Below are 144,179 nucleotides of genomic sequence, written 5' to 3' on the forward strand. Positions count from 1 at the left end.
TCCTCCCAGTCGCTCTCTCTCTTCCCCCCCAGTCGCTCTCTCTCTTCCCCCCCAGTCGCTCTCTCTCTTCCCCCCTAGTCGCTCTCTCTCTTCCCCCCCAGTCGCTCTCTCTTCCCCCCCGTCGCTCTCTCTCTTCCCCCCCAGTCGCTCTCTCTTCCCCCCCGTCGCTCTCTCTCTTCCCCCCAGTCGCTCTCTCTCTTCCCCCCCAATCGCTCTCTCTCTTCCCCCCCAGTCGCTCTCTCTCTTCCCCCCGTCGCTCTCTCTCTTCCCCCCCAGTCGCTCTCTCTCTTCCCCCCCAGTCGCTCTCTCTCTTCCCCCCCAGTCGCTCTCTCTCTTCCCCCCCGTCGCTCTCTCTCTTCCCCCCCAGTCGCTCTCTCTCTTCCCCCCCAGTCGCTCTCTCTTCCAACAACAACATGCCCTCGAAAAAGCCTCGGCACCGCCGGGCACTCCAGCTAGTACTTTATATTGCTGTATATTTGTTATTTGAATAAAGCGGTTTTGAAGTGTCAATTTTCTGTATCGATATTTCTATTACCTCAAAGTACGATAAAGAATGGCGAAGAAAATTCAATGTGAATCTTTAGCTGTGGAAATTGTTTTACCAATTTCACATTTGCTGTCACTGCCACGATGAGAGAGCGAATTGCAGGTTTTCAAAGAGCTGGCACAGGCATGATGGGCCGAATGGCCTCCTTCTATGCTAGATGATTCTAGAATTCCATTTACAAACACGGTAATAGCTGTAGTTAGCAGGCCCCTCACTAAAAACCCAATGGCTCAGTGGTAAATGCACCAAATGTGATACTAGGGCGACAGACAAGGGGGATCGAATGTGATTCCTGGCCTGTGGTAAGTTTGATGATTTGTGTCAGGATGGCAGTGGGAATGGTACAATTGGCCTTGAATTCGTGGCCTGGGAAAGCAGAAAAATCAACCAGGGCTCCCAGTCCTGATTACTGTGCAGAAAACTCCTGGAAAGGTGCTGGGTGAGCACTGGACATTGGACTCAGTCAATAGCCCATTACATTCACTGTATTCGGCTTACACGTGAGAAACGGCCACAGTCTGTGGAACGCTACCCAATAAAAATCACTGACTTTATGAGAAGATGAGCAAGAGAAGAAATTCGGGGCGGGCGAATTAGAGGGGAAAAAATACTGGGTCCTCTGAGCATTTTGGAAGATTTCAATTTGATTGCTCATCACCTGTGTGAGTGAATAGAGGATTCAGAGTCTCATACTGACACGCAACTGCAATCTAAGGTGTTCAACAGAGAAACAGATACTAATCTGTAAAGTGTTCAGTGAAATTTGTTGAAATGTAATTTACATTTATTTAAATTTCAGCTACATTGTTGGATACAAAAATGCTCCAATTCTAACTGTGCCAACTGAGGAAATATCAAAACTGTGCCATTGGCATAGGTACATTGTAGTCAACCATGAACATGTTCGATGTGTCACATAAGGACCAGCACAAATGAAAACAATAAAATTTAGATTTTAAGTTGATATAAACTATTTATTTATGCGCCATAACAAACTGCTTTAAAAACTTACGTCAATTTATTCGTATTTAGGTAGAAGCTTAGGCTGACTGTGTCATGTTTTGGGAGTTCTGAGCATTACACCACAGAAGGATTTTGATGATTTATATTAAAAATGCGGCCTAGAAATTCAGTTGGCTGCGCCAGGCGCTAACGCCAAAAAAGGGCTATATTTCCGTCGATAAAGCCTTAGCGCAATGCAGACCGATCTGCGCCGACGCCCAAATTCATTTGAGATTTTGCGCCGGCGCAAAGTGTAAGCCCGCAGCTTATGACGTCATATCCTCGTGCAACGCTGTTTTAGCGCCCTGATGCGCTATCAATTACTCATAAAAGACTGAGAGTTAGAAGAGTAACTAAAGGCTTTTATTAACAACAGAATGGAGGTCTGCCTCGCGTGGTCGACCGGTCCATGATACTAAGGGCTGGGGAGCAGTCACCTTTATACTAGGACCTGTGGGAGGAGTCAGCCGAGGCATGTCCAGGCATGTACACAGTGGAATACAAACAGGACAAACAGGAATACAAACAGTGGTTTACCACATTCACCCCTTGTTTAAAATTGAGTCCGGCGGGGTGAAGTGTATTAAAAGTTAGTGTATTGGAGTCTCTCCGGAGGTCTTGTCTGCCGCTGTGATCTGCGTGGCGACGGCAGGGGTAGTGAAGTTTCCGGCGTCGAGTCCAGCGTAGGCTGTGGCACAGGCGTGTCGTCCTCGTAGATGTCGAGCGGGTCGCGGGGCCCAGGCCTGCCGTCTGCTGGGGCTGGATATCGGATCGTGGGGGGGGGTGGTAGTGGGTAGTGGGTTACTGCGGCCCCCGAGGGTGCAAGGTCTCTTATGGAGACTGTGTCCTCCCGCCCGTCCGGGTATGCGATGTAAGCACACTGGGGGTTGGCGTGGAGGAGGTCGACCCTCTCGACCAGGGGGTCCGTTTTATGGGTCCTCACGTGTCTTCTCAGTAGGACCGGCCCTGGGGACGTCAGCCATGGCGGTAGCGATGTCCCCGATGTGGACTTCCTTGGGAAGACAAACATTTTCTCATGAGGGGTGGCGTTAGTGGCAGTGCAGAGCAGTGACCGAATAGAGTGGAGCGCATCGGGGAGCACATCCTGCCAGCGGGAGGTTGGAAGGCCCCTAGACTTTAAGGCTAGCAGGACGGCCTTCCAAACTGTCGCATTTTCTCTTTCCACCTGTCCGTTCCCCCGGGGGTTGTAACTGGTGGTCCTGCTTGTGGCAATACCCCTAGTTAGCAGGTACTGACGGAGTTCGTCGCTCATAAACGATGAGCCCCGGTCGCTATGGATATAGCTGGGGAAGCCGAACAGGGTGAAGAGGTTGTTCAGACATTTAATGACCGTGGCACTGGTCATGTCCGGGCAGGGGAAGGCGAACGGGAAACGGGAGTACTCATCAATAATATTGAGGAAGTACACATTGCGGTCGGAGGAGGGGAGAGGCCCTTTAAAATCGACGCTCAGGCGCTCGAAGGGGCGAGTGGCTTTTATCAGGTGGGCCCTGTCTGGTCTATAAAAGTGCGGTTTGCACTCAGCGCAGACTTGGCAGTTCCTGGTCATGGTCATGACCTCCTCAATAGAGTAAGGCAGGTTGCGGGCCTTGATGAAGTGGAAGAACCTGGTGACCCCCGGGTGGCAGAGGTCATTGTGGAGGGCCCGCAGTCTATCGATCTGCGCGCTGGCGCAGGTGCCACGCGATAGCGCATCCGGGGGTTCATTTAGCTTCCCGGGCCGGTACAAGATCTCGTAGTTGTAGGTGGAAAGTTCGATTCTCCACCTCAAGATCTTGTCATTTTTGATTTTGCCCCTCTGCTTGTTGTTAAACATAAAAGCAACTGAACGCTGGTCAGTGAGCAGGGTAAATCGTTTTCCGGCCAGGTAGTGCCTCCAATGACGCACAGCCTCCACAATCGCCTGGGCCTCCTTCTCAACAGCGGAGTGTCTGGTCTCCGGGCCTTGGAGGGTTCGTGAAAAGAAGGCCACGGGTCTCCCCGCCTGATTGAGGGTAGCGGCCAGGGCAAAGTCAGACGCGTCGCTTTCCACCTGGAAGGGGATGGATTCGTCCACTGCGTGCATGGTGGCTTTGGCAATGTCCTCCTTGATACGGTGGAAGGCTAAGCGGGCCTCTGCCGTCAAGGGAAAAGAGGTGGACTTGATCAGCGGACGGGCCTTGTCCGCATAGTAGGGGACCCCACTGGGCGTAATAGGAGAAAAACCCTAGGCACCTCTTCAGGGCCTTGAGGCAGTGGGGCAGTGGGAGTTCCATAAGGGGACGCATCCGGTCGGGGTCGGGGCCGATGACTCCGTGTTCCACAACACAGCCAAGGATGGCGAGGCGGTTTGTGCGGAATATGCACTTCTCCTTGTTATATGTCAGGTTTAGGAGTTGGGCGGTGCGGAGGAATTTTTCGAGGTTTGCGTCATGGTCCTGCAAGTCACGGCCGCAGATGGTCACATTGTCCAGATATGGGAAAGTGGCCTGCAACGCATTTTGATCTACCATCCGGTCCATCTCCCTTTGGAAGACGGAGACCCCGTTGGTGACGCCAAAGGGAACCCTAAGGAAGTGATAGAGGCGGCCGTTTGCCTCAAAGGCAGTGTACTGGCGGTCCTCAGGGCGGATGGGGAGCTGGTGGTACGCTGATTTCAGGCCAATGGTCGAGAAGACGCGGTACTGCGCGATCTGGTTGACCATATCAGCTATACGGGGGAGTGGGTAGGCGTCCAGCAGGGTGTAGCGATTTATTGTCTGGCTGTAGTCGATGACCAGGCGCTGCTTCTCGCCGGTCTTAACGACCACAACCTGGGCTCGCCAGGGGCTGGTGCTGCCCTCAATAATCCCTTCTTTCAGGAGCTGCTCCACTTCGGTTTTAATGAAAACCCTGTCCCCGGCACTGTATCGCCTGCTCTTTGTGGCGATGGGCTTACAGTCGGGGGTGAGGTTAGCAAACAGTTGGGGGGGGGTGACTCTGAGTGTGGAGAGGTTGCACCTGGTGCGCGGCGGGCAGTTTGGAAGCTGCTGGCTGCGGACTGTGAGTGGGGGTAGGGGTCCACCGTACGCCATCGTAACACTTTTAAGGTGGCACTGAAAATCTAACCCCAGCAGGACGGCAGCGCAGAGGTCAGGCAGGACCAGAAGTTTAAAATGATCGTACACGGTCCCATCTACTACGAGTGTCACCACGCAGTAGCCGCCGATGTCCGCCGACTGGGACTCGGAGGCCATAGAAATCCGCTGTTGCGCAGGCAGGACTGGGAGAGAGCAACGCCGCACCGTGTCGGGGTGGATGAAGCTCTCCGTGCTCCCAGAGTCAAAAAGGCAGATTGTATCGTGACCATTTACCTTAATGTCCATTGTGGAACTGGCCAGTTGGTGCGGTCTCACTTGGTCCAGTGTAACGGATGCCAGCGTAGGGGTCGGTGTGTCGCTGCGGGTATCAGATGAGGCGGTGTCGGGGGCCTGCTGCGTCCCGGCTGTCGTCCAAGATGGCGGCGTCCATGATCCCCATGTGGCTGGAGGCGTCCAAAATGGCTGCTGTACCGGTGATTCGCACATGGCCGGGGAGGTCCAAGATGGCGGCCCGCATGGCCCACACGCGGCGCTGCTGGGGTTCGGGGTGGCTTTGGCCCTGCAGACGCTAGCGTAGTGTCCCTTCTTCCCGCAGCCCGAGCAGATCGCGTTTTTCGCCGGGCAGCGCGCTCTGGGGTGTTTTGCCTGGCCACAGAAGTAGCATTTCTGGCCTTGGGGCACTGCTGTCTGGCCTTGGGACACTGCTGCGGTAGTTGGGCCGTTGTTGGGGTGTGGCTGGGGTGGCACGGCGCTATGAGGCGGTCCTACCGTGTCCCAGGCTGTCATTCCCCGCGGCGTCCACGGTGCAGAGGAGTAGGCATCCATGCCCTGGTAGGCTGCATCCAACGATAGTGCGAGTTCAGAGGCCTTGTTGAGGTCGAGGTTACTCTGCTCCAACAGTCGCTGTCGGGTGTAATTGGATCTGTGGCCCGCTACAAAAGCGTCCCGGATAAGTTCCTCTGTGTACACGGCGGCCTTTACATCCTTACAACCACAGGCCCGGCCAAGCACAGACAGTGCCTGAAGGTATTCCACGGTCGATTCCCCAGGTTGTTGTTTACGACTCCCCAGGAGGTGCCTGGCGTACACTTCGTTCACTGGGCGCGTGTACTGGTCCTTGAGGAGCTTGATAGCGTCCGCGTACGAGGTCGCGTCTTGGATGACCGAGTACACTCGGTGGTTCACTTTGGAGGTCAGGACATCCAGTTTGTCCTCGTCCGATTTGATTGCTTCGGAGGCGGTCAGGAATTTTTCGAAACACTTAAGCCAGTGAGTAAACTTGGTGGATGAGTCCGCCTCCCGATGATCTAAGTCCAGGCATGCTGGTGTGAGGATCTTCTCCATTATAAAAATGTTGTTAATAAAATTGATGCGCTATCAATTACTCATAAAAGACTGAGAGTTAGAAGAGTAACTAAAGGCTTTTATTAACAACAGAATGGAGGTCTGCCTCGCGTGGTCGACCGGTCCATGATACTAAGGGCTGGGGAGCAGTCACCTTTATACTAGGACCTGTGGGAGGAGTCAGCCGAGGCATGTCCAGGCATGTACACAGTGGAATACAAACAGGACAAACAGGAATACAAACAGTGGTTTACCACACGCCCCAAACCGGAAATTGAGTGGCGCCCGCCCAATGTGGGCGTGGCGCTATTAGGAATTGTAAAATGGAACGTTGCAGAGGCCCTGTGGGCCTCGGGCAGCGCAAATTAAAGGGCACCTCCACTGACCTTTAAAGCCCAGCCATTTTGCTGCAATGACTTCACTGCTTTGGATTTCTACACAGAGACCAAGGGACAGAGATTCCAGATTTGGGACAAGATAGGAGAGGTCTTTTTGGCTTCTGGCCAGTGCTTTGACATTTGACTCTTGCTGATTTCACTGTTGCGACCTTGATTATGGGGACTGCATGGGGGGCCAACATTGAGTTGCAGCATTATGTGCGGAGGGCTCGCAGACGCTGTGAGAGACGGGCAGCCATGCGTAGACACAGAAGGGCCATCAGGCGTCGCCAACGTAGGCCTTACGCACCCAGGCAATACCGGCAGCAGGTGTCCTATGTCACCATGTCTGCGGCACTTTGTGTAAAGAGGCTGCGCTTCAGAAGGGAGGTGGTTGGAGAGATCTGCCAGCTGCTTCACGCAGATTTGCAGCCACAGCTCATGTCCAGGACGTCTCTCTCGGTGGAAGTGAAGGTCACAGTGGCTCTCAGCTTTTATGCAAGCGGCTCGTTCCAAGCCGCTGCTGGGGAAATCGTGAACATCTCCCAGTTCGCCGCACATCGCTGCATCCGGCAGGTCGCCGATGCACTGTTCGCGAGGAGACACCAGTTCATCTCCTTCCCCATGACCCAACAGAGGCAGCAGCAGCGTGCAGTGGGATTTGGCAGGATCGCGGGCTTCCCCATGGTGCAGGGCGCCATTGACTGCACGCATGTGGCTATGCGGGCACCTATAGACAATCCCGAGGTTTACCGCAACCGCAAGGGCTACCATTCCCTCAATGTGCAGCTGGTGTGTGACCACAGGCAGCGCATCCTAGCTGTAAATGCCCGCTTCCCAGGAAGCAGCCACGATGCTTTTATCCTGTGCCAGACTACTGTGGCTGACATGTTCCAGGCACAGCCTCCACCAAGGGGATGGCTTATCGGGGACAAGGGCTACCCTTTGTGCACATGGCTCATGACCCCGCTCCGCGCGCCCAGGACCCCAGCGGAGGACTCATACAACGAAAGCCATCAAGCAACAAGGAACGTCATAGAGCAAACCATAGGCGTCCTCAAGCAACGCTTCCGCTGCCTGGATCACTCCGGCGGCTCTCTACAGTATTCGCCGGATAGAGTGTCCCAGTTCGTCGTCGTGTGCTGCATGCTGCACAACCTGGCTATCCGCCGGACGCAGGCACTGCCACCTGACATTGCACCACCACCTGAGGAGGACGAGCAGGAGGACCATCAGGAGGAGGAGGGGGAGGAGGAGGAGGAGCAGGCCAGGAGGGGGCCAGAAGGCCCAAGGGCCGTACGCCGGGGGCTTATTGCTCGACACTTCTAGGCCCGCTGTGAGGGAATGGCCTGTGGGAATGAGCGCACCTGAAGGCAGCCGCTCCGGAAGCCGTCAGCCGGTTAACGCAGCAAACACTTGAAACATGACACCTGGACAAGCTGAATAAATAAAAACCTTTATTTAACAAACTGAGGCCCCTTCCCACATGAAACTCAAAAACACAGAACACACCCAAAAAACAGTCACAAACATATGTCACTCCCCCAACCTGGGGAGGACTAACAAAAGTTGGCCATCCACATGGCCTTCAATATTGGCCGTAACAAAAAAAGGGCCCCCCTCGCCAACAGAAAGACCCCCATAAAAACAAAAAATGCCTTCAATTTCGGCCATCCACAAAAATCAGCCCCCAAAACACAATCCCCCCCATATATACAATGCCGCAGAGACCACACTCTAGCGGCTGTGCCGAGAGGGCGAGTCCTTAGAGAGCCTTCCCCGGCCCCTGCCCGGCTTGCTGCTCTGCCTCAACGTGGGCCCTGTGGCAGCCTCAAGGCTGGGGGAAGGCTCATGAGGGCCCCCATGCGTCGCGACAGATGCCCTTGGGGGTCGGCCAACACGACGCACGTCCCGGGAGGGGCCGGCTGCTGACTGGTTCGGCTGTGGCTGGCCAGCATCAGTGGCAGCAGCAGCTCCTCGCACCCTGGCTGGGGGAGTGGCAGTGTCGGATGCTCCAAGGGGGGCAAGCTGGCTGCTGCCAGGCGCGCGAGGCTCAGCAGACACAGTGGCAGTCGTCCGGCCTGGCAGTTCAGCTGGCGCAGCTATGTGCTGGAGGCCAGCCCGCTGTGTTGCAGCAGGGCGGCGGGTGCGACGCCTCTGCGTCAAAGCGAGTGTGGCAGAAGTCAGTGACCGCACTGCCCGGGTATGTGCCTCGAGCTGCTGTGACAGTGTGTCGAAGGAACCACCTCTCTGGCGACTCTCCTCCTGCAGTGCCGCGAGTAGTTCGACCCCCCTGGCGTGCGCTGCGGCCAGTTGCTCCACCCCCCTGGCCTGTGATTGCCCGAATGCTGCCACACTCTGAGCCAGGGACTCGATGGCGTGCGGCATCTGCTGCACAACCCCCATGAACTCATGGTGGCGCCGGTCAGACGCCACCGAGATCTCTTGCAGGAGGCGCACCTCCTGGCCGAGGCCACTCTCCGGACTGGAGAGAGGACTCTGCAGCTGGGGAGAAGCCGGCCGAGCTGGCCGACCCCTGCCGCCTGCCTGGACCCCACTGCAAGCAGGATCTGCCCTCCCCTGCAACACCTCCCCCTGGCTCTCCTGCATGCCAGACGTCCCCCCTTCATTGCCATCCCCTGGCACGGCTGAGGGCTCGCCCGATGGGCCGGCTTCCTCCTCGTCCTGGACGTCCTCCTCCTCCAAGGGCCTGGCACCCGGCGCCTCAGGGACCACCTCCTCCTCAGCAGCTGAAAGCAGGAAGGCACAAGAGTAGCTTTAAAGTGAGGACAGGGCGTCAGCGAGGGACGCCTGAGCGGTGGCATTATGCGCATTTGTCCGTCAGTGGGAAAGGATTTAGATCGGAAGCACTAGGGCAACGAGAGAGCTGCAAGCGGTCATCTCCTTACCAGTGGCTCCCAGCACAGGGTCCGCATCCCCGATGGCTACAGGGCCAGTCACCCGGGGATGCAGGAGTCCAGCGACGCTCTCCTCCAGAGCACTTAGAGCCTGGTAGTGGGGCCGTCCACCACCGGTCTCCACCCGGCTGCGCGCATTTCTTGCCAGCTTGGCCTGCAAGAGAAAGGACGGACTCTAAGTACAGTGTGGTGCCCTGTTGCTGTGTGTACTGCCTCCCATGGTGGAATAGCCTGGCCAGTGTGGTCAGTGCAGAAAGTGCTGTTGATGATCATGCCAGTGGCATTGCTGCGTGAGGAGGGCTGCCCATTATGCCTTTGAGGTCCCTTTGCCCATAGTGTGAGGCTCACATGCAAGGATGAGGAGGACAGTGGAAAGGGTACTCACCTTCACCAGCCGACAGAGGTCATTGAACTTTTTGCGGCACTGGTCCGCAGTCCTGGGCACATCTGAGTTTGAGGAGACCCTGCGTGCGATGCTCCTCCAGGCTTTCCTGAACTCTCTCCTGGGAGCCTTTCTGCCATTGTCCGGGCACAAGATGGGTCTTCTCTCCTGGACAGCATCAATCAGCACCCTCAGTGCATGGTCTGAGAAGCGCTGGGCTCTTTCACGGGCCATCTCCATCTGTCCTGGCGCTATTTTGTCCCACCAGCACTGTTGAGGCCTAGCAGCAGGGCTCCAGTGTGCAGGGCGTGGCAGCAGTCAAAGTTGACCCTTCCCCCTTTAAGAGCAGGCCGGCGTCAGGGTGTCTGCTGTCAAGCAACACATGACCGCACCTGCGCTGTGCCCGGCATCGGCGTTATCAGGCCGCAGCGCCGGTTTAGCGCCGGAACCGAGCATTGCAACGCCGGTTTCAGCGCTCGCCAAAACTCTTGGCCAAATCCACTGAATTTCGGCGCGGTTGCCTGCAGTTTCCGGCGGGCGCTAAATTTACCGAACGCCCGACTTTAGCGCCCCAAAACTGTGCAAACTGAATTTCTAGGCCGTTACCTCTAAGTTAAATTTAGCGTGCTGAGGTTTAGAAGTCCCATAGCAGCCAGAGGCAGGATGTGTACTTGAGCCAAACGGGCCCGCTTGTGGCTGTTGTTTCTCATCTCTCTCTCCAGCCCGAAACAATGAAGCTTGCTTAAACTTTCTCATGAATCATCCAAGCTCACTGGGGTAGAAATTGAACCCCGTTGCCCCCATTTCAGGGGCATAGAAACAGGAGCAGCAAGGCCCAATGTTGGGGATTATGGTCCTGCACCCTAAGGATGCCTGAGAAACATCCAACCAGAAACTGGGTCCGGCCCATTTTTCAGGTATCCCTGGCGACCACCAAATTTAACACACAAGAGTTACTTTGACTATCATAATACATCAATTCTAGATCAGCGATATAATAAAACGGGGGTGGAGAAAGCGCACGGCACAACGAAGGATGAATAACACTCCCGAATTACAAAGCCCTTAATATTAAAAACCCTCCCGTCTAAAGTATACCTCAACTAGATCAGCTAGGTGGAGTTGGGCCTCTATGCTCACCAGGGTTTAAAAAAAAACTGTCCTTGACCTTGGTGCTCCTGTATCGTCCGGGATCTCCAATCTTCCTTATGGGACCGGCTCCTGAACCTGCTCTCCTGCTCGAACTTGTAGGCCCTCCGTGCTCCTCGAACCGTAATCGAACCTCTCCACTCGCTCTGCCTTTTGACCTCGTGTCTGTGTGAAACTGTCTTTTTGTCTCTTTTCCCCCAACAGTTATACTGTTTTCTTGCTCTTATCTTGGCACCAAATCAGGGGTTTTCTTTTGTTAAAGTAATGGGCAGGCTGCTTTGACAAAAGCGGGTACTTTAATTTAATGTCTTGTAAATGAAACTAATGGGATCTGTCCTGTGTCCCTCTGAGTTTGGTACAGATAATAGGTTTTGTCTGTGCTCTGCGATTTCAGAGATGCGTTTGCGTTTTGCTAGCAATTAACACGCCTTGAGGTGTAAATACTTTTGTTTTGACTTCGTTACTACTGTAACCATTTTACCATATCAATTGCAGTCAGTTGGAATCTTCTAATCGGTGGCGACTCAGGTTTCTTTAAGATACTGCAGTGGTATCTCCTTCTGAAATGAGTCATGTGATTTGCCAACTCCATCTTGTGTTCATAAAATGTGGCCATTTCAGGGGTTTTACAATGTAGACTGTATTTTCCTGGATTTTTGCGAATCCTACACACAGGAGGCCATTCGGCCCGTCCAGCCCGTGCCGGCTCTCTGCAGGAGCACTTCTGCTAGTCCCACTCCCCCGCCCTTTCTCCGTAGCCCTGCACATTTTTTTCCTTCAGGTACTTATCCAATTCCCTTTTGGAAGCCACAGTTGAGTCTGCCTCCACCACCCTTTCAGGCAGTGCATTCCAGATCATAGCCACTCGCTCAGTAAAAAAGTTTTTCCTCATGTCGCCTTTGGTTTTTCTGCCAATCACCTTAACTCTGTGTCTTCTGGTTCTCGACCCTTCCACCAATGGGAACAGTTTCTCTCTATCTACTCTGCCCAGACCCCTCATGATTTTGAACACCTCCATCAAATCTCCTCTCAACCTTCCCTGCTCTAAGGAGAACAACCCCAGCTTCTCCAGTCTATCCCCGTAACTGAAGTCCCTCATCCCTGGAATCATTCTAGTAAATCTTTTCTGCCTCTCGAAGGCCTCCAGTTGAATATTTTCACATTTGATTTTTCCTTGTCCTTTCCATAACTACTTTAAAGATAATGATATTGTGATCACTGTTTCCCAAATGCTCTCCCACTGAAACATGCTCCACTTAAAATCATAGAATGGTTACAGCATGGAAGAAGGCCGTTCGACCTATCGAGCCCGTGCCGACTCTCAGCTAGTCCCCCTCCCCCGCCCTTTCCCTGTAGCCCTGCAAATTTTTTCCTACAGGTACTTATCCAATTCCCTTTTGAAAGATAAGATTGAGTTTGCCTCCACCACCCTCTCAGGCAGTGCATTCCAGATCTTAACCACTCGCTGCTTAAAAAAGGTTTTTCTTACGTTGCCTTTGGTTCTTTTGCCAATCACCTTAAATCTGTGTCCTCTGGTTCTCGACCCTTCCGCCAATGGGAACAGTTTCTCTCTATCTACTCTGTCCAGACCCCTCATGATTTTGAACACCTCTATCAAATCTCCTCTCAATCTTCTCTGCTCCAAGGAGAACAACCCCAGCTTCTCCAGTCTATCCACGTAACTGAAGTCCCTCATTCCTGGAATCATTCTTGTAAATCTTTTCTGCACCCGCTCTAAGGCCTTCATCCTTCCTAAAGTGTGCTGCGTTAAATTTCATCTGCCACGTGTCCGCCTATTTCACCAGCCTGTCCATGTCTTCCTGAAGTCTATCATTCTCCTCCTCATTGTTCACTGTACTTCCAAGTTTTGTGACATCTGCAAATTTTGAAAAAGCGCGCTGTACACCCATGTTCAAGTCATTAATATATATCAAGAAAAGCAGTGATCCTACAACTGAACACTGGGGAACACCACTGTGTACCTTCCTCCAGTCCACTACTCTCTGTTTTCTGTCACTTAGCCAATTTTGTATCCATGCTGCCACTGTCCCGTTTATTCCATGGGCTTCAACTTTGCTGGCAAGCCTATTATGTTCCCCAGAACCAGATCCAGCACTGCTTCCTTCCTCGTTGGACTGGAAATACACTGATCAGAAGGTTCTCTTTTTACATTTCAGGAATTCCTCCCCCCTTTGCCCTTTACACTGTTAGGATAATTGAAGTCCCCCATTGTCACTACTGTAAATTTCTTGCATCTTTCTGCAGTTTGCCTGCAAATTTGCTCCTCTATTTCCTTCCAGAAACAACCAGAAAATTTACAAATAACACTGAGGCAGCAGGGAACAAAAATGAACTACAATAAAAAGGTTGAATTTCTTTCAGCTTTGTGCAGAGTTTAAAAATGAAAGATTCTGAGCAGGCAGTGCTACTTGGAATGCTGTTTCTTGCGCGTGCTGGTAGGTGTTTCTGTTGTGCTGTGCTTAAGGAGGTAAATGCTTGCTACATGGCCAAAGGGGATGTTTAAGAGGTGCTTTAATACTGATTGTACAGGGCCTTGGTGAGACCGCACCTTGAGTATTGTGTGCAGTTTTGGTCACCTTACCTGAGGAAGGACGTTCTTGCCATGGAGGGAGTGCAGCAAAGATTCACCAGGCTGATACCTGGGATGGCAGGAATGACGTATGAGGAGAGATTGTGTCGATTGGGCTTATACTCACTGGAGTTTAGAAGATTGAGAGGGGATCTCATCGAAACCTATAAAATTCTGTCAGGTCTGGACAGACTAGATGCAGGAAGGATGTTTCAGATGGCCGGGAAGTCCAGAACCAGGGGTCATCGTCTAAGGGGGTAAGCCATTTAGGACTGAAATGAGGAGGAACTTCTTCACCCAGAGAGTGGTGAACCTGTGGAATTCTCTGGCACAGAGGGCGGTGGAGGCCAGTTCATTAAATATATTCAAGAAAGAGTTGGATATATTTCTTGAGGCTAAAGGGATCAAGGGATATGGGGAGAAGGCAGGGACAGGGTACTGAATTTGGATGATCAGCCATGATCTCATTGAATGGCGGAGCAGGCTCGAAGGGCCGAATGGCCTACTCCTGCTCCTATCTTCTATGTTTCTATGATTTCCAACACTTCAGTCAACCAGTCAGCCCAGCCTGCCCCGTGGTGAACAATCACCTGCTCAGGTGCTACTCACCGGAGACATGGCAGTGGAGAGAACCTCCTGCAGTTCGACACCAAGAACCAGCCTCGGCAAACACCACAAATCCACTGCAGAAAGGGGCGAGGAGAATAAAATACTTTATATAATCATACAATGTAAATCACTGAGAAAAAAAGGACAAAGATTTTGGGGAAGAAGAAGAAGGGAAGAATGGATAGATAAAATACCTGCATCTTAAGCAAATACAATGGGAGGTAGAGCAAAATTGTTTGTACAATGCAAATAACTGGAATAAATATATTTGAGAAAACGTTATTTGCATCTTAAAAAGTGATGAATAAATAGTATTACAAATATTATGTGAGATGCCTGGATCTTTCAGCATCAGTAAGATGTATACTATTATCATGTGTCAGACATGTGATATGCTGCTTCAACTGTTTGACACAGGTGGATAAATATATTTGGGTTGCAGGAATATGGCGAACATCAGGCAGGCCGCTCCAGCTCCTAAATTACCAGCCAGCAAAAATCAGCATTGGATTTACATCCTCCCAGAATGCTTTTGAGATCAGATGGCTCCCACCTAAAGTGTGAATGATGAAACATAGAAGATAGGAGCAGGAGTAGGCCATTCGGCCCCTCGAGCCTGCTCCGCCACTCAATGAGATCATGGCTGATCATCCAAATTCAGTACCCTGTCCCTGCCTTCTCCCCATATCCCTTGATCCCTTTAGCCTCAAGAAATATATCCAACTCCTTCTTGAATATATTTAATGAATTGGCCTCAACCGCCCTCTGTGGCAGAGAATTCCACAGGTTCACCACTCTCTGGGTGAAGAAATTCCTCCTCATCTCAGTCCTAAATGGCTTACCCCTTATCCTTAGACTGTGACCCCTGGTTCTGGACTCCCCCGCCATCGGGAACATCCTTCCTGCATCTAGTCTGTCTAGTCCTGTTAGAATTTTATAAGTTTCAATGAGATCCCCTCTCATTCTTCTAAACTCCAGCGAATATATGAGAGTTCCCCCTGCACACCTCAGCCCAACCTCGGGCTGATCTTCCCTCTGCTTGATCTGGGTGAAGCTGACATCACCTTAATCTCACCTCCCGCTTACCGTGGATCTTAGAGCTGCTCCCTGCTTCTCTTTATTTGCTCTTCTTCCCACGGTTGATGAATGCAATGGCTGCTGTGACCGTCTACCTGGGGTGACACGGACACTGGCAGAGCTGTCCCCGGGGCTCTGACATTAATGCATTTCACTGGCACTGGAGATTATGGGAACTCAGGGCTGCTGTTGTTTCTTCTTCTGACGGATGATGGTTCTTAATTGGAGAATCCTGCAAGAGAGAAAATACCGAGAGCAAAACTGCAGACAGTGAGACAGTGATAGGAGAGAAAGACAGTAATGGGTCAGAGTAACAGGAGTGTCGGCCGTGCCTCAGTGGGTAGCACTCTTGTTTCTGAGTCAGAAGGTTGTGGGTTGAAGTCCCACTCCAGGGACTTAAGCACATAAAGCTAGGCTGACACTGCAGTGCAGTCCTGAGGGAGTGCTGCACTGTCGGAGGTGCCGGCTTTCAAATCACAGAAATCACAGAAACCCCACAGTGCAGATAGAGGCCATTTCGGCCCATCGAGCCTGCACCGACACATATCCCACCCGATCCCCGTAACCCCTACACCAACACATATCCCACCCTATCCCCGTAACCCCATGTATTTAATCCCCCTAACACTAAGGGTCAATTTATCATAGCCAATCAACCTAACCCGCACATCTTTGGACTGTGGGAGGAAACCGGAGCACCCGGAGGAAACCCACGCAAACACGGGGAGAATGTGCAAACTCCACACAGACAGTCGCCCGAGGCCGGATTTGAACCCGGGTCCCTGGCGCTGTGAGGCAACAAATGAGACATTAAACCGAGGCCTCGTCTGCTCTCTCAGGTGGACGTAAAAGATCCAATGGCACTATTTCACAGAAGAGCAGGGGAGTCTTGGCCAATATTTATCCCTCAATCAACATCACTAAGAAAAATTATCTGGTCATTATCACATTCCGCTTTTCCCACATTACAACAGTGACCGCACCGCGCCTGCGCACTGCGACCGAGCAGCCGGGCCCGGCTCTGAGCCTGCGCACTGCGACCGAGCCCGGCTCTGAGCCTGCGCACTGCGACCGCAGGCGGTTGTGATTCCGGTTGGAAGGTGAGGGGGCCGGTGGTAGCGAGCGGGGCCGGCCGCTCCGAGAGAGAGACAGGTCAGTGAGAGAGAGCGTCGGTGCGGGGAGAGGGTCACCCGGCCCGAGCCCCTGCTCACCCGGCCCGAGCCCCTGCTCACACCCACCAGGTGGAGGTTGCTGAGCTGGCAGCCCCCGGGCCTCGGCTCCGGCCCCAGCCCCTGGGCTTCGGCTCCAGCCCCTGGGCTCAGCCCCAGCCCCAGCCCCAGCCCCTAGCCCCAGCCCCCAGCCCCTGGCCCCAGCTCCAGCCCCAGCGCTCAGCCCCCAGTCCTGGGCCTCTGCCCCTGGCCCCAGCTCCAGCCCCTAGGCTCAGCCCTGGCCCCCAGCCCTAGGCCCTGGCCCCAGCCCCAACCCCTGGGCTCAGCCCCAACCCCTGGGCTCAGCCCTCAGCCCCCAGCCCCAGTCCTGGGCTCAGCCCCGGCCCTGGCCCCAGTCCTGGGCCTCAGCCCCCAGCCCCTGGGCTCAGCCCCCAGTCCTGGGCCTCAGCCCCCAGCCCCTGGGCTCAGCCCCCAGCCCCAGTCCTGGGCCTCAGCCCCCAGCCCCTGGGCTCAGCCCCCAGCCCCAGTCCTGGGCCTCAGCCCCCAGCCCCTGGGCTCAGCCCCAGTCCTGGGCCCCAGCCCCTGGGCTCAGCCCCTGGCCCCCAGCCTCGGCCGCAGCTCCAGCCCATGGGCTCAGCCCCCAGCCTCGGCCGCAGCTCCAGCCCATGGGCTCAGCCCCCAGCCCCAGCCCCAGCCCCAGCCTCGGCCCCAGTTCCAGCCCCTGGGCCTCAGCCCCTGGCCCCCCGGCCCCAGAGGGAGGGTGCGCTGTGCCGGTGCAAAGGCTGAAGTCTGATGGTCACCGAGAGTGGAGCCCAGATTTACCCGGGAGTGAAGGCTGCAGTCTGGGAGACCGGGCTCTGGTTCTCATCCATTGCACATTAATGAAACGGGAAGTGATATCTGCTTCCCACACTGGTTATTGTAGATTGCTGGCATTCCTTACAGTCGATGTCAAACACTGGACCAGTTAGTTGAATCCATTGCCAGGGCTAAATGTCTTACATTTAGGCACCAGAAGTTGAGACTCCAGGGGTCTGGATCAAGGCTGTGATCAGGTTGGGGGCTGCATAGCTCTGGCAGATCTTGAATTAAGTGTCGCTTAGGAGTTATACTTTTTTTGGAAAAATTATTGGTCTGCGTACGGTTGATCCATACTTCATATTGCAGCAATATGATGACTTTTCGGGCATGTAGTTTAGACATTTCACAACCACAGCATCCTGATCTTCCAACCCCATATCCTCTCCATCATAAAGACTCCCTACATACAGCTCCATAACATCGCCTGCCTCTGCCCCTGCTACCATGGCCCGTCAGCCACTGGAACCCTCATCCTTGCCTTCACCTTCATATTTGATTACTCTAACGCTCTCATTGCTGGCCTCCCATCCCTCCCATTCTGTTAACGTCAACTCCTCCTAACTTTGCTGCCTGTATCCTATCTGACGTCAAGTCCTGCTCACCTCCCACCCCTGTCCTCACTGACCTGCATTGGCTCCTGGTCCTCCGGTCCTTGTATTTAAATTACTGAATGGCTTTGCACCTTCTAAACTCTACCTTCCTCCAGCCCTACAACCTCCTCACTGAATGCTCTGTTCTTCTGACATGAGTCACTTGTGCAACCTCCTAATCTTTGCCCCACCATTGGCAGCTGTGCCTTCCGTCGTCTGGGTTCCGCACACTGAAATTCCCTCCTTAAACAGCTCTGCCTCTCCCGCCTTTTGGACCAACCCTTTGAAGCAGTGTGCGTTTTTCCAGTGAAGCTATGTTAAAGGTGCTTTATAATGCAAGGTGTTGCATATTGAAGCTTGATTCCCTTTAATCTGTAACAAATCCACCATTCTGTACTGGTTTTGTTTGCTGTGAGCTTGGTGCAATTCTGAACTGCCATCAGTTTCCTGTTAGTTTCAGAACTGTGCTTTGACCAAATTGCCTCGCCCCCTCCCTATCTCTGTAATCTCCTTTCATGTCTGAAAATGTCATATTTGATCTATTTTCCAAAAAGTACATTTTACACTCTGGCCAAACTATGATCTCTACATTAACACATCACACTTCGATGTCACATCACTTCTCATTCTCTTCCCACTCTCCAAGTCCTGGTTTGATTGTACAATAGTTAGAATGGAGAGTGCTCTTTTCAAAGTTTAGCACCTTTGAACAGCACTATCTTCACAGCATCTAAGGTAAGTTTATGAAAAGACAATTTAAATTCAGCAAACCTCCCTAATTTAGTTAGTGATTCCAGCCTAATAAAGAATTTCTAACAACTGAAGCGGATTTGTAAGATTTGTTTTCGGTCCTCGCCACAAACTCCGTTCCCGAGCCACTGACTCCATCCCTTTCCCAAACATCTGTCTGAGGCTGAACCAGACTCTTCGCAACCTTGGTGTCATATTTGACCCTGAACTGAGCTTCTGACCACATATCCGCGGCATAACTAAGACCGCCTACTTCCACCTCCGTAACATCGCCCGACTCCGCCCCACCTCAGCTCATCCGCTGCTGAAACCCTCATCCATGCCTTTGTTACCTCTAGACTTGACTATTCCAACCCACTCCTGGCTGGCCTCACACGTTCTACCCGCTGTAAACTTGAGGTCATCCAAAAGTCGGCTGCCCGTGTCCTAACTTGCACCAAGCCCCGTTCACCCATCACCCCTGTGCTCGCTGACCTACATTGGCTCCTGGTTAAGCAACGCCTCGACTTCAAAATTCTCATCCTTGTTTTCAAATCCCTCCATGGCCTCGCCCCTCCCTATCTCTGTATTCTCCTTCAGCCCCACAACCCCCCCCGAGATATCTGCGCTCCTCTAATTCTGGGCTCTTGAGCATCCCTGATTATAATCAATCAACCATTGGTGGCCATTCCTTCGTAGGCCCTAAGCTCTGGAATTCCCTCCCTAAACCTCTCCGCCTCTCTACCTCTCTTTCCTCCTTTAAGATGCTCCTTAAAACCTACCTCTTTGACCAAGCTTTTGGTCACCTGCCCTAATTTCTCCTTTTGTGGCTCGGTGGAACTGTGGTTAAAGGACACATTCTGTATAAAACTCCCTTCAGAGCCCTGTTCACCTTCATTGCCTCGGTTCTGATGAAAGGTCATTGACCTGAAACGTTAACTCTGTTTCTCTCTCCACAGATGCTACCTGACCACCTGAGTATTTCCAGCATTTCCTATTTTTATTTCAATATATATATACGCTGATGAATAGTTATTTTGTGGTAAACTGATTTGTTATAAAATGAGAATCAATTGGACTGATAGGTCACAAGGTTCATCCACAATTTTTCTTTACTGTGTAAAGGTAGCGTCTGGAAGAGTCGTCCTGAGGAGCAGTTTGAAGCCGTTTGACGCCATGGAGTTGCCAAATTACAGCAGGCAGCTGATGCAGCAGTTGTACACCCTGAGGAAAGAGGAGCAGTTCTGCGATTGCACCCTACTCATCGGAAACACGCAGTTCAGAGCGCACAAACTAGTGCTGGCCGCCTCCAGTTTGCTGTTTAAATCTCTGCTGGACAACACCGACACAATTTCCATCGACCAGGCTGTTGTCTGCCCTGAAGAGTTTGCTATTCTTTTGGAGATGGTCTATACGGGCAAAGTTCCACCAGGGAAGCACAACTTCACCAAAGTGGTTTCTGTTGCTGACAATTTGCAGATGTTTGATATTGCTGTGAGCTGCAAGAACATAGTGGCAAACCTAATGAAACACACTGCGGCAAATGAAATGCAGGCTGCTGGACCTGCTGTGGACGAAGCTGTGCAGCATCTAGTTGCTCAAAGTCCAGCAGACACACATCAGCACTGCGCAGTGCAAGAATCGGACAAAGATGAGCCTGCGCCTACTAATTCTGAAATATTAGAAGCGGAACAAAACCTTTCTCTAGAAGGATTAAACTCCACTGGTACAGAAGGCTTTGAAGCTGCTGGCGCTGCACTCCCCTCTGAGGAAAATATTCTGTTTGTTACTACTGTTTATCCAAAGCAAGATGCTGAGCACCAAGAAAGTTTACCAGAAAGCAATATCGCTAACATCCAGGACGTTAGCAATTCCCCAGCTTGTACTGACGGTGAAGAGGTGCTCAGCGAGCCGCCCAGCAAGAGAGGGAAGCTCACAATACCAGGTACAACACAGTGGTGTTTTGGTGGGAACTTATCTGTGTAACCAAAGTCAACGGATGATTATCAATTAAACGTCGTTCAGTGAGTTTCAGTCAGTAAAGAATGTAAGGTTTATAGGAAATGTCTCTCAACCTCTCCCAATCGGAGATGGCAGAGTCCTGAGCCTGACAGGTACTAAGCCAACAATGAACCGGAGTGTGGCAGGCTCTGGTTCTTGATTAATATTTCAGGTCAGCTCCAGAGCAATATTAATATGCCCTTGTCATTTATAGTTTTATTATTAGTTGACCACTTTGGGAATAATGTGGTGACCTGCTGATGCTAATTTATATGTCTGGGAATCAGAAATGCAATATTGGAAAATTAGTAGGTCCTGTTGAAGTAATTTGCCAATGAAATAGATCGAAAGAGCTTGAATTTATACGCCACCTTTTGTATCCTCAGGATGTCCCAAAGCCAGTGAAGTACTTCTGAAGTATAATTACTGCTGTAAGGTCAACAACAAAACTTGAATTCACATCGTGCGCCTCACTGAGGTGTAATCAAAAAGAAAATGGGCACTGAACCAAAGGAGGAGGTTTTAGGCGGGGTCAACAATAGCTTGGTGGGTCTTGAAGGAAGTGAGTGAGTTGGAGAGGCGGAAGCGCTTAGGGAGGGAATTCCAGAGCGTGAAGCTTAGGCGGTTGACAGCATGGCTGCCAATGGTGGGGCAAAGTGAGGCAGGGACTCACGAGACCAGAGTCAGTGGAATGGGGAGGTTACTGAGATAGGAAGGGGTGAGGCCATGACGAGGATTTAAACACAAGGATGAGAATTTGAAACCTGAGACATTGAGAGACTGGGAACCAATGTAGGACAACCAAGGCAGGGGGATGGCTAGCAGGACTTGAAGCAGGCTGGATTCAGGCAGCAGAGTTTTGGATCAGTGGAAGTTTACAGAAGGTGAAGCATGGGAGAGCATTGGATGAGGGTTTCAGTGCAGATGGACTGAGGCAGGGCGGAGGTGAGCAATACTATGGAGGTGGAAGGAGATGGCCTTTGTCATGGAGAGGATATGGGGGTGAAATAAGACGTCGAGGTCGTGGGTTTGCAGGGATGGTAGGGTCAAAAGTGGGTGTTTTGAAGAGGAGGTAATAGGTGGCTTTGAAGAGGGGGAACCGTCCCTGAGGATTAGGAACCATTTACAATGTCAGTTAGTCTGGGTGCTGGGAAGGGAAGTTGGGTGGTCAGCGGTTTAGTGGGAATGGGCTCAATGGAACAAGTGCTGAGTCCCTCTGAGGAGATGAGCTCAGAAAGGGCATGGCGAGGGGACGGGAGAAACTAGAAAGAGGCAGGGGTTCAGAGCAAGTCGGGGGCAAGTTCAGCCTAGTGGGCAAAGGGAAGGGGAATCAGCAGTGTAGGCAGCTGAATGGATGGTCTTTATTTAGTGACAAAGAAGTCCATGAGCTCCTCGCAGTTAGAGGTGAGGCTGGAGAGGGGTTTATCGGGATAGTCAATTGTGGAGATAAGAAGCTGGGGGGTTATCTTTGCTGACCAGGATGATCCTGAAGTAGTGGGTGATTTTGGCAGGGGAGAGTGAGGCCCAGTCCACCCTGATGTGGTCCAGCCAAATCTGGTAATGGATATGTCAGCCAGTAGTTCGCCAGATATGCTCAATGCTGCAAATGTGCATTTGTGCACAGCAAGGCCCCACAAACAACAATGAGATCAGTGAGCAGATCATTTGTTTTTAGTGGAATAAATGTTGGGGCTGTCTCCTGCTTTTCTTCAAATAGTGCCATGGGATCTTTTACAACCATGTGAACCGGCAGACGAGACCTTGGTTTAACGTCTCATTCAAAGACGGCACCTTCTCCAGTGTTGCACTCCCTCAGCACTGCATTGGAGTGTCGGTCTAGATTTTGGGCAGTAGTCTCTGGAGTGGAGCTTGAATCCACGACCTTCTGACTCGGAGGCTAGAGTGCTGCTGCTGAGCCAAGGCTGACGTGCACTGCCTCATTGCTTCAGCAAAGAGCTGACAGACATGGTGGGCCGAATGGCTTCCTCCTGTGCCATATTGACGGGATCTTTTCTTAGGCACAGTTTTTGAAATCTTTAATCATTTTTAAATAATGTCCAAAGAGAAGATCACCCCTCTTCATGTGAACTGTTAACCTGGCTGATACCAGAAGCTGAGTCGATAGTACAAGGTTATGGGATTCAGTTATTATTGGGATTCTTGAATGTACTTTGAAGGAGCTTTTTACATTACAGAAGAGCAGCTGACTGGAGGTGTGCTGGCCTCCTCTGCTGGCCGTACTCTATAGTTCCAGCAACATCGTAGACATGGAAATGTGGCTCGATGAATATACTGCTGGATTCAAGGAGGCAGGCAGTTGCAGGTCCCTGTGATTCCACGAATAAATTCCACAATGGAGTCCAGTGGGACCACCTCCCATGTAAAACTCGCAGAGGCTGCTCTCCCCAGACAGGAGCAGTGAGCATAGGCAATGTCAAGGCACCGGTAGAAGTGTGAGCTGTGTTGTGGAATACAATACTGGATTGAAGAAGAAAATGTGAGTGCGCTAATGAGATTCTTCCCCCAGATGTTTTCACCGTGCTGTGTTAAGATGTGGTACTGTCGAACATGCTGGAGTAGAACATCAGGACCACGCTGCTTGCTTTCCCCGCCCTCATTCAATTAAGATACTTTTCCTTTGATCCTAACCAGCCTGTCTAATTGCAATATTAGCTATCCAGTGAACACCTAGGCAAAGTCTACTGTTAGATTCAAGTATTAGTTGGTGGTAACGCAAGTTTGTTAATAAAATTGAAGGACTGCGGATTTTGGATAAGGTCAAATGACAAGTGTTCTGCATCAATATTGATTCTCATTATTGCATACTTGAAACAGTACTCTGAATATCTGCCGAAAATTCACTTGTAATTCAAATAGGAGCTGATCTTAAAGAGAGCTCTGCTCTATCAAATAGGGTGGAATGGTTTGATTATCCATCATTCATTGGCATTATAGGACAAGTGATGTGCTTGCCTCAACTCATCCACTATTGAAATCCTCACCCAGGCCTTTGTTATCGAGACTCGACTATTCCAGCGCTCCTGGCCGGCCTCCCATCTTCCACCCTCCGTAAACTTCAGCTCATCCAAAGCTCTGCTGCCCCGTGTCCTAACTCTCACCCAGTCACGCTCGCCCATCCCCCCCGTGCTCGCTGACCTACACTGGCTCCCGGTCCGGCAATGCGTCAGTTTTAAAATTCTCACCTTTGTTTTCAAATCCCTCCATGGCCTCGCCCCTCCCTACCTCTGTAACCACCTCCAGCCGTGCAGCCCTTTGAGATCTCTGTGCCCCTCCAATTCTGGCCTCTTGAGCATTCTCTATTTTAATCACTCCATCACTAGCGGTTGTGCTTTCAGCTGTCAAGGCCCCAAGCTCTGGAATTCCCTCCCTAAATCTCTCCGCTTCTCTAACTCTCTCTCCTCCTTTAAGACTGATGCGCTATCAATTACTCATAAAAGACTGAGAGTTAGAAGAGTAACTAAAGGCTTTTATTAACAACAGAATGGAGGTCTGCCTCGCGTGGTCGACCGGTCCATGATACTAAGGGCTGGGGAGCAGTCACCTTTATACTAGGACCTGTGGGAGGAGTCAGCCGAGGCATGTCCAGGCATGTACACAGTGGAATACAAACAGGACAAACAGGAATACAAACAGTGGTTTACCACAAAGACGCTCCTTAAAATCTACCTCTTCACCTGTCCTAATATCCCCTCATCGTAGAATCATAGAAATTTACAGCACAGAAGGAGGCCATTCGGCCCATTGTATCTGTGCCGGCCAAAAGCGAGCTCTCCAGCCTAATCCCACTTTCCAGCTCTTAGGCCGTAGCCCTGTAGGTTATGACACTAGGTGCATATCCAAGTACTTTTTAAATGTGGTTAGGGTTCCTGCCTCTACCACCCTTTCAGGCAGTGAGTTCCAGACCCTCACCACCCTCTGGGTGAAAACATTTCTCCAACTCTTCTCTAAACCTCCTGCCAATTACTTTAAATCTATGTCCCCTGGTTATTAACCTCTCTGCTAAGGAAAATAGGCCCTTCCTATCCATTCTATTGATGCCCCTCATAATTTTATACACCTCAATGAAATCTTCCCTCAGCCTCCTCTGTTCCAAGGAAAACAGCCTGTCCAGTCTTTTCTCACAGCTAAAATTCTCCAGTCTGGCAACATCCTCGTAAATCTCCTCTGTACCCTCTCTAGTGCAATCACATCCTTCCTGTAATGTGGTGACCACAACTGTACACAGTATTCTAGCTGTGGCCTAACTAGTGTTTTATACAGTTCGAGCATAACCTCCCTGCTCTTATATTCTATGCCACGGCTAATAAAGGAAAGTATTGTGTGACTCTGTGTCAAATTTTGTTTGATAACACTCCTGTGAAGCATCTTGGGGCATTTTACCAAGTTAAAGGTGCTATATAAATGCAAGTTGTTGTATGTACCAGTGCGCTCCACTATAGAGTGCGAGAGTGTTGAATTCAGCCTGGATACTCTTGTTAATTCCTCCTTCCCTCTCATGGTGGTTTTCTGTTTTTCGAGAAGATATTGTGATCGAGTTGAGCAGAAGGCAGGGTAATCTCGGGTAATCTATTCCGCTCCCACCAATAGAAAACGTTTTTGTAATAAACTTTTTGTGTCTGGTGTGCAGGTTTGAGCCTGTTGTCTGCATCATAGTTGTCGAACAAGTGGCCAATTTTCATCTTCCCCATTCGCTGTCCAGGATCTCTGTTTCGTGGCCCACTCTGTGGATCGTTGTGTGGGATTACTGATCAGGCCTACTCTCAGGAGAAAATTTTGAAAGTGAAAAGAGATAGAGAGCCCATGGGAGAAAGCTCGTGGAAGAATTTGCTTTGAAGTGTTGGCCAGGTGAATTTGCTTTGAAGAGGTGTGTTGTGGCAAACATCAGTTTTGACCTCTGCTTTGGAAAGGCCACTGGTACCACTCTCTGCCTGTACCCTTAGTGCAGCTTTGGTCTCCTTACCCAAGAAAGAATATACTTGCCATAGAGGTTCACCAGGCTGATTCCTGGGATGGCAGGACTGTCGTATGAGGAGAGATTGGGTCGACTAGGCCTGTATTCACTAGAGTTTAGAAGAATGAGAGGGGATCTCATTGAAACGTATAAAATTCTGACAGGGCTAGACAGACTGGTTGAAGGGAGGATGTTTTCCCCTGGCTGGGGGGTCTAGAACGAGGGGTCACAGTCTCAGGATATGGGGTGGGACATTTGGGACTGAGATGAGGAGAAATGTCTTCACTGAGGGTGGTGAACCTCTGGAATTCTCTACCACAGAAGGCGGTGGAGGCCAAGTCACTGAATATATTTAAGGAGGAGATAGATTTCTCGACACAAAAGGCCTCGGGGTATGGGGCGAGAGCAGGAATATGGTATTGATGGTGTGGAGATGCCGGAGTTGGACTGGGGTGGACAAATGTAAAAGGTCACACAGCACCAGGTTATAGAGTAGTGATTTCAAATAAAGCTGTTGGACTATAACCTGGTGTTGTGTGACCTTTTACATATGGTATTGAGATGGAGGATCAGCCATGTTGAATCACAGAATCACAGAAACCTCACAGTACAGATAGAGGCCATTTCGGCCCATCGAGCCTGCACCGACACATATCCCACCCGATCCCCGTAACCCCTACACCAACACATATCCCACCCTATCCCCGTATTTAATCCCCCTAACACTAAGGGTCAATTTTTATCATGGCCAATCAACCTAACCCCGCACATCTTTGGACTGTGGGAGGAAACCGGAGCACCCGGAGAAAACCCACGCAAACACGGGGAGAATGTGCAAACTCCACACAGACAGTCGCCCGAGGCCGGATTCGAACCCGGGTCCCTGGCGCTGTGAGGCAACAGTGCTAACCACTATGCCACCGTGGCGGAGCAGGCTCGAAGGGCCGAATGGCCTACTCCTGCTCCTGTTTTTCTATGTTGGCTGTTAAGCAGCACACAATCTGACTCCGTCTATTGTGGTCAGAAATTTTGCGGATCTTTTAACCACGAGATATTAAATTGAGGCCTTGTGCCCCCTCAGGTGGATGTAAAAGATCCCACGGCACTATCTGAAGAAGAGCAGGGGCGTTCTGGCCAATATTTGTCCCTCAATCAACTCCACCAAACATTAACTGGCCATTTATCTCATTGCTATCTGTGGGACCTTGCTATGTGCAACTTGGCTGCTGTGTTTGCCTACTTTACAACAGTTATTACACTTTAAAAGTACTTCATTGGCTTTGAAGCACATTGGGACATCCTGAGGATGAAGAAGGTGTTGTAAAAATGCTTTTTTCTTACTGACTCATGCTGTGGAATTTTCTGATTCAGATGGTGCGAGGGGTGATGTGGATGAGGAGATGTGGTTTTCTGGTGCTCTGATCCTTCCTGGGCTGTTTAACACCAAAGTAGTGTTTGGGGAGTAGTCCTATGTGTTGATGCAAGATCTGTAGTGCAACTGCGGAGTGAAGCTGCTGCCGGATTGCATTTTGGGGAGTGATACGAGACTGCCTCAGAGTGGTAGCGGCATGCTGCTTCGGCCTCATACTGGCCGAGATGTAACTGCAGCCAGTGCAAAATCAACTTTAAAAAGTTCCAAGATGGTAAAATTGGAAGTATTTAGTGACTTATCGCACTCGCTCTTCATTAATTAAGAAAAAGTAACCAGCCTTCGGAGCCGAGCTGCAGTTTTGTGATTGGAGAACAGTGTGAAACTGGCAGTGCTCTGTCTTGCTCTGATGGTATTCTGTGTCAGTAACTCAGTACCTTATGTGAATGGATGTCTGAGTTCTGTACTAGCAGACACTTTACATGGGGCTTGGTTGTGTTGTACTCTCACAACCTATTTTCTGTGCAGATTAATCGAGAAATGCTTTGGTAATTTTACCTTTAGCTTGAAATATGGGCTGGAGGGGAATTGGAAGGGAAAGACGCATCTTTCCAATGCTGCTGAAATAATTTTGAGCAAAAGTACTTTTGGTTCTGTCTGCAGTCAGCACTTGGACATGTGAAAATGAGCCAGTGACATTTCTGAGCTTCAGTATTCTTCACTTACCGAACTGTTCTTGTGCAATGAAGTACAGTTACTACAAAAATCCCTACAGTGGATCTTTACTGTGTGTACTGTTGATGAGTTCAGAGGGAGTTGCTGCTGTGCATCCCTTGCTGTGGATTGTTCAGCCCCTGATCCGGACTCATTCTGATCTGTGTCTAGACTTGGATATGGTGAGTGTTTATAACAAGCTGCAAAATTTTGTGGAACTTTTTCGGTTTGCACTTCAAGGTGATGAATACTGATGTTGTCTAACAGGGCAGATGGGGTCCAAGGTTAGGGCTGGTGTGAAGTGATTTCTAGTGTAAATCGAGTCGGGCCCCACCTGACTGGAGCAAAGTGGAATGGGACTCCTTGGAAGTGATCGTCCTTCACTACTTCAATTCGCTGCCACGTGGAGTGTAAATCCAATGTACTATCAAACTTGCCTCAAGGCTCTGTCCTTGCAGGACCACTAGATTTCTAGATTTTAAATTCGTTCTTGGAATATGGACATCGCTATTGCCCATCCCTAATTGCCCTTGTGGTGAGCTGCCTTCTTGAGCCACTGCAGTCCATGTGCTGAGGGCACTCCCACAGTGCTGTTAGGTCGGGAGTTCCAAGATTTTGACCCAGCGACGATGAACAGCGATATACTTCCACGTCAGGATGGTGTGTGACTTAGAGGGGAACTTGGAGGTGGTGGTGTTCCCATGCGCCTGCTGCCCTTGTCCTTCTAGGTGGAAGAGGTCGCGGGTTTGGGAGGTGCTGCCGAAGAAGCCTTGGCAAGTTGCTGCAGTGCATCTTGTAGATGGTACACACTGCAGCCACGGTACACCGGTGGTAGAGGGAGTGAATGTTTAAGGTGGTGGATGGGGTGCCAATCAAGCGGGCTGCTTTGTCCTGGATGGTGTCGAGCTTCTTGCGTGTTGTTGGAGCTGCACTCATCCAGGCAAGTGGAGAGTATTCCATCACACTCCTTACTTGTGCCTTGTAGATGGTGGAGAGGCAGGAATCAGGCAATGGACACCCAGTTCTGCCAGGCTGGAATCTATTATTCCAGCCTCAGACCAGCAGCTGCAGTGTAATGGTTTCTGTGCCTTCTCGGTTCCACTGTTCATCCTGGACACGGGACACCCACACTGGCTGGTTAAAAGGCAGCTGCAAATGTTCTCCTTTTCTCTAGCCGATCAAGTGCCAGAACTGTAAATATTGAGATAGTTATGACATAGTTACAGCCAGGTTAGTATCTTACACATTACACAGTGCAATTCTGACCTGTCTGATCACCCCGAGACTACACAGTGCAATTCTGACCTGTGATCACTCCGAGACTACACAATGCAATTCTCACCTGCCTGATCACCCCATGGCTACACAGTACAGCTCTCACCAGTCATAGAGTCATAACGGCACAGAAGGAGGCCATTCGGCCCATCGAGTCCATGTCGGCTCTCTATAGAGCAATCAAGTTAGTCCCATTCCCCCGCTCTATCCCCTCACACTTCTCTGTATTAAATTCCATCTGCCACTTGTCTGCCCATTCTGCTAGCCTTTCTATGTCCTGTTGCAGTCGATTGGTATCATCCTCACTGTTTGCCACATCCCCAAGTTTGGTGTCATCGGCAAATTTAGAAATTCTACTCTGTATTCCAATATATATATATAAAAAAGTGGCCCCAGCACTGACCGTTGGAGAACACCATCCTCCAGTCTGGAAAAACAGCCATTTACCACAACTCGCTGTTTTCTGTCCTTAAGCCAATTCCTGATCCAAGCTGCCACTGACCCACCTATTCCATGAGCCTCAATTTTGTTAACCAGCCTTCTATGTGGTACTTTGTCAAACGCCTTCCTAAAATCCATGTAAACAACATCCATTGCATTCCCTTCATCAATCTTCTCTGTTACTTCATCAAAAAACTCAATTAGATTAGTCAAACACGATCTGCCTTTTACAAACCCGTGTTGGCTCTCCTTAATTAGCTTAAACCTCTCCAAGTGCCCGTTCATTTTTTCCTTGATTATTGTTTCTAAAACTTTACCCTGCACATATGTTAAAACTGACCAGCCTGTAGTTACTAGGATTGTCCTTGCACCCTTTCTTGAACAATGGTGTCACATTTGCCCTTTCCAATCCTCAGGCACCTCCCCCGCATCTAGGGAAGATTGGAAAATTATGGCAAGCCCTTCTGCTATCTCCTCCCCCAATTCCCTTTGCAACCTGGGATGCAAGCCATCTGGACCAGGTGACTTATCCACTCTAAGCATACCCAGTCTTTCTAGTACATCCTGTCTATCAATTTTCACCCCTTCCACTGCTTCTACATTTTCCATGTCTACCAATATTTTGTCAGCATCCACCTCCTTAGTAAACACCGATACAAAGTACTCATTGAGTATTCTAGCCTTGCCCTGCGCCTCTAAGCATATATCACTTTCTTTGTCCCTAATAGGCCCCAGCCCGTCTCTTACTACCCGCTTACTGTTTACATGCCAGTAGAAGATTTTGGGGTTCTCTTTTATGTTAACCGCCATTCTACTCTCATATTCTCTCTTTGCCAATCTTATTTTCATCTTCACTTCCCCCCTCAACTTATTGTATTTGGTCTGGTTCTCCCTTGAAGAATTCACCTGACATTCATCATACACCCTCTTTTTTTTGTTTCATCATCTACTCTATCTCCCTCGTCATCCAAGGAGCCCTTGCTTTGGTTCCCTTACCCTTCCCTCTTGTTGGAATGTACCTAGCCTGTACTTGGAACATCTCCTCCTTAAAGATCACCCTAAAGATCACCCATTGTTCCGTTACAGTTTTTCCTGTCAGTCTTTGGTTCCATTTTACCCTGTCTAGATCCTTTCACATCCCGTTGAAGTTAGCCCTATTCCAGTTTATAAGTTCCACTCTAGATTGTTCCTTGCTCCTCTCCATTGCTAATCTAAATCTTATGATATGATGATCACTCGTACCCAAGTGTTCTCCCACAGACAATTAGTTGACCTGGCCCACCTCATTCCCCAGCACCAGGTCCAGAAATGCCTCCTTCCTAGTTGGGCCAAGAACATACTAGTCAAGGAAATTCTCCTACATAGAAACATAGAAGATAGGAGCAGGAGTAGGCCATTCGGCCCCTTGAGCCTGCTCCGCCATTCAATGCGATCATGGCTGATCATCCAAATTCAGTACCCGGTCCCTGCTTTCTCCCCATACCCCTTGATCCCTTTAGCCTTGAGAAATATATCCAACTCCTTCTTGAATATATTTAATGAATTGGCCTCTACTGCCTTCTGTGGTAGAGAATTCCACAGGTTCACCACTCTCTGGGTGAAGAAATTCCTCCTCATTTCTGTCCTAAATGGCTCACCCCTTATCCTTAGACTGTGACCCCTGGTTCTGGACTCCCCGACCATCGGGAACATTCTTCCTGCATCTAGTCTGTCCAGTCCTGTCAGAATTTTATAAGTTTCAATGAGATCCCCTCTCATTCATCTAAACTCCAGCGAGTACAAGCCCAATCGACCCAATCTCTCCTCGTACATCATTCCTGCCATCCCAGGTATCAGCCTGGTGAATCTTCGCTGAACTCCTTCCATGGCAAGAACATCCTTCCTCAGATAAGGCGACCAAAACTGCACACAATACTCAAGGTGTGGTCTCACCAAGGCCCTGTACAACTGGAGCAAGACATCCTTGTTCCTGTACTCGAACCCTCTTGCTACGAAGGCCAACATACCATTTGCCTTCTTAACCGCCTGCTGCACCTGCATGCTTACCTTCGACTGGTGCACAAGGACACCCAGGTCTCGTTGCACGTCCCCTTCTCCCAATCTATTGCCATTCAGATAATCTGCCTTCCTGTTTTTGCTACCAAAGTGGATAACCTCGCATTTATCCACGTTATATTGCATCTGCCACGCTTCTGCCCAATCACCCAACCTGTCCAAATCATCCTGGGGTTTCTCGGCATCCTCCTCACAGCACACACGCCCACCCAGCTTTGTGTCGTCTGCAAATTTGGAGATATTACATCTAGTTCCCTTGTCTAGATCATTTATATATATATATTGTGAATAGCTGGGGTCCAAGGACCGATCCCTGCGGTACCCCACTAGTCACTGCCTGCCACTCGGAAAAAGACCCGTTTATTCCTGAACATATTTCAGAAATTCCTTCCCCTCCTTTCCCTTTACCCTATCATTATCCCAATCGATATTTGGGAAATTAAAGTCCCCCAATATCACCACTCTATAGCTCTTGCATATCTCTGCGATTTCCCTGCAGATTTGCTCCTCTACCTCCCTCACTATTTGGAGGCCTATAGAATGCCCCCAATAGCATGATCATACCCTTTTTGCTCCTGAACTCTAACCAAGTGGATTCTGTCCTTGTCCCTTCAAGAACATCCTCCCTTTCCAACACTACAATGTCTTCCTTAATCAGCACTGCCACCCCACCTCCCTTTTTTCCTTCCCTATCTTTTCTGAACACCTTGTACCCTTGAATATTACGTGCCCAGCCCTCACCGTTTTTAAGCCACATTTCCGTTATTGCCACAACATCATATTGCCACATGGCCTTATTCACCACACTTTGTGCGTTTGTGTACATGCATTCTAAACCCGTTTTTGAATTTTTCGTAATCTTAGTCTGCTCCTATCTAATATGGTACTACTTCCGCCTCTCGTACTATCCCACACACTCACTCTTTTATGCACCTTATTCCTCTTTTCTACTCCTATATACTGGTACCCATCCCCCTCCCAAGTTCGTTTAAACCCTCCCCAACAGCACTAGCAAACTTCCCTGTGAGAATATTGGTCCCGGCTCTGTTGAGGTGTAACCCGTCCGGCTTGTACAGGTCCCACCTTCCCCAGAAATGGTCCCAATGCCTCAGGAATCTAAAGCCCTCCCTTCTGCACCATCTCTCCAGCCTCGCATTCATCTGTTGTATCCTCCTATTCCTGTACTCACTAGCATGTGGCACTGGGAGTAATCTGGAGATTAACACCTTTGAGATCCTGCTTTTTAACCTCTCCCCTAGCTCCCTATAGTCTGCCTGCAGGACCTCATCCCTCTTTCTACCTATGTCGTTGGTACCGATATGGACAACGACCTCTGGCTGTTCACCCTCCCCCCTCAGAGTGTCCTGCAGCTGCTCAGTGACATCCTTGACCCTGGCACCAGGGAGGCAACATACCATCCTGGAGTCACGTCTGCGTCCACAGAAATGCCTGTCTGCTCCCCTAACCAATGAATCCCCTATCACTGTTGCTCTTCCACGATTCTTCCTCCTCCCCTGTGCAGCTGAGCCACCCGTGGTGCCGTGGCCTTGGCTCTGGCTGCACTCCCCAGAGCAGCCATCACCCCCACCAGTTTCCAGAGCTGTGAACTGGTTAGTGAGCGAGATGCACTGGGGATTCCTGCCCTACCTGCCTGGTCCTCCTCCTCTGTTTGGTGGTCACCTATTCCCTCTCTGCTTGCACATTCTGAGGCTGCGGGGTGACCACTTCTAGAAACGTGCTTTCCAAGTATTTCTCAACCTCGCGGATGCACTGTAGTGACTCCAGCTGCCGCTCAAGCTCGAGTTGCTGCAGTTGGCAACACTTCCTGCACACGTGGTTGTCCAGGCCGCAAGGAGTGTCCAGGATTTCCCACATGGTACAGGATGTGCAAATCACGGGACTAAACTGCCCTGCCATGCCTCTACCAGGCTATGGAGGTAATTTAGCAGAAATAAACTTAACAAGAAACACTCAACAGCTACCCACCAATCAGCATTTCCCTCTATTAGATAGGCTATGAGCTACTTAGCAGAAATATACTGAAAACAGAACATTAAAAAACTTACCACAAATACTCACCTCCCTTGTGCCAGCGACACCTTTGAATTCTGACATCACTCCTTCGTTGTGTCGCTTGCCGACTGTCTCCCTCGCAGGTAGTCTGCTCACTCAGACTCCCAGGCCTCTGCCTTTATCCCCGGTCTCTGACTCCATTCCTCTCGCAGGTCCGCTCACTCAGCTGCCTGATCACCCCTGGGCTACACAGTGGCGCTCTCACCTGTCTAATCACCCCTAGGCCGGGGGTTCTTGACCTTTTTGTTTCCATGGCCCCCCTCCTGTGTTATAAAAATTCTGTGGCCCCCTGTCACACAACATGAGATTTTTCTGTATAAAAATGAGCTATTAGTTATTACTAGCTCTATTACACCTTACGTAAAGAAGAATTTATTAAGTCCTAAATTTACATAAGCAAATACTGTGGATGCTGGAAATCTGAAAAACAAATCGAAAATGCTGGAAATACTCAGCAGTTCATGCAGCATCTGTAGAGAGAACATAAGAACATGAACATAAGACGTAGCAGCAGGAGTCGGTCATTTGGCCCCTCGAGCCTGCTCCGCCATTCAATAAGATCATGGCTGATCTGATCTTGGCCTCAACTCCACTTCCCTGCCCGCTCCCCATAACCCTCGACTCCCTTATCGTTCAAAATTCTGTCTATTTCCACCTTAAATATATTCAATGACCCAGCCTCCACAGCTCTCTGGGGAAGAGAATTCCAAAGATTCACAACACTCAGAAGAAATTCTTCCTCATTTCCGATTTAAAAGGGTGCCCCCTATTCTGAAATGATGCCCCCTAGTCCTGGATTCCCCCACGAGGGGAAACATTCTCTCTGCATCTACCCTGTCAAGCCCCTTTAAAATCTTATGTTTCAACTACGAAGGTATGAGTTGACTATGATAGATTGGGAAGCTTCATTAAAAGGCATGACGGATAGGCAATGACTAACATTTAAGGAACGAGTGCATGAATTGCAACAGTTATACATTCTTTTCTAGTGCAAAAACACAAAAGGAAAAGAGGCCCAACCATGGCTAACAAAAGAAATTAAGGATAGTATTAGATCCAAAGAGGAGTCATATAAAGTTGCCAGAAAAAGTAGCAAGCCTGAGGATTGGGAGCAGTTTAGAGTTCAGCAAAAACGGACCAAGAGGTTGATTAAGAGGGGAAAAATAGAGTATGAGAGTAAACTTGCAAGGAACATAAAAGCGGATTGTAAAAGCTTCTACAAGTATGTAAAAAGAAAAAGATTAGTGAAGACAACTGTAAGTCCCTTAGTCAGAAACGGGAGAATTTATAATGGGGAACAAGGAAATGGCAGAGCAATTAAACAAATACTTTGGTTCTGTCTTCACGGAAGAGGACACAAATAACTTCCCAGAAATGCTAGGGAACCAAGGGTCTAGTTAGAAGGAGGAATTAAAGGAAATTAGTATTAGTAAAAAAAATAGTGCGGGAGAAATTAATGGGACTGAAAGCTGATAAATCCCCAGGGCCAGATAATCTGCATCCCAGAGTACTAAAAGAAGTAGCCATGGAAATAGTGGATGCATTGGTTATCATCTTCCAAAATTCTATAGATTATGGAACTGTTCCTGCAGATTGGAGGGTGGCAAATGTAACCCCACTATTTTAAAAAGGAGGGAGAGAGAAAACAGGGAACTACAGACCAGTTAGCCTAACACCTGTAGTCGGGAAAATGCTAGAGTCTATTATAAAGGATGTGATAACAGGACACTTGGAAAATATCAACTGGATTAGACAAAGTCAACATGGATTTATGAAAGGGAAATAGTGTTTGACAAATCTACTGGAGTTTTTTGAGGATGTAACTGGTAGAATAGATGAGGGAGAACCAGTGGATGTGGTGTATTTGGATTTTCAGAAGGCCTCTGATAAAGTCCCACATAAGAGGTTAGTGTGCAAAATTAAAGCACATGGGATTGGGGGTAATATACTGACATGGATTGAAAATTGGTTAACAGACAGGAAACAGAGAGTAGGAATAAATGGGTCTTTTTCGGGGTGGCAGGCGGTGACTGGTGGGGTACCGCAGGGATCGGTGCTTGGGCCCCAGCTATTCACAATATATATCAGTGATTTGGATGAGGGAACCAAATGTAATATTTCCAAGTTTGCTGACGACACGAAACTAGGTGGGATTGTGAGGAGGCTCCAAGGTGATTTAGACAAGTTGAGTGAGTGGGCAAATACATGGCAGATGCAGTATAACGTGGATAAATGTGAAGTTATCCACTTCGGTAGGAAAAACAGAAAGGTAGAGTATTATTTAAATGGTGATAGATTGGGAACTGTTGATGTACAAAGAGACCTGGTTGTCCTTGTACACCAGTCACTGAAAGCAAACATGCAAGTGCAGCAAACAGTTAGGAAGGCAAATGGTATGTTGGCCTTCATTGCAAGTGGATTTGAGTACAGGAGCAAGGATGTCTTACTACAGTTGTACAGGGCCTTGGTGAGACCACACCTGGAGTAGTGTGTGCAGTTTTGGTCTCCTTACCTAAGAAAGGATATACTTACCATAGAGGAAGTGCAGCGAAGGTTCAGACTCCTGGGATGGCAGGACTGTCGTATGAGGAGAGATTGGGTTGACTAGACCTGTATTCACTAGAGGTTAGAAGAATGAAAGGGGATCTCATTGAAACGTATGAAGTTCTGACAGGGCTAGACAGACTGGATGCAGGGAGGATGTTTCCCCTGGCTGGGGGGTGTCTAGAACGAGGGGTCACAGTTTCAGGATATGGGGTAGGACTGAGATGAGAAATGTCTTCACTCAGAGGGTGGTGAACCTGTGGAATTCTCTACCACAGAAGGCTGTGGAGGCCAAGCCACTGAATATATTTAAGAAGGAGATAGATAGATTTCTAGACACAAAAGGCATCAAGGGGTATGGGGAGAGAGTGGGAATATGGTATTGTAGATAAAGGATCAGCCATGATATTGAATGACGGAGCAGGCTCGAAGGGCCGAATGGCCTACTCCTGCTCCTATTTTTCTATGTTTCTAAGATCCCCTCTCATTCTTCTAAACTCCAGTGAGTATAGGCGCAACCATTCTTCATAAGGTAATCCCTTCATCTCCGGAATTAACTTCGTGAACCTTCTCTGAACTGCCTCCAATGCAAGTCGATCCTTAAATAAGGAGACCAAAACTGTATGCTGGACTCCAGGTGTGGTCTCACCAATGCCCTGTACAGTTGTAACAGGACTTCCCTACTTTTATGATAGCAAAATACTGCAGATGCTGGAAATCCGAAATAACAACAGAAAATGCTGGAAAAACTCAGCAGGCCAGGCAACATCCGTGGAGAGAAATTAAAGTCGACGTTTCGGGTCGAAACCCTTTTTCAAAACTGGAAAGGAAATGAAATAGATCGAAAGGCAGGACTGGGAGAGAACAAAAGAAGTGAAGAGACATTAAGAGGTATTCAAAACGAGACGAGATGGTGATCGGACTAGTGGAGACAAAAGACGGCTCAGATTAGGTGTGAAATGTTCTGGCAGAATGAGAGACAGTTGCCATGTGGGAGAGAGAAAAAAAGGAAAGGGGGGGGGAGAAGGGAAAAACGAAAACAAAGGGGTGGATAAAAAATATAAGTAAAAATGTAATAGGGGCCGAGGTTATGATCTGAAATTGTTGAACTCGATATTGAGTCCGGAAGGCTGTAAAGTGCCTAATCGGAGTCCGTAAGGGTGACCCCGAGCTTCCGGTCGCCTGTCATTTTAATTCACCGCCCCATTCCCACTCGGACCTCACCGTCCTCGGCCTCTTGCATTGTTCCACAGAAGCTCAACATAAACTCGAGGAACAGCACCTCATCTTCCGATTAGGCACTTTACAGCCTTCCGGACTCGATATCGAGTTCAACAATTTCAGATCATAACCTCGGCCCCTATTACATTTTTACTTATATTTTTTATCCACCCCTTTGTTTTCGTTTTTCCCTTCTTCCCCCCCCCCCCCCCCTCTCTATTTCATTTCCTTTCCAGTTTTGAAAAAGGGTTAGACCCGAAACGTCGACTCTAATTTCTCTCCACGGATGTTGCCTGGCCTGCTGAGTTTTTCCTGCATTTTCTGTTGTTATTCCCTACTTTTATATTCCATTCCCTTTGCAATAAAGGCCAACACTCCATTTGCCTTCCTAATTACTCGCTGTACCTGCATGCTAATTTTTTGTGATTTCATGTACAAGGACCCCCAGATCCCTTTGTACCTCAGCATTTTGTAACCTCTCCCTATTTAAATAATACAGGAAACTTTGTTATATCCGGCACCGACGGGACCGAGCTGTTGCCGATCTATCAAAACTGCCGGACATACAAAGTTAATGTTGAAGCATACGGAGGTTTTCATCTCCGTATCTGACAACAAATACTGTTGCTTAGCAACAGCTTGTAAACAGTCGGCCCGTACCTTGGAAGCGTCTCTGTAGCTTAGCAACAGCTTCAGAGAGACTTTCCAGAGCCCGACTGTTGAAAACAAAGCCACGAGAAGAAAAAAAAACCTAACAAAACGGCTCCTGATTTCTGCCGGTAAATCGAGTTTTCCGGACATACAACCTCCGGGTAAACCAAAGTTTCCTGTAATTTGCTTTTTTTATTTTTCCTACCATTTAAATTGGCTAAAAATGAACAGGTTTATTGGCCGAGAAATTCGGGTCCCAACGCGTGAATACGCACGGGGTACTTGCGCGTAGGCCCAACGAAATTGCTGGTTTCGTGCATGCGTGGGAAGCCGGCACTTCCGTTCCCCTGAAAGAAGGGGTTCAGTGGTCGAACGCGTGCGCCGGAGAGGCGGCGTGTGCGCATTGAACTTACGTTTTTTTTCCAGCTTTCTCCAGGAAGGTAAGTCTCCAGAAGTTAAACATGTAAAAAGCAGTCGCAAGGCCTGCTTTTAACAAGGTAAGTGGTGAATTAATTAAAATTAAAACATTTTTTCCACAGGTTTATTATTTTTAAATACTTTAAAGAAAGGTAAGTTTATTTTTGGCCCCGTTAGAAAATGTAATTATTTTTTTCAAAGCTTTAATTTATTGTTTAAAATAGTTATTTCATTTAACTTAGTTTATTTTAAAAATGTGATTTAAAAAAAAAAAAAAAAATTTATTTGAGGTTTTAGTGATGTTTTGGGGCTTATAGTATTTATAGGTTTGACAGATTTTCCTGTCAAACTTATGAATGAAGCATTCCCTGCTACCATTGGCTCTCCATGGCCCATGTGATCCCAGGGGACGCATCGGACTAACTGCGCCCCTGGGATACGCAAGCACTGCGCGCCGGCAGTTGGAGGAGGCCCAGGATCGCAATTCCACGGGGGCCCACAGCTCAATGGCCGCGCGGTAGGTAAGTGCAGGTTGGAGGCTTGCACCCGCGGGAAGCCTCCGACCCGAATTTCTGGGCCATTTTTAAAATCTGATGGGGATATTGACGTGGATGTTGTGTGGCCAGTTTTTTGGGCAGTGTATGCCCTGGAGTTTAAATTTACCTGTTGTGTGTAGTTTGTGCCAAACTTGATTTGATTTTGACATAACTTTGAAATTCTGCAGAAATAATGCTGTATTTGTCTCTTTGAGCAGAAGATCCCAGGAATCTCACAGAACAGGAGTTCCTCTTGCAGCATAAGCAAGATCTTGCAGAGGCTGTCCAGGACCTACAGGCTTTAGTGGATTCTGTGACTAAATGTGATGACATCCCACTGCCAGAGAAAAAGGTATTGATCTATATTTTTTAATATCTGTCTTTTAAATGTGATTGTTTCTCCCCTCCCCCCCCCCCCCCCCCCCCCCCCCCCACTGTACACAAAGATGATGCAGCACAGGCCTTAACTGCTGTTTCCTGATGAAATGTGCTTGCTGCCCATCTACCTCACCCCCTGCATTGAAGAACATACGAATTAGGAGCAGGAGTAGGCCCCTCGAGCCTGCTCCGCTGTTCAATAAGATCATGGCTGATCTGATTACTCCACATTCCCGCCTACCCCCAATAACCATTCACCCCCTTATCAAAAATCTATCTACCTCTGCCTTAAAAATATTCAAAGACTCTGCTTCCACCGCCCTCTGAGGAAGAGAGTTCCAAAAACTCACGACCCAATGAGAAAAAATTTCTCCTCATTTCTGTGTCTCCCACAAGAGGAAACATCCTCTCCACATCCACCCTGTCAAGACCCCTCAGGATCTTATATGTTTCAATCAAGTCACCTCTTACTCTTCTAAACTCCAGCGGATACAAGCCTAGCCTGTCCAACCTTTCCTCATAAGACAGCGTGCCCATTCCAGGTATTAGTTTAGTGAACCTTCTCTGAACTGCTTCCAACGCATTTACATCCTTCCTTAAATAAGGAGACCAATACTGTACACAGTACTCCAGATGTGGTCTCACCAATGCCCTGTATAACTGAAGCATAACCTCCCTACTTTTGTATTCAATTCCCCTCGCAATAAACAATAACATTCTATTAGCTTTCCTAATTACTTGCTGTACCTGCATACTAACCTTTTGCGATTCATGCACTAGGACACCCAGATCCCTCTGCATCTCGGAGCTCTGCAATCTCTCACCATTTAGATAATATGCTTTTTTATTCTTCCTGCCAAAATGGACAATTTCACATTTTCCCACATTATACTCCATTTGCCACATCTTTGCCCACTCACATAAGCTTATCTATATCCCTTTGTAGCCTCCTTATGTCCTCTTCACAATTTACTTTCCTACCTATCTTAGTATCATCAGCAAATTTAGCAACCATACCTTCGGTCCCTTCATCCAAGTCATTTATATAAATTGTAGAAAGTTGAGGCCCCAGCACTGATCCCTGTGGCACACCATTCGTTACATCTTGCCAATCAGAAAATGACCCATTTATGCCTACTCTGTTTCCTGTTAGCTAGCCAATCTTCTATCCATGCCAATAGGTTACCGTCTACACCGTGACTTTTATTTTCTGCAATAACCTTTGATGTGGCACCTTATCAAATGCCTTCTGGAAATCTAAGTACAGTACATCCACCGGCTCCCCTTTATCCACAGTACATGTTACTTCCTCAAAGAACTCCAGTAAATTGGTTAAACATGATTTCCCTTTCACAAAACCATGTTGACTCTGCCTGATTACTTTGAACTTTTCTAAGTGCCCTACTATAACGTCTTTAAGAATAGCTTCTAACATCTTCCCTATGACAGATGTTAAGCTAACTGGCCTGTAGTTTCCTGCTTTCTGTCTCCCCTTTTTGAATAAAGAAGTTACATTCACTATTTTCCAATCTAATGGAACCTTCCCTGAATCTAGGCAATTTTGGAAAATTAAAACCAACGCATCAACTATCTCACTAGTCACTGTCCCGAACCCTGGCACCGGGCAGGCAACACAGCCGTCTAGACTCTTGCTCTTAGCCGCAGAGAACTGTATCTATCCCCGTCTATGCTGTCCCCTATTACCACTACATTCCTATTAATGCCCCCCGCTTGAATGGCTTCCTGGAGTAATCTCCTCACCTGTGAGGCTGGCAGCATCAAGTGAGCACTGTGAAGTAAATATTTCTATCAGCACAGCTATGTCACTAGACTTCCAGTAACCTGGAAGTACAAAAGAAGTGTACAAATCTAGCTTACTTACCTATGTGTAGATTTGCGGCAGTGGAAATAGTTAAATCAGCTGGTTAAGGCATAGTGTGGAGATTGAGCGAGTATAACTGGTGTACACCTGCTGTGTTCTGCTTCAGGTATTCTTAGACTGCTGTAAAGAAGCGGAAAGCAGTGTAGTTTTCTGCAGATTACTGGATAAAGTCACAGAAGAGAAGACTTTGCAACTAGAAACCCTGCTCTTTGTGCTGGAACAGAGCAAAGAAGCTTACCCAAAGCTGCGAACTGTGCTTCAGAACTTAAACCGAAACCTGCCCATCGAGCATTTAATACTAACTGGTGAGTTCGTGCATCAGTAACTGGTTAGTCCTAATACAGTTTCTGTTCTAACCGGTAAATTGGTGTGTTAAGTTGGGGGTTCCATGTATTCAGTGAAGTAACCTTTGGTTTGAGTGTAGATTATGTAATCTTTCTAAGAGGAGATAGTTCGAGAGAGTCAGTAACTCTCAGGCTCATTGTGTTGAAAGAAAAGGCTTGTTAACACCACGGCTTTGAATTGTATATTTTGTAGTTCCAAAGTAAGTGAAAGATAAAAGACTTGCTTGCATTTATATAGCACCTTTCACAACCTCAGGACGTTCCTATATAAATGCTTTATAGCCTGAACTCCCTGTGGTGATCTTTTACATTTTGTACAGTTCCGGCAAGAAGAAGGTTAGAGTGCAGGACTCGCAATTTATCATGTCACTGAAGAGGCTGTGCAAAATATTTGTCCTTTTCTTCTGGCTCCACAAAAGCGGAAAGATTCACAGGTGTTGGTCTCTGAGTTAGTTGGTGTATGTTTTCTTTGTTTTTCTCCCATGATGGCCTGGCCCATGATGTGAGGAAATGCTCAGATTCTGCCACAGAATAATGCAGCGCGTTGGTACACAAACACATTGCCTCACTGCTCTAATGAGTCTTTAGTTCAAATCTACTATTATACTAAAAACTTTGCCATTATAATGGGAGTTCCCTATGTAAAGAGGTCCAGTGACGCGGCCACTAGCTGGTGCTGCAGTTCTACTGTATTCTCTACCACTGACACCATGAGCAATGCCACGGGAGACTGACTAATACATGTATATATGAATAACTGCTTCCTTGTATCAATTGCAATTAAAATTATGGAAAAGGAAATTAGGGAAACTGAAATAACTGTCATAATTTTTGCTGTTTAACAATTTTTTCACATTTTGTAGCCAGCATCAATACTGACATTAGCAGTGCAATACTGTGGCAGTTTTACAGTGTCATATTTTTGTACAAGTCCAGTTGTTTCAGTTCACTGAAGTTGTTGCAGTGTACCAGAACGTTTTCTTTTGTTTAAATGAGTACTTATGCTTCTGAACTCTTGGTTATTGTCTGGAGGCAGTGCAGACTGTGCTCTCAAATATAGGGTGAAATATTGGGCCGTGTTTCCACTGTTTATAATCCATATGCTCTTAGCAGATCCGTGCACAAAAATAGTGGGCTGGCAGATAAATGAGAACTTTGAGAGATAGTTTCCTTTGGTTTTAAGTGGGTATGTGTTTGATTGTTGAAATCTAATTCCTCTGCCCTACCCATCCCTTACTTCAGCTGTCACATTTCAACTGAGGAAATAGTTTTCAGTTTTTGCACAACATGTAGCTTATAAAAACATCTGCAAGAATATCTGTGAATTAAAGCTAGAGGACTATATAATGTCACTTTGCAAACACAATAAATTATAGCATTTCCTACGTGCTTGAAAATAGGTTGTTTATGAAACAGCTAAAGAAAAAAGAAAGAACTTACATTTCTATAGTGCTTTTCATGTCCTCCAGATGCCCCAGTACACTTTACACTCAATTAAGCACTTTTGAAGTGTAGCCACTGTTGTAATATAGGAAAAGCTGCAGCCAATTTTGTGCATGGTACAAACAGCAATGTGATAATGTCCAGACAATGGCCCAGAAATTAGGTTCGGGGGCTTGTCGCGTGTGCAAGCCCCCGATGTGCACTTACCCGGCGCGCCGACAGCTGAAGCCTGGGCCTGCTTGGAATTCCTGTCACTGGCCCGGTTCAGCTGTCGGCGCGCTGTGCTTACCTGATCCAGCGGCGTAGTTAGTGCGATGTGCCGGCTGGGATCAGGTGAGCACTGGGCGGTGAGCACTGGGCAGCCAATCAGGGGAGGGGAAACTTCATTCATGAGTTTGATAGTAAGAACTGTCAAACTCATGAAAACTACGGGCGCCCAAAACACTACTTAAACTTTAAATAAAATTTTAAAAAACATCCCACTAATTAAATGAACTATAAATAACTTTTAAAAACTATTTTAAACAATCAAATTTTTGAAAAAAATAATTTTTTAAGAAATCGTGTCTAAAAATACACTTACCTTACTGTAAAGTCCTGAAAAACAATAAAGCTGTGGAAAAAATGTTATAATTTTAAATAATAGACCACTTACCTTAAAGAATCAAGTCCTTACGTCTCCTTTTTACATTTGTAAAAAGTTGAGGCCCTTACACACGGGCAAACCTGTCAAAAAGAAGGAAGTTCTCTGCGCGCACACGTTGGACCTCTGAACCCCTTGGAGGAAATGCCGGTTTCCCGCGCATGCGCTGTGCATGCTGAAATCCGGCACTTCCAACGGGCCCACGCGTGAGTACCCCGTCCATACTCACGCATTGGGACCGGAATTACTGGGCCATTCTGTTTTAGTGATGTTGGTTGAGGGATGAATGTTGGCCAGGGTGAACTTCCCTGCTCGTCTTCGAAAACATCCACCTGGGAGGACATCCACCTCGGTTTAACGTCTCACCCGAAAGACAGCACCTCCGACAATGCAGCACTCCCTCAGAATTGCAGTGGGAGTGTCAGCCTAGATGTTGTGCTGAAGTCTCTGGCGTGGCATTTGACCCCACAACCGTCTTGACTCCGAGGCGAGAGTGCTACCACTAACTTGAGGTGTACATACAGCCCTACCATGATGGAGGGGAAAATACAGGTTTTACTTTCTCCATGTTTCAGATATGTCGAATATTGCTGTGGTACAGACTGTAAGCCAGACATGTGAACAGTTGGTGTCATTTCAAAGGGCGTTGTTCTTGGGCTATATCCAAACATGTCTTTGCTGTTGGGTAAGAGGGGCATCTGTGGAAGCCTTTGGCGATAGATGGATGAGGGAGAAAGCAAAGGGATTCATATTGTGCTTATCGTGAAGGAATGATTTTTTCCTTTTACTCACACCTTGTTCATTAGTAGATTAACTTCTGTATCTGATTTTGTACGGAGCTGATGGAATGATTGATTGTTTCTAATATTTAGGTCGTATTGATACCGAAGATTTTCTGCTCAACCTTTACTTACACAAAGAGGAGGTCCTGGAATGTGTGACAGACTTGGGCCCTTTATTGGACTGCCTTGACTCTGCTGAAGAAACCGTTTTCAATGAGGAGGAGAAAAAGGTAATTTTCCTAGTTGAGTCTATTTATTTATCCCGAATTTGGTGTTGAAAAGGAAGGCAGCCTCTCTTTAGTAATCTGGGAGCAGACTTTAGAAATACAGAAAGGTACAGCACAGAAGGTGGACTTTCGGACCATCATGTCTATGCTTGAGATCTTTGCTAGAGAAATCCAAAACTAATCTCACTGGCCTGCTCTCTCCCCATCTCCCTCTATCTACCGTTGCTTCAAATGGTTTTCTACTTTTTCCTTAAAAGTTGCAGTTATTTCTGCCTCAGGTATTCCCTGTGACAAAGCATTGCATGCCCTAACAATTCTCTTCATAAAGACATTTCTCCAAACCTCTCGCCTCACTGTTTTAGTGACTATGTTTAATTAATGGCCTCTTGTTACTGTCCAACAACCAGAGGAAATAGTCTTTTCCTATCCACCCTATCAAAATCTTTCATAAAAACCTCTCTCAACTCTCCTCTAAGCCTTTTCTGCACCAATAGAAATAAAGGAAACTCTTTTTTATCCGACACAGACGGGACTGGCGTGGTGCCTGTTGATCAAAAAGTCCGGATTACAGAGAGGTATACAGGTGCAGGAGCCCCGGTTACCCGGCACTTGTGCAGGAGTCCCGATTACACGGCCACAGATCCAGGAGTCCCTGTTGCACGGCCACAGGTGCAGGAACCCCGGTTACACGGCCACAGATCCAGGGGCCCCGGTTACACGGCCACTAATATATAGTAAAACTTACCTGAACCTACTCCTGAATTTTGCCGGTTAAGAGAAATTTCCGGATATTTAGGTGCCAGTTAAAAGAGAGTTTCCTGTAGTCCCAGTATCTCAAGTCCTTCCTCATAACTATAGATTATCATCCCGGTGAATCTATGCTGTTTACTCTCTGGTTTTAATGTCTTTTAATAGCATACCTAAAACTTCATACAGTACTCAAACTATGGTCGAGCCATTGCTTTGTACATTGCCTGTATCAGTGTGGGTTAGGTGGTGTCTTCAAAAAAGCAATCAAGACTAAGTATATTTAAATCTGCTTGAGGGGAAGCTAGATAAGTACATGACAGAGAAAGGAATAGAAAATAGTCATTTTCTTGAGGGTATTTATCAACCTGCCTTTTTCTGATCGGGGAGGCTTTCTGAAGCCTTCAAAGTGACATGGTCAAATCAGATAGGTTCCATAGGCGGTGCTCGCTGTGTGTAGATCTGTGGGTGTAAGCTCCTGTTGTACTCTGGTAGTGCACACTGGAGAACTAATAGGCCATCATTTCTGAGTGTTTTTACATCTAAATGTTTTTTTACAGGAGAATTATTGAAATGATATTGCGAATGTGTAACACATCCTATTTTATTTTAAATAGTATTGTGCTTGAAAGATTTTGCCCTGTTTATGATGTTGCTCAGAGAGTTCTTTTAAATTACTAATGTATTAAAAATAAAATGAATAAAACCAAAGGAAAATTTCTATTATGCTCCGTGGTCAAACTCTATCCCACTGGCAAACATCATTTTTCAGGAATCCAGGAGAAGGTTGAATGCATGTGAATCCTATGTAACTTTAATGTAAAATAAGCACACATACGGAAGACACAGAAAATCACCTGGTGCAGGAAGAATAATAAACATCGATGGGATGAAATAGTTTAGACTAATGACCATTTAAACAAATATGTTGTGAAAGGGTCTAATACAATAGAATAAAGTTTGATTCACTACATAGAATTTACAGTACAGAAACAGGCCATTCGGCTCAATTGGTCTGTGCTGGAACAAAAGCGAAATACTGCGGTTTCTGGAAATCTGAAATACTCAGCAGGTCAGGCAGCATTTGTGGAGAGAGAAACAGAGTTAACGTTTCAGGTCGATGACCCTTCGTCCGATGATTTATGGTCTATGCCGGTGTTTATGCTCCACATGAGCCTCCTCCCACCTTAGTTCATCTAACCCTATCAGCGTAGCCTTCTATTCCTTTCTCTGTCATGTACTTATCTAACTTCCCCTTAAACGCATCTATGCTATTCCTTGTGGTAGTGAGTTTTACATACTCGCCACACTGAGGGGTGGCACGGCGGCATAGTGGTTAGCACTGTTACCTCACAGCGCCAGGGACCCGGGTTCGAATCCGGCCTCGGGTAACTGTCTGTGTGGAGTTTGCACATTCTCCCCGTGTTTGCGTGGGTTTCCTCCGGGTGCTATTCCTTGTGGTAGTGAGTTTTACATACTCGCCACACTGAGTAAAGAGGTTTCTCCTGAATTCTTTATTGGATTTTTTAGTAACTAGTTTTGGACTCCCACCAAGTGGAGACATCTTCTCTACATCTATGCTATCAATCCCCTTCAGAATTTTAACGACCTCTATTAGGTCACCCCTCAGCCTTCTCTTTTCAAGAGAAAAGAGCCCCAGCCTGTTCAGTCCTTTCTGCTATCATTCTTGTAAATCTGTTTTGCCCCTTCACCAGTGCCTCTATATCCTTTTTGTAATATGGAGACCAGAATTGTACACAGTACTTGAAGTGCGGTCTAACCATTGGTTAAGCAGTTGGTGTGTGTGCTTATTAGTATAACATGATTTGAGCTGATTAAACTGGGAGTGTGATCTTTAGACAGATGTACTGTTTCCACATTTTCTTGTTGCCACCAAGAAATGTCGTTGTGGTTAATATGTTGATGTTTAGGTGATTGTGGAATGCTGTCAGGGAGAGACAGCCAGAGGTGCCATGGCTAAGTTATTGAGGAAAGTCATTGAAGAGAGGCTGCTCAGTGCTGAAACTGCACTAAATCTTCTTCGTACAATGAAAGAGGCTTACCCTGTGCTCCAGTCCGTACTAAGAACCCTCGCAGCAGAACCAGCGATGGCTACAAAGTCAGGTTAGTTACATGAGCGTCTCCTGAAGAGGGCGATGATAATTCAGCACACTCTTTTTCAGAGTGCAACGTATTGTAGTAAAGTTGTGAGCTGTCATAAAGCACTGTAATTTAATGATAACTTTAAAATGCATGCGATAGTGCTTTGTGTGTACATATAGCTGTGACAAAGATTTAGCTAGCTTTGTGTTCTTTCATTTTGTTACAGTACATGACTTGTTAAAACCAGCTTCATTCACAGAACTCATGTTCTAGTTTAACTTGATCCACTTGTTGCAGATTCTAGTTTTGTCTGTGCCTGATGTCTGAGGGAGGGGCCAAGCCAATCAATTCAAATATAAACATCTTGTGGGATTTGTAAAAGTATTTTTGACAGTTTAACGGACAGTTTTCTAAATCTGTTTAGGTCTGGTCACTTTCTTTGAAGGTATTTACGAACCTGCCTTGTTCAGGTAGAGGAGTTCGTCTGAAGCTTTTTAACAAATAGCCAGGACAGATAGTTTCTATAGCTTGTGAGAATAAGAAAAGAATTTCTAAATAATACTTATATCCTACATTCTATGGAGTTTAGAAAAATGAGAGGTGATCTTATTAAATGTATAAAATTCTTAGAGGGCTTGGCAGGGAAGATGCTAAGAAGCTGACTCCCCTGACTGGAGAGTCTCGAACTAGGGGTCATAATCTGAGAATAAGGGGTTGGCCATCTAGGACAGAGGCTGTGAATCTTTGGAATTCTCTACCCGAGGGCTGTGGGTGCTCAGTCAATGAATATATTCAAGACTGAGAGCGATAGATTTTTGGGCACTACGGGAATCGAGGGATATGGGGATCGGGCGGGAAAGTGGAGTTGAGCTGAACATCTTATTGAATGTAGGAGCAGACTCGAGGGGCCGAATGGTCCACTCCTGCTCCTATTTCTTATGTTTTATTCTAGATTGGTGCAGCAATAACAAACTTTTTTTTCTTTGAGCCACCTCAACGTAATAACTACAGCAACAATATCTGTTCCATTATTGTTATTGATTGCTAATTCTATTACTGTTCAATAATTCTAACTGGCTTTTCAAGCCCAAGCCCAAGTCTAAGTCTAAAGTAACAACAGAAAATGCTGGAAATACTCAGCAGGCCAGGCAGCATCTGTGGAGAGAGAAACAGAGTTAACGTTCAGGTCTGGGACCCTTCATCAGAACTGGACAAAGCTGGAGATGTAACATATTAAGCAGGTGCAGAGACAGGGAGCGGTGGTGGTTTAGGAGAGGAGGAAGGAATTGAAGGAACATCCTGTACTTTTGTAAGAGGCAGGAAAGATAAAATGTTGCAAATGGGAATGGCAAAAATCATGCTGCATAAAAAATGGGGGCAGGGATTATTATCTGAAATTGTTGAACTCGATGTTGAGTCCGGCAGGCTGCAAAGTGCCCAATCGAAAGATGAGGTGCTGTTCCTCGAGCTTACGTTGAGCTTCATTGGAATAATGCAATAGGCCGAGGACAGAGAGATCAGAGCGGGAGTGAAGCGGTGAATTAAAGTGACAGGCGACCGGAAGCTCAGGGTCACCCTTAAGGACTGAACGGAGGTGTTTCGCAAAGCGGTCGCCCAATCTGCGTTTGGTCTCCCCAATGTAGAGGAGGCCACATCGTGAGCGGCGAATACAGTATATTAAATTGCAAGAAGTACAAGTAAATCGCTGTTTCACCTGGAAGGGGTGTTTGGGGCCCTGGACAGTGGGAAGGGAGGAGGTAAAAGGGCAAGTGTTGCATCTCCTGCTCTTGCACGGGAAGGTGCCAGGTGAAGGAGAAGGGCTGTTGGGGGTGATTGAGGAGTGGACTAGGGTGTCGCGGAGGGAGTGGTCCCTTCGGAATGCTGAAAGGGGAGGTGAGGGGAAGATGTGTTTAGTGGTGGGATCACGTTGAAGGTGGCGGAAATGGCGGAGGATGATCCGTTGAATGTGGAGGCTGGTGGGGTGAAAGGTGAGGACAAGGGGAACCCTATCGTGGTTCTGGGAGAGGGGAAGGGTGAGAGCAGAAGTGCGGGAGATAGAACGGACACGGTCGAGGGCCGTGACAACCACAGTAGAGGGGAATCCTCGGTTGAGGAAAAAGGAAGACATGTCGGAAGCACTGGTATGGAAGGTGGCATCGTCAGAACAGACGCGGCGGAGACGGAGAAACTGGGAGAATGGAATAGAGTCCTTACAGGAAGCGGGGTGGGAGGAAGTGTAATCCAGGTAGCTGTGGGAGTCGGTGGGCTTGTAGTGGATGTTTGTCGAAAGCCGATCGCCAGAAATGGAGACGGAGAAGTCAAGGAAGGGAAGGGAAGAGTCGGAGATGGACCATGTGAAGGTGAGGGAAGGGTGGAAATTGGAAGTAAAGTGAATGAACTTATCTAGTTCAGGGCGCGAGCAGGAAACGGCACCAATACAGTCATCGATGTACCGGAAGAAGAGGTGAGGGAGGGGACCTGAGTAGGACTGGAACAAAGAATGTTCCACATATCCCATGAACAGGCAGGCATAGCTAGGGCCCATGCATCTAAGTCTAATGTAATGTTTGTCAGCTGCCTCCTGAAGCCAAAAAGGATCATGTGAGGGAATGTGATAGAACTACTGGCAGAATTAAACTGCAGTGGGTTCTTATTTGATCCTGAGGCATGCTCTGGATTTACCTAGATATCTGGGCCAATGAGAACAGTTTCTGAGACGTAAGGGGCTAGCGTTCACCCATGAGAGTACTTTCTCAGATACAGAAGCTCAAAAAATATTTAGAGTAAAAAGATTGGAAAAGCCCCCAAATGTAACAACAACCATTGAACACTTTACAGCCTGATTGAGCTATATGAGGGAATGCTTGGTGCAGCAGTGATTATTCTTGAGGCATATAATACAGACTCTACCAGCCTGCACTGTAAGAGTGTAATTAGTTCTTGGCCAGATCACCAGCTGAAGCATATTCGTGCAAAGAAGACTCTGCATCTCATCTTCAAGTTTCTGCATCTGATCTTCATGTTTCTGGTCCAATCAGAGTTGCAGTTCTGCTGATCGAGAAATAACAACTGATAGAAAGAGTAAGCGAGGAGGGGATGTGGCTTTGTATGGGTAAGAGAGCATGGTTCTAACGGAGACCGGGAACTCTGCATCAGCTGTGGATAAAAAGGAAGCATTGTGGATCAAGGGGAAAAAACAATCTACATGGATCTCCTATAGGCCACCACCTCAGGAAGAGGGATTAGCCCTGGACCTTTATACTCAGATAAACGAAGCATGTAAGGGATCAGATATAATAGTTATGGGATATTGCAGCTTAGGGATAAAATTGGAATGTTTATAATGAAAGTAAAAGCAGGAAAAAATATGTTACTGGACACGGTATTAGACTGATGCATGATTCTAATGGTTAAGGAACCCACACATGGTGGGGGCTGATAATAGACCTCGGTGCTTTATAATAACTAGAGGATAGTAGAGGAGGTTGTAGTTAGAATACACCTTGAAAACATGTGCCACAGAATGTTTGAGTTTAAAGTCTGGCTTACAGTCGAGAAGGGAAGAGTACAACCGAGATTCTCAAATTTAAGGTAATTTCCACAGAGTGGAGAGGCAACTGAGCGGGCTGGACGTTCAGACTTTGGTGAAAAGAAAGAACTAGTATTGATATAGTGACTTCTCATGTCCTCAAGATGTCCCAAAGCACTTTACAGCCCATGGATGTTTAAGTTCAGTCACTGTTAATGTAGGTAAATATCTGCATCCAAATTATGCACAGAAAGATCTTCGAATAACACCGTGGGATCTTTTATATCTACTTGACCAGGCAGACGTTTCATGCCTTATTTGAAAGCATGGAGGAAAAATTGAATAGTTTCCGTAAGTCATTGCTGAGGATGTAAAGTAATCACTAAGAAGAAATTCCCTTAAGTATAAATCAGCAGTAGAACCAAGAGCGGAGCTGAATGCAAGGATCAGGTTTAGGATGTTAAGAAACCAGACAGGCAAGCTAAAATAGAAACATAGAAGATAGGAGCAGGAGTAGGCCATTTGGCCCCTCGAGCCTGCTCTGCCATTCAATGAGATCATGGCTGATCATCTGAATTCAGTACCCTGTCCCTGCCTTCTCCCCATATCCCTTTAGCCTTAAGAAATATATCCAACTCCTTCTTGAATATATTTAATGAATTGGCCTCCACTGCCTTCTGTGGTAGAGAATTCCACAGGCTCACCACTCTCTGGGTGAAGAAATTCCTCCTCATCTCTGTCCTAAATGGCTTACCCCTTATCCTTAGACTGTCACCCCTGGTTCTGGACTCCCCGGCCATTGGGAACATCCTTCCTGCATCTAGTCTGTCTAGTCCTGTTAGAATTTTATAAGTTTCAATGAGATCCCCTCTCATGCTTCTAAACTCCAGCGAGTATAAGCCCAGTCGACCCAATCTCTCCTCATACGTCATTCCTGCCATCCCAGGTATCAGTCTGGTGAATTTTCGCCGCACTCCCTCCATGGCAAGAACATCCTTCCTCAGATAAGGCGACCAAAACTGCACACAATACTCAAGGTGTGGTCTCACCAAGGCCCTGTACAACTGCAGCAAGACATCCTTGTTCCTGTACTCGAACCCTCTCACTACGAAGGCCAACATACCATTTGCCTTCTTAACCGCCTGCTGCACCTGCATGCTTACCTTCAGCGACTGGTGCACAAGGACACCCAGGTCTCATTGCACTTCCCCTTCTCCCAATCTATTGCCATTCAGATAATACTCTGCCTTCCTGTTTTTGCCACCAAAGTGGATAACCTCGCATTTATCCACATTATACAGCATCTGCCATGCTTCTCTCCAATCAGCCAACCTGTCCAAATCATACTGGAGTTTCTCGGCATCCTCCTCACAGCACACACGCCCACCCAACTTTGTGTCGTCTGCAAACTTGGAGATATTCCCTCGTCTAGATCATTTATATATATTGTGAATAGCTGGGGTCCCAGGACCGATCCCTGCGGTACCCCACTAGTCACTGCCTGCCACTCGGAAAAAGAGCCGTTTATTCCAACTCTTTGCTTCCTGTCTGCCAACCAATTCTTTATCCAAAGCAGTACCTTGCCCCCAATCCCATGTGCCTTAACTTTACACGCTAATCTCTTATGCGGGACCTTATCGAAAGCCTTCTGAAAGTCCAAATACACCACATCCACTGGTTCTCCCTTATCTATTCTACCAGTTACATCCTCAAAAAATTCCAGTAGATTAGTCAAGCACGATTTACCTTTTGTAAATCCATGTTGACTTTGTCCGATCCTGTCACTGTTTTCCAAGTGCTCTGCTATTACATCTTTTATAATGGACTCTAGCATTTTCCCCACTACTGATGTCGGGCTTACCGGTCTATAATTCCCCGTTTTTCTCTCTACCACCTTTTTTGAATGGTGGGGTAACATTAGCTACCCTCCAATCCGTGGGAACTGTTCCAGAGTCTATCGAATTTTGGAAGATGACCAGCAATGCATCTACTTTTTCTAGGGCCACTTCCTTAAGTACCCTAGGATGTAGATTATCAGGAACTGGGGATTTATTGGCCTTCAATCCCGTCAATTTCCCTAACACCATTTCCCTACAAATACTGATTTCTTTCACTTCCTCCCTCTCATTAGACCCTATGTTCCCCGACATCTCTGGGAGGTTATTTGTGTCCTCCTTTGTGAAGACAGAGCCAAAGTATGTATTTAATTGGTCTGCCATTTCTTTGTTCCCCATTATAAATTCCCCTGATTCTGACTGTAAGGGACCTACGCTTGACTTCACCAATCTTTTTCTCTTCACATATCTATAAAAGCTTTTACAGTCAGTTTTTATGTTCCCTGCAAACTTACTCTCATATTCTATTTTCCCCATCTTAATTAATCCCTTTGTCCTCATTTGCTGAATCCTAAACCAGATTAAGATTGCAGGAACTATAAAAAACATGAAAGAGCTTTATAACTAAATTCAAAGTAAACGGGCACTAAAGGAAACTTTGGGACTCCTGATTGATACCAAGGGTGACATATTGATTGCCAAGACACGACAGAATTGCTAAACGGCTTGTGTGTGTCTGCAAACCATGAGCTTCTGTCCCAATACAGAAGTGCAATTTTCTGGGGAAAATATTTGAATGATGGAAATTACAAATAAGGAAGTGATGGCATGAGCCTAAGGCACTAAAAACAGCAGGAGACCAGGCCTGAATCGATAGTAACAAAGTTAGTAATGAAATCGGGCACAATTTAGCAAGTGTCTTTGGGGAATCGTTGGAATCGAGTGGTGCCTGAGGATTGAAGGAGGGCAAACTTAATGGGCCTGAAATGACGGTGGTTTCACGTACGCTGTCAGAAGCCTTCGGAAAGACCCCGCATGCGCCAAAACCCAGAACTTGCGATCTGTCAAGTTTCGCATTGACATCCGCTGAAAAATCACCTTCGCTGGTGCAGAGCTGGGCTGTTTGCCCAACTACTGCCCAGCGTCTGTCCACGAAATCCGTATGCCTGGTAAAAGCAGGTGCAAGGCCACCTTTTACCAGCGTAAGGGTTAAACTAAATGTTAAAGTAAAAAACTTTTAATGATTAAAACATATACATATATTCAAAATTAGTTTCGGTAAATTTCGGCCCGTTTTAAAATGTTTAAATTTATTTTTCAAAAAATGTAAATTTAAATATTTAATTAAAGGGTCTTTTATTTTTATTTAAGTGGTGTGAATTCGTATCTATTTGGGGATTTCTAATATGGTTATGGGGATTCCATACGTAAATGGAATCCCCATAAGCAGAGTTGTTCATTCTTTTTACTTTGGGACCAGTTCAACAGACCACAGCGGTTTCTTATGCTCTACATTCCGGTTCCTATCTCACCCATTCTCCTCTGACATGTTCTAACTTTTAACATGTTCGATGGTGATAGAAGTTTTATAGTCAGTCTGAGTAGATGCTGCCGATCTTCTTCAGTACAATCTGATTTTTTGCCTTTAAACGGTGGCTGCAAAGACTATAGCTTTGCTTTCTGTCTGTTATATTCATCCTGGTGAAGAATAGTAAATTGATATTCAGCAATTATGCTTTTTAGGCAGGTGGTTGCCTTATTTGCTGATATTGTGATGCCTCTTTGCATTCCTACAGTTTGCTATGTAAATTAATAGGTTGTGATGATTTTGACAACACAATTTAATTCCACTTTTGGCCAAGTAAGCAGTGTGCGGTATATGTGAAGGCTGGAGAAGAACCAGAAGAAATATATTGGGGATAGTTACGCTATACATGCAAAGTTGTGTCACTGCAACTTCTACTTTTTCACCAATACCTGAAATTTCAATTCTCATCCTTGTGTTTAAATCACTCCCTAGCCCCACTCTTCTCTTTCTGTAACCTCCTCCAGCACTGCAGTCATCCAAACTCTCCGTTCCTCTGACTTCAGCCTCTTGTATATCCCCGCTCTGATTGCTCCACCATTGGTGGATGTGCTTTCAGCCGGCTAGGCTCCATGCTCTGGAATTCCTTCTTTAAGCCCCTTCTTCTCGGCCACTGTCTGAGGCTGACCCAAACCATTTGCAACCGTGGCGTCCTATTTGACCCTGAGCTGCACTTCCGACCCTATATCCTCTCCATCACCAAGACTGCCTAGAACCACCTCTGTAACATTGCCCGTCTCTGCTCCTGCCTCAGCTCATCTGCTGAAACCCTCATCCATGCCTTTCTTGCCTCTGGACTTGACAATTCCAGCGTTCTCCTGGCCAGCCTCCCACCTTGCACCCTCCGTAAACTTCAGCTCATCCAAAACTGCTGCCTGTATCCAAACTCGCATTTTAAGTCCCGTTCACCCATCATCAATGTTCCCTTTAAACTGCGCTGCTGCTCGGCACTCCAAGGAACCCGGCTTTTCAATACAAAATCTGCGCATGCGCGGTATTTTCAATGGCTCGCACGGCGTCAAAAAAAATAAGAGGGAACCTTGCCCATTGCCGCTATGTTTGCTGACCTACATAGGCGCTCGGTCTGGCAACCCCTCGATTTTAATATTGCCATCCTTGCTTTCAAATCCCTCCAGGACCTCACCCCTCCCAAGCTCTGTAACCTCCTCCAGCCCTCAACCCTCCGAGATATCTCTGCTCCTCCAATTCTGGCCTCTTGCGATTCCCCAATTTTCATTGCTCCATCATTGGCAGCCTGCCTGGAATTTCCTCCCTAAACCTCTCCGCTTCTCTACACCGCTCTCCTTTAGGGCGGATCCTTAAAACCTAGGCTCCTGTGAAGTGCCTTGGAACGTTTTACTATGTTAAATAAAAGTTGTTCTTCTCTCCATCCTTTTCTCCTTTAGAACTTTCCTGAAAACCCACCTCTCTAAGCCAGATTTTTGGTCACTTTTCAGCCCCAATCTTCCCTGCTTTGACTTGGTGTTCCTCTTTCCTTGAGCTTCTGTAAAGCACCGGGGACATTTTTCTACCTTAAAGGCACTATATAAATGCAAGTTGTTATTGTTTTGGCCCTCTTAGTAACATTGGTAAATGGGCGATTAGTTTGAAGAAAATAAAAGTGAAGGCGACAGTTTTGGGTTGGTAAAAGTATTTACATTTCTCAACAGAAGTGAAAAACCCAGAAGATTATGGGTTTGACTTGCTGAGACGACATCAAGAGAATATTGTTGATGCAGTAACTGAACTCCAACTTCTGCACCACATCCTGTCTGTTGCTGAGGATATATCTGATGAGGAAAAAGAGGTATGAAATAAATGTATTTTTATATGGTCAAACATGATATGCTGTGGCTTAGAATTTTATATTCTTGGCAGATATGGTTCTGTTGAATTTTGCCTTGCAATATAATCTACCTCTGAGACAGCGATACCTTTGTTTCACTCTTCAGTCCCATTTGCTCGACTGTTGACAACTGGAGTGTGTTGTAGGGAGTTGAAGAAATGACTTGGTTTGTGTGTAGTGTCCAGAGCTAACAGCGTAACGTGGTAAATGCATGGAATGTGACACTAGGAAGCAGGACTTAGTCACGTGTCAAATAGGAAAACATTTTTTATTGCATTTTTTTTACGTGAGTTTAGATATTGAAAATTAAAAATGAGCTTTGGTTAGCTATATCTTTGAGATTTTTTTATTTTGTGGGCAAGGAGTAGCCAATAGGCAAACGTATCCAGGGAATATCCATAGTTCGTATGACAGGCACGCGCTCTACATGAGAGTAGGCAGGTTGTACAATACACTAGTTAGGAGACAGTAGCTTTGTGCTGAGGTATAGTTGATTTTGTGGTCCGTGGAAGGATATTTCTACAGCCAAAGAAATGCTTTCAATTGTGATTGGGTGTCAAAAGCAAACCGATGGCCAGTGGCCTGGAGACGACTGTTCATACTCAGTGCCAGAATAATGCCTCACCATGAAGAAGATTCTTTTTTATCATTCAAATGGGCCTGCTTCAACATGAAAGAAAAGGCAGACAATGGGGCAGCAGTTCTGGGGTCCTTAGTCCCCTGTAGCAGGTAAGGCAGCCAAGAGGGACTACATGGAGCCATCACCTACATAACATCAAAAGGACTAGGATTTCAGACTCTGTTTAAGAACAGTTTATTTTCTTAGTTATTTAATTTGTGTGGGTGTTTCATCGAGTGTAGAGGTTCAGACAAAATAGACAAACATATGTATGTGACTCTGTTCTGTTTCAATAAAGACCCAGGACCGATCGAGGCATAGAATTGTGTGATAAGCTTCTGCTTTTTGGGCCTTTTCTGTAGGAGAGTTACAACAGCTTTTCTCCTGCTGTGATTATTTTGTTTCTGTGCAACTAAATATGTTTTGGTTGGAGCACCATATCTGATGCTCTGGGATTTGCTGCCTTTTTGGAGTGTACAGGAGAGCATGGTGGGAATCTCCTGTAGTCTCTGGTATGTAATACGGTATTTCAGAAGCCCTGTGGTATGGAGTTTCAGTTCACTGGGGACTCAGTCTGCCTGTGGAAATGTTCTCTTTGCTGTGAACGCAATTTGAGTGTTGGGAGAAAGCCTGAATCACAATAGAGACTTCGTTGGGTGACAGGACAAAGTTTAAGACGAAGGCCATTCAAGCTAATTTTGTGACCCAAAGCAAAGGCAGTACTATGAATAATGTGGGAATAACGCAGGAGCACTGTGCTTGATGCAGATTAATGACTAGCTCCAGTTTTTACATGGTCGGTTGTTTGGATTGTTATGCTGTGGTCCTGCATAGCTCAGAACAGTTCAGCAGAACCTGAATTTTATCCAGCACCTGATTCATGCGCGTGGAAGTGATGGAGCAATGATCTATTTTTTTAATATTCGTTCACGGGATGTGGGCGTCGCTGGCAAGGCTTTATACAACTGAGTAGCTTGCTAGGTCATTTCAGAGGGCAGTTAAGAGTCAACCACATTGCTGTGGGTCTGGAGTCACACAGGCCAGACGGCAGATTTCCTTCCCTAAAGGATATTATTGAACCAGATGGGTTTTTACGACAATCCGATAGACATGGTCACCATTACTGATACTAATTCCAGATTTATTTAATTAACTAAATTTAAATATCCCTAGCTGGCGTGGTGGGATTTGAACTCGCGTCTACGGATTATTAGTCTGGATTACTAGTCCAGTAATATAACCACTATGCTACCGTACCCGTAGCAGGAATATTTGGGACCCTGCAGACATCTTGGTGTGAAAATAATTATTCAGCTCATAGACCTGATTAGATGTAACACAAGACCAACATCATGTGTGTATTAACAACAGAAAATGCTGGAAAAACTCAGCAGGCCAGGCAACATCCGTGGAGAGAAATTAGAGTCAACGTTTCGGGTCAAAACACTTTGTCAAGACTAAAGAGGCACAGGGAATGAAATAGATTAAGAGGCCAGACTGGGAGAGAACAAAAGAGAAGAGGAGACATTAAGAGGTATTCAAACCGAGACAAGATGGTGATCGGACTAGTGGAGACAAAAGACGGCTCAGATTAGGTGTGAAATGCGCTGGCAGAATGAGAGACAGCTGCCATGTGGGAGAGAGAAAAAAAGGGGAAGGGGAGGGAAAAACCAAAACAAAGCTGTGGATAATAAAAAATATAAGTAAAAATGTAATTGGGGCCGAGGTTATGATCTGAAATTGTTGAACTCGATATTGAGTCCGGAAGGTTGTAAAGTGCCGAATCGGAAGATGAGGTGCTGTTCCTCGAGTTTACGTTGAGCTTCCGTGGAACAATGCAAGCTTAATGATGGCATGATTGTGTGCAACAATGGACTGTGAAACACAAGTCCTTTTGAAAAATGTGGAGGTTTTATTTTGCATTGCTGTATTGATTCTCCACTACAGGTGTATATTTAAATATAGAGCCATACTGTTTTTATCATATGTATGACTTGTATTGAAAACTCAGAGGAAAGTCATCCTTTCAGATAATTCCTGAGTAAAATTAATTCAACCCTGTGGCTTCCAAAAATGGTTGGGTTCTGAGTACAATGTTTAACACCTGCAAAAACTGTAGTAATTAATGCTTAACCTAATACAAAATGTTTCTTCAATTTCAATATGCTTTGCATAAGCCAAAGTTGCTCTATACTCCAGGTCTTGCTGCACACTGGGTTGGTGCTCACAGTACTGAACAGATGGATGACCTGCTTGAAGGCTCCTGCTTGCCTTCAGTTTGTCACAAATGCACAGTAGTTAATGTCCTGCCATTGCAGTGTGTGTGTCTGGTTGATTACTCTATCAATGTATAATGCATGTTTTTAATGCAATGTAGTTCTAATTCTGCCCTCTTGAGCATCCTCGATTTTAATCGCTCCACCATTGGCGGCCGAATTTTAGCTGCCTAGGCCCTAAGCTCTGGAATTCCTTCCCGAAACCTCTCCTTCCTCCTTAAAACCTACCTCTTTGACCAAGCTTTTGGCCATCTACCCTAATTTCTCCTTATGTGGCTTGGTGTCAAACTTTGTTTGATAACGCTCCTGTGTAGCACATTGGAATGTTTTGCTACGTTAAAGGCGCTATATAAATGCAAGTTGTTGTTGTTTTTGCCTGACTAATGAATATAATTTTATCTTTTTGCTTGTATATATGCCAGGGGTGATCTGCTAGACAGATGTGTGTTTATCGTGTTAGTATTACAATTGAAAGTTTTTGTTTTAAATGTACAGTGACTACGGTAAAATGATCTTTTGCACAATTTTTGTTCTGTTGCCTCTATTTCCCACATTGTTCATTTAATGCTTGATGACATCCACAAATGCTTTAAAGTTGTGACAGGAGAATATTGTTTTTTATAGTGGCTGACCAGGATTTCAAGTACTTTGCATCTTCTAACCATTACACCATCTCACCATTTTCAGTACAATATTCTGCTTTTTTTTAAGAAAAGGTGCCACTTCCGCAACAAAGATTGAACCAGTAATGTATGTATAGCTTTTAATTCACCTTCAGTGAAAGTGTGCAGTTCCAGTCTTTTGTTATTAATGGATTCATTTTCGGTGAAGTTCTGATGTGCTTCTACAATGGATTCTCAGAGAAGTACAGCTGGCGAGTTGGGGCAGTAAATTGCCATGGTTTTTTTTTCTAATCTTCATTAAATGCTAGGCACAGTAACTCCGGCAGTGCAGTGCCAACTTTTTTGTTGCTTTGGTTGCCATGGTGCGATACACAGCAGCCAGTCAAAATGCAACACACGCACACTTGTGAGTACTGCAACTTCTTCACTGTTGTGACGAGGTGTTGCAAAGGTGCCTTGCGTGATTTAAAGTCATTTAATTTTGAACTTTTTTGTTGCTGACAGAGAATCGAAGCTCTCATTAAAGAGCAAGATGTGGTGGACTGCATCAGTAATTTGATGGAAGCAGTGTTAGAGAAGCAAACGCTGGCAGCACTCACTGTCTGGAAACTGCTCGTCCGGATGAAAGAGGGCGTGCCAAAGCTGTGCGCCCTACTCGATGAACTCCAAAAAGAACCAGAAGGTCTCCAGCTCATTTTATCCGGTGAGGCTTCCGATTAGCAGTCCTGGAGTTAGTGCTTCAGTTCATAAAATAACACATCTGATGCAGGGCGAAGAGGTGGCTCCTGAGTGCTTTCTTACTCTGTTTTAAAAAGAGCTGACACCTTGAGATCAATGTGAATAAGGGTTATAGTGATTAATTATTGGCTGAAGTGTTAGAAGCGTTATGATTTTTGTATTGTAGCTCGTGGCATTTCCCCAACAACCATCTGTCTTAGGAAGTCTGCAGGAAGGAAACCCTTTGGCAGTCCCTTAGAAGTCATGGATCAAAACGAACAGAAATGAATAAGACAGGAAAATTAGTTTTTTTTTGTGGCTTTTTTTAAATAAAAAGGGTCCGTGATGAAATTCTACCTTTTGGGTAGTTTCTGCCTCTACAATTGTGCATGTGGTGCAGCCATGGATTTCACATTGTACCTGCCTCCCACTTCCACTGATGCTAGCGCTACATTGGGAGCCGACACAATGCTCCATAAACCAATGTTCATTAATACTGATGTTTACATCTACTGACGCAAGTCTAAGAAGTCACGCCAAGAAAGCCTTCGCCTGCAGGTAGGCACAAGCTGTGATGGCGGGTGTATGCAGCTGTGGGTAGGTACAAGCTGTGATGGCGGGTGTATGCAGCTGTGGGTAGGTACAAGCTGTGATGGCGGGTGTATGCAGCTGTGGGTAGGTACAAGCTGTGATGACGGGTGTACGCAGTTGTGGGTAGGTACAAGCTGTGATGGCGGGTGTATGCAGCTGTGGGTAGGTACAAGCTGTGATGGCGGGTGTATGCAGCTGTGGGTAGGTACAAGCTGTGATGGCGGGTGTATGCAGCTGTGGGTAGATATAACCTGTGATGGCGGGTGTATGCAGCTGTGGGTAGGTACAAGCTGTGATGGCGGGTGTACGCAGTTGTGGGTAGGTACAAGCTGTGATGGCGGGTGTATGCAGCTGTGGGTAGGTACAAGCTGTGATGGCGGGTGTACGCAGTTGTGGGTAGGTACAAGCTGTGATGGCGGGTGTACGCAGCTGTGGGTAGGTACAAGCTGTGATGGCGGGTGTATGCAGTTGTGGGTAGGTACAAGCTGTGATGGCGGGTGTATGCAGCTGTGGGTAGGCACAAGCTGTGATGGCGGGTGTATGCAGCTGTGGGTAGGTACAAGCTGTGATGGCGGGTGTACGCAGTTGTGGGTAGGTACAAGCTGTGATGGCGGGTGTATGCAGCTGTGGGTAGGCACAAGCTGTGATGGCGGGTGTACGCAGCTGTGGGTAGGTACAAGCTGTGATGGCGGGTGTATGCAGCTGTGGGTAGGTACAAGCTGTGATGACGGGTGTATGCAGCTGTGGGTAGGTACAAGCTGTGATGGCGGGTGTATGCAGCTGTGGGTAGGTACAAGCTGTGATGGCGGGTGTATGCAGTTGTGGGTAGGTACAAGCTGTGATGGCGGGTGTATGCAGCTGTGGGTAGGTACAAGCTGTGATGGCGGGTGTATGCAGCTGTGGGTAGGTACAAGCTGTGATGACGGGTGTATGCAGCTGTGGGTAGGTACAAGCTGTGATGGCGGGTGTATGCAGCTGTGGGTAGGTACAAGCTGTGATGGCGGGTGTATGCAGCTGTGGGTAGGTACAAGCTGTGATGACGGGTGTATGCAGCTGTGGGTAGGTACAAGCTGTGATGGCGGGTGTATGCAGCTGTGGGTAGGTACAAGCTGTGATGGCGGGTGTATGCAGTTGTGGGTAGGTACAAGCTGTGATGGCGGGTGTATGCAGCTGTGGGTAGGTACAAGCTGTGATGGCGGGTGTATGCAGCTGTGGGTAGGTACAAGCTGTGATGACGGGTGTATGCAGCTGTGGGTAGGTACAAGCTGTGATGGCGGGTGTATGCAGCTGTGGGTAGGTACAAGCTGTGATGGCGGGTGTATGCAGTTGTGGGTAGGTACAAGCTGTGATGGCGGGTGTATGCAGCTGTGGGTAGGTACAAGCTGTGATGGCGGGTGTATGCAGCTGTGGGTAGGCACAAGCTGTGATGGCGGGTGTACGCAGCTGTGGATAGGTACAAGCTGTGATGACGGGTGTATGCAGTTGTGGGTAGGTACAAGCTGTGATGGCGGGTGTATGCAGCTGTGGGTAGGTACAAGCTGTGATGGCGGGTGTATGCAGCTGTGGGTAGGTACAAGCTGTGATGACGGGTGTATGCAGCTGTGGGTAGGTACAAGCTGTGATGACGGGTGTATGCAGCTGTGGGTAGGTACAAGCTGTGATGGCGGGTGTATGCAGCTGTGGGTAGGTACAAGCTGTGATGGCGGGTGTATGCAGTTGTGGGTAGGTACAAGCTGTGATGGCGGGTGTACGCAGTTGTGGGTAGGTACAAGCTGTGATGGCGGGTGTATGCAGTTGTGGGTAGGTACAAGCTGTGATGGCGGGTGTATGCAGTTGTGGGTAGGTACAAGCTGTGATGGCGGGTGTATGCAGTTGTGGGTAGGTACAAGCTGTGATGGCGGGTGTATGCAGTTGTGGGTAGGTACAAGCTGTGCTTCAACAATTCAGCACACAACTGGCTACCGTAAGGGTGGTTGGAGATTCAGAGGAAGTCACAGGTCCCGCTGGGCGTGGCCACGATAACTGAGGGCGTTGAATAATGCTGCCCTCAGAAATTCAGGCTCATGGCTATAGCATTAATCATAAATGCTCTCGAGAAAGCTTGTCCAACGATGTGTTTAGATTTTAGATTTTGCAGGTGAATCTGGCATTGACACTGGTGTAAGTTAGTGATTTAAAACTATACTGGTAAATATCCATCAGCGTCCGCTTCCCAATTGGCTTTACAAATCATTTGTATCAGAAGTATTGTGACAGGTCCCGCTTATACTGTGGGGTGGATTAAGCAACAACGGGGAGAATTGCAGATGTGCAAGACGTGTCAGTACAAATTATTTCAGAAGTGGTGTATGTGATTTAAAACAGTTGTGCAAGTCTTACACACAATGCAGTTAGTTCAAAGTTTGAGGATTTGACTGTCGGTGTGGACTGACATTTCTTTCTGATCTTTTCCAGTGAGTGACGAGGAAAGTAAAGCCGTGGATATTTTGAAAAGACATAGACAGGTGATCACTGATGCAATTGATGATATCAGTCCACTGTTGGACTGCTTGATGCCTGGTGTGGAGAATCTTCCCGCTGAAACAATAGAGGTACTTTATTTCCACACTTTCAGTACCTTGACACAGAAGTTTATCATCTTTTTCTTTACCTAAGAGAATGTTGTTATTGAACCACTTTACATTGATAAATTTGTGCTAGTCGATCTGTGGAATTGCACGGGGTGTGGGTGGTGGGGAGAGTTCAGACCGTCTGTAGTCTTCAGGTGAAGCGGGGTTAGGGAGCGAGGGATAATTTGACCAGGGTCATGTATTCGGTCTTTTTATACAATATTTTAAATATATATATATTTACATAGTTAAATAGCAAAACTTAGGCAGTTTGTGAAGTAGAATTGGTTGGAGCAGGCTGAGGAGCTGGGAGATGCAAAACTGAAGTGTAACAGTGCCACCACTGGCCAGAAGGTGTAATTGCAGTGTGACAAGTTGACATAGGCAGATTCCATTATTAATGTGGACATAGAAGGTTCTAACGGAATAGTACACACAAAATTGTGCCAATAGATTTTGTAAACTTATTGGTATATTATAAATAGATATGTGCATATTCTCCCCAGGTGTTTTTTGGTAACATTAAATGTTTTCCTGTCCTATATAACATTCAGAGATTGAGATGATAGGCAGGTGACTTGCTGCATAGTTTCTGCCAGTCCAACTCTGTAACTGTTTGAATTTGATGCATTTTAGTTGAAATTTTTCATCTTTGTGGAAAAGTTTTTCAGCAGCACTCCCTGCAGCTGCTTAATGTGCGGCAGCTTCATGCAATGAAAATTAGGTTCAATCCTGAATCTTAACACAGTATGCCAGAACATTCTATGTTATAATGTACTTATAACCGTTAGAAGGAAGTAATATATCAATAATATGAAAAGCAAAATACTGCAAATCTGAAATAAAAACAAAGTACCGGAAACGCTCAGCAGATCAGGCAGCATCTGTGGAGAGAGGAAGGCAGGGTTAATGTTTCAGGTCTGTGACCCCCCCCCCCCCCCCCCATCTCTTGTCAGAACCGGAAGCTGGATATCTACATGAGGGAGAAAGCAATCGATGGTTGTGCTGATAGGGTGAGATAAAGTTGGGGAGGAGATTATTCCTCATGTGGTAGCCCAGACGTTGAGTGTTGGCAGGCTGTCTGGCTGTAGGTGCATCATAGATACATAGAAGATAGGAGCAGGAGTAGGCCATTCGGCCCTTCACGCCTGCTCCGCCATTCAATGAGATCATGGCTGATCATCCAAATTCAGTACCCGGTCCCTGCCTTCTCCCCATATCCCTTGATCCCTTTAGCCTCAAGAAATATATCCAACTCTTTCTTGAATATACTTAATGAACTGGCCTCCACCGCCCTCTGTGGCAGAGAATTCCACAGGTTCACCACTCTCTGGGTGAAGAAATTCCTCCTCATTTCAGTCCTAAATGGCTTACCCCTTATCCTTAGACTATGACCCCTGGTTCTGGACTCCCCGGCCATCAGAAACATACTTCCTGTATCTAGTCTGTCCAGGCCTGACAGAATTTTATAGGTTTCGATGAGATCCCCTCTCAATCTCCAGTGAGTATAAGCCCAATCGACACAATCTCTCCTCATATGTCATTCCTGCCATCCCAGGTATCAGCCTGGTGAATCTTCACTGCATTCCTTCCATGGCAAGAACGTCCTTCCTCAGGTAAGGCGACCAAAACTGCACACAATACTCAAGGTGCGGTCTCACCAAGGCCCTGTACAACTGCAGCAAGACATCCTTGTTCTTGTACTCGAACCCTCTTGCTACGAAAGCCAACATACCATTTGCTGCCTTAACCACCTGCTGCACCTGCATGCTTACCTTCAGCGACTGGTGTACAAGAACACCCAGGTCTCTTTGCACTTCCCCTTCTCCCAATCTATTACCATTCAAATAATCTGCCTTCCTGTTTTTGCCACCAAAGTGGATAACCTCACATTTATCCACATTATAGTGCATTTGCCATGTTTCTGCCCAATCACCCAACCTGTCCAAATCGTGCTGGAGTTTCACGACATCCTCCTCACAGCATACCCTCCCCCCCAGCTGTGTCGTCTGCAAATTTGGAGATATTACATCCAATTCCCTCGTCCAGATCATTAATATATATTGTGAACAGCTGGGGCCCTAGGACCGATCCTTGCAGTACCCCACTAGTCACTGCCTGCCACTCGGAAAACGACCCGTTTATTCCAACTCTTTGCTTTCTGTCCGCCAACCAGTTCTCTATCCAAGTCAATACCTTGCCCCCAATCCCATGTGCCTTAATTTTGCACGCTAATCTCTTATGTGGGACCTTATCGAAAGCCTTCTGAAAGTCCAAATACACCACATCCACTGGTTCTCCCTTATCTATTTTACCAGTTACATCTTCAAAAAATTCCAGTAGATTAGTCAAGCATGATTTACCTTTTGTAAATCCATGTTGACTTTGTCTGATCCTGTCACTGTTTTCCAAGTGCTCTGCTATTACATCTTTTATAATGGACTCTAGCATTTTCCCCACTACCGATGTCAAGCTTACCGGTCTATAATTCCCCGCCTTTTCTCTACCACCTTTTTTGAATAGTGGGGTAACATTAGCTACCTGCCAATCCATGGGTACTGTTCCAGAGTCTATCGAGTTCTGGAAGATGACCAGCAATGCATCTACTATTTCTAGGGCCACTTCCTTAAGTACCCTGGGATGTAGATTATCAGGCCCTGGGGATTTATCGGCCTTCAGTCCCATCAATTTTCCTAACACCATTTCCCTACAAATACTGATTTCTTTCAGTTCCACCCTTTCATCAGACCCTATGTACCCTGGCATCTCTGGGAGGTTATTTGTGTCCTCCTTTGTGAAGACAGAACCAAAACATGTATTTAGTTGGTCTGCCATTTCTTTGTTCCCCATTATAAATTCCCCCGATTCTGACTGCAAGGGACCTACGCTTGACTTCACCAATCTTTTTCTCTTCACATATCTATAAAAGCTTTTACAGTCAGTTTTTATGTTCTCTGCAAGCTTACTCTCATATTCTATTTTCCCCTTCTTAATTAATCCCTTTGTCCTCCTTTGTTGAATCCTAAACTGCTCCCAATCCTCAGGATTATTGTTTTTCTGGCCAATTTATATGCCCTCTCCTTGGACCTTATGCTATCCCTAATTTCCCTTGTTAGCCACGGTTGAGTCACCTTTTTTGTTTTATTTTTATGCCAAACTGGGATGAACAAATTCTGTAGTTCATCCATTCGGTCTTTGAATGTTTGCCATTGCCTATCCACCGTCAACCCTTTGAGTGCCATTCCCCAATCAATCCTACCCAACTCGCTCCTCAGACCATCATAGTTTCCTTTATTTAAATTGAGGACCCTAGTCTCCGAGTCAACTACTTCATTCTCCATCTTAATGAAGATTTCGATCATATTATGATCGCTCCGACCCAAGGGGCCTCTTACAACAAGATTGCTAATTAATCCTTTCTCGTTACATAATACCTAGTCTAAGGTGGCCTGATCTCTGGTTGGTTCCTCGACATATTGGTCCAGGAAACCATCCCGTAAACACTCCAGGAATTCCTCCTCCACAGTATTGTTACTCATTTGGTTGGCCCAATCTATATGTAGATTAAAGTCACCCATGATGACTGCTGTGCCCTTATTGCACGCTTCTTTAATTTCTCTTTTAATGCCATCCCCAACCTCCACCTTACTGTTTGGAGGTCTATAAACCACTCCCACTAACGTTTTTCTCCCCTTAGTATTTCTCAATTCTACCCATACAGATTCCACCTCATCAGAGCTAATATCCTTCATTGCAATTGTGTTAATCCCTTCTTTAACCAGTAATGTTACCCCACCTCCCTTTCCTTTTTGCCTATCTTTCCTGAATATCGAATACCCCTGGATGTTGAGTTCCCAGTCCTGGCCTTCCTTGAGCCACGTTTCCGTAATCCCAACCAAATCGTATTTGTTTACTTCTATTTGCGCAGCCAATTCATCCACCTTATTACAAATGCTCCTCGCATTAAGACACAAAGCCTTCAGGCTTGTTTTTTAACGCTCTTAGACCCATTAGAATTATTCTTTACTGTGGCCATGTTTGATTTAAACTGTTGATTTCTCTGACTGCCCCTTTTGTTTTTCTCCTTCCTATCTTTTGCTTTTATCCTTGTTTCCCTTTCCTCTGTCTCCCTGCTCAGGTTCCCAACCCCCTGCCATTTTAGTTTAAACCCTCCCCCACAGCACTAGCAAACACTCCCCCTAGGACATTGGTTCCAGCCCTGCCCAGGTGCAAACCGTCCGGTTTGAACTGGTCCCACCTCCCCCAGAACCGGTTCCAATGTCCCAGGAACTTGAATCCCTCCCCCTGGCACCATTCCTCTAGCCACGTATTCATCTGAAGTATCCTTCTATTTCTACTCTGACTAGCACGTGGCATTGGTAGCAATCCTGAGATTACTACCTTTGAGGTCCTGTTTTTAAATTTATCTCCTAACTCCCTATACTCTGCTTTTAGGACCTCATCTCGCTTTTTACCTATATCGTTGGTGCCTATATGCACCACGACAACTGGCTGTTCACCCTCCCCTTCCAAGATGTTCTGGAGTCGCTCGGAGACATCCTTGACCCTTGCACCAGGGAGGTAACACACCATCCTGGAGCCTCGTTTGCGGCCGCAGAAACGCCTATCTATTCCCCTTACAATTGAATCCCCTATTACTATAGCTCTACCCCTCTTTCCTCCCATTCTGTGCAGCAGAGCCACCCCTGGTGCCAGGAAGTTGGCTGCTGCTGAGTCTAATTATTGCCTTATAATTGAATCCCTAATTACACAACTTACCCCATGTTATATAATCTAACCCATACGTATACAATTTAACCCATAGTTATATCATTTAACCCTTAATTCTACAATTTAACCCCATGTTCTACAAGCTACTCCAGGTTATTTAGCGGCAGTTATATAATTTAACCCATATTTATGCAACTTAACCTCTAAATGCATAATGTAATCCCTAGTTATACAGTTTCGCTTGTCATTTTGCCATTGATTATTTATATAGGTGTAATAGTGCGAGGTTGCTGGAAGCTTTTTATGGTTCTAAGCTATTTATTGCATTTTTAAAATACTGTGCTACTTTTCTTCATCTTATCCCAAACATCACTGTGTGTGGAATGCAAAAATGGAGCAAAGCTCTAACAGATCCCGAGCTGCGTATCGTGGGCTCTCCGGCACCAGCGATGCAACTCTTCATAGCAGCCCACACTACACATGAACAAACAGCAAAATACCGCAGGCGCTGGAACTCTCTCACTACAACAGAAGGTGCTGGAAACGCTCGGCAGGTCAGGCAGCGCCTGTGGAGAGAGCATACATCGACATTTTGGACCCTTTATCAGAGCTGGAAGGTATTACCGATGAACAGCATTTTAAAATGAGCAAGGGGAAAGAGAAAGGAGGGGAGGGAACACAACGACCACACACAGGGAAAGAATAGAATGACATGTAAAGTGCTAAGGTGGAGAACAGGAGATGGTTAAATAGCAGAAGTAATGAGAAAAAAGAAGGCATAATGAGAGAAATAAAAGGTGCCGTGCACAGAGTGTGTGAAAATAGCAAAAGAGGTTCTAATAAGTAGAAAAGCTGGTAAAACAGCGAGCCCCAGTGGCACAGGAGTCTGGGGGAAGAAAAAGCAGGTCGGCATCAAGGGTGCAGTCCATCCCACCAACACAGTTTCCACCAACCTGCCCCCTTCCCCTCCCCTGTCCCGGAAATGCCAGCATCTACTGCCAGAGAAAATGGGAGCTATAGTTGCAGTTGTTGAAGTCGATGTTCAGGCCAGAGGGCTGCAGTGTGCCCAGTAAAGAGATGAGGTGCTCGTTGTGTGTGTTTTTCCCCTCTCACTGCCCCCTTTCCCTTGTTCTGTTCCTTTTTAAATGCTGTTCCTCTGTAATATCTCCAGTTTGTGAGGGAAGGGTCCTTATACCCGGAATGTCGACTTGTGTTCTCGCGATAGATGCTGCCTGAGCTGCTGAGTGTTTCCGGCATTTTCTACTTTTGTTTCACATTTTACATGACGTTAACGTATTCACCGCCTTTAAACCTCACGCTGTTTTCAAAATCTCTCCGCATTTTGTTTTAATTCTAAACCACTTGTGCGCTTGAATTCGTGGTTTTTGTATTATGACTTCACACTATTCATGATTTAAATTACACTACAAAAAAAATAGAGAATTTAGCCCCAAATACGTCAACTTTTTTGTGGTGAAGAGAGTTACACAAATGAGAGAAACTCTCACTGAAACAATAAATTTCTCCCAATATCGGTTTGAAGTGACCAGGTCTGCACCCTGTGGTGTGTCGCTTCCGAGGTGCAGCACACGATTGACACAGATCAGCAGCACCCTGCGTTCTGATCATCGGTGCCATCCTTCCTGGCTCTCGGTGCAGACTCTCCCAGGCTTCGAGGTTAGTGTAATCACTCCCAGGGAAATTCAGACTGCTTCTGGATTTTGGGACACAGTGCTCTTGATCTCTCATCCCTCCCATCCCTGAAAATAACTTCAAAGCCCCATCGCTGCTGCATGCTGTCAGTGGCTCAAAGGGTTCTCTTATGGCTGGTGCCTGTTTCAGTTACATTATTATCACGCTTCTTCTGCCGCTGATTGGTGGATCTGGCAATGGTTTGGACACACTTGCTTGTAACCCTTTCAGAATAGAAGTGTGCACCGTGATATCTGTGGGCATATGCTGAATAGCCACTGAATGTGCCGTATTAAGTAGAAAAGGGCAGCACGGTGGCATAGTGGTTAGCACTGTTGCCTCACAGCGCCAGGGACCCGGGTTCAAATCCGGCCTCGGGTGACTGTCTGTGTGGAGTTTGCACATTCTCCCCGTGTTTGCGTGGGTTTCCTCCGGGTGCTCCAGTTTCCTCCCACAGTCCAAAGATGTGCGGGGTTAGGTTGATTGGCCATGATAAAAAAATTGGCCCTTAGAAACATAAAAACATAGAGATAGGAACAGGAGTAGGCCATTCGGCCCTTCGAGCCTGCTCCGCCATTCAATGAGATCATGGCTGATCTTCGTCTGAGATCATAGCTGATCTTACCAGTTCAGTACCCCGTCCCCGCCTTTTCTCCGTAACCCTTAATCCCCTTAGCCTTCAGAAATATATCCAATTCTCTCTTGAAAATATTTATTGAATTAGCCTTCACAGCCCTCTGTGGCAGGGAATTCCACAGGCTCACCACTCTTTGAGTGAAGAAATTCTTCCTCATCTCTGTTTTAAATGATTTGCCCGCTATTTTTAGACTGTGGCCCCTGGTTCTGTGCTCCCCTGCCATTGGAAACATTCTCTCTGAATTCAGCCTGTCCAGGCCTGCCATAATTTTATATGTTTCGATGAGATCCCCTCTCAATCTTCTAAACTCCAGTGAGTACAAGCCCAAACTATTCAATCTCTCCTCGTAGGTCATTCCCGCCATTCCAGGTATCAGCCTGGTGAATCGCCGCTGCACTCTTTCCATGGCAAGAACATCCTTCCGCAGATGGGGCGACCAAAACTGTACACAATACTCCAGATGCGGTCTCACCAGCACCTTGTACAGCTGTAGTAAGGTATCCCTATTCCTATACTCGAACCCCCTTGATATGAAGGCCAACATACCATTTTGCCTTCTTAATCGCCTGTTGCACCTGCATGCTCTCCTTCAGTGACTGGTGCACAAGAACACCCAGGTCCCTCTGCACTTCCCCATCTCCCAATCTATTGCCATTTAGATAATCCACCCTCCTGTTTTTACCCCCAAAGTGGATAACCTCGCATTTATCCACATTATAGTGCATCTGCCACGTATCCGCCCATTCCCCCAACCTGTCCAAATCGCACTGTAGCCTCCTGACATCCTCATCAGAGCCCACCCCTCCTCCTAGTTTAGTGTCGTCAGCGAATTTGGAAATATTGCATCCAATTCCCTGATCCAGATCATTTATATATATTGTGAACAGCTGGGGTCCCAGGACAGATCCTTGCGGCACCCCGCTGGTCACTGCCTGCCACTCCGAAAACGAGCCGTTTATTCCAACTCTCTGTTTTCTATCCGCCAGCCAGTTCTCTATCCACGTTAATACTTTGCCCCCAATCCCATGAGCCTTAATTTTGCATGATAATCTTTTGTGTGGAACCTTATCGAAGGCTTTCTGGAAGTCAAGGTACACCACATCCACTGGCTCTCCCCCATCTATTTTACCAGTTACTTCCTCAAAAAATTCCAGCAGATTAGTCAAACACGATTTACCCTTTGTAAATCCATGTTGACTCTGTCCGATCCTTTCCCCATTTGTCAAGTGCTCCGCTATTTTATTTAGTGTTAGGGGGGATTAAATACGCGGGGTTACGGGGATAGTGCTTGGGTGGGATGGCTGTCGGTGTAGGGACCGGGTGCTAGGGTTTGGATGATCAGCCATGATCTCGTTGAATGGCGGAGCAGGCTCGAAGGGCCGAATGGCCTACTCCTGCTCCTATCTTCTATGTTTCTATGAAAAGGCACGCCCTGCAGAAGTACTCGCAATGTAAAATCTTTTCCCCTTGTATACTTGATCTATTTATTAAAAATTTCAATCTTGTGGATGAAATGATGTTGCACAATATTGTGGTACAAATGCATTTGAGTGAAATTTCTTTGTCCACTATTTAAACGGGTTACTGCCTTGTTAAAGTAGCAGACAGTTAGCTTCTTCAGGCCACAACCTGCCCACACTGCTGGAGTGTGCAGCCCTGGTCATGCTCGCGAGGGGGCGCAGGGTGGGGGAAATGACCACCTGACGGACAGTCTCTCTCGAAGAGGTTTTTATGATTACATAAGATAGGATTACACAGGATATACAGCACAGAAACAGGCCATTCGGCCCAACCAATCCATGCCGGTGTTTATGCTTCACTCGAGCTTCCTCCTGTCTTTCCACATCTAACTCTATCAACATAACCCTCTATTCCTTTCTCCCTCATATGCTTCCCCTGAAATGCATCTATACTATTTGCTTCAACCACTCCCTGTGGTAGTGAGTTCCACTTTCTCACCACTCTGGGTAAAGAAGTTTCTTCTGAATTCCCTATTTAATCTCTTGGTGACTATCTAAACACTCTCTCTGTGTCTACTCTATCAAAACCTTTCATAATTTTAAAGACCTCTATTAGGCACTGCGACATCAGAGCTGTTCCTCATGTAACTTTTGCCCAATCTAGTTCTCTACATGAGGTAGGCATGTCCCCAAGGATACAGTTTTTTTTTTTCATTGGTTAGAATGTGAGCACCCCTGCAAAGCTTGTGAGGATAGTTAGATGGGGTGCTTAAGTATGTGGAGCATGCCTTTTAGAAGAATGACAAAGACTCTTAACAAAGATAACTACTCTTTGTCTCTCTCCCTTTCAGTACTCGTACTCATCCTCCACACAGTGCTGGATAGCAGCTCATTCATTTTAGACGGGGGGAGGATCTTTCAGGGAGGTAGGCAGCCCCACTTTTACGCTAGGAAATTCAAAGTTGCAAGTGTCCCTGGCTACATCTAGGCAGGAGTGTTTGGTAGAAGTGTGTGGGTTACTTCAGGTAGCTGCACAACAGATAGTATTGATGCCAACTTGTTTGAGATGCCCAAGATGTGCCTGAGATGAGCCTTCACCAAATCAAGCAATGGGTTCTTTCCATCGAGGCAGTAGTAACAATGCAGAATGCATTCCACAGGCCACTGAGCAAATGGTAATATAGTAATTGGCTCAACCAGTGTCTTTGGCCAAAGGCCATGGAAAACTAATTGGATTATCCTAAGGAACTGGAATGGTTGACTAAGAGTCGAGAGCTCAAGATCATCAGTGACATACATTTGCTTGTCAAGTTCCGATTTGTGAAGAGGCAGCTCTGTGGAATTAGGATTCCACCTTTGGCCAGAGCTTAGGGTGGGACTGCATGTCCACATTCTTCAAATGGCAGACTTAATAATTGTGATCTAATAATCACTCTATGAGCTAAAATCAGAACCCAGTAGCAGTACAGTTTTCACAAGTGCTCATGGGTTTGAGAGAAGCAACAAAAAAGTTAAAACCAAATTTAAGTCCCAACTAGGTATTTGCAAAGAGCGAACTGGATGCAAGTGCTCAGTGCCCATATAAAGCAGGCAATTAGTGTACGTTCCCAACCAACCTGGGAATTACGCCTTTGAAGGAAAACAAAGACTGCCAAATGTAGATAATCTTTTCATACAGAGGCGGTAACACGTTCATATGGTAACAGCATCCAGCGTGATTTCACCCCATTCGTATTTGGTTGGTAAAATTCTAAATGTTACAAATATTGATTGATTTCTATTACAGGTAGACTACCTTTTATCCGAACTTCCGAAAACCGAAACCCTCTAAAAACCAAAGGTTTTTTCGTTCAGCGTAAGTCGTGCGCACGACATGACCAGAGTGGCGCACGACCCCGACCCCCCGCTGACTCCCGCCGACCCCCCGACTCCCGCCGACCCCCCGACTCCCGCCGAACTCCCGCCGACCCCCCGACTCCCGCCGACCCCCCGACTCCCGCCGACCCCCCCCCGACCCCGACCCGCGCCCCCGCCGACCCACCCCCGACAAATTTCCCAGTCTTATAAAATACCTTCCAAAATTTTCCGAAAACCGAAACACGGCTGGTCCCGAGGTTATCGGATAAAGGATAGTCTACCTGTAGTTTGATCCACCACTGAGTGCTTTAGATGAGTGTCCCTGCCCCATCACAGGTACCGAGTGCTTGTTCCCCATCATTGGTACCGAGTGCTTTAGCTTACGTGGGGGTCCTTCCGCCCACAAACGATCAACTACTGGGATGTGGGTTCAAGCCCATGATCTATCTGCCACAATGAGTGGAGAGAAGGTGCTCGTGTACAGGGAGGGAAAGTTGGAGAGAATGCAGATCATTCGTTCACTCGACTATGATGCAGGGCAGCAAAGAAAACAGAAGGGGAGAAAAATAATGTATCCCCACTCAAAAAAAAAAAAAAAAAAAAATCATCTGGTTTAACCTGGGCGTGTGTACTGTATTGACATGGAGGCTGTGATTACCGTATCCACAACATGCCATTAAAGTGTTGCCATGTAATAAATATCAGTTCCTACATACAGTCTAGTGGGAGAACAGTAACAGGTCTGTACCTATAGTTTCTAGTAACGGTTGTGGCTGGCTCATTGTGAATCTGGTTGTAAAAGGGTACTTCGAGCTCCTGGTTTAGGGAGCCAGAGGCGCTATGGGGAAAATTATTGACCTGATTGGTAATCATTCAGGGATGTGACTTGTTCAGCATAGACTGGGATTATTTCTAACATGTAGCATTTAATATTGCCCTAAAGGAACTCATTTTATAAATTCTATTGTATCATTTGGATGGTTTATATTTCTTCCTACTGTCAGATTTTGAAGAGCTGCTGTTACAAGGACACTGCTGGTCAGTCATTAGAAAGCATTCTGGGTAAAATTCTAGAAGAGCGACTCATTCCTGCCCTGACGTTCTGTAGACTCTTGCATATGATCAGTGAGGTCCATCCGTCCCTTGAATTGGTAATAAAGGCGATGGAGCATGCAGGTAACCGTTCAATGAAGGGTTTACTTATATAGTTTACGGGCACGGGTACAAGTAGCATTTTTAAGTTCTGTCCTCTGGCGTTAGAACGCTAACTTTTGTGTCCTTTGACTTTGCATTTGCTTGCTTTGCACCAATACAGGTACATAGAATAATTCAAGTTTTGCTCTGATGGTGTACCTACCCCATTTTATGCAGCAGTTATTTGCACCTTTACAAAGTTGGAATGCTGACTTTGGGAGAGTTGTCCTGACTTTCGATGTTGTATTTGTGTGTGATTACTTCTGTATGAGGGGGGTCAGGACTGCTTCCTTATTTTTCCGAAACCCCTGACCTATGTTTGCAACAAACCTTCTAACGCTTGGCCTGAGCCAATCCATGTAGTGAACTGGCTAAAGGTTTAACACCAGTCTTAGAGAAAGCTGGTGCTGATCCACGCAGCTTCGTATTTGCAGTATCTTGTTCAGTGGGTAACCAATGAATCTGTCTAAGTTGTGATAGTATGAGATGCCCAAGCTTGTGAACCGAATTTTTTTTAAAAACTGACAAGGCTAAAGGAATTACAATTAAGAAAGGTGCAAGTGACCTTCCCCTCTGATCTTGCTGGAAACCTGTCTTGCCTGCAGTTTGTACCCATGTCCTTTCAGCACTAACTTCTGTTAGAGACATGGGATCATCACATTCTTTTGTTGATTTCAAACCCAGTTCCCAGGAGGAAAGTACTGGTTCACAATGCACCCACCTGCTAAGTGCTTTGTGAAATGATAGCAAGCTGAAAATTTATGGAAAACTGCCCAGCAATCATAGCTTTCAAATAAAGAAAAATACACGGTTCCAATGTAATTTTAGGATGTGGTGCAAAATTGATGTGTGTAAGTTTATTCTCTGATATAATGGATAAACTTCCGTGGTTGTCGGTGAGTGGGATCTACGTGCTGTAGGATAGAACACCTTGGCACTCTGGTTAACACAGCTTCTCAGGATGCAGAGTAAAGCACCCTCTGCTGTCTGAGAAATGTACTTCAGCCCCCACTGCCTGCTACAGCAGTCTGGCTTTTTCCAATTCCTGTACCAACCTCAAGTTTAGTGCCAAATTCTGAGTCGTTTTGTGCAGTGAACTGGCACCCACTCAGAACTGGGGTGAGACGGTCTAAATTCTTTTCATCCAGTAGAGGGGAAGCGCTTCATTTCATTAGGGTGGAGCGGACCTAATCCCAGACCCCAGAGGTGAAAGGACTGTGATCTGTTAAACTCTGCTCCTAGTCCCCTAACCTGCAAGAGCTTTTCATTAAAAATAAATATTTAGCAAAGCTGTACCTGGAAGTTGAAGCTTGTAGATCTTTGTAAAGTTTATGTATTGCCCTTATACAGACTGTAGGCAGTAATCTCATGTTGCAGCTTTTTCAGATGAAGTGGGAAAATAGATATTTTTATAAATCTGCTTTGCAATATTCACGATTAGCAATTTATAGAATTTTTATTGCAAATGTAAGTTCTGAAGCCTGTAAATCGAATTCTTTTCAACATTTTTCAGGCCTAATGAAAGAAGCAGTGAGTGACTTGGAAGAGGATCAGAAGGAAGACCAGATGGATCAGGAGGAGAGAAGTGAAGAAGATGCAGAGCACCCAGAGGGCGCTGGCCATGTCAAAGAAGGCGGCAGCGACCCAACGACCGACCAGAAGAAAGTGAAGCGCAAATCCGGAGCCAAGCAAACCTTTGTCTGCAACGCATGTAACAAGACTTTCACGTTTAAATGTCGCCTTGAGCTGCACCTCACCCGCTGCCGCAGTATCGGCCAGCCTAAAGCCGCTAGCTGCGAGGAATGTGGAGAGACCAGGACCTCCCAGAAGGATTTAGAGACGCACAGAGTAGAAGCACACGATGCACCAAAGGGAAAGAAGAGGCGGTTGCCCGTGACTTGCGACATCTGCGGGAAATCCTTTGCTCACCAATCAGGTGAGAAAGCAGCTTTATACAGTTCGTTCAGTCAGCGGTAACACACCGGTGAGAGAGAATGCTCCAGCTCCTGGCAGATGAAAGTGCCAGTGGAACGGAAGAAGATAAATTAGTCAGAATGTTGAATGAATATTTTCTAGAGGCATTCACTGGTGAGGATGCCACACGCCATCCAATGTCTGCAGTATACCCAAAATCTTAGGATTTTGAAGTCAGTGTGACAGTGGTATTTATTAAGTTAGGAGAACATAGAGCTAACAAGTCACCTGGCCAGATAATATATATTCTAGGGTGCTGAAAGAGACTTGGGGAGGAGGCATGTGGGAGACTGGCTGTTGGCACTGGAACCAAGCAAACATAGCAATGATATTGAAAAAGATATTGAAACTGAGCTGGCAGCTGCAGGCCAAATACCCCAAAGCCCACTAGCCTGAGAGAGGATCTGCACAAGCAGTGTCACACTGTTCACATTCAGGGGCGGGGGGCCTTGTCTGTTGCATCGGAAAATGGTGGGCATGCTGCCCGTGATTGTTCCGTGGGCACTGCTGACTGGCAAGGCTCCCGCTGGCTAAGCAAACTTCAAAAATACCCCCATGGTATAAATATCTATGTTCACTGATACAACTAGTAAAAGCATACCATGCAAGAGACTTTGAAACCTGGCTTATCAATACAACTTTTGACATGCTTTGTTGCTTGAAGTCTGGACTGTATTCACTGACATCTCACGCCCCTGCTTCACATTCCACTACACCTCGCTCCCCTTCCCCGTCCCTCGCCCCCTCTCCCCGTCCCTCGCCCCCTCTCCCCGTCCCTCGCCCCCTCTCCCCGGCCCCCCCCGCCCCTCCTTCCTCACTCATATTTCCCTGCCTCTCCCCGTCCCTCGCCCCCCTCTCCCCGTCCCTCGCCCCCTCTCCCCGTCCCTCGCCCCCTCTCCCCGTCCCTCGCCCCCTCTCCCCGTCCCTCGCCCCCTCTCCCCGTCCCTCGCCCCCTCTCCCCGTCCCTCGCCCCCTCTCCCCGTCCCTCGCCCCCTCTCCCCGTCCCTCGCCCCCTCTCCCCGTCCCTCGCCCCCTCTCCCCGTCCCTCGCCCCCTCTCCCCGTCCCTCGCCCCCTCTCCCCGTCCCTCGCCCCCTCTCCCCGTCCCTCGCCCCCTCTCCCCGTCCCTCGCCCCCTCTCCCCGTCCCCCCTCTCCCCGTCCCTCGCCCCCTCTCCCCGTCCCTCGCCCCCTCTCCCCGTCCCTCGCCCCCTCTCCCCGTCCCTCGCCCCCTCTCCCCGTCCCTCGCCCCCTCTCCCCGTCCCTCGCCCCCTCTCCCCGTCCCTCGCCCCCTCTCCCCGTCCCTCGCCCCCTCTCCCCGTCCCTCGCCCCCTCTCCCGTCCCTCGCCCCCTCTCCCCGTCCCTCGCCCCCTCTCCCCGTCCCTCGCCCCCTCTCCCCGTCCCTCGCCCCCTCTCCCCGTCCCTCGCCCCCTCTCCCCGTCCCTCGCCCCCTCTCCCCGTCCCTCGCCCCCTCTCCCCGTCCCTCGCCCCCTCTCCCCGTCCCTCGCCCCCTCTCCCCGTCCCTCGCCCCCTCTCCCCGTCCTCGCCCCCTCTCCCCGTCCCTCGCCCCCTCTCCCCGTCCCTCGCCCCCTCTCCCCGTCCCTCGCCCCCTCTCCCCGTCCCTCGCCCCCTCTCCCCGTCCCTCGCCCCCTCTCCCCGTCCCTCGCCCCCTCTCCCCGTCCCTCGCCCCCTCTCCCCGTCCCTCGCCCCCTCTCCCCGTCCCTCGCCCCCTCTCCCCGTCCCTCGCCCCCTCTCCCCGTCCCTCGCCCCCTCTCCCCGTCCCTCGCCCCCTCTCCCGTCCCTCGCCCCCTCTCCCCGTCCCTCGCCCCCTCTCCCCGTCCCTCGCCCCCTCTCCCCGTCCCTCGCCCCCTCTCCCCGTCCCTCGCCCCCTCTCCCCGTCCCTCGCCCCCTCTCCCCGTCCCTCGCCCCCTCTCCCCGTCCCTCGCCCCCTCTCCCCGTCCCTCGCCCCCTCTCCCCGTCCCTCGCCCCCTCGCCCCGTCCCTCGCCCCCTCTCCCCGTCCCTCGCCCCCTCGCCCCGTCCCTCGCCCCTCCCGTCCCTCGCCCCCTCCCGTCCCTCGCCCCTCGCCCCGTCCCTCGCCCCCGTCCCTCGCCCCGTCCCTCGCCCCCTCTCCCCGTCCCTCGCCCCCTCTCCCCGTCCCTCGCCCCCTCTCCCCGTCCCTCGCCCCCTCTCCCGTCCTCGCCCCTCGTCCTCGCCCCTCTCCCCGTCCCTCGCCCCCTCTCCCCGTCCCTCGCCCCCTCTCCCCGTCCCTCTCCCTCGCCCCGTCCCTCGCCCCCTCTCCCCGTCCCTCGCCCCCTCTCCCCGTCCCTCGCCCCCTCTCCCCGTCCCTCGCCCCCTCTCCCCGTCCCTCGCCCCCTCTCCCCGTCCCTCGCCCCCTCTCCCCGTCCCTCGCCCCCTCTCCCCGTCCCTCGCCCCCGTCCCTCGCCCCGCCCTCTCCCCGTCCCTCGCCCCCCCCGTCCCTCGCCCCCCCCGTCCCTCGCCCCCCCGTCCCTCGCCCCCCGTCCCTCGCCCCCCCCCGTCCCTCGCCCCCCCCGTCCCTCGCCCCCCCGTCCCTCGCCCCCCCCGTCCCTCGCCCCCCCGTCCCTCGCCCCCCTCCGTCCCTCGCCCCCCCCGTCCCTCGCCCCCCCGTCCCTCGCCCCCCCGTCCCTCGCCCCCCCGTCCCTCGCCCCCCCGTCCCTCGCCCCCCCGTCCCTCGCCCCCCCGTCCCTCGCCCCCCCGTCCCTCGCCCCCCCGTCCCTCGCCCCCCCGTCCCTCGCCCCCCCCGTCCCTCGCCCCCCCCGTCCCTCGCCCCCCCCGTCCCTCGCCCCCCCGTCCCTCGCCCCCCCCGTCCCTCGCCCCCCCCGTCCCTCGCCCCCCCCGTCCCTCGCCCCCCCCGTCCCTCGCCCCCCCCCGTCCCTCGCCCCCCCCGTCCCTCGCCCCCCCGTCCCTCGCCCCCCCCCGTCCCTCGCCCCCCCCGTCCCTCGCCCCCCCCCGTCCCTCGCCCCCCCCGTCCCTCGCCCCCCCCGTCCCTCGCCCCCCCCGTCCCTCGCCCCCCCCGTCCCTCGCCCCCCCCGTCCCTCGCCCCCCCCGTCCCTCGCCCCCCCCGTCCCTCGCCCCCCCCGTCCCTCGCCCCCCCCGTCCCTCGCCCCCCCCGTCCCTCGCCCCCCCCCGTCCCTCGCCCCCCCCCGTCCCTCGCCCCCCCGTCCCTCGCCCCCCCGTCCCTCGCCCCCCCCGTCCCTCGCCCCCCCCGTCCCTCGCCTCGCCCCCCCGTCCCTCGCCCCCCCCCGTCCCTCGCCCCCCCCCGTCCCTCGCCCCCCCCGTCCCTCGCCCCCCCCGTCCCTCGCCCCCCCCCGTCCCTCGCCCCCCCCGTCCCTCGCCCCCCCCGTCCCTCGCCCCCCCCGTCCCTCGCCCCCCCCGTCCCTCGCCCCCCCCGTCCCTCGCCCCCCCCGTCCCTCGCCCCCCCCGTCCCTCGCCCCCCCCGTCCCTCGCCCCCCCCGTCCCTCGCCCCCCCCGTCCCTCGCCCCCCCCGTCCCTCGCCCCCCCCGTCCCTCGCCCCCCCGTCCCTCGCCCCCCCCGTCCCTCGCCCCCGCCCCCCCGTCCCTCGCCCCCCCGTCCCTCGCCCCCCCCGTCCCTCGCCCCCCCCGTCCCTCGCCCCCCCCCCGTCCTCGCCCCCCCCGTCCCTCGCCCCCCCCGTCCCTCGCCCCCCCGTCCCTCGCCCCCCCCCGTCCCTCGCCCCCCCCGTCCTCGCCCCCCCCGTCCCTCGCCCCCCCCGTCCCTCGCCCCCCCCCGTCCCTCGCCCCCCCCGTCCCTCGCCCCCCCCCGTCCCTCGCCCCCCCCGTCCCTCGCCCCCCCCGTCCCTCGCCCCCCCCGTCCCTCGCCCCCCCCGTCCCTCGCCCCCCCGTCCTCGCCCCCCCCGTCCCTCGCCCCCCCCGTCCCTCGCCCCCCCCGTCCCTCGCCCCCCCCGTCCCTCGCCCCCCCCGTCCCTCGCCCCCCCCGTCCCTCGCCCCCCCCCGTCCCTCGCCCCCCCCCGTCCCTCGCCCCCCCCGTCCCTCGCCCCCCCCGTCCCTCGCCCCCCCCGTCCCTCGCCCCCCCCGTCCCTCGCCCCCCCCGTCCCTCGCCCCCCCCGTCCCTCGCCCCCCCCGTCCCTCGCCCCCCCCGTCCCTCGCCCCCCCCCGTCCCTCGCCCCCCCCCGTCCCTCGCCCCCCCCCGTCCCTCGCCCCCCCCGTCCCTCGCCCCCCCCCGTCCCTCGCCCCCCCCCGTCCCTCGCCCCCCCCCGTCCCTCGCCCCCCCCCCGTCCCTCGCCCCCCCCCCGTCCCTCGCCCCCCCCCCGTCCCTCGCCCCCCCCGTCCCTCGCCCCCCCTCGCCCCCCCCCCGTCCCTCGCCCCCCCCGTCCCTCGCCCCCCCCCGTCCCTCGCCCCCCCCCGTCCCTCGCGCCCCCCCCGTCCCTCGCGCCCCCCCCGTCCTCGCGCCCCCCCCGTCCCTCGCGCCCCCCCCGTCCCTCGCGCCCCCCCCGTCCCTCGCCCTCCCCGCCCCTCGGCCCTCGCCCCCCGCCCCTCGCCCGTTCCCCCCGCCCCTCCTTCCTCACTCGTATTTCCCTGCCACTCCCTTGTTCCTTCCCTCTATCCTTTGTTTTACTGTTGCTCTCTTGCCCTCGTTTTCTTATTCCCCTTCACTTGCCTTCACCGTTGGCTCTCCCTTCCTCTTTCTCCTTCTCTCTATTTGTCTCTCCTGTTATTCCCTTTATCTCCTACTGCCCCCTCCCTCTGCTGTTTCCTTCTCGTGCATTTCTCACTGGAATGAACTCCAGCTTCTTATTACTCTGCAGGCCATCAAAGCATCTGAAATACGTTCCACAAAACCCACCTTAAAAGGTACAGATATCAGCACGGTTCTTTGGGCTCACTGGGAGTCATCCTTATGGATCAAAACCACAATTGGACTCTTGAATGCCAATGTTATCACTGCCTCAAACAGACTCCTGCTCACCAACCTCGGAAGGGCAGTTCCCAGGCGAGTTGGCGGTTCCTGGGAATGCTCCCCAAGTACCTTGCTTTAATCCTTCCTCACGTTTCACCCACTTTTGCCTAGAACAGGTTTTAAGAACTATGCATAAATACTGTTCCTATCTGCTTGTGAAACTGGTTCATAAAGAAATAACCTGCATTAATATAGCGCCATCCAGTCCCAGGATGTCTACAAATTGTTCACAGCCATTGGATTACCTTTGAAATGTAGTCACTATTATTATGGAGGCAAATGTCGCAGCCAGTTTCCCTGCAGCACTAATTCTTGCACAAATGATCTCCTGAATTAATCATTATTCCACTCTCTAACAATACTACCAACTGCCCTTTTTGACCTAGGAGAAGTTGAGCGATGGGTTGGGATACAGAGAAGTCAAGGAATGCAGGGTTGAAATTGATAGGCTGCTGCAGTTATTAAAATATTTACTGAAGAAAAATGTAATCTATTGGCAAGGTGAGGGGGAAAAGTGTGGGGATAAAACAAGTAAATGCCCCATGAGAATAATGTAATACTATATGGTAATCCCCAAATAGCCCATGGTATTAAACTTTATTTGTTCTTACGATGTAGACGACACTATTTATTGCCCATCCCTATTTGTCCCGAGAGCAATAACAGTCAATGTTTAGAACTGCAGTCACGGACCAGGTAGGGGCGGCAGGTTCCCTTCCCTGATGGACTTTTACGATAATCTGGCAGCTTTCATGGTCATAGTGCCAGCCCAGAATTCACCAGATTTTTAAAATTCAATTTCACAGCTTGCCGTGGTGGGATTTGAACTCATAACCTCTTGAATGTTTGTCCAGTACCATAACCACTAGGCTACTGTGCCCTGCAGAAGAACCGTCCACTGGCAGTTCTAAAGCCACTTTACATTGTCTAATAACCCTGTGCACCCTCCCCTGATACGCAAACAATGAGATTGTCCCTAGCCTGCTCTGTGTTGTGTTCAATATTTATACCTTTGTTTTAATACAGTCCATCTCTCTTTGCAGGAATGCAGTATCATAAACGCTCCGATCACTTTGATGAGAAACCTTTCTCTTGTAATGAATGTGGGGCAAAATTTGCAGCAAATTCCACCCTAAAGAATCACATGAGGCTCCACACGGGAGAGAAACCATTCTTCTGCAAACATTGTGATATGACGTTCATGCAGGCTGCTGCCCTGGCCTATCACATGAAGAAAAAGCATTCCGAAGGTATGAGCTGTGATATCACCTTAACATAAAGACGTTATTTTTTTAGTGGTACAATAGTTTATTTGGAAGTTGTGCCTGTGATTCTCTACTCTGGGTCTCCACTCCACTGTTTTTCAGCAGTACTGAGTGAGAACCAAGAGCCTCCCACAAGGAGTCGTGGAAAATCATAGAGTGTCACTCTGGATCAACGCTCAGAGTCTTGACTGGTTTCTGAGTGGATGAGGCAGGAAGCGACCACAATAGACTGGGCAGAACTATTAATGGATAAAAGTATGGGATGAGAGGGCTGTCCTATGATGAGAGATTGAGTAGAGTGGGCCTATACTCTCTGGAGTTTAGAAGAATGAGAGGTGATCTCATTGAAACATAGAAGATTCTGAGGGGGATTGACAGGGTAGATGCTGAGAGGTTGTTTCCCTTGGCTGGAGTGTCTAGAACTTGGGGGTACAGTCTCAGGATAAGGGGTCGGCCATTTAAGACTAAGATGAGGAGGAATTTCTTCACTCAGAGGGTTGTAAATCTTTTGAATTCTCTGCCCCAGAGGGCTGTGAATGCTGAGTCGTTGACTATATTCAAGGCTGAGATAGATTGTTGGACTCTAGGGGAATCAAGAGATATGGAGATCGGGCGGGAAAGTGGAGTTGAGGTCGATGATCAGCCATGATCTTATTGAATGGCGGAGCAGGCTCGAGGGGCCGTATGGCCGACTCCTGCTCCTATTTCTTATGTTCTTAACAGTGGGAGGTGTTCCTAAAAGCATTTGGCAGAATACAAGATCTGGACATAGTCCTAAAAGGCAAGAGCTCTACTTGTTAACCAAGGTTGTTCAATTACACAAGAGAAGTGAGAGGTAGTACAAAACTAAAATAAAGGGTTTATACTAAGACAAAGCACAGTAGAGATCCCGCGGACTGGGAGAGATATAAAGAACGGCAAAGGGATACAAAGAAAGTGGTAAGAGCTGAAAAAAGGAATACGCGAAAAAGCTTGAGAGGGATATCAAGGACCATACTAAAGGTTTTCACAAATATATTAGGAGAAAGAGAGTGGCTATAATGTGGGCCCCTTAAAGACGGATGCAGCTGGTACTGTAATTGGAAATCAGGAATTGGCAAACTTACTAAATAGCTACTTTGTATTGGTCTTCACAGTAGCAGATGAGGATAAAGTCCCAGAGATACAATAAAAACTAAAAATAAATCAAAGGGAGGAACTAGATTCAGTATAACAAAAAAATGGTGGTGGAGAAACTACTGCGATTAAGGATGGACAGATTTCCAGGAGCTGATGCATTTCCCCCCCCAGGGTGTTAAAAGAAGTAGGCGAGGAAATTGATGTTGCGTTCTTCATAACCTTCCAAAACACACTCGATTCAGGAATTGTCCCTTTGGATTGGAAAATTGCCAATGTCACTCGATTATTTAAGATTGGTAGGAGAGATAAACTATGAAATTATAGACCTATTGGTCTAACGTCTGTTGTGGGGCGGTTACTAGAGTCTGTTATTAGGGCTGAACATTTGGACAAGTACGAGCTGATCAGAGAGAGCCAGCATGGATTTGTTACAAGTCATGTCGAACGAACCTAGTTGAATTTTTTGACTAAGTAACTAACGTGGAAGATAAGGGACTGTCTATACATGTTATTTATATGGACTTCCACAAGACATTCGACAAGGTTCCATATAAGAGACTGCTAACAAAACTAAGAGTGCATGGAATTGGAGGCAACTTATTGGCTTGGATAGGGAATTGGTTAGGAGGTAGGAGACAGAGAGTAGGGATAATGGGTATGTACTCCATTTGGCAGGATGTAACTAGTGGTGTCCCCAGGGATCTGAACTGGGGCCTCAGCTTTTTACTATAATTATATATGACTTGTATGAAGGAATAGAGAGCCATATATCCAAGTTTGCTGATGATGCTGTTAGCTGGCACAGTAAGTGGTGTGGATGGGAGCAGGAAGTTGCAAAGGGACATTGATCGATTCAGTGAGTGGGTAAACCTGTGGCAGATGGAGTTCAATGTGGGGAAGTGTGAGGTCATCCACTCTGGATCTAAGAAAGATCGATCAGAGTGTTCTCTAACTGGTGAAAAGCTGGGAACTGTGAAGGAGCCGAGAGATTTAGGGGGCCGAGTACAGAACTCACTAAAACTAGTGGACGAGTGTTGACCTTTATCTCAAGCGGGCTGGAATACTAAAGGGTGGAAGTTGCGTTACAGTTGTACAGAGCCCTGGTTAGACCCCATCTGGAGCTGCGTTCAGTTCTGGGCCCCGCCCCACAGGAAGGAGATATTGGCCTTGGCGGGGGAGCAGCGCAGATTCACCAGAATGATACCGGGGGCTAAAAGGGTTAAATTACGAGGACAGGTTGCACAGACTGGGCTTGTGTTCCCTCGAATGTAGAAGATTAAGGGGTGATCTACTTGAGGTGTTTAAGATGATTAAAGGATTTGATCGGGTGGAGAGAGAGAAACTGTTTCCTCTGGTGGGAGGAGTCCAGAACAAGGGAGCAGAACCTTCAAATTAGAGCCAGGCTATTCAGGGTGATGTCAGGAAGCACTTCTTCACTCAAAGGGTAGTGGAATTCTGGAACTCCCCCCAAAAAGCTGTTGAGGCTAGGTCAATTGAAAATTGTTAGATTTTTGTTAGGCAAGGGTATTAAGACATACAGAACCAAGGCGGGTAGATGGAGTTAAGATACAGATTAGCCATGATCTAATTGAATGGTGGAACAGGTTCAAGGGGCTAAATGGCCTACTTTTGTTCCTCTGTTTGGGTTGGTAGGATTGGACGTAATTCACCTTTTTTTTTTAAAAAGCAGCTTTCCTGAGCAAAGCGGGTACATTTAGGTTTCGTGGGTTTGGTTTGTTTTTTTGGCCTCAGTTTGGAACAGACAATTTTGTAACTTGCCAGGAACCATTGTGTTCTGGAGTCTGTTTCATGGCTTTCTGAGCTCCTTTAATCTCTTGAACCTTTTACAATTCTATAGGGAAAATGTACGGATGTCAGTACTGTGACGCAGTGTTTGCCCAGTCAATTGAGTTGACCCGCCATGTACGGACACATACCGGGGACAAGCCGTATGTCTGCCGGGAATGTGGCAAAGGATTCAGCCAGGCCAATGGGCTCTCCATGCACCTGCGCTCCTTTCACAGTAAGTATCAATGCAACAAGGACCGAATCCTCTTGAGGTGCTCTGCACTAACACTGTCTGTTTGAAGGCTGCTGCCCATTGCCTCACTGCTTTGTTTTTCATGTGCCACTTTAAGCAATGCCACGATAAATCGGAATGCCCTTAGTGCTATTCATATTGTGTGGAATCTATCAGGAAGTAACAGAATTGGTTGAAGAGGTGCATCCAGTGATGTATAATCGAATTGGATTTTCTGGTGGCATTTGATAAAATTTGTTATTAACCTTTGAAGAAGATGAATGCACATGGAATTAATAGCCGAAAAGTGAAAGACGCCAGAAGCTGGTGCTAAATGGGGAAATCTATCTGGAGACATTGAGTAGTGCAGCTCTGCAGGGATCTGTCTGCAGTTCACACTGATCATAAATTACTATGGAACTGCCATGGTGATGCTCACAGTCTGTCAGTGGATAACTTATAAAGACAGGAATGTTACACCATGAAACTCTGTTTATGGCTTTGCTCACGGGCGAAATAAAAGGGTTGCACTTCCAGGCATTGTTTCTCTGCGTCTTCCGAGCTCTGCTTTTTGAGTGGCTCTCTGCTTTTGTTTTTTCTCTCTCTGTATGGCTCTTGTACACTTTTATTTATTTCTGTCTGTAGCTCTCTTAACTCTCACACTTTCTCTACATCTGCCCCAGTGGACACAGCCTAGTTGGTTTGCAGCATCCCAATATTCCTGGCCTTTCTAGTACCTGTTTGGAGGAATATAATATTTGTTTCACTGCTGAGTGTGGGCATTCAGATAACTGAGGGTTTTGCTGTCATTATAACATCCCACGGTGCTATATAGTCAAATATGTAGGTTTTAAGGAGCGCCTTAAAGAGGAGAGAAGTGGGGAGGTAATTCCAGAGCTTAGGGCCTCAGCAGCTGAAGGCACGGCCACCATTGGTGGAGTGATTAAAACCAGGGATGCTCACAAAGCCAGAATTAGAGGAGCGCAGATATCTCGAGGAGGGGGGGGGGGGGTTGTGGGGCTAGAGGAGATTACAGAGATAGGGAGGGGTGAGGCCACGGAGGGATTTGAAAACAAGGATGTGAATTTTAAAATCGAGGCATTGCTGGACCGGGAGCCAATGTAGGTCAGCGAGCGCAGGGGTGATGGGTGACCGGGACTCGGTGCGAGTTAGGACACGGGGCAGTGAGCACAGGGGGTGATGGGTGAACGGGACTCGGTGCGAGTTAGGACACGGGGCAGTGAGCACAGGGGGTGATGGGTGACCGGGACTCGGTGCGAGTTAGGACACGGGCAGCAGAGCTTTGGATGAGCTCAAGTTTACACACGGTGCAAGGTGGGAGGCCGGCCAGGACAGCATTAGAATAGTCGAGTGTAGAGCTAACATAGAAGTAACAAAGGCATGGATGATGGTTTCAGGAGCAGGTGAGCTGAGGCAGGGTGGAGTCTGGCGATGTTACGGAAGTGGAGATAGGCGGTCTTAGTGATGGCGAGGATGTGAAGTTGGATGCTCAGCTCAGGGTCAAATCGAATGTCAAGGTTGCGAATGGTCTGGTTCAGCCTCGGGACAGTGGCCAGGGAGAGGGATGGAGTTGGTTACTGGGTGCTGAAGACGGTGGCTTCAGTCTACCCACTATTTAATTGGAGGAAATTTCTGCTCATCCAATACTGGATGTCGGACAAGCAGCGTGACGGATCAGAGGCAGTGGAGAGGTTGAGAGAGCTGGTGTGTTCAGCGTACATGTGGAAACCTGACGCTGTGTTTTCAGATGATTTTGCCGACTAGAGTGTACTTTATCAATCTAAAAGATGTGCCAGCTGATCAGACTTGAGGTCATCCAAAACTCTGCTGCCCGTATCCTAACTCTCACCAAGTTCCATTCACCCATCACCGATGTGCTCGCTGACCTACATTGGCTCCCAGTCTGGCAACGCCTCGATTTTTAAATTCTCATCCTTGTTTTCAAATCCCTCCATGACCTCGCCCCTCCCTAGCTCTAATCTCCTTCAGCCCCACAGCCCCCTGAGATATCTGCGCTCCGCGAATTCTGGCTTTGAGTAATTGTTCCATCATTGGTGGCCGTGCCTTCAGCTGCCGAGGCTCTAAGCTCTGGAATTCCCTCTCTTTCCTTCTTTAAGATGCTCCTTAAAACCTACCTCCATCTGCTGGGATTGGAGCCCCCCGGAGTAGGGGTCAGACCCCCTGGGGCCGGGGATCGGACCCTCCCACTAGCAGCTGCAGGCTCCGTACCTACTCCTGCGGCCTGCTCCGGAGTGCTCCCGGCCCAACTGGAAGCCAAGCCTGTCAATCAGATTGACTTCCGGGTGGGGATCCTGTCAAAGAAAAGAAGACGCACACTGTTGAGTCGAAACTTGACAGAATGCAGGACAATACGGACTTCTGAATTTCCCATCAGAAGCTTCCCCCCCCCCCCCCCCCACCCCCGATCTATGCAACCCGCCCCCGTCAATATCGGGGCCAAAGTCTTTGAAATTGCGAGTTCGCGCTTTGTAGTTAGATGGGTGTTAGAACAAAGTTTATTTCCTCACTTCCCTCAGCTTCATAATAGTACTGTTCGAAACTTCACCTAATCTAACAGTTGTACATTGTGGTGGCCAGCTGACCTCCTGGCCTGTTAGTTTGTGCCGTCTAATGTGCTGCTAGTGTGTCAGCTGTGGCTCAGTGGGCAGCACCCTCGCCTCTGAGTCAGAAGGTGGATTCAAGTCCCACTCCAGAGACTTGAGCACAAAAATCTAGGCTGACACTCCAGTGTCGGAGGTGTCGACTTTCGGATGAGACATTAAACCGAGGGCTCGCCTGCTCTCGCAGGTGGACATAAAAGATCCCATGGCACTAATTCAAAGGAGAGCAGGGGAGTTATCCCCGGTGTCCTGGGGCCAATATTTATCCCTCAATCAACACAACAAAAACAGATTATCTGGTCATTATCACATTGCTGTTTGTGGGAGCTTGCTGTGTGCAATTTGGCTGCCATGGCTCCTACATTACAACAGTGGCTACACTTCAAAAGTACTCATTGACTGTAAAGCGTTTTGGGGCGTCCGGTGGTCGTGCAAGGAGCTATGTAAATGCAAGTCTTTCTTGCTATTGTTGGTGCGGAGTGTATTTCAGAGTCTATAAATTAACTGTTTGAAATTAAGAGGTGTTTGAGCTCCATGAAACGAGTTGAGTGAAGTTCCATTGTTAATTGTATTTTGTGATTGTGTTGTCAAGTTTGGCTGGGAAACTATTTTCAAAGCAAAGCATGCTTTATAAAGCAAGACGTTTCTCTGCTGGTTTACAAACCATACTTTATCATTGTAATTGGATGGGGATTGCATGTTGACTTAAAAAAAATCATTAATGGATATTGAAAACCTGTGTGATAAGCCCAATGTGCTGTAAAACCGATCTAAATGCTCAACTATTAAACCACACCAACTCCGAACAAGAGATTCTGTCTCTCCACGTTAGTGGCCTTTTTGAGCAATTGCTTAATGGTACCGACACCTCTCTTGTAAATTACTTGAAAATGCTTCTCCATTGGGACAGTATATTTTGGTACCAGTTTAGTAGTGTACACTGAATTAACTGATGTCAATACAGGAAACTCTCGATTTACCGGCACCTAAATAACCGGAAATCTCTGTTAACCGGCAAAATTCAGGAATAGGTTCAGGTAAGTTTTACTTCATATTAGTGGCCGTTCCTGGATCTGTGGCTGTGTAATCGGGGTTCCTGCACTTGTTGCTAAGCAACAGGGATGCTTGGTCTGTGGCTGGGGTTCCTGCACTTGTTGCTAAGCAACAGGGAAGCCTGGATTTGTTGCTGTGTACGGGGCTCTTGTACCTTTTAACTATACCTCTCTGTAATCCAGACTTTTTGATAAACCGGCACCACACCGGTCCCGTCGGTGCCGGATAAAAAAGAGTTTCCTGTAAGGTATTTTCTGATCTATGCAGATGTTGAAGACCCGTATGACTGTCAGAAGTGCCGGATGAGTTTTCCAACTCTGGAGGAGCATAAAAAGCACATCCAGGAAGTGCATCCTCCCGAGTACAATCCCTGCGACATCTGTGGCAAGAACTTTAGTGCACCGTCACTTCTCGAAAGGCACATGGTCACGCATATTGGTGGGAAACCCTATAACTGTGAAATATGTGATAAAGCTTATCAGGTAGGAACTTTGGACACAGATTCTCAGAACTAAACATTGAACCATGTTCCAACTTTTTGGGGTTGCATGTGTTTTGATCATTGTTAGTGACAGTGGCCTGGAAAGTTACTATAGATAAGAAATACCTGAATTAAATCATGTCACATAAGATTGCTTTGTCCCAAGAAGCCCAATAAGTTAAGTGTCAGGACACTGTTTCACCCATGAAGTATTTGAGGTCTGACCTGACTCACTGCCGCCACACTGTGGATTGCTACAACTTCTCCAAGAGCTTCATCTCTCTGTTCATTATGCTGCCAGGAATGTGCCCCGTGCATGCTGGGGCAAGTAGGAAACACCTTTTAAATCTTGAACCAAGGTAGATCAAGGCAGCGAAATTCTCTGGACTTGGATCAGTTTCGGGGTCAGGTTTACCTGGTAGATCAAAGCAGTTATTGATCCATTTTGGCATATTCAACAATTAGTTGCTTACACTAGGGGGACGGTAGCATAGTGGTAATGTTACTGGGCTAGTAACCCAGAGGCCTGGAGCATTTGCAACCATCTTCAGCCAGAAGTGCCGAGTGGATGATCCATATCGGCCTCCTCCTGAGGTCCCCACCATCACAGGAGCCAGTCTTCAGCCAATTCGATTCACTCCACGTGATATCAAGAAACGGCTGAGCGCACTGGATACAGCAAAGGCTGTGGGCCCCGACAACATTCCGGCTGTCGTGCTGAAGACTTGTGCTCCAGAACTAGCCGCGTCTTGAGCCAAGCTGTTCTGGTACAGCTACAACACTGGCATCTACCCGACAATGTGGAAAACTGCCCAGGCACGTCCTGTCCACATAAAAACAGGACAAATCCAATCCGGCCAATTACCGCCCCATCAGTCTACTCTCAATCATCAGCAAAGTGATGGAAGGTGTCATCGACAGTGCTATTAAGCGGCACTTACTCACCAATAACCTGCTCACTGATGTCCACTTTGGGTTCCACCAAGACCACTTGGCTCCTGACCTCATTACAGCCTTGGTCCAAACATGGACAAAGGAGCTGAATTCCAGAGGTAAGGTGAGAGTGACTGCCCTAGACATCAAGGCAGCACTTGACCGAGTGTGGCATCAAGGAGCCCTAGTAAAACTGAAGTCAATGGGAATTGTGGGGGGGGGGGGCCTCTCCACTGGCTGGAGTCATACCTAGCACAAAGGAAGATGGTTGTGGTGGTTGGAGGTCAATCATCACAGCCCCAGGACATCGTTGCAGGAGTTTCTCAGGGCAGTGTCCTAGGCCCAACCATCTTCAGCTGCTTCATCAATGACCTACCCGCCAACATAAGGTCAGAAATGGGGATGTTCGCTGATGATTGCACAGTGTTCAGCGCCATTCACAACTCCTCAGATAATGAAGCAGTCCATGCCCACATGCAGCAAGACCTGGACGATGTTCAGGCTCGGGCTGATAAGTGGCAGGTAACATTCGTGCCACAGAAATGCCAGGCAATGACTATCTCCAACAAGCGAGCATCTAACCACGACCCCTTGACATTCAACAGCATTACCATTGTCGAATCCCCCACCATCAACGTCCTGGGGGTCACTATTGACTAGAAACTTAACTGGACCAGCCACGTAAATACTATGGCAATAAGAGCAGGTCAGAAGCTAGGTATTATGCGGCGTGTGTCTCACCTCCTGACTCCATAAAACCTTTCCACCATCTACAAGGCACAAGTAAGGAGTGTGATGGAATACTCTCCACTTGCCTGGATGAGTGCAACAACACTCAAGAAGCTCGACACCATCCAGGACAAAACTCGATTGGCAGCCCATCCACCACCTTAAACATTCACTCCCTCTACCACCGGTGTACCATGGCTGCAGTGTGTGCCATCTACAAGATGCACTGCAGCAACTCACCAAGGCTTCTTCGGCAGTACCTCTTAAACCCGCGACCTCTACCACCTAGAAGGACAAGGACAGCAGACGTATGGGAACACCACCACCTCCAAGTTCCCCTCCAAGTCACGCACCATCCTGACTTGGAAGTATATCACCGATCCTTCATCGTCATTGGGTCAAAATCCTGGAACTCCTTCCCTAACAGCACTATGGGCGTACCCTCAGCACACGGACTGCAGCGGTTCAAGAAGGTGGCTCACCACCACCTTCTCTAGGGCAATTAAGGATGGGCAATAAATGCTGGCCTTGCCAGCGACGCCTACATCCCATAAAAAATGAAGTAAAAACACCTCAAAGCTTGTACACTGCCAACAGATGGCTGAATCAGAGCCGGGAGCGCTGAGATTTTTCCTAGGAGAGATGCCTCTTAGACGTGATTGGTTGTAGGGCCCTATGTGTGATAAATTCAGATCCCAAAACATCTTCCATAAGGCACTCTTGAAATCCAGCCAAGGGATAGTTAAAAAGACTCTTAATATTGAACACAAATGCAGTCATCTTACTGAATTTTCACTGTTGATGGCTCAGGACCTATCTTTGTTCTCTGACATGAGGACCCTGCCATTCAAAGACTAAAGCTGCAGAAATCTTAATTTCCTTAATTACAAGAGGAAAATGTGATATTTCCACCTCAAAGTACTGAGGAAACCTTTAGAGAATAATATTAATTGGCATTTGCACAAGTATCTGTAAATAAATGACAGTCGGCACGGATTTGTTAAACGCAAATAGTGTTTGACTAACTTGATCAAGTTGTGCGGTTGATGTTTCAAAAGGCTTTATCAAAGTACCACATAATAGACTTGTTAGCAAAGTTGAAGCCCATGGGATTAGAGGGACAGTGACAGCATGGATACAAAATTGGCTAAGGGACAGAAAGTAGAGCGTAGTGGTGAACGGTTGTTTTTCAGACTGGAGGAAAGTATACAGTGGTGTTCCCCGAGGGTCGGTTAATTGCTCATTGCTCTTTTGATGCATATTAATGACTTGGGTATACAGGGCACAAATTCACAGTTTTCAGATGATACGAAACTCCGAAATGTAGTGAACAACTAGGAAGATAGTAACAGACTTCAGGAGGACATAGGCAGACATATGGCAGATGAAATTTAACGCAGAGATATATGCAGTGATACATTTTGGTAGGAAGAATGAGGAGAGGGAATATCATCGAATCATAGAAACTTACAGCACAGGAGGAGGCCATTCGGCCCGTCGAGCCTGCGCCGGCTCTTTGAAAGAGCAGTTGTGCTCAGTCCCACATCCTCGCTTTTTGTCTGTAACCCTGTCAGTTCCTCATTCAGTACCCGTCCAACTCCCTTTTAAAATTATTTATGGCATCAGCTTCCAACACCTGTTCAGGTCGAGCGTTCCAGATCTCCCCTCCAGATCTTTTCCCAATGATTTTGAATCTGTGACCTCTCGTTATGGACCCACTCGCCAGAGAGAATAGAGTTTCTCTATCAAAACCTCTCACCATCTCGAAAACCTCTTTTTTAGGTCACATCTGTTCCAAGGAGAATAGTCCTAACTTTTCCAACCTCTCCTCATCCCTGGTAACATCCTGGTAAACCTCCTCTGCACCCTTTCTAAGGCCTTTACATCTTTCCTGAAGTGTGGGGCCCAGAATTGTCCACAATACTCCAGCTGAGGCCTAACCAGTGATTTATAAAGTTCTAGCGTGATCTCTCTTTATATTCTATTCCTCTAGTTATAAATCCAAGTAACCATATGGTTTTTTAACCACCTTATCAACTTGCCCTGACAATTTTAAGAATTTGTGTATATGGACACCAAGGTCTCTCTGCTGATTGATCACTTTCAAAATTGTGGCATTTATAGTATATGAACTAAATGGTACAATTTTAAAGGGGGTGCAGGAACCGAGACACCTGGGGGGTGTATGTACACAAATCTTTGAAGGTGGCAGGACAAGTTGAGAAGGCTGTTAGAAAAGCATATGGAATCCTTGAAAGTGAATGTGCAGGTGCAGCAAGCCATTTGGAAGGCAAATGGTATGCTGGCCTTCATTACAAGAGGATTTGAGTACAGAAGTAAAGAAGTCTTACTCCAATTATATAGGGCCTTGGTGAGACCACACCTGGAGTACTGTGTACAATTTTGGTCTCCTTACCTAAGGAAGGATATACTTGCTATAGAGGGAGTGCTACGAAGGTATTCTCTTGAATTCAGAAGAATGAGAGGGGATCTCATTGAAGCATACAAAATTATTACAGGGCTTGATGCTGGGAGAATGTTTCTCTTGGCTGGGGAGTCTAGAACCGGGGGCCACGTCCTCAGGGTAAAGGGTAGGCCATTCAGGACTGAGATGAGAAGAAATTTCTTCACTCAGAGGGTGGTGAATCTTTGGAATTCTCTACCCCAGAGGGCTGTGGAGGCTCAGTCATTGGGTATATTCAAAACAGAAGTCGATAGATTTCTGACTAGTAAGGGAATCAAGGGATATGGCGATATGGAGTTGAGGCAGATGATCAGCCATGATCTCATTGAATGGCGGAGCAGGTTTGAAGGGCCGAATGACCTACTCCTGCTCCTATTTCTTATGTTCTTATTAATAAAGGAATAGAGTACAAAAGCAAGGAAATTGTGCTAAACATTTATAAATTACTGACTGGGCCTCAGCTGGAGTATTATGTTGAATTCTGGGCACTGCACTTTAGGAAGGATGGAGCGGGTACAGAAGAGATTTTCTAGATTGGTACCAGGGATAAACCATACTGCAGAGAAGGTTAAGGGGAGATTTAATAGAGCTGTTGCAGGTTCCACCATACTGCAATTACCAAGTCAGCAGCCAAGAAAGGAGCAAAGAAAGTTGGGGAAGGAGGAACGGGATCTCTGCACTGGTCTCCTTGGGCTGTGGTTTATATTCCTTCACGGTGTGAAATTAGATTACTTCCCAGTATAGATTTTAATCAAATTTCTTCATGAACAGGATAAATATTTAAATAACTAACCGGGTAAGTTAAAATTAAAGATAGGACTGTTCAAAATACAGTTGGAAGAGAGGCTGATTGAGCTGGAGCCTTAGAGGGCTTAGCTGCAATAGGCCAGCCTGCCCTTTCTCATTCTTAGCCTTTCTCCTGTTCTAATGTGTACTTTTTACGATCTCTTATGCAGCAACTGTCTGGACTATGGTATCATAATCGTACCCACCACCCCGACATCTTTGCTGCACAAAATCACCGCTCTCCAAAGTTTGCCTCTCTGGTGTGCTCGGCATGTGAGAAGTCCTTTGGCAGCATAACCGCTCTGAATAAGCACATGAAGTCTGACCATTCAGGTAACTTCTTTTTTCTGGTTTTTTGCAACGTCACCAGATCTCCGTGCATGAACATGTGGTCTAGTACTGGGCTGCATAGAAACATAGAAGATAGGAGTAGGCTATTCAGCCCCTCGACCCTGCTCCGCCATTCAATGAGATCATGGCTGATCATCCAAATTCAGTACCCTGTCCCTGCCTTCTCCCCATATCCCTTGATCCCTTTAGCCTTAAGAAATATATCTAACTCTTTCTTGAATATATTTAATGAATTGGCCTCAACTGCCTTCTGTGGTAGAGAATTCCACAGGTTCACCACTCTCTAGGTGAAGAAATTCCTCCTCATCTCAGTCCTAAATGGCTTACTCCTTATCTTTAGTCTGTGACCCTGGTTCTGGACTCCCCCGCCATCGGGAACATCCTTCCTGCATCTAGTCTGTCTAGTCCTGTTAGAATTTTATAAGTTTCAATGAGATCCCCTCTCATTCTTCTAAACTCCAGCGTGTATAAGTCCAATCGACCCAATCTCTCCTCATACGTCATTCCTGCCATCCCAGGTATCAGCCTGGTGAATCTTCGCTGAACTCCTTCCATGGCAAGAACATCCTTCCTCAGATAAGGCGACCACAACTGCACACAATACTCGAGGTGTGGTCTCACCAAGGCCCTGTACAACTGCAGCAAGACATCCTTGTTCCTGTACTCGAACCCCCTCGCTACGAAGGCCAACATACCATTTGCCTTCTTAACCGCCTGCTGCACCTGCATGCTTACCTTCAGCGACTGGTTCACAAGGACACCCAGGTCTCGTTGCACTTCCCCTTCTCCCAATCTATTGTCGTTCAGATAATAATCTGCCTTCCTGTTTTTGCCACCAAAGTGGATAACCTCGCATTTATCCACGTTATATTGCATCTGCCATGCTTCTGCCCAATCACCCAACCTGTCCAAATCATCCTGGAGTTTCTCGGCATCCTCCTCACAGCACACACGCCCACCCAGCTTTGTGTCGTCTGTAAACTTGGAGATATTACATCTTGTTCCCTCGTCTAGATCATTAACATATATTGTGAATAGCTATACAGAGGAGGCAAGCCCGACGTTTGATCGCCGGTCTGGGGTGTTAATTGACAAGGTAGCGACAATTTGGGGATGGTGGGTCACAATAGCAGGTCTAAATACACCAGGTGAGGTTGCAGCAAAATCATTCGTGCTCTTGGTTGAAGCAGACTGTGTGCATGGATCTCCAACAAGGATATGTTAGGGTGCAGCTGCAACAACTCCGTACTTGTGATCACGCACTGTAGACTTGTGTGAGCAGGATACGACTTGATGAGTTACTGGGGGCTGCTAGTAGCTGTGGAACCACACCCCAGGGGAGGAAGAAAGAAGTGAGGAGGAACTTGGAGGGGAAGCAACATCCTTTATCTTGATCTCCTTGGACTTTAGTATCAAATCAAAGTATGACTTTGAAGTTTGAACCAGGTTGTTTTTTCCAGTGTAGATTTCAGTATAATTATGCCATAATGGTACTTATTTGGCTGTAAAGTGCAATACGTTCAATTTATTTTCTGTTGTAGCTTCTTTCCTGCTCTTCACCCCTATAGCTATAGCTGTTTATTATACTGCTGCTGGGCCTCTCTTTATAGTGGAGCGAGTGAAATAAACTCTTCCAGGGCGACGATTAACACCAGTCTGTAAACTGACTGATGAGAGGCAGGTTGTGTGAGCTGGAATACAAATTGCCTTTCATTATTTTGTAAATATTGCAAATGTACTTGCCGTATAAGTGTAGCTATAATTGTTCTGAACACCATGTGCTATTTTCAAAATGTTAGTGATTTGAATCCTAGCCCTATTCTGGCCCGAATGTGTGTCTCTGTAATTTGTCCAACATGTCCTGACTGACTGCCAATATTGGAAGAGTGTAAATTTAGTCCGGATCAGTTGTTACCCTGTACACAGTTCTCTTTAAAAAGTGGTAAATATTGGGCCATGGTTTCCCACTTCTGCACTCGCCAGCCCATGATTTTCCCATCATTAAAGTAAATGGGCGGAAAGTCGCAGGCTGGCGATGGCAGAAGTGGAAAACCCTGACCATTGACTCATAAACTACCAGTTAATATTAAACTGCGTTCAGTATAGAATGCATCAATGGTAGCAACATAAACTATAATATCAGTCGTTAACATTGAATTCCAACTCCACCAGCCTTTTTTGTTGATGAAATATTGCACGTTATTCTCGTAGATATCAAGATGTTGGAGTGTGAGAACTGTAAAGATGCCTTTGCCACACAAGCATTGTTGCACATGCACATGAAGTCCAAACACTCAGGTATGTGAAGCTGTAAATGGGTAGAGTTAACCCATTTGGATTTCCCATAAAGGGGCAAGTGCTCTGATGTTGGATTTTTGGATCTTTGAGTGAACGTATTTGTATTGCTGGTTGTGCTGTTTAATGCAGTGCGACATTGCGATATTTCAGCCTGGTGTTTTATGTTTCATGTAAAATTAAGCTGTTGTATGCACTCTAGTACAATTTCTGATTACTGTAAAATCTGGTTTGTAATTCCCAACATTCTACCTGTTTGAGTGTTTCGCTCCAGATTGCAAAGGTTACAATCCTCAGTCAGTACGTGTGGGTCTCCAGGGCGGTGCTCCTGGATAGGATGGTAGTGTGCTCCTCGCCCAGTTCGATGGATAAACTGTGCCCCATGCTTACCGCAATCACTTAAGCTAATAAATCTGTGGATGTTCGGTAGTAAACAAATGTGTGTCACGTGCATCATAAAGAATATACACCACAGGTGACGTGAAATCGAATGTACACGCATTATATATAAAAATTAGAATTCTAATACAACCCTCCGAGATCTCTGCACCCTTCTAATTCTGGCCTCTTGTGCATCCCCGATGTTCATCGCTCCACCATTGACGGCCGTGCCTTCAGCTGCCTGGGCCCTAAGCTCTGGAATTCCCTCCCTAAACCTCTGCATCTCTACCTCTCGCTCCACCTTTCAGATGCTTATTACTTAAAACCTACCTCTTTAACCAAGCTTGGCTTGGTGTCAAATTGTATTTGATAATCACTCCTGTGAAGCGCCTTGGGACCTTTTACTACGTTAAAGGTGCTATATAAATGCAAGTTATTGTAGTAGTATTGTATAAATACGTACATTTATGATTTTATAAGCATATATGAGCATGTATATATTTACAATGTACATTAATATAGATACATGGGGTTGATTTGGAGCCCGTAAATTACCCAAGATGCTGTAAGCTGGGCAGAGGCTTATGCCGGGCCCCAGATGAGATCTACCTAGTACGGGTGCGGAACCAGTGCTTGGAGGAAGTGGAGAGAAAGCATGGTTAAAAATAACTCGGGCTAGTGTGGGTGCAGTGAATTGGAGAGAAGACTCTAAGCTGGAACTTATTGTAAAAAGAAATACCCTGGGTTGTGTGGAAGCGACGCGGTGGGCTGGCGGGTGCAGTACACAGCTGAAGCTACGACTGGAACTCTTGTTGAGGTCTGGTGTGGCCGTGTGTGGCGCTGAAGGTTGGACTAAGGGTTAGTAGGACGAAGGCTGCATACAGAACAAGATACACGTGGCAATTTCAATAATAATATAGGAACCAAATCAAAGTAAGACAATAATAAATTGCAAGATGCCTGGTGTGATGGTGCCAAGCACTGCTTCCAGGGGCATGGATGATTGGTCTGTGGAATCGCATCAGATCACTAGAGGAGTAAGCATCCAAGTAAAGGCATACTACACAGTTCCCTGGGCCAATTCAATCACAAAAAGGGAATACTAGCTCAGTTTTTTTTATATAGATTCTTCATTTTTTCCCCCCACACATAACCATAGAATGAGCACACATTCCCACTGAGGAGAGTCGTGGATATTTTGAGTGCCAGTGCTGGTACCAAGATAATGAGAGGCTAGTCCCGTTGTTCTACACCCTGTTGCATGTAAAAAGCACATCCCCGGCATCCATTATTTTCATGCTGCCAAGTTAAACCGTACTGCTGTAGCCTCCCATGTTAATGACGGTGTCATGGTGGAGCTTATTTGATCATCCTTTTTCTTTGAAAGGAACAAGATACTTCAGGATTGAGGTACTTCCCGAGGGCAGGAGTATCCTGCTTTTGAAAGCTATTCTGCGTGCCTGTTTTTTCTCTTGTCAGGGCATGGTTACATACAGTAACTGCTTCAATCTTAGAAAAGCCATCTCACAATGTGAAAACCTATCCTAAAGCAGCAAATTGCTTCTTGAGAAATTCCAGGAACTTCAAATTGAGTCTGTTGATTAGACTGCTATCCTTTGTTAGCCCTGCTGGAACATCTTGCAGTGGGATTTCAGAATTTTCTGTAGTCCTGTCTGCTTTAGTTCTAGGGCTCGCACTGACTCCCCACAAAGTGGAGGTCAAGCAAAGTGTGCTTGTGATTGGCATCCAAGGTTCAGAATTAGAATTAGATATTGAGCAACTCTGATAATAATAGAGTCGGTACCTTGGAAAACCTTGAACAGAAAAAGGCTTACAGCCAACAAGTTCATTCCTTATTCAGGCATCAGCCCCATGTACCCATCTTTTCACCAGATACCTCAAAGCAGACTCGCGTCTACTAGGACTTCTGGCTTTGCAACACTAACATTTAGTCAGTTTCACAGCCTTGTGTGTGACATTTCACGCAGGCTTCAAACAGAGTATGGCACCAAGGCTTTAGCATTGAATGTCATGGTGACTGCTTTTCAAGGAGTCTGTTCATTGGAGTGATTCGGTGTTCCTCTTTGGTTTATGAGGTAGCAGAGATGCTGTCGATATTCAGCACCACTGGCTTTCACTTTAGCCAGTATGAACTGCCTAAATCAATTGGGGGAGTGGCATAACTTGAATTCTTCATTCGAGTAGTCAACAGTTCTTAAGATTTCTTACCTCAACTTCAGTACCATTAACTTTCAGGTGGTATTGTCGAAATCTCGACTCTGAGTAAGACTCTAACACACAAGCAGTACCGTCAGATTGTTAGTTTATTTTACTTGTGCACAAGGGGAGAGTGCCTAGTCAAGGGCTAGGCTAGCAACTCCGAAAATCATCAGTAATCGCAGCATATTTATACACTTAAGTAAACAAGTTCCCCAGCGATGTTATTCTTATCTAATTAACCACTTTAACAGTGTTATCAAATCAACACTCGTCTTTGCCCAGTAACAGTTACCATCTCCTTATAGGGACTAGCCTTTTCTCGACCCTTACTCATTGTTGTGTCTGGTTTTGGTTATCACATCCTCATTGTTGTTACACCTGCTGACAGCTTGTCTGGTATTAGTTGCTGAGGTAAGCTCTAATTCCAAGTTGACCGAATATAATATCTCAGCAAGCCTTGCAATCTATAGTTGCCCCTTTTTCTATATTTCCACAGTATCAAATCCCTTACTTGGCAAATGACAAGCACCTGGGTGCAAACAACTTCTTAATAGACAGTGCAAACTGGCTGTGTGGCTGTCAGTGCATTCATCAGGGACATTGTAACCTGTCAATGGCCATTATTACTTCCAGTGACTTTCCCCTCCTCACTCTCCATTCCAAGAATCTGTTTGATAAGAACAGGAAGACTCGTTTCCAAAACTGTGAATTGAAGGATAGTCAGTGTTTGAGCCTGCACCACGTGTGCTTTGACATAAGACGACACCAGGGAGCTTCGGATTAGAAAAAGGACCTTTGACCACCAAGCCTGTTCTTTCCACAGACTACCTAAATCTACCTGTCATAAAGTCTACCGCACCTATTTCATCTTCTGAAGCAAAGTTCTGCATAAACACTACACTCGTTAAAGTTAATGAGCAGAAATCCACAATATTTGTCCGTCATTCCATCTCCTCTGGACGACATTCCCTGTCCCAATGCACAGGAATCTCTACCAACTCCATTCCCTGACAGACATTTCTTTAGTTCTCTATTTCTTAAGGCGCTAATTATGTCAGCATCAACTGCTTTTGCTTGGAGTCTTTTACATATCCACAAACTTCTTGTCCCACTTGAGACTTGTTCATTTTAAACCTTGTCCTCGAGCTCAGTGCTGAAAGTAAAGTCAATTAGCTGGCGTGCATCTACACCATCTGTGTGCCGTAGCATTTTGAGATCTGGATTATGTCACCCTCTTAATCTTTTCCCCCCCCCCCCCCCCCCCCCCCCCAATGAAAATAAGTTCAGCTCTGTGAGTCTCTACTCTGTGATTGGAGCCCTATGTTCTGGAATCCTTGCTGCTTTCTAATGGAGCTCTGTCTAAAACAAATTTGATCAAAACTGATTAGAAGGGAGGATAGAGAGAGTAGGATTTAAGGGCAGTTTCTTAGTGGTTGGAAGTGGATAGCAATGTACCACAGGGTTCTGCCCTGGGACCACCTTTGCTCACTGTGTATACATCAATAATTTGGATATAGGGTTAGAGAGAGTGGCATTCAACATTTGCAGATGATGCTAAAATAGGAGGCATAGTAAATAATTGAGGGCCAAATGAAACTGCAAAGGGAGATTGATGAGGAAGGTTTTGCAATGGGCAAAAGAAAGACTTGCATTTATATAGCGCCTTTCACGGCTTCAGGAAGTCCCAAAGCACTTTACAACCAATGAAGTACTTTTGAAGTGTAGTCAATGTTGTAATGTAGGCAATGTAATAATTATACTTTGGGGGGAAAACTGATAAGGAAGAGCGAGGGATTTGGGGGTTTAAGTTCACAAGACATTAAAAGCAGCATCTCAAATGGATAAGGCCACCAAAAAAAGCTAATGGAATACTGGATTTAATAGCAAGAGGTATAGAATATAAATGTTGAGATATGGTGGTGAATCACAGAAATCACAGAAAGCCCACAGTGCAGATAGAGGCCATTTCGGCCCATCGAGCCTGCACCGACACATATCCCACCCGATCCCCATAACCCCTACACCAACACATGTCCCACCCTATCCCTGTAACCCCACGTATTTAATCCCCCTAACACTAAGGGTCAATTTATCATAGCCAATCAACCTAACCCGCACATCTTTGGACTATGGGAGGAAACCGGAGCACCTCCCTTAGTAAGACCACAGTTGGATTACTGGTTGCAGTTTTGGGCTCCACATTATAGGAAGGATGTTGAGCCAATAGAGAGTGTACAACACTGATTCATTAGGGTGCAGCCTGGCACGGGGAAATACAAATCTGAAGAAAGACGTGTACAGTTTTGGTCTCCTTACCTAAGGAAGGATATACTTGCCTTAGAGGGGGTGCCACGAACGTTCACTAGATTGATTCCTGGGATGAGAGGGCTGTCCCATGAGGAGAGATTGAGACGAATGGGCCTATATTCTCGAGTTTAGAAGAATGAGAGGTGATCTCATTGAAATATATAAAATTCTGAGAGGGCTTGACAGGGTGGATGCTGAGAGGCTGTTTCCCCTGGCTGGAGATTCCAGAACTAGGGGGCACAGTTTCAGGATAAGGGGTCGGCCATTTAGGATTGATGAGAAATTTCTTCACGCCGAGGGTTTGGAATCTTTGGAATTCTCTACCCCAGAGGGCTGTGGGTGCTCAGTCAATGAGTATATTCAAGACAGAGGTCGATAGATTTTTGGGCACTAAGGGAATCAAGGGATATCGGGATAGCGCGAGAAAGTAGAGTTGATCTAGAAGTTCAGCCATGATCTTATTGAATGGCGGAGCAGGCTCGAGGGGCCTTATGGCCTACCCATACTCCTATTACAGGTAGACTATCCTTTATCCGAAAACCTCGGGACCAGCCGTGTTTCGGTTTTCGGAAAATTTCGGATTTCAGAAGGTATTTTATAAGACTGGGAAATTTGTCGGGGGTCGGGGTCGGCGGGGGTAGCGTAAGTCGTGCGCCACTCTGGTCATGTCGTGCGCACGACTTACGCTGAACGAAAAAACTTTCGGTTTTTAAAGGTTTTCGGTTTTCGGAAGTTCGGATAAAGGATATTCTTATGTTCTTCAACTGGGGCTGTTTTTACTCGAGCCAAGGAAATTAGGGGGTGATTTCATGGGAATGGGGCATAATAGATAGAAAGAGACAGTTTCTAGTGATTGAGGGTCTAGAACAAGGGGACCTGAATATAAGACGAAAGGTCATCGACCTGAAACGTTAACTCTGTTTCTCTCTTCACAGATGCTGCTTGACCTGCTGAGTTTCTCCTGCATTTTCTGTTTTTATTTCAGATTTCCAGCATCTGCAATATTTTCTTTTTCAATATAAGATTAAATGTCTGAGATTTAGGACAGAGAACGGGAGAAATGTTTTCACACCGAGGGTTGTGAGGCTGTGGAATGCACCTCGGGGGTTAGTGAGTGCAGCAGAGACCATGTCAACATAAGAATGGGTCAATTGGTAGTTGATGGAAAGGAGAATAAAATGATATGGAACAGAGCAGGCAAATAGGGTTAGGACCACTGCTTGTGTGGAGAATAAACATCAACACAGGCTGGTTGGGTCGAGTGGCCTGATTCTGTGTGTGTAATTTCTGTCATTCTCCATGGACCTAAAAGTTTTAATCTACTCCATTGTGAAGTCAAAGTTCAAGATGGTAACTGCATCTAAACTAAGTCAGGTGATGCATCCAGAGATTGGCTGGCAGCTGTGGATTTGAAAAGATCTAGACTTTCAGACTGAGATTCGAGGGTCTTACAGAAAATTCTCAAAGTTCCACATGGAGCAGATTCATTACTGATGCAAAGTTGCTGCATTGGCATTCAAGGTGCTCACATAGTGTCTGCTGGCAGTGGTAGATTTTCAGACTGTGACAGCTACCACAATAAGCTTCAGTTAAATGATTTGCTTTTAGAGCTCTCTCTCAGGTCCCTGTTCAATAACTGTTCAGCCAGTGTAAGTTTTCTTATATATCAAGAAGAGTCCCAGCTGCAGTACAGATTCTGCCACTCATTGGGAGCCTGCAATACTACTTGTAATAATTACATTTGCATGTCAAGGTTGAACAAATGAGAAATAATATTAGATTACTCTATGGATGTCAATCTTCACATACAAAACTCTCCCCCTTTCTGCGTCCTCAACCTCCCACCCCAGTTCTGTTCCTGGTCGAGTGCTGCTTGGTGCTGTTACTAAAAAAAATTAAATCGTTGTACCTGTTTGCCGCCTTTTGTTTCTGTTGGGATGTCTATGCTTGTTCCTTCAGTCGTTGAATTAAGGGTGCGATTCAGGAGAGGTCTTAGACAGTGAGCTGGTGAGGAACAGTTCACCAAAACATCTGCACAGTGGGGCAGTATTGAAGTGCTCAGCATGGAGATTGAACCACGTTCCAAACGTTAGAGGACCATGCCTGCAGTCGGTAATCTGACATTGCTCATAATTGGCACTTCTCTCCATGATAACCACAAGCCAAGAATGTGTCTGATTCCAGAAACATTCTGTGATATTAGCTTAAAGGGTCAAATGAACTCTCAAAATCTATGACCCCTTAATACCTTGGTACACTAATCAATACAGTGTGTGTACTTCGATAACAGGCTGAATATTCCGCAATTCTAACCTGGGTGTGTGTCCTCATCGGGACCTTATCCGATGGAATTAATAAAGCTGTTTGGAGTGTAAAATGTATGGTGCAATCGCAGTTTAATGTTATTAGAATGGCACATACTGTTGAACTAGTTACACTATAAGTTCACTAACTCTGTTTTGACGTGGCTGTTCTATTTCACCCTTCACTGTAATACCGATGTGTTTCCTTGCAGAGAAACATTTAACAAGTAGACAGAACTTAATTTGCTGCATATTGACTTGTGCTCAGTGTTTCAACTGACTTGCAATAAGTGTGGAATTTTCTTTCAGGAATCCATCCATTTAAATGTTCGCACTGCCCGTCGACGTTCAGATTTCCGGGAGCTTTGCATCATCATTTGAGCACAGAACATTTAACTCAGCAAACCAGCACCTATCTGTGTGGGGATTGTGGCCAGCTGTTCAACTCCCAGCAGGACTTGGAAGAGCATCAGAGGAGCAAGCATGCTGGAATACTGTTCGCGAATGTTCAGGAAGCAGCCCAAATGGTAAACGTCCAGGCAGGTATTGGGACTGGCAAAAATGGGCATTGGAAGTCTTAAGTGCATACGTTAATAGCTCTGCTTCCCTCTGCGATTTTTAAGTGGACGACTGCCTTTTTGTCCCACCGCTATATTCCTCAATGTTTCTTTTGGCTGCTGTATTTTAACCTGCTTTTACCTGCCTTCCATAATGTTACCAAATCCCTCTCTACCAGGTTCCTTCAGTATTTTAAAATCTTCCTACTTATCCCTAACACTTGTATTTAAATCCCTAGTTAACCAAGTTGACTTCCATTGTCCTTTAATTAGTTTTGATTTGCTAGAATGAATTTTGAATGCCTTAACAGTTCCTTAAATACTTACTACTTTTCTGCTGTACATAGCCCAACTAATATGTTCTAATGAACTTTTTAACCAATCTCCTTGAAGTCCGCTCTGTTAAAGTCTATTACACTTATACCAGCCTATTTTTTGCATACACTTAAATCTATTGATATCATGATCACTGGATCCTGAATGATCCACTGCTTTAGCAGGACCATTACTAAAGATGAAATCCAAAAACGGCCTCAGACCATGATGGTTGTTTGATAAATTTGACTGATGCAACAATCATGCACCATCTCTGGAAACATGCATTAATAGAATCATACAGCACAGAAGGAGGCCATTTGGCCCATCGTGCCTGTGCCGGCTCTTTGAAAGAGCTCTCCAATTAGTCTCACTTCCCTGCTCTTTCCCCCTAGCCCTGCATTTTTTTCCTTTTCAACTATATATCCAATTCCCTTTTAAAAGTTACTATTGCCTTTCAGGCAGTGCATTCCAGATCGTAACTCGCTGCATAAAAAAACCCCTCCTCATTTCCCCCTTGGATTTTTTTGCCAATTATCTTAAACCTGTGTCTTCTGGTTACTGACCCTCCTGCACTTTATAAATCTCTGGTTAGGCCTCAGCTGGAGTATTGTGGACAATTCTGGGCCCCACACTTCAGGAAAGATGTAAAGGCCTTAGAACGGGTGCAGAGGAGGTTTACCAGGATGTTACCAGGGATGTGGGACTTCAGTTATGAGGAGAGGTTGGAAAAGTTAGGGCTGTTCTCCTTAGAACAGAGAAGGTTAAGAGGTGACCTAATAGAGGTTTGTAAGATGATGAGAGGATTTAATAGAGTAGAGAGAGAAAAACTATTCTCTCTGGCGAGTGGACCAATAACCAGAGGTCACAGATTCAAAATCATTAGCAAAAGATCTAGAGGGGAGATGAGGAGAAACGTTTTTCAGTGAGAATTTTCGGGATCTGCAACGCTCGACCTGAAAAGGTGGTGGAAGCTGATTCCATAAATAATTTTAAAAGGGAGTTGGACGGGTTCTTGAGGGCGAGAAATTTACAGGGTTACGGACAAGAAGCGGGGGATGTGGGACTGAACACGACTGCACTTTCAAAGAGCCAGCACAGGCATGACGGGCCGAATGGCCTCCTTCTGCTGTAAGTTTCTCAGATTCTATGATTGCAAACACGCCACAAGTGAACGAACTGCGTGCATCGCCCAGCTCTCCTTCCCACTCAAACTCAACTCCCAAGAAGAAAAAACATTTAAATTCAGTAGAAATTGTTTGTACTGCCTCCGTTACGGTCAATGACAGAGGTGAGATTATGATTTAATAGGAGACCAAGCCTGTGAAGACTCCGCAGCCCTCCTCCTGCTTTGTATGTTAGCATTTTGCCATATTCCAAAATAAATCCCACTCAAGAGTCTTAAATAAAATCAGCATGATGGCATGTATAATGTTACATATTTATGCACTGCAGGATTCCAATGAAATCTGCTTTGAATAATTGGTGTAATAGCGCTTTCATTAAATACCAATAACAGACTGGCACTGTACATAGCTTAGATTTATAAATGATAAGTGCTGCTTTGAATATAAAACATTGCATAAAACCTGCTGGCAATTAAAGAAAATAAGTTCCTTCGATTATTCTGGGTGTGTGTTCCTTCCTGGTGTTGCGTCCCTTGTTAGTCTGCTCTTCAATACGCTGAGCACTGTATGCAATGGGGCCCTTGGCTCAGTGCCAGTGAGCCAAGGCAGTTACCACTGACACAAGCCTTGCATCACCTCTGTCTGCTGAGGTATGTAGTCAGAGGGAGAAAAGAAAAGGCTTTGGAATCAGTGGAGCCTGGCCTGATGGCTCGATTTAAAGGAGGGGTGGGCACAAAGTGCTTGGTTGGCGAAAGAAGGACTGAAGGGTTGAGCACACCATATTTAATACGGGGTGTGGTGGGTTATTGAGGTTTCTTAGCAGCAGTCTCCTCTGCACCTAAGAATGCTTCCTGTTGTGCAGCCATGGCCCACTAGTTACAGAGGTGGTGTTCAGAGCAGCAGCTGATTTTAAAACAATCCACCGTCTTAAACACAGCCCTGTGCTGTCGAGTGGAACTTCTGTTGAGTAGAACATCCTGATGACGAGGAACATGTGAAACAAGTTTACAGAATTGGGAACCAGTGTTGGAGGAAAAGTAATTGAATGGTGAAAGACCTGCTCAAAGCAGGAAACAGACTGATTAAAATGCTAGATTACCGAGTTTACAGAAGGGGCAGGACAGCCAGGCAGTTTTTGGAAAGGGAATATGTACGAGAGAAGGCATTGCGTCCAAATAAATAATGATACTGCTTGACTGAAGCACTAGGGATAGTATGAACTGAGGTTACGGTTATTGAAGGAATGAGTGTGTTGCTATAGTACTTCTGAGTAGGTGAAGAGCGATGACGGGAAATGATTTCAGACAAAAAGTGTATAAAATAAATGTTAATCATGGGAAAACAAGAGACGAAACACTGAGGGGCAATGTCTTCAGTTATGTTGTGTTTTGGAATGCGCTGCCTGATAGGGTGGTGGATACAGATTCAATAGTAACCTTCAAAAAGGTACCTGGATAAATACTTGGAGAAAAAATTGCAGGGATAGTTTCAAGGTAAGGGGCAGGAGGTTTAGAGAGGATTTGAGGAGAAACTTTTTCACCCAGAGGGTGGTTGGAATCTGGAACTCACTGCCTGAAAGGGTGGTAGAGGCAGGAACCCTCACAACATTCAAGAAGCATTTAGATGAGCACTTGAAACGCCAAAGCATACAAGGCTATGGACCAAGTGCTGGAAAATGGGATTAGAATAGTCAGGGCTTGATGGCCGGCGCTGGGCCGAAGGGCCTCTTTCTGTGCTGCACTATTCTATGGTTCTATGTGGAGGGACTAGAAAAGCTGGGATTGTTCTCCTTAGAGCAGAGGTGGTTAGGGAAGATTTAACAGAGTGTTCAAAATTATGAGGGGTTATGAGTAGATAGGGAGAAACTTTTTCCAGGAGGGTCTGAAAAACATCCATTCACCACCACCCTTAGCTTCATGTTACATTGGTGGGTGTGGTTGGGGATATTTCAAAGTAAGATGCACGAAATAAATTGAGTGTTTTGGGTGAAGGTCATGGAAGAATTTGGAGAGCGGGAGGAAGGGTCAGTTGAACAACACATCTGGGCATCTTAAATTTTACGTGCAAATGTTGAAACAGTTTAATATAGTACTGAAATAAAAAAGTGTTGGAAACACTCAGCAGATCAGGCAGCATCTGTGGAGAGAGGAAGGCAGGGTTAATGTTTCAGGTCCATGGCCCTTCATCAGAACCGGGAGACGTTACAGATGGACAGCTTGACTCCTCATGAACTGTTCATTGGAGCATCTTCTGTTTTTGGTTCTGATTTCCAGTACCTGCAGTATTTTGCTTTCTGTTTTGAGACGAGGAGGAATTTTTTTCACCCAGAGAGTGGTGAACCTGTGGAATTCTCTACCACAGAAGGCAGTTGAGGCCAATTCATTAAATATATTCAAGAAGGAGTTAGATATATTTCTTAAGGCTAAAGGGATATGGAGAGAAAGCAGGGACAGGGTACTGAATTTGGATGATCAGCCATGATCTATTAAATGGCAGAACAGGCTCGAAGGGCCGAATGGCCTACTCCTGCTCCTATCTTCTATGTTTCTATGTTTTATATTACAGTATTGAGTTTGTCATGCTGGGTACTTTCTGTTTAAATTTAGGTTATCCAAGCATCCGAACAAATGACTGCGGCTGAACAGGTCATATCCCTGGAGGAGACTCATCTCAGCGGTGTGGGATCGCAGCTGTTTGTGGCATTGCCCAATTCCCAAAACAGTTCCTCAGGACCGCATGAAATTGTGGCTCTGAATGTGGATGACTTGCTAGATGGGACTGTGACACTCATCTGTGGAGAGACCCCATGAAAAACAGTGTGTTTATAAATAGAGAACGTTCTAAACACAACTCCCAAGGCTTTCAGTAATATGAAGAGAACATTTTTCTTTACAATCTAATTTATGATCACAGATCATATCAACTTTAGATCTCATTTGAGTGCTTTGTTTCAACAACGGTTTTAATATAAGTTTAGAAACTTAAATCAATACAAATATCTACTAACTCCTGAATGTTTGTCATGACACAGTAGCTTTTATTACAATGGAAGTTGTTGAGCTGAAGCTGCAGTGAGCCCACTGAATGATCCCTTTCAACCTCGTACCCCATTCCTTTCATACAGCCACAGTTCCTTACACAATAGCTGAGGATGTGCGAAGAGATTCTCCCGATGGCTGAATGAATGGTGAACCTTACAGACCAGGATGACCCGAGGTTCAACCAATGGTCCATGCTAAGGTCGCTCAGTACAGTGGGGGGAGCCACTAAATTGGTTTTGGCATTCCGGTGGTAGGGAGCAGTATAATAAGCCTGGGCTCTGGGCATCTGCTGGAAAGGTGTGTTGAATACTCTGCTGACCATTACTGTGTGGGCCCTTGGGCACTGGCTGCCCCCTGATATTGCAGCTATACAAGTGTATTCTAGTGTGTATCTGCTGCAGACAGAGCAGAACAAGGGGAGAATAAAGAATACGGATATTAATTTTCCTGATTAACCTGATGAATTTGAGCAGTACACAAAAATGACTGGATTAATCAGGATAGCTTGTGTTATTTCTCACGGCCGGTTTATAAAAGCGGTACAAAACAGGGACCACGTTTACACCAATGTTTACACCGCTTTAAAGATCACTACTCCAGTACAGTCTCTGGCTGCCCGAATGTGTTGCAAAGCTTGTACAAAGTACAAGAGACTTCAGTGATATTTACAACTGATCCATTGAATAAACTAAAGGGCATAGCCAAACCAGTTTTAACAGACCAGTCCTTATATATCTATCTATAATAAATAAAATAACTGGCTGCATTTCTTTACCATTTTGCATCTATGCAGTAAAATTAAGAGGAATTGATCTGCTGTTTGCATGAGTGAAATCGACTCCCTTTACTTCTCCGGTTTGGATCCATGTTCAGCAATAGTTACATTTCCAGACTTGCAGTACAGATTCATTGCACGTACTTTGATATCTGCATCCTATTACTTAGTAAAATGAACATATTCCTAGTGCAAATCCTTTCGATTTGATCACATTCTGATTCCAATTGGAAGTAATCCTTCTGTAGAAGTCAATTTCTACTCCAGATTGAACGTGAATTTCATTACAGTACTGGGCACTTGATCGAGAGCGAATCCACTTCAAGTTTACTTATGGCGGTTTACATCTTTATCCTGTTAAACACTTTTACTTTCCTTCAATTACCTGCCAGTATATTCACAAAAAGGTGCTGTTAATTGTTCTGAATAGCATTTTAAATGTTTTAACTTAAGGCCAGCGAATGAGATTTGATTTGCGTATATCTGTGTGCAAAGTAGTGATCAAATGTTACTTTCCAGATTAGTAATGTGCACCCTAAAGGTGACAAACAATGAGCTCCAAGTCAGATTTAAACATTTCAGATTAGTTTTGGTTCTAATTGCTGGATTATGCAGCGTGAAATGCAACTGAGTGATAAAATGAAGTAGGTATCTCTGTTCATTGTATATGGATCCCATGTGTGTTCTTAACATGTAAGGACCATTTGCTGCTGAAAGCTACATTTAGTTGTCCGGGTAGATCCAGCCAAGCTGGTTTAATTATGAACTGGTCCTGAAGAGCATAGAAAGGTCAAGGCTAAGAGGAGGTAATCCAGCCCCTAAGGCTCATCCCTCTGGCGCTCTTACTCCCGTCACAGCATATTTTCAGTCTCCTTAATATTTTTGTGTCTACAGCACTGCCAGATTATTCCAAACATTCCTCACACTTTGAGTAAAGAAGATCTTCCTAATATATTTGTTGTAAATTTACATTTCACTAATTTAAATTAATGTCCTGTGGTTTAATGTTCCTGGCTTGCTTTATAGGTTATATCATTTAACATTCCATGAACCCTCTCCCCTTTACTTCTATCTGACTGTAGAACCTGACCTTCTCTTGCCTTTCCTCATCCCGAGTCTTCCCCATGCATGTTCATTTTGTGATGTGGTACCCAGAACTGTGACAGGACTATAGGTTTGGTCTGACAAGGCTATTGTAAAGCAATAGTATCACTTCAAAATTGTACATGCTCAATGTACTGTGTGGATGAGAGAGAAAGAGTGGATGAGGTAATCATATTGGACGTAATGTCGAAATACAATGCACTAGAAAAGGAAGAGTGGAGCTAATATCTGCAAATTTAAATAGTTACTTTTTTGAATACTGTAGACTGATATAATGCCCCAGATTAGAATGACTTAAGGATAGATGGGAAGCAATACAGAGGAGAGGCTAATCCCAGGTATTGGAGGAAACAATTTGGGATGAACTAGGACTCCTCAGTTTCAACCTTACAGGGTCACCAGAAAGAGAAAGTAAAGCAAAACAATATTCTTGTATACACCAATGTAACAGGACAAGGTGGCAAAGCTCAGGGATATGAAGGGCAGACAGTAGGACATACCTCTTTATAGGAGGGGTGATCAATGGCTTAGACAGGTTTGCCAAGATGAAAACACTAGATTTTTTTTTTAAGGAAGTAGGTGCTGCAATGAGGAGACAGGAGGCTTGGTACTGTGGATTGATGACATCAAATGGGATGAAGAACTTTCTTCCTCAGAGTCGGTGTTGATTTATCTTCTTTCTGGAAGATGAGCCTGAAATGGAATAGAATTTGGGCATTTGTATATACGGTTCTTGGCAGACACTCTCCTTAATCCTTCACTATTTGAGCTGTCTGTTTCACAGAGGTGGTGAGAATAGTGTGTCAGAAGTAGAAATGGATCACTGCAGGAATGCTCATCTGACATTTGCATTGAGAATAGTTAATGTAATAGGAGAGCTGTGCTGACCTATTGACATTACTTGGCTGACCTGACAGCTTATCTAACATTTTTAATGTTTTACTAACTAAGCCTTAAATGCTTCATTCCCTCTGTACTGCCATTTGTCACTTTTCTGAGCAGATTTGTGTCAAATGTGTGGACAATTTGAAAGCTTGATGCCCCATTCAGTACTCAAATGGCTAAATAATCTGAAATGAAAATTGGGAGATGTCTTGTCCAATCAATTTAGGATGTTAAGTAATAAACTTAATGGTGTCGACTAAATTTACAACCCATGAAGTGGGTGCTATTGGATGTGATACTGTAAGGCAAATCGAAAAGACAGGTCTGTAATGATGTCATGGAATGATATTTAATTGTGACAGGCAATTATAACTGGAGTTGTAAGTTTATGCAGCCTTTCAACTATCTGAACCAGAAGTGTTATCATTGGACAAAGTAATGCAATTTAATCTGTCTCCTCCATTAACCTTGTCAAACCAGAGAATATTGATATAACTTAAAGGGAGACATTGCCTGAACTATTAAAATATCCTTACACCCTCATGATGCTCTCCAATGTTTCCTTGGTCAAAGACCACTGAGATTTTGATTCTTTATCCTGTTCCATAGCAGAAATGGGTGGGTTTGTTTGCAATGGAATAAAACTAAGGACTCCAAGGACAGTGTTGTGAAGGTGTGTAACTAATAGTTTGGTTGTGTGAGAATTCATTTATATTATAACCTGAAAAATGTTCTCACTGTAGCCTTGAAATAAGTTAAGGCATTTTAAATACAAGTTTATTTTTGAAAAAATAGGTGAAATACATATCCTTCATAATGAAGGCTGCAAGGAATCTGGCAACAGCCACTTGCTAATTTTGTTTTTTTATTATTATATTCTCGTGACCAAGGTAATGATAGCTGGCTTGCATTAAATGCTCATTGCAAACAGTGGCCATTATTAGAGCATGTTTGGTCATTGTGATCGATTGATTTCAATGGAGTTTTCCACCATGATGGCCCTTTTTGTGGGTTATTATTTTAAAATATTTCAGCTGCATCAGAGGGGAAAAAACTCCAGAAAAGAGGGAAACAAAAACCACACACTGGGCTGTGAATCCTAGACAGTATTGCATGTTTAGAACTGATTTACTGTTTTCAAAACCTAGTGAGAACTATGCAGAAATTTTCTTAATGTACAATATGAATAAAAATATTGATTTACATCTAATAATGTAATGATTTCTGTAAGATTTATTAACCTTTTGTTGAATCTGCAAAATATTTGTTCTGCTACTCCACCTCCACTCTGAGGTATCACCCCCTCTGGTTGTTCGATATTAGATTTTATTACAGCAGGTATACTTTTGGAGAAATTGTTTAGCAGAATTAGCCCCTATATTCAATTTACCATATCTTCCATGACTAACATTTCATCATACATAAACATTTGAGATAAGAATCTCTTATTTGTTGAACATCCACATAATGGGCTGCCATTCAAATGACAAGACCACTGAGACAGTGCCTGTTATAATAGCTTACTGCCACTTCGGAACCATTTGGGGGTGCGCCCGTTCCACGTGTGGGGTACATAAGGGTAATTTCACCAATCTCCACAGCCAGTAGGCAGCTGCTCTCAAAAGGAGCCCTTACTGCAACCTGCACCGCCCCTCGGGGAATTTGCCCTTTTAAGTTCTTGTTCCAGAAATGCCTCACTTCAATTTCTCCTGACATCAGCAGCACTATGTTCCATCAGCAAACCCAGAGTTTCTTCTGCACTATTTTGCCCTTTCATTGTGGCTGCTGGATATCTCCAACACTTATTTGCAAAGTCACTGCAAAGTTGTCTTTTTTTTTAAACTTAACGTTTTCAAATGATGCATTGTTACTAATGCTGGTCGGTGTCCAGTTTAAGAACATATTTTCATCATGTTTTGCAAGCTGTATTGAGGCAGCAGCATCAACTTTATCGGTTGAATCACCTTTTGACGCTGGAGCCTAGAAGCAAGGACCATAAATCTTCTTTCCAATGACACTCTACAAAGCTGAGTAGATCAAGGGTGCAAGCTGCAAAAACCTGACCTTCGATTAGTCACTGTCAAAATGAGATGGTACGTGCATGATCTCCTTGCATAGGCTGCTTGCATTGTACGATTTGCGGGGATGTACATACAGCCTGTTCAAAACTGATTGGCAGGGCTTGCTGTGAACACTTAAGATTGGAAAGAGATCTTGAATGAATTGATGGTATTGCTTGATGCACCACAGAAAGAGCTCCGGGTCAGATACAGAATCAAGCCTGGCATGTCAAGCTAGATGGGAAGAAATGAGAAAAAATAAACTACCAGCCAGATCTTATTTCACCCCCTTCTCAAGTTGAGAGGAAGACATCAGATCCTTCTGACTCATGCTACCTCTAGCATGTAATTGTTTATCAAACTTTGCTTCCGTGCAGCCCAGCACCAGAGCACAAGTTATCAAAGTAAAAGTGACTTGGGTACTGCGATTGACCCAGTGTATTGTGCGAGGATCAGCTGGCATCAAATAGAACTACCTCAACCATTGAGGACAAATGCTGCAGCAGTCAGAACAGTGCCAACTGCAGCCTAGCACATGCCAGACGTTCTAAGAACTCCCTGCCATGTTTCAACCTCTTAATTGTTTTGCAGAAGTGATACCGCGGCGGAAAAGACTGGGACATCCATGAATTGCAGGCTTGAGAGTTGGATTAAAAAAAAAATCAAATTAGAATGAAGAAATAAAGTGCTTTTCTCTCTGTGCCTTTTTCTATTACCCTCTGTCTCGTTGGTATTAGAATCTATCTCGCAAGTGTAAGTGATTAGCATTAACCTTTTCTAACTGCCAGCAAAACAAGTGAGATAAATAGTTCAATTCAAAATTCAACTTTTTTTGAAACTACCATTAAATGAAAAACTGCACACGCTCGCCCTCTCGCCTCACTCTGTTTAATACGCTATAAGGTGAGTGTCAGCTGTGGCTCAGTGGTTGCACTCTCACTTCTGCTTGGCATTTTTTTGTGAAAAATATTCCTCAGCCTGTCTTAACATTGACTAGTCCAACTGAAGCCCTCAGACAAAGATACATACATGAAAGAGTCTGCAACAAACCCCTATGTGAAGGTTACTGCTTGTGACCGAGCCAGTTTATGTTGCACTTTAGTGTAATTGATGCCACTTTGTTATTTTCTATCTTACAAGGAGGGAGAGTTAAGTCTGTGTACTGCAACTCTGCAGTGTGTTCACTTATCCATTTAAGAAATGAAAAAGAACTGCCATTTATATAGTGCCTTACTACACCCTCAACATCCCAAAGTGCTTTACAGCCAATAAAGTATGTACAAACACATACTTTTCGAGAGGGGAAGGCCATCAACTGAGTCAAGCTGACAGACCTCCTGTTTAATAAATCTGCCTGTTTATAGTCTATGTCACAGTCTAGTGAAATGCCTTTGGAAGTCAAGAAAGATCGTGTGAGGGCACAGTAAGCTGAAATGTGTTTCTAGCACTTTCTGTTACTTATGTACTGTTGTGCACCGGGCAAACGCAGCAGCCAATTTGTGCACAGCAAGGTCCCACTAACAGTAAGAAAATGGATGGCCAAGTAATCTGTTTCCAGTGATATTGGTTGAGGGAGGAATGTTGGGCAGGATGTTAGGGGAATGCTCTGCTTAAAGCCATAGGATCTTTTACATCTGCCTGAGCTACATGATGATTTAACATTTTATCCAAATGATGGCACTTACAACAATGAAGCTCACTGCATCTCATCACCCAAATAAACACAAAGCCAAGTGACAGTCATCATCAACACAGATTGGAACAAACAAAAATGTACAAAAAGCCAACAGTTATTGATAAAAACAGACATTGCACTGAGGCATCTACCTGGATTATGTGCATTTCTGGTAGCATCCTTGTAAATCTTTTTAGTACCCTCTCCAGTGCCTCTATATCCTTTTTATAATATGGCGACTAGAGCTATATGCAGTACTCCAAGTGTGGTCTAACCAAGGTTCGATACAGGTTTAGCATAACTGCTCTACTTTTCAATTCCATCCCTCTAGAAATAAACCCTAGTGCTTGGCTTGCTTTTATTCTGGCCTTGTAAACCTGTATCGCTGTGTGTACTCCAAGATCCCTTTGCTCCTCCACCCCATTTAGATTTGTATTTTCCAAATAATATGTGACCTCCCTATTTTTCTTAGCAAAATGTAATCCCTCACATTTATCTGTGTTGAATTTCATTTGCCAATTATATGCCCATTCTGCAAGTTTGGTCTTGTAATTTGTTGCAGTCCTCCTCAGTATTGACTACCCCCCACCCCCAAATTTGGTGTCATCTGCAGATTTAGAATTTGTCTTTTTGATTCCAAAGTCTAAATCATTAATATAAATTGTGAACAGCAGTGGTCCCAGCACTGATCCTTGTGGAACACCACTTCCCACCTTCTGCCACTATGAATAGCTACCCTTTACTCCTACTTTCTGTCTTGAAGCCAGCTAGCAATCCATTCTGCTACTTGTCCCCTGTCACCACATTCTCTGACCTTATTCATTAGTCTATTATGTGCTACCTTATCAAAGATATATGAACATACGAATTAGGAACAGGAGTCAGCCACTCGGCCCCTCGAGCCTGCTCTGCCATTAAATAAGATCATGGCTGATCCGATTACTCCACATTCCCGCCTACCCCGATAACCTTTCACCCCTTGCTTATCAAGAATCTATCTACCTCTGCCTTAAAAATATTCAAAGACTCTGCTTCCACCGCCCTCTGAGGAAGAGAGTTCCAAAGACTCACGGCCCCCTGTGAGACAAAATGTCTCCTCATCTCTGTCTTAAATGGGCAATCCCTTATTTTTAAACAGTGACCCCTAGTTCTAGATTCTCCCACAAGAGGAAACATCCTCTCCACATCCCCCCTGTCCAGACCCCTCAGGATCTTATATGTTTCAATCAAGTCACCTCTTACTCTTCTAAACTCCAGCGGATACAAGCCTAGCCTGTCCAACCTTTCCTCATAAGACAACCTGCCCATTCCAGGTATTAGTCTAGTAAACCTTCTCTGAACTGCTTCCTCCATTTACATTCTCCCTTAAATAAGGAGACCAATACTGTACACAGTACTCCAAATGTGGTCTCACCAATGCCCTGTATAACTGAAGCATAACCTCCCTACTTTTGTATTCAATTCCCCTTGCAATAAACGATAACATTCTATTAGCTTTCCTAATTACTTGCTGTACCTGCATATTAATCTTTTGTGGTTCATGCACCAGATCCCTCTGCATCTCAGAGCTCTGCAATCTCTCACCATTTAGATAATATGCTTTTTTATTCTTCCTGCCAAAATGGACAATTTCACATTTTCCCACATTATACTCCATTTGCCAAATCTTTGCCCACTCACTTAACCTATCTATATCCCTTTGTAGCCTTCTTATGTCCTCTTCACAATTTACTTTCCTACCTATCTCTGTGTCATCAGCACATTTAGCAACCATACCTTCAGTCCATTCATCCAAGTCATTTATATAAATTATAAAAAGTTGAGGCCCCAGCACTGATCCCTGTGGCACGCCACTCATTACATCTTGCCAACCTTTGGAAATCTAGATAAATTACATCATCTGCATTACCCTTGTCTACTCTCTCTGTTACCTCTTCAAAAAATTCAATGAGGTTGGTCAAGCAAGACTTTCCCTTTTGAAATCCATGCTGACTCTTCAGTATAATATTTTTGTTTTCTAGATGTTCTTCTATTTTCTCCTTTAGTAGGGATTCCATTATTTTTCCTACCACCTTCTTCTTCGGCAGTCCCTCGGAACCGAGGATGACTTGCTTCCACACTAAAAATGAGTTCTCAGGTGACTGATGAGTCCAATGCGGGACCTACAGTCTCTGTCACAGGTGGGGCAGACGGTGGTTGAAGGGACCGGTGGGTGGGGTGCTTGGGTTGACGTGCGCTCCTTCCACTGTTAGCGCTTGGCTTCCGCTTGCTCCCGGCACTGAGACTTGGTGTTCGGCGCCTTCCTAGATACTTCTCCTCCACTTTGTGCGGTCTTGGGCCAGAGATTCCCAGGTGTCGGTGGGGATGTTGCACTTTTTCAAGGAAGCTTTGAGGGTGTCCTTGAAGCGTTTCCTCTGCCACCTGGGGCTCTTTTGCCGTGTCGGAGCTCCGAGTAGAGCGCTTGTTTTGGAGTCTCGTATCGGGCATGCGGACGATGTGGCCCGTCCATCGGAGCTGATTGAGCGTGATCAAAGCTTCGATGCTGGGGATGTTGGCCTGAGCGAGAACACTGACATTGGTGTGCCTATCCTGCCAATGGATTTGCAGGATCTTGTGGAGGCAGTGTTGGTGGTACCGCTCCAGTGCTTGAGGCGCCTGCTGTACATGGTCCATGTCTCTGAAGCATACAGGAGGGCGGGTATCCCTACTGCTCTGTAGACCATGAGCTTGGTGCTGGGTTTGAGGTCCTGGTCTTCAAACACTCTCTTCCTCAGGCGACCGAAGGCTGCACTGGCACACTGAAGGCAGTGTTGGACTTCGTCATTGATGTCTGCCCTTGTTGACAGTAGGCTCCACTTTGTCCAAGGTGCCTCATGGATTTTGATAATCGGGGAGCAGTACTGTGTGGCGGGGGCAGGTTGGTAGAGGACCTTTGTCTTACGGATGTTTAGTGTAAGGCCCATGCTGTCATATGCTTCGGTGAAGGTGTTGACAATGGTTTGGAGTTCGGCCTCAGAGTGTGCACAGACGCAAGTGTCGTCTGCATACTGTAATTCGATGATGGAGGATGGGATGACCTTGGATCTGGACTGGAGGCGACGGAGGTTGAACAGTTTCCCGTTTGTTCTGTAGATTAGCTCCTCTCCAGCTGGGAGCATACTGAGGGTGAGATGGAGCACTGCAGCCAGGAAGATCGAGAAGAGTGTTGGTGCGATGACACAGCCTTGCTTGACCCTGGTCCGTATGTCAATTAGGTCTGTGGTGGATCTGTTGGTCAGGATCACGGCTTGCATGTCGTCGTGAAGCAGGCGGAGGATGGTGACAAACTTTTGAGGGCAGCTGAATTTGAGGAGGACACTCCATAAGTGGAAAGCCTTTGTGAGGTCAAAGAAAGCCATGTACAGCGGTTGGTGCTGTTCCCTGCATTTCTCTTGTAGTTGACGCGCGGTGAAGATCATGTCCATTGTGCCCCTTAGTGGGCGGAATCTGCATTGCGACTCTGGGAGGAGCTCTTCAGCCACTGGGAGAAGGCGACTGAGGAGGATTCTTGCGATGACTTTCCCTGTGGCAGACAGGGAGACTCCTCTGTAATTACTGCAATCGGACTTGTCACCTTTCTTGAAGATGGTCATGATTACGGCATCTCTGAGATCCCTTGGCATGGTCTCCTCCTTCCAAATAAGAAAAATGAGTTCATGAATTTGTGCCAAAAGTGCTTCTTTGCCATGCTTTAGCACCTCAGGGATTCCATCTGCTCCTGAGGCCTTGTTGTTCTTCAGTTGTCGGATGGCCTTTTCAACCTCATGCCGGGCTGGGGTTGTGCTGAGATGGTGGTGGGTGGCATGCTGCGGGATGGAGTTGAGGACACTCGCATCGAAGACAGAGTCTCGGTTAAGGAGATCTTCGAAGTGCTCCTTCCAGCAGGCACTGACTGCCTCTCTGTCCTTGATGAGTACCTCTCCGTTCTTGGCCTGCAGTGGGGTAGGACCTTGGGTGCTTGGGCCGTAGATGGTCTTGACTGCGCTAAAGAATCCACGCACGTCATGGTTGTTGGCTAGCTGCTGGATCTCCTGCGCTTTCTCCGCCTGTTCTTTAGGTCGCGAGTTTTTTGTTGGACCTCGGCCTTCAGGCATCTGTAGAGCTGCTTTCTTGCTTTCAAGTTGTGTTGCTGTTTCCAGATCAGGAATGCCTTGCGCTTGCAGCTTATTAGCTCCTGGATCTCCTGGTCATTCTCGTCGAACCAGTCTTGGTGTTTCCTGGTCGAGTGACCGAGCGTCTCTTCACAGGTGCTGATTATGGAGGCCTTGAGTGTAGACCAGGCGCTGTGGACACTCTGTGTCTCTGAATCACTGGGAGTCATCAGGTTGTTTGTGAGGTGCAGGCTGAATACGACTTTCTTAGCGGGGTCTTTGAGTGCTCCAGCGCTGATTTTCCTGCAGCATTGTTTCTGTTGCCGCCGCTGTTTTGGGGCTACATTGATGAAGCTGACAGAGTGGATTAGGCGGTGGTCTGTCCAGCAGTCATCAGCTCCTGTCATGGCGCTGGTGATGCGGACGTCCTTGCGGTCCCTCACTCGGACGATGACGTAGTCCAGCAGATGCCAGTGCTTGGAGCGAGGGTGTCGCCATGAAGCCTTGTACTTGTCTCTCTGACGGAACAAGGTGTTGGTTATGACGAGGCCATGTTCTATGCATTTCATCAGGAGGACGGTACCATTGGAGTTGGCTTTCCCTACCCCATCTCTGCTGATTACACCTCCCCAGAGGTCTGTGTCCTTTCCAACTCTGGCATTGAAGTCCCCAAGGAGAATCAGCTTGTCGCCCGTTGGGACACGGGACAGGGGATTGTTCGAGGCTGGAGTAGAATTCCTCTTTGGTCTCGTCTGTGGCTTCCAGTGTAGGGGCATACGCACTGATGATGGTAGCGCACTGGTTCCGTGCTAGGGTGAGTCGTAGAGTCATGAGGCGTTGGTTTATTCCACAAGGGGAGTCTCTGAGATATTCAACTAGCACATTTTTTATGGCAAAGCCGACCCCATGGAGGCGGCGTTCTTCTTGAAGTTTGCCTTTCCAGAAGAAGGTGTAACCAGCGCCTTGCTCCTTAAGTTGGCCTTCCCCTGCCCACCAGGTCTCGCTTAGGGTGTCGATGTCTATGTCGAAGTGTCTGAGCTCCCGGGCAACAATAGCAGTACGGCGTTCCGGTCTGTCGCTGTTGGGGTTGTCCATGAGGGTCCTGACGTTCCAGGTCCTGAACTTCATTTTAAAGGGTGGAAGATGCCTGTGCGTGAATTCTTTTAATGTGGGGTGGCCGTTGCACACCAGCTACCACACGGGCTTGACAGAGCAAGGTCTTGGTCCAATGGCAAGGGGATCCAAGCCGATTGGAGACCAGGCTCTGCTATATCGGCCTAGCACACACACACAAACATATTCCTACTGTCCTCCTCCCTCCTTCCCACAGGTCCTTTCTGCCTGGGTTTCATAGGCTGCAGTGTGGTCCTCCCAACCCCGCTGCTGGTCCACGCTGCGCCGCTCCTGGGCCCCGTCCTCGCTCCTGGGTCTCGTCCTCGCTCCTGGGCCTCGTCCTCGTTCCTGGGCCTCGTCCTCGCTCCTGGGTCCCGTCCTCACTCCTGGGCCTCGACCTCGCTCCTGGGTCCCATCCTTGCTCCTGGGCCCCATCCTTGCTCCTGGGCCCCGTCCTCGCTCCTGGGCCCCGACCTCACTCCTGGGCCCCATCCTCGCTCCTGGGCCCCGACCTCACTCCTGGGCCCCGACCTCGCTCCTGGGTCTCGACCTCGCTCCCGGGCCCCATCCTCGCTCCCGGACCCCATCCTCGCTCCCGGGCCCCATCCTCGCTCCCGGGCCCCATCCTCGCTCCCGGGCCCCGACCTCGCTCCCGGGCCCCGACCTCGCTCCCGGGCCCCGACCTCGCTCCCGGGCCCCTTCCTCGCTCCCGGACCCCATCCTCGCTCCCGGGCCCCATCCTCGCTCCCGGGCCCCGACCTCGCTCCCGGGCCTCGACCTCGCTCCCGGGCCCCTTCCTCGCTCCCGGGCCCCTTCCTCGCTCCCGGGCCCCTTCCTCGCTCCCGGGCCCCTTCCTCGCTCCCGGACCCCATCCTCGCTCCCGGGCCCCGACCTCGCTCCCGGGCCCCGTCCTCGCTCCCGGGCCTCGACCTCGCTCCCGGGCCTCGTCCTCGCTCCCGGGCCTCGTCCTCGCTCCCGGGCCTCGTCCTCGCTCCCGGGCCTCGTCCTCGCTCCCAGGCCCCGACCTCGCTCCCAGGGCTCGACCTGACCCCTGGGTCCTCGCCCTCGCTCCTGGGTCCTCGACCTCGCTCCTGGGTCCTGACCTCGCTCCTGGGTCCTCGTCCTCGCTCCTGGGTCCCCGACCTCGCTCCTGGGTCCCGACCTCGCTCCTGGGTCCTCGTCCTCGCTCCTGGGTCCTCGACCTCGCTCCTGGGTCCTGACCTCGCTCCTGGGTCCTGACCTCGCTCCTGGGTCCCGACCTCGCTCCTGGGTCCCGACCTCACTCCTGGGTCCCGACCTCGCTCCTGGGTCCTGACCTCCTTATAGTGTGTCTCCTTCCAGTGAGTGTGTCCCGTGGTGTCTCCTTCTAGTGAGTGTGTTTCCTACCACCGATGTTAAGCTGACTAGTCTATAATTCCCTGGACATGTTCTATCTCCCTTCTTAGATATAGGTATAAAGTTAGCTGTCCACTAGTCCTCTGGCACTACACCTTGTTCTAACAAATTATTAAATGTCTGTAGTAATGCCTCTGCTATCTCTTCCCTAGATTCTTTTAAAATGCACGGATGTAATCTGTCCGGACCAGGGGTTTAATCCCCTTTGAGTTTGATTAATTTATTTAATATATCTCCTCTTTTTATTTTAAATGCAGTTATCTCATTTCTAATCTCATCATCCGATGCCATGTCCACCTTTTCTATTTCCCTGGTAAATACTGAAGCAAAGTAACTATTTAATATTTCTGCCATCTCTCTATCACTGTCTGTCGTATTATCCTGTCCATCCCTTAGTGGCCCTATTCCCATCACAACTTTCCTTTTTTTTTATTTATGTGCTTATAAAATATTTTACTATTTTGTGTTATGTTCCTTGATAATTTAATTTCATTGTTCCTTTTTGCCTTTCTAATTGTTTTTTTTACTTCTCCCAGATCTCTTCGTATGCTCCCTTATCATGCTCTCCCCTGCTGTCCATGTACTTAATGTATGCCTCTTTCCTTACTCTCAATATTTTCCTTATGTCTTTATTCATCCATGGTGTCTCATTAGTGTTTAGCCTGTTCTTGTTTTTGAGCGGAATATATCATTCCTACACTCTGTTGAACATCTGATTTTTCTGTAGCCATGTCTCAGTAATCCCTACTATGTCTGGTTCCTTGCAACGTATCTTTGCCTGTTTTATTACAGACACTGTGTACATTGCTATACAGACAGTTTAACTCATTTTTAATAGCAGTTCCTCTCACTTTATTGCCGCCTCTTGTAGTCACCGCCGCCGCCTCGTTGATCGCAGGTCCGCCACTGCCGCTCTTAATGAATTCAGCCTATCAATAAGCAACGAAATAATAAAACTCTAGGGATGGCAGGACAGGCTATGTGTCGGGACTGTAGTATGTGATAATTTGTGGACAGCGAGACGGTCCTGGATTCCCACATCTGCAGGAAATGCCTCTGCCTTCAGTCGCTTCGGCTCAGAGTCATTGAGCTGGCATACGAGTTAGAGACATAAGGGAGGGAGAGGAATTTCTGGATGATTTTAACCAGAACACAGTCACACCCCAGAGGAAAGCACAGGTTCAGGAAAGAGAGGGTGTGACTGTTAGGGTGCCGGGTAGTGGCGACTTAGAAAAGGTTGAGGAGGTCCCACAGACACTGGTCCTATCCAACAGGTACTCGCTGCCTGTGGGGACAAGGAGAAAGACTGTGGGGAGGACAGCCACAATGCAGACCAAGGCACTGTGGCTCAGTAGGCTGTCCAGGGGTCGGGGGGGGGGGAAGAATTTGGAAAGGGAGGGGATAAATCTAGTTGTCATGGTCCATGTCAGAACAAACGACATAGGTAGGAATAGGGAGGAGGTCCTGCTGAGGGAGTATCAGGTGTTAGGAGTGAAATTAAAAAGCAGGACTGTTGGTAAACCAGGGCCCATAAGTATATCATTGAACTGTAGTGTCATTGGTGGGATTGATTTGATTTAATTTAATTTGAATTAATTAAAGGGTAAGCCATGGCAGGAGAGCTCGGCCCCGTGGTATGCTCCTCCTACGCTACGTGGGAACTCAGGGACACTTCCTGTGTCCCTGACGACCATGTGTGCAAGAAGTGTATCCAGCTGCAGCTACTGGCAGACCGCATTGCGGTGCTGGAGCTGCGATTGGATACATACTGGACCATTCACAATACTGAGGACGTCATGGATATCATGTTTAAGCAGTTGGTCACTGTTAAGTCTGTGGGTTGTATTGTAAATAATACACAGACTCCACGATTAACAAAATAAAACAGGTCTTTACTATTCAGAGGTTCGGGCGATTCTGCCCTAGTTAACGTATCACAACCCTTATATACTGGTGTGGTCACTATCAGTATTACAGTATACATGAGCCAACAAATAGTGCCACACCGAAAGTAGTGCTCTTAAAGGCGAACGGTTACATTCTATAGTTCCCTTAAAGGTAAACGGTTACATACACAACACTCCCTTTTTAGCTTATTACTTACAGAATCCCCTTTAAACATACAATCTTCAACTTCATATAACAGTTTACAGATATACTCTCGATGGAGTCAACGTCATATAACAGTTTACAAGTTCAGTCTCTGTGGAGGTTTCCAGATCCTCTCTGGATAACGCCGAAGTGGTGTCGTCATTCCTAGCGGCCCAGTAGGGGTGCCTGGCAAAATCGATTCAGCTGGAACAACAGTGTCAGGTTCATCTGATTCCAATGTTACTAGATCAGCAGTAGGTGTTCTAGGTATTTCAGTTTCAACATTACTCGGGTCAGGTGGTGAAGTCGAGTGCTCATTTGTGGCGGACTCTATGAGCTGGTCAACATGGCGCCTTATTACATTGTCCCCAATGTTCACCGTGTACATCAACGGGCCTAGCCTTTTTTTAATAGTTCCAGGCTGCCATTTTTCTGTACGATAGTCCCGGGCCAAAACTTGTTGCCCCATCTTGAAAGACCTAGTTGCCCTGTCATTGATGTTCTGGAATTGCCGGTTCTCCACGTCCCTTCTGACATTGGGTTTAAGTAAATCCAGCCGGCATCTTAAGCGTCTGTTAAAAAACATCATTGCGGGAGTTTGATTTGTGACCGCATGTGTTGCATTTCGGTATGCCAACAAAAAACTGTCTACCTTATGTTGTAGACTTATGTCTTCATTACTCATGGCCTTTACGGCCTTCTTGAAGGTCTGGATGAACCTTTCAGCCAACCCATTGGAGGCGGGATGGTATGGGGCTGATGTGTAATGTTTAACCCCATTGCTCTTTAGGAATTTCTTGAATTCCTCGGACACAAATTGTGGTCCGTTATCGGAACAGATCTGTTCCGGCAGGCCATTCCGAGCAAACATGGTTCTTAACACCGTGATGGTTTTCTCTGTCGTGGTGGTGGTCATTTTAATTACTTCCGGCCACTTGGAGTGGGCATCTACCGCTATCAGGAACATCGAGTCCATAAATGGACCAGCAAAGTCGATGTGCACTCTTTGCCAAGGAGATGAGGGCCACTCCCATGGGTGCAGAGGAGCCGGTGGTGGTGCGTTCTGAACCCTCTGACATCCTAGGCAATTCTTGGTGATCTCCTCTATGTTCCCGTCGATGCCTGGCCACCACACAAATGCTCTCGCTAAATTCTTCATCTTTACTCCACCCAGATGTCCTTCGTGCAGCTCCTTGAGTACTTTCTTTTGGAGTTTGGGCGGAATCACCACTCTCGACCCACACATTAGGGTTCCCCGGCACACCGACAGTTGTTCTTTCCTCTGTGAGAATGCCTGCAGTGTTGGTTCGCTCTGTGCTGGCCATCCCTTCACCGTTAAGTCATAGACTCGTGAAAGAGTCGGGTCATTCCTTGTCTCCTTCTCAATCATTGAGTTTGTTATCGGCAGACATTCCACAATGGATGAGTGGAACAACTCCACTGGGTCCCCTGTACTCGCTTCTTCTACTGTCGGCAATGGCAAGCGTGATAACCCATCGGCATTTCCGTGTTTTGTTGACCTTTTGTACTCAATGTCATACTGGTGTGCCCCAAGTAAGACTGACCATCTTTGTAGCCTTTGTGCTGTCATGTTGGACACGGCCTTGTTCGGGTTAAATATGGATACCAACGGCTGGTGGTCTGTCAGCAATGTGAACCTCTTACATTGCAAGTAATGGTTGAATTTCTTCACGCCCCACACAAGGCTGAGGGCCTCCCTGTCTATCTGGGCGTAATTTCGCTCCACGGTTGTCAAAGATCGGGACGCGAAAGCCACTGGCCTTTCCGAGCCATTTGGTAGCCTGTGCGAAAGTACTGCTCCAATTCTGTACGGTGAAGCATCACACGCCAGCCGAAGGGGTAATGCTGGGTTGAAATGATCCAACACTTCTTCAGAGGTAATCAACTCCTTGCTTCTGCGAAAAGCCTTTTTGCACTCCTCACTCCACTTCCATGGTGTCTCCTTTCGCAACAGCTCATTCAGTGGATGCAGCACCGTGGACAAATTTGGTAGGAACTTGTGGTAGTAATTGATCAACCCCAAGAATGATCTTAACTGTGACACGTTCCCTGGAGCGGGAGCCTTCACGACCGCTTCTATCTTCTCCGGTGATTTATGTAGTCCCTCGCGGTCAATGATATGACCGCAGTATGAGATTCGTTTTTGGAAAAACTCACACTTATTGCGGTTAACCCTAAGGCCATACTCCTTTAACCTGGTGAGTACCAGTTTCAAATTCGTGAGGTGTTCCTCTTCATCCATTCCCGTGATTAGGATATCATCCAAATAGCACTGCGTGCTTGGAATTCCTTGTAACACCTGTTCCATGGCCCTCTGCCAAATTGCTGGTGCCGAAGCCACTCCAAAGACCAGTCTGTTATAACGGTACAAACCTCTGTGGGTATTGATAGTTAGGTATTGGCGTGACTCTTCCTCAACCTCCATCTGCAAATATGCCTGAGCTAGGTCTATCTTCGTGAAGTGTTTTCCTCCAGCCAACGAAGCGAAAATATCTTCAATCCTTGGCAGCGGGTATTGTACCGAATGAAGCACTGGGTTCACTGTGATCTTGAAATCCCCGCAGATACGGACCTTCCCCGGTCCCCCTGGCTTACTACTTGGTGAGGATTTCATGACTGGTACAATGGGCGTGGCCCACTCACTGTAGTCTACTTTTGACAGAACCCCTGATCGTTCAAGTTCTTCTAGTTCTGCCTCCACTGCTGGTCGTATTGCATACGGTACCGACCTGGCCTTACAAAACTTTGGGCTTGCATGTTCTGCAATCTTAACCCTTGCTTTAATACCTCACAGCTTACCCAGCCCTTGTTGGAATACTTCTTTCGCTTCATCTAATATACGGGACAACCGTTCAGATTTGACGTCCTCTTTCTCGGGCTCCACCGACATGGCGTTTAGCTCATGCCAATCCATCTTTATTTTTCGGATCCACTCCCGTCCTAGAAGTGGTGGACCTCCCTCAGGCAGTACATACAGATCCAGACGGCGGTAATTTTTGTCTTTGTATCGCACATTAACTCCTGCCTTCCCAATAGGGAATACTTTGTGTCCCGTGTATGTCTGTAGTACTAATTCTGTATTCCGTAGTGGAATATGTTTGAAAAACTTTTTATAGTCATGCTTATTCATGACCGTCAATGCCGATCCCGTGTCTACTTCCATTTTGACTTTGGCCTTTTCAATCCGCAGCGTCATCCAAATGGTTTGTCTGTCAGCTTCGTTGTTCACGTTGTGAATTTTTAGACTGTCCAGTCCCTTGTATTTGGAGTGTGAGTCGGACTTTTGTTCCCTTGGACTCTTCTTGTACCCTTTTTTTGCGGACTCCCTCTTGTTGTCCGTCATTCTTGACCGGCATACTTTTGCTATGTGCCCGATCCTGCCACATTTCCTACATTCTTGGTTCTTAAACCAGCACTGATTCTGGTCGTGCGTTGTCTTTCCACAACGGTAGCATTTGGAAGTGCTTGCAGTAATTTGATCCTTCAGCACTGCTACGATCTCTTCGAAGGTCTGGTCCACTGGTTTAACTGGTGCTATTAGATGTTTCAAAAGCCCGTATGTTTTTGCTCCCATCGAATTTAACAAAGTTATTGCCTTGTCGTATATGGCTACGCAATATATTCCTATGCGTTCCACATACGTGGCCCAGTCTTCTATTTCAGCATTAAAATCATTAATATTTCCTCGCTTAGGCATCTTCTTCTCTTTCCGAGAACAGCACAAGTATTTCTTTACTTATCCTTAATTTTCTTCTCTTCTTGAGAACACCACAAGTATTGCTTTACTTATTCTTATTTTTCCTCTCTTCTTGAGAACAACACAAGTATTGCTTTACTTATTCTTATTTTTCCTCTCTTCTTGAGAACACACCAGCCTTTCTGAAAATTCTAATTAATTTTCTAAGATGGCGGTTTCCCGCTTCTGTCTTCTTCCCCGGCGGTTTTCCCGTGAAAAATGGCGGCTTTCCCGCGCTTCTCGCTCTCCCCGCCCACTTCAATGGCGGTTTTCCCATGCTTGACGGTCTTCACCCGTCCCCCGACGCTGTCTTTCAGCCCGAGTGCGGCCCTTATCGGTGGTTGCGATCGATGGCCCGGCTGCGCCCCTCACTTCAAAGCGGCCCGGCCCTTATCTGCCGATCGCGAGCGCCTGTACCTCTGTCTTCCCAGCCCTGTTTCTTCTGCACTCCAGTTTTCAGTCGCTGATGGAGGCTGCAGGGTCCTAATGCCTGTCGCTTCCAGTGGGGTGGTGAGGATTGAAACCTCTCTTCAACGTCCTGTCTTTGGACGAAGCCGCCGTGGAATAACTGCCGCAGGGTTCGAATCCGACTCATCGCCAGTGTTAAGTCTGTGGGTTGTATTGTAAATAATACACAGACTCCACGATTAACAAAATAAAACAGGTCTTTACTATTCAGAGGTTCGGGCGATTCTGCCCTAGTTAACGTATCACAACCCTTATATACTGGTGTGGTCACTATCGGTATTACAGTATACATGAGCCAACAAATAGGGCCACACCGAAAGTAGTGCTCTTAAAGGCGAACGGTTACATTCTATAGTTCCCTTAAAGGTAAACGGTTACATACACAACAGTCACGCTGCAGGCAAAGGTTGCACAGGCAGAAAGGGAATGGGTGACCAACAGGCAGAGTAGTAGGCACAGGTAGGTAGTGGAGGAATCCCCTGTGGACATCCCCCTCTCAAACAGATACACCACTTTGAATACTGTTGGGGGGGATGACATATCAGGGGAAAGCAGCAGCAGCCAAATTCCTGGCAACAGGGGTGGTTCTGCTGCACAGGACGGGAGGAAAAAGAAGGGTAGAGCTATAGTAATAGGGGATTCTATTGTAAGGGGAATAGATAGGCGTTTCTGAGGCCGCAAACGAGACTCCAGGATGGTGTGTTGCCTCCCTGGTGCAAGGGTCAAGGATGTCTCAGAGTGGCTGCAGAACATTTTGGAAGGGGAGGGTGAACAACCAGTTGTCGTGGTGCATATAGTTACCAACAATATAGGTAAAAAATGGGATGAGGTCCTAAAAGCTGAATATAGGGAGTTAGGAGGTAAATTAAAAAATAGGACCTCAAAGGTAGTAATCTCAGGATTGCTACCAGTGCCACGTGCTAGTCAGAGTAGAAATAGAAGGATATTTCAGATGAATACGTGGCTAGAGGAATGGTGCAACGGGGAGGGATTCAAGTTCCTGGGACATTGGAACCGGTTCTGGGGGAGGTGGGACCAGTTCAAACCGGACGGTTTGCACCTGGGCAGGGCTGGAACCGATGTCCTAGGGGAAGTGTTTGCTAGTGCTCTGGGGGAGGGTTTAAACTAAAATGGCAGGGGGTTGGGAACCTGAGCAGGGAGACAGAGGAAATGGAAACAAGGATAAAAGCAAAAGATAGGAAGGAGAAAAACCAAAATGGCAGTCAGAGAAATCAACGGTTTAAATCAAACATGGCCACAGTAAATAATAATTCTAATAGGTCTAAGAGCATTAAAAAAACAAGCCTGAAGGCTTTGTGTCTTAATGCGAGGAGCATTCATAATAAGGTGAATGAATTAGCTGCGCAAAAAGAGGTAAACGAATATGATTTTATTGGGATTACGGAAACATGGCTCTAGGGTGCCCAAGGCTGGGAACTCAACATCCAGGGGTATTCAATATTCAGGAAAGATAGGCAAAGGGGAAAGGGAGGTGAGGTAGCATTGCTGGTTAAAGAGGGGATTAACACAATTGTAAGGAAGGATATTAGCTCTGATGATGTGGAATCTGTATGTGTAGAACTGAGAAATACCAAGGGGCAGAAAACGTTAGTGGGAGTGGTATATAGACCTCCAAACAGTAATGTGGAGGTTGGGGATGGCATTAAAAGGGAAATTAGAGAAGCGTGCAATAAGGGCATAGCAGTCTTCATGGGTGACTTTAATCTACATATAGATTGGGCTAACCAAATTAGTAACAATACTGTGGAGGAGGAATTCCTGGAGTGTTTACAGGATGGTTTCCTGGACCAATATGTCGAGGAACCAACTAGAGATCAGGCCATCTTAGACTGGGTATTATGTAATGAGAAAGGATTAATTAGCAATCTTGTTTTATGAGGCCCCTTGGGTCGGAGCGATCATAATATGATAGAATTCTTCATTAAGATGGAGAGTGAAGTAGTTGACTCAGAGACTAGGGTCCTGAATTTAAATAAAGGAAACTACGATGGTATGAGGCGCGAGTTGGGTAGGATTGATTGGGGAATGTCACTCAAAGAGTTGACGGTGGATAGGCAATGGCAAACATTCAAAGACCGAATGGATGAGCTACAGAATTTGTTCATCCCAGTTTGGCATAAAAATAAAACAAAAAAGGTGACTCAACCGTGGCTAACAAGGGAAATTAGGGATAGCATAAGATCCAAGGAGACGACATATAAATTGGCCAGAAAAAGCAATAATCCTGAGGATTGGGAGCAGTTTAGGATTCAACAAAGGAGGACAAAGGGATTAATTAAGAAAGGGAAAATAGAATATGAGAGTAAGCTAGCAGGGAACATAAAAACTGACTGTAAAAGCTTTTATAGATATGTGAAGAGAAAAAGATTGGTGAAGTCAAGCGTAGGTCCCTTGCAGTCAGAATCAGGGGAATTTATAATGGGAAACAAAGAAATGGCAGACCAACTAAATTCATACTTTGGTTCTGTCTTCACAAAGGAGAACACAAATAACCTCCCAGAGATGCCGGGGAACATAGGGCCTGATGAAAGGGTGGAACTGAAAGAAATCAGTATTTGTAGGGAAATGGTGTTAGGAAAATTGATGGGACTGAAGGCCGATTGTTAGATCCGTGTGTTAATGGAGACACGGAATGCAGGAGTTGATTTAACAAGTGTTTACTGAACAAAGCCTGGAGGTGAACTAACTACACAAGACGCTACACAGGCTTATATATCCGAGTGGTCACTACTGGTACTACAGTATACAGGGGCTTCAAAAACATAGTTCCTCTTAAAGGTACATACACTACAATTCCTCCCCTTTTAGATAAATAGTACATAACTGTTTAAGTAATAATTAAATAACATTTTTACAAGAGCAATAATATACACATTTGCTGAAGTTAATCAATTACAAATTCAGTCTCTCTGGAGGCTTCCTGACTCGTTCCGGATAACGCCTCAGTGGTGTAGTAGGTTCTTTTGGCAAGGTCGATTTGGCTTCAATGCCCGTGTCGGGTTCATCTGGTTCCAGTATCACCGGATCGTAGGTAGATACTATGGGTATCTTTGCTTCATCACTAGGCGTATAGAGTTGTGGTGTAGGTTGTCCTTTTTTGGATGACTGTATGATCTGGTCAGCATGGCACCTTATTATGCTTTCTCCAATGTCCACGGTATACATCAGCGGTCCTAGTCGTGTACAAATAGTTCCAGGCTGCCATTTCTCGGTACGGTAGTCCCGGGCCAAAACTGGTTGACCTATCTGGAAGGTTCTAGTTGGCCTTTCATTCATGCTTTGAAATTGACGGTTCTCTATGTCCCTTCTGACGTTTGGCTTGACCAAATCCAGCCAGCATCTTAGGCTTCTATTGAAAAACATCATGGCGGGGGTTTGGTTTGTAACCACATGTGTTGCATTCCTGTACGCAAACAAGAAGTTATCTACCTTATGTTGTAGACTTATGTCTTCATTACCCATGGCCTTTATGGCCTTCTTGAAGGTCTGGACAAACCTTTCAGCCAATCCATTGGTGGCGGGATGGTATGGGGCGGACGTGTAGTGCTTAACCCCATTGTTTTTTAAGAACTTCCTGAATTCTTCGGATACAAATTGCGGTCCATCATCAGAACAGCTCTGTTCAGGCAGCCCATTCCTGGCGAATATGGTCCTTAATACTGTGATGGTTTTTTCCGTGGTGGTGGAGGACATCTTGATTACCTCCGGCCACTTGGAGTGTGCATCCACCGCGATTAAGAACATTGAGTCCATAAATGGACCAGCAAAGTCGATATGTACCCTTTGCCATGGAGATGAGGGCCACTCCCATGGATGTAGAGGGGCTTGTGGTGGGGTGTTTTGGACCTTCTGGCATCCTAGGCAGCTCTTGGTCATTTCTTCGATGTCTCCATCGATACCTGGCCACCACACAAACGCTCTGGCTAAGTTCTTCATTTTCACTCCACCCAGATGCCCCTCGTGAAGCTCCTTTAGCACTCTATCCTTGAGTTTGGGTGGAATCACCACTCTGGATCCACACATCAAGGTTCCTCGGCACACTGACAGCTGTTCTCTTCTTTGCGAGAATGCTGGCAACAGTGGTTCGCCATGTGCTGGCCATCCCTTCACCGTTAAATCGTAGACTCATGAGAGAGTCGGGTCATTTCGCGTTTCCTTTTCAATGGTAGAATTTGTCACCGGTAGGCATTCCACTATGGTCGAGTGGAACATCTCCACTGGGTCCACTGTAGGCGCCTCTTCCACCGTTGGCAACGGTAGGCGCGATAACCCGTCAGCATTTCCATGCTGTTTTGATCCTTTGTATTCTATGTCATATTGGTGTGCCCCTAGGAAAAGGGACCACCTCTGTAGCCTTTGCGCTGTCATAATGGGAACGCCCTTTTTAGGGTTGAATATGGAGACGAGGGATTGATGGTCAGTCAACAAGGTAAATTTTTGTCCGTGTAGGTAATGGTTGAATTTCTTCACCCCCCACACCAGGCTGAGTGCCTCCCTGTCAATCTGGGCATAGTTACGCTCAGCTGAGTTCAATGAGCGTGACGCAAAAGCTATCGGCCGCTCCGAGCCATCAGGGAATCTATGCGATAATACCGCTCCCATGCCGTAAGGGGATGCATCGCACGCCAGTCTGATTGGCAGTGATGGGTTGTAATGAGCCAACACTTCCCTGGACGTGATCAAGCCTTTACATTTATGAAAGGCACGTTTACAGTCTTCGCTCCATTTCCAAACTACTCCCGTTTGTAGCAGTGCATTAAGAGGGTGCAGAACCGTCGACAAGTTTGGTAAAAATTTATGATAGTAATTTACTAATCCCAGGAACGACCTTAATTGTGAGACATTTTCAGGCGCTGGGGCCTTTACGACCGCTTCAATTTTTTCAGGTGACTTATGCAACCCTTCTTCGTTAATGACATGGCCATAATATGATATTTGTTTCTGGAAAAATTCGCACTTGGGGCGATTTGCTCATAGGCCCCATTCTCTCAGCCTCGTGAGCACCTTCTCCAAGTTGGCAAGGTGCTCATTGTCGTTTTCTCCTGTTACAAGGATGTCGTCTAGGTAGCATTGAGTCCCCGGAATCCCTTGCAGGACTTGCTCCATAGCTCTTTGCCAGATAGCCGGAGCTGACGCCACTCCGAAAACCAGTCGATTGTACTGGTACAGGCCTTTGTGTGTGTTTATCGTGAGATACTTTTTAGAGGCCTCCTCAACCTCCATCTGTAGATATGCCTGTGCTAAGTCAATTTTGGTGAAACGTTTCCCTCCGGATAGTGAGGCGAAAATATCTTCTATCCTCGGAAGAGGATACTGTACCGTGTGAAGAACCGGGTTTACAGTCACCTTGAAGTCCCCACAGATGCGAACTTTTCTCTGTTCTTCAGATTTCTCATTATTCAACATTTTCTTCATGACCGGGACGATGGGTGTTGCCCACTCGCTCCAATCTACCTTGGATAACACGCCTGCTTTTTCCAAATTCTCCAGCTCTGCCTCGGCGGCTGGACGAATTGCGTATGGCACCGGCCTTGCCTTAAAAAACTTGGGAATTGCCGCATCTTCCACTTTTATTGAGGCGGTGGTGCCTTTCAGGTTTCCTAGTTCCTGTTGAAACACTTCTTTGGCGTTAGCCAAGATTTCTTTTAATCGTCCAGGTATGACGTCATCATCGTTTTTTTTCTTACTGGTCACCGTCAGTGCCTGAATGGAGTGCCAGTCTAAACGTATCTTTCTGATCCATTCACGTCCCAACAACGGTGGACCACCATCTTGCAGAACGTATAAATACAACTTCTGTATTTCCTTGCCGTTGTATACAACAGGCACCCTTATTTTCCTTCTGGGGTATACTTTCTGCCCCGTATATGTCTTCAAGATAATGGATGTGTCTTTCAAAGGTATATGCGGAAATAGCCGCTCGTAATCCCGTCGACTCATGACGGTCAGAGCTGATCCTGTATCTAGCTCTATTTTGACTGGGGACCCCGCTATCGTGAGGGTAACCCAAATGGTCTGGTAATCTTCTTTGGCAATTACATTATGTAATTTGAGACAGCTTAGTCTCTTGTTTCCGGAGTTGCTATCGCTCTTCTGGTCTTCGGAGCTACTGTCCGTCATCATTTGTACCTTTCTGTACTTTTCCTTATTGACCTTTTTACTGTCAGCGGATTTCTTTCCAGATCTGCATACACGTGCAATGTGTCCCATCTTTCCGCATTGCCTGCATGCTTTGTCCTTGAACCAGCAGTCCTTCTGGTCATGGGTGGATCTGCCGCAGCGATAACATCTCTCAAAACCCCGTGTCATTTCATGGGTGCCGAAGTCCTGTGGCTTTTGCTGTATCTCTGCAGCTCCTCTTGCTGCTGCTTCGTATGATACAGCCACACTGAAAGCCTTGTCCAGTGTCAAATCTTTCTCCGAAAGTAGTCTTTTCTGTGTTCCTTCGCTTAGGAGACCGCAGACGAATTTGTTTCGTAGAGAATCTGCCAGTCCTGCCCCGAATTGGCAGTGCCTTGACAGCTTTCGTAATTCGGTGAGGTAATTAGCGTTACTTTCATTCTTGTGCTGATTCCTCCTGAAGAATTTGAATCGTTCCGCTATCAGCAGCGGTGTTGGGTTTAAGTGCTCCTGTAAGGTATCAACAATCTCCTTCAAATTCTTGTCCATTGGTTTGGCTGGAGTGATCAAGTTTCGTAACAGCCCGTATGTCCTTGCGCCCATCAGATTTAGAAGTACCGATGCCTTTTTATCATCCGCTACTTCATTCGCCTTGCAATATACCTCCACTCTTTCCACATATGTGGTCCAATCTTCTATATCACTATCGAAAGCAGTAATATTGCCAGTCTTTGGCATCTTGAAAATCTGAAATGGCGCTTCCCGCGCTTTTCCTCCGTCCCCGATGGATCAAAATGGCGCCTCCCACACTTTTCTTTCTTCCCTGCCGAGTTAAGATGGCGCCTCCCGCGCTTTCCCGCCACTGCCGCTGCTGCCAACACTGTTCTCCGCAGTTCCCGTTGCGACCTGCAGCTTTTCGCGGTATTTCTATTTTTTTTTTATATATCGCTTCAATAGTGTCTCCGTTACTTGGAGAACCGTTCCCGTCGTGGAGCGGACCCTCTGGGACTTTCCCCTCCCTCTGCTCGGTCCGAACGCTGACCTGCTTTGCAGCACCAGCCGCGCCCTGAGTGCTCCACCCTCTCTCTCTCTTTGCTTCTGCTTCCCGACTCGCTGCCCGGCCCTGTTGCAGAGCCACCTGATCGAGCTCTAGCCCGCCGCAGCCCAGGAAGGATCAGTGCACTACCTGCCACCAGCCCGTTTAGCTGGTGAAACCACAGGTTTTTTTTTTCTTGCTTCTGGCTTCGACCTTCATCTGAGGAATCGATCCCCTTGAGGTGCTGCCGAATTGCAGGTAAGTTCGTTTCTAACTCGTCGCTACTGTTAGATCCATGTGTTAATGGAGACACGGAATGCAGGAGTTGATTTAACAAGTGTTTACTGAACAAAGTCTGGAGGTGAACTAACTACACAAGACGCTACACAGGCTTATATACCCGAGTGGTCACTACTGGTACTACAGTATACAGGGGCTTCAAAAACATAGTTCCTCTTAAAGGTACATACACTACACCGATAAATCCCCAGGGCCTGATAATCTACATCCCAGGGTACTTAAGGAACTGGCCCTAGAAATAGTAGATGCATTGCTGGTCATCTTCCAGAACTCGATAGACTCTGGAACAGTACCCATGGGTTGGAGGGTAGTTAATGTTACCCCACTATTCAAAAAAGGTGGTGGAGAAAAAGCGGGGAATTATAGACCGGTAAGCCTGACATCGGTAGTGGGGAAAATGCTAGAATCTATTATAAAAGATGTAATAGCAGAGCACTTGGTAAGCAGTGACAGGATCGGACAAAGTCAACATGGATTTACAAAAGGTAAATCATGCTCGACTAATCTACTGGAATTTTTTGAGGATGTAACTGGTAAAATAGATAAGGGAGAACCAGTGGATGTGGTGTATTTGGACTTTCAGAAGGCTTTTGATAAGGTCCCACATAAGAGATTAGCGTGCAAAATTAAGGCACATGGGATTGGGGGCAAGGTATTGACTTGGATAGAGAACTGGTTGGCGGACAGAAAGCAAAGAGTTGGAATAAACGGGTCTTTTTCTGAGTGGCAGGCAGTGACTAGTGGGGTACCGCAAGGATCGGTCCTAGGACCCCAGCTGTTCACAATATATATTAATGATCTGGACGAGGGAATTGGATGTAATATCTCCAAATTTGCAGATGACACAAAGCTGGGTGGGAGGGTAAGCTGTGAGGAGGATGTCGTGAAACTCCAGTACGATTTGGACAGATTGGGTGATTGGGCATAAACATGGCAAATGCACTATAATGTGGATAAATGTGAGGTTATCCACTTTGGTGGCAAAAACAGGAAGGCAGATTATTATTTGAATGGCAATGGATTGGGAGAAGGGGAAGTGCAAAGAGACCTGGGTGTTCTTGTGCACCAGTCGCTGAAGGTAAGCATGCAGGTGCAGCAGGCGGTTAAGAAGGCAAATGGTATGTTGGCCTTCGTAGCAAGAGGGTTCGAGTACAGGAACAAGGATGTCTTGCTACAGTTGTACAGGGCCTTGGTGAGACCGCACCTTGAGTATTGTGTGCAGTTTTGGTCGCCTTACCTGAGGAAGGACGTTCTTGCCATGGAAGGAGTGCAGCGAAGATTCACCAGGCTGATACCTGTGATGGCAGGAATGACGTATGAGAAGAGATTGTGTCAATTGGGCTTATACTCACTGGAGTTTAGAAGATTGAGAGGGGATCTCATCGAAACCTATAAAATTCTGTCAGGCCTGGACAGACTAGATGCAGGAAGGATGTTTATGATGGCCAGGGAGTCCAGAACCAGGTGTCATAGTCTAAGGATAAGGGGTAAGCCATTTAGGACTGAAATGAGGAGGAATTTCTTCACCCAGAGAGTGCTGAACCTGTGGAATTCTCTGCCACAAAGGGCGGTGGAGGCCAGTTCATTAAATATATTCAAAAAAGAGTTGGATATATTTCTTAAGGCTAAAGGGATCAAGGGATATGGGGAGAAGGCAGGAACAGGGTACTGAATTTGGATGATCAGCCATGATCTCATTGAATGGCGGAGCAGGCTCGAAGGGCCGAATGGCCTACTCCTGCTCCTATCTTTTATGTTTCTATGTTTGACTAATCTACTGGAATATTTTGAGGATGTAACTGGTAAAATAGATAAGGGAGAACCAGTGGATGTGGTGTATTTGGACTTTCAAAAGGCTTTCAATAAGGTCCTGCATAAGAGATTAGCATGTAAAGTTAAGGCACATGGGATTGGGGGCAAGGTATTGACTTGGATAGAGAACTGTTTGGCAGACAGAAAGCAAAGAGTTGGAATAAACGGGTCTTTTTCCGAGTGGCAGGCAGTGACTAGTGGGGTACTGCAGGGATCGGTGCTAGGACCCCAGCTATTCACAATATATATTAATGATCTAGACAAAGGAACTAGATGTAATATCTCCAAGTTTGCAGACGACATAAAGCTGGGTGGGCATGTGTGCTGTGAGGAGGATGCCGAGAAACTCCAGGATGATTTGGACAGGTTGGGTGATTGGGCAGAAGCATGGCAGATGCAATATAACGTGGATAAATGCGAGGTTATCCACTTTGGTGTCAAAAGCAGGAAGGCAGATTATTATCTGAATGGCAATAGATTGGGAGAAGGGGAAGTGCAATGAGACCTGGGTGTCCTTGTGCACCAGTTGCTGAAGGTAAGCATGCAGGTGCAGCAGGCGGTTAAAAAGGCAAATGGTATGTTGGCCTTTTTAGTGAGAGGGTTTGAGTACAGGAACAAGGATGTCTTGCTGCTGTTGTACAGGGCCTTGGTGAGACCACATCTTGAGTATTGTGTGCAGTTTTGGTCGCCTTATCTGAGGAAGGACGTTCTTGCCATGGAGGGAGTCCAGCGAAGATTCACCAGACTGATACCTGGGATGGCAGGAATGACGTATGAGGAGAGATTGGGTCAATTGAGCTTATACTCGCTGGAGTTTAGAAGAATGAGAGGGGATCTCATTGAAACTTATAAAATTCTGACAGGACTGGACAGACTAGATGCAGGAAGGATGCTCCCGATGGTCAGGGAGTCCAGAACCAGGGGTCACAGTCTAATGATAAGGGGTAAGCCATTTAGGACTGAGATGAGGAGGAATTTCTTCACCCACAGAGTGGTGAACCTGTGGAATTCTCTACCACAGAAGGCAGTAGAGGCCAATTCATTAAATATATTCAAGAAGGCGTTGGATATATTTCTTAAGGCTAAAGGGATCAAGGGATATGGAGAGAAATCAGGGACCGGGTACTGAATTTGGATGATCAGCCATGATCGCATTGAATGGCAGAGCAGGCTTGAGGGGCTGAATGGCCTACTCCTGCTCCTATCTTCTATGTTTCTATTTGATTAGTTAATGTTTTAATTCAAAAGATTATTTATAGTTATATGAATTAATTAGTTTATCCATTTAAGTTATTAATTTAATAAAGTAATAGTTATTGTTCCCCAGCTCTTAGTTTAAACCACTGACTAGCTTAGGGAAAAAAAACACTGTAATGATAAAAATTGCATAGATTTTTAAAATAATAAAAATAAACTTTTTTTTTAAGATTGTTTCTGATATTTCATCTTCTACCTTAATTCCGTGTGTATGTCCCAATTTTTATTTTGCTTTCTGTAAAATTATTAAAAAGTGAATGATAAAACCTGCTTTTTACTTCCTGGTTTGCTGTCTGCGAATTCTTCAATGGGATTGGTTGCTTAGCCTGCTTGCTGGCATCACTGTTGCTGGATGTCACAGATCCCCTATAGATGGCGCCAGATGGAAAGCCACATCGGAAAAAGTGAAATCAACGCCATGGGGGCCGCTAAATGTTTGTGGGCCACTTTCTTCAAGGTCAGCGGCGAGCGCCGTTACTTTTGCACGGCGCCCAAGGACAGTTCTTTGAGGGGAACAGATTGTCCGCTTTGGTGGTTTTACTTTTGAAATACCACAAAAATTCAGAACTGAAAATTCAGTGAGTTTTGTATCATTTGCACTGTTTTCTTAGAATAGTTACTTCTTGCAGAGTGCCGTGTTAATACCTGAAGTCACAGCCAGCCCCTAACGGCAGTTGTTCACAGAATCACAGAAACCCCACAGTGCAGATAGAGGCCATTTCGGCCCATCGAGCCTGCACCGACACATATCCCACCCGATCCCCGTAACCCCTACACCAACACATATCCCACCCGATCCCCGTAACCCCTACACCAACACATATCCCACCCTATCCCTGTAACCCCACGTATTTAATCCCCCTAACACTAAGGGTCAATTTATCATAGCCAATCAACCTAACCTGCACATCTTTGGACTGTGGGAGGAAACCGGAGCACCCGGAGGAAACCCACGCAAACACGGGGAGAATGTGCAAACTCCACACAGACAGTCGCCCGAGGCCGGACTTGAACCCGGGTCTCTGGCGCTGTGAGGCAACAGTGCTAACATATTGTATTGACATAATAACTATTGTATCCTTGGAAAGTGCTCTGAGCGTGTCCATAAATCTCCTTCCACAAGTCAATATTTCCTTGGTGTGAAATGACTAGAAGAATTATTGTCATCAAATGATTAATAACGTTCCGCCCAATAATACTGGTCGACAGACTTTAAGCACGAAGATGTTCCTCTTTCTCCGGTAGGACAGATATCACCGCGCGGCAATGGTTCATCATGTTAATGCTGTAATACCTTAGTGGAGAGTTTGTCTCCAGCCCTGATGAATGACCATTGCGCCGCTGCTGCTTCTGCTGTGCAAGTTGTCAGGTCACCTGCTCTAAGTGGAACAAACAAAAGCACCTGTAGTACAAAGAGGGAATAATTGCTGTCCATGAAATATAGCGCTTGATGAATTCATTCTGTGGGAGACAGCTGCATTATTTTAGCCAAGTATGCAGCTTAGCTCCGAGTTAATCTGCACTCTCGCCAGACTCTCGGCTGATCTCATTCTGCGTGTGCATTCACGTAGGGACTGAAACTCAAACACGCATTTCTCATTAAACACCTGGATGATCTTTTTCACGCATGGAACAATAGATTTATAGACAGGAAATGGCTTCCTAAGGTAAGGTTGTTTTATGGGTTCTCAAGAAACAGTTCCCTTAATAGCAGACTTGCTATTTAATTATGTTTTATTACTGATTTATAAAGACAGTGGCACTGTTATTTCCCATAATGTGCAAGCAACAATTCTCCTGCCTCCTCTCTATCAGGAGCGATCTTATTCCTCACATCACTCATCCGACCCTTCACATTAAACTGCTTCCATCTTCACAACGGCTATTTAAGGCTGCACATTGATAGCAGGCTCTATAATTCTGAACCTGCTCTGAAGTATAAATATGCCATAATCCGCAAACACTATTGTACAAAATAAACATTGAGGCTGCTGCAGAATCCAAGGAATCCAATGACATTCATAAATCACTCGCACTTTCCTCCCTGCGCTCTGGGACCATTTAAATTCCTTTAGTTTATTTCAGCTTTGTAACCTGCCCTCGGCAGCTGCGGATATGTTTGTTAAATACAGTCTCTCTGTCTTATTTGATGGATTTTTCTAAAAAGGAGGTTGTTACCTGACCGGAGCTCTCTGATATGCAGTTGTAAATGTTCCTTTTATCAGTCTGTTGGAACTGGTGGATTATTCCTGCTCCTCTTCCAATTGACAAAGTACATTTCTCCAGCAACTTTCACCACCTCAGGACGTCCCAAAGCGCTTTCCAGCCCATGAAGTACTTTTTTTAAAAGTGTAGTCGCTGTTTCAATGTAGGGAATGTTAGGAGATGTCAAAATGTACTCAATATAAATGGAGAGACACAGTGAATTGAACTACTGGATGTTTTTTTATGTCTCCAGCACATTCAATAGCAAACTAATAAAGCTTCCAGTCTATTCCTATTCTTAGCTTCCTTAGGAGTTATTTTCATCTCCGCCGTGCGGGCGACTATCCGGCAGTGGATTGCCAGCCTATTCCCGCACCCGCCCGAGTTCCACTCCATTAAAGTCAGAGGGAATCACTTTCCTTTCAACCCCGTGTTTTATTTGTCATCTCTGATCCGGATATTTCTGAACTTGTCCTTTCTCATTAGAAACAGTAAAGTTGCAGCTTATGTTCAGAACATCAGAGACAGGAGCGCGTTTCAAATCAGAATTGTAGCCTTGCAGTGGCTTTTAACAGAGGTTACCTGAACCCACTGATATTTCCACCGCCATATAACACACTCTTCTCCCGTGTGTTATCAAAGTTATATACACATGATCGACAGTGCTGCTCCAGTGAAGAGTGCGATCCATCCTGATGTATCTCATTCCGTTACTGAGCTGAACGAGTAACAACTAGGATTTGCATTTATATAGCGCCTTTCACATCCTCAGGACATCCCAAAGTGTTTCACAGTCAATGAATTGATTTTACTGAGGTGGAGTCACTGCTGCAATGTCAGGAAACACCACAGCCAAGGTGCCACAAACAGCAATGAGATAATGACCAGATCATCTGTTTTAGTGATATTGGTCAAGGGATGAATATTGGCCAGGACAGCGGGGATAACTCCCCTGCTCTTCTTCGTATAGTGCCGTGGGATCTTTTACATCCACCTGAGAGGGGAGATGGGGCCTCTGTTTAACGTCTCATCCGAAAGACGGCACCTCCGACAGTGCAGCGCTCCCTCAGCACTGCACTGCTGTGTCAGCCTGGGTTATATGTTTAACTCCTGGAGCAGGCCTTCAATCCATGGTCTTCATGATCTTGAGTCGAAAGTGTTACCACTGAGCCAAGCTGGCACTCGGGTCATGAGGATTGGTGATACAGCAGGCGGACATTTCAAGTATTGGTAGGACATCTGTTTAACTAGGGGGCATAGTCTTAGAATAAGGGGCTGCTCTTTCAAAACTGAGATGAGGAGGAACTACTTCACTCAGAGGGTGGTAGGTCCATGGAATATGCTGCCCCAAAAAGCTGTAGAAGCTACATCATTACATAAATTTAAAACAGAAATAGACAGTTTCCTAGAAGTAAAGGGAATAAAGGGTTATAGGGAGCGGGCAGGAATTTGGACATGAGTCTAGGTTCGGATCGGTCATGGCCCTGTGGGTAGCGGAGCGGGCCCAGGGGCCGTGTAGCCTGATCCTGCTCCTATTTCGTGTGTCTAATTCTGTTAGATTCAGGAGATGGTTCTGTGATAGTAGATTGGCGGTTAGG

The 144,179-nt window shown here is 47.1% G+C and overlaps 1 protein-coding gene across 3 annotated transcripts; it reads left to right on the forward strand.

Annotated features, from left to right (window-relative positions):
* Positions 1-16,126: 16,126 nt before the first annotated feature.
* On the forward strand, positions 16,127-114,354 carry zbtb40 (zinc finger and BTB domain containing 40). 3 transcript variants are annotated; one of them, XM_085966782.1, is made up of 18 exons: positions 16,127-16,227; positions 19,550-20,369; positions 38,912-39,045; positions 41,060-41,258; positions 44,256-44,395; positions 47,071-47,263; positions 55,862-55,998; positions 60,060-60,258; positions 63,318-63,454; positions 74,854-75,025; positions 76,557-76,979; positions 83,032-83,238; positions 86,231-86,395; positions 90,355-90,569; positions 95,651-95,813; positions 98,043-98,129; positions 105,647-105,876; positions 109,943-114,354. In XM_085966782.1, exons 2-18 carry the CDS (start codon positions 19,601-19,603, stop codon positions 110,144-110,146), a joined length of 3,774 nt encoding a protein of 1,257 aa, XP_085822908.1. In that variant the 5' UTR covers positions 16,127-16,227; positions 19,550-19,600; the 3' UTR covers positions 110,147-114,354. The 3 variants fall into 3 exon arrangements, with proteins under 3 accessions (XP_085822908.1, XP_085822909.1, XP_085822910.1); XM_085966783.1 differs by having other exon boundaries at positions 105,647-105,864; XM_085966784.1 differs by having other exon boundaries at positions 105,647-105,880; positions 109,943-110,105.
* The last annotated feature ends 29,825 nt before the right edge of the window (positions 114,355-144,179 follow it).

Source organism: Somniosus microcephalus, chromosome 25 (assembly GCF_052327205.1).
Source record: "Somniosus microcephalus isolate GS21.2 chromosome 25, FLI_Smic_1.0, whole genome shotgun sequence".
In the NCBI taxonomy this organism is placed as follows: Eukaryota; Metazoa; Chordata; class Chondrichthyes; order Squaliformes; family Somniosidae; genus Somniosus; species Somniosus microcephalus.

Coding starts and splice junctions, on each gene's coding strand:
- zbtb40 (XM_085966782.1), top strand. CDS start 19,601: ATGGAGTTGCCAAATTACAGCAGGCAGCTGATGCAGCAGTTGTACACC. Junction 20,370..38,911: donor AGGGAAGCTCACAATACCAG/GTACAACACAGT, acceptor CTCTTTGAGCAG/AAGATCCCAGGAATCTCACA. Junction 90,570..95,650: donor TATGTGATAAAGCTTATCAG/GTAGGAACTTTG, acceptor TCTCTTATGCAG/CAACTGTCTGGACTATGGTA.